General features: G+C 41.5%; 2 protein-coding genes, 1 long non-coding RNA gene and 1 pseudogene across 5 annotated transcripts; 3 read left to right on the top strand and 1 right to left on the bottom strand.

Moving 5' to 3' along the window:
• Positions 1-24500: 24500 nt before the first annotated feature.
• On the bottom strand, positions 24501-25806 carry LOC124276717. The gene is made up of 2 exons (XM_046712360.1): positions 25744-25806; positions 24501-25076 (listed from the first exon to the last, which is right to left on the bottom strand). Exons 1-2 carry the CDS (start codon positions 25804-25806, stop codon positions 24567-24569), a joined length of 573 nt encoding a protein of 190 aa, XP_046568316.1. The 3' UTR covers positions 24501-24566.
• An 8433-nt stretch (positions 25807-34239) lies between these two features.
• LOC124276732 (2-oxoglutarate dehydrogenase, mitochondrial-like) lies at positions 34240-143886 on the top strand. 3 transcript variants are annotated; one of them, XM_046712373.1, is made up of 20 exons: positions 34240-34351; positions 34475-35062; positions 50672-50866; positions 53803-53905; positions 58195-58295; positions 63341-63495; positions 63976-64122; positions 86423-86693; positions 98602-98730; positions 102454-102633; positions 113524-113676; positions 117876-118095; positions 118486-118636; positions 119029-119156; positions 124673-124851; positions 125965-126036; positions 134070-134195; positions 134896-135132; positions 141329-141492; positions 143283-143886. In XM_046712373.1, the coding sequence occupies exons 2-20, from the start codon at positions 34850-34852 to the stop codon at positions 143395-143397; spliced, it is 3039 nt and encodes a 1012-aa protein (XP_046568329.1). In that variant the 5' UTR covers positions 34240-34351; positions 34475-34849; the 3' UTR covers positions 143398-143886. The 3 variants fall into 3 exon arrangements, with proteins under 3 accessions (XP_046568329.1, XP_046568328.1, XP_046568330.1); XM_046712372.1 differs by lacking the exon at positions 53803-53905 and adding an exon at positions 53148-53250; XM_046712374.1 differs by lacking the exons at positions 34240-34351; positions 34475-35062; positions 53803-53905 and having other exon boundaries at positions 50764-50866.
• LOC124276733 lies at positions 97602-98299 on the top strand. Its single transcript, XR_006898638.1, has 3 exons — positions 97602-97634; positions 97839-97971; positions 98230-98299. It is a non-coding gene; the product is annotated as an uncharacterized LOC124276733 (long non-coding RNA).
• LOC124276744 lies at positions 117077-117275 on the top strand (annotated as a pseudogene).
• Positions 143887-144179: the final 293 nt, after the last annotated feature.

Raw genomic sequence — 144179 nt, 5'->3', positions numbered from 1 at the left:
CATGAGCAACTAGGGGCGGTGGGGTAGCCTAGTGGTTAAAGCATTGGCTCGTCACGCCGAAGACCCGGGTTCGAATCCCCACATGGGTACATTGTGTGGAGCCTATTTGTGGTGTCCCCTGCCGTGATGTTGCTGGAATATTGCTAAAAGGGGCGTAAAACCAAACTCACTCAGTACATGAGCAACTAACATCGATGCATACAGTTATTGGTTTTGCTAATACCTCAGTTGGTATGTTTTGACAAAAGCTAAAATCTTGGCACAGCGGCAACATAACCACATTTACCCTAAAAATGCTAAAGACGTGAAATGAATTCAATTGATTATGTTGTAAAGACGTCGAAAGTGGTCAATTTCTCGTTTATCCGATTCGCGCCGACAGACGTGTCAAGAAATGCTTTCAAATGTATACCACATATAATGTGTCATGACCAAATGATATAGGGGCTATAAGCCATGACCATTCAGTTTATAAGAAAAGTCGATTTCATAAACATTTACTACTTGGAAATATCAAAATCTTACGAAGTCTGGGACTCACTGTCTACGGGATTGACTGTCTATCGAGCAAATGGTAGTTGACCAACTTCAGGTTGAGCATGGACAGGGCTTCCCCAACTGTGTCTATGCATAGGTTAATCACCCTTACAAGGCACTGTAAACGTATTATATTTCGCGCAGGTTTTATTTTCGCGCAAAACATTTTAGCGCGAAAATTTATACACCAGCGAATAAACCTGTCATTCATTCAGTCTAGCCACGCTTCGCCCTGAGTTGTTACCATAACACATCAAGTTTGAAGACAGAAATCTACGGGAATCTTAAAATTAAATAATGAGCCAAATCCCATCGCCGAATTAGTGAAAAAAGCAATGTGTGTTGTGGCCGCCATGGAAATTGGTCACATGACAGATGGTTTGATACAAAACAGATTACCATGACACGACTCGGAAAGAAATAATACAGCAGTATTTTATTTATTCAATAAGATTTTAATTACCAGTACATCATGAAGCGAATAGTCACTTAACACTCAATCATCTCATTCACAACAACCCGGCTTGTTTGAAATCACAAAGAGCTTCATATACAGTAGAAGTTAATTCGTCAGATCGTCAGAATTCGGAACATAAGACTGATGTGTTTTTCATCTCTTCCGTGAGTAAACGGACTACTGTGTACAAGTATATCGCACAGATAGGGATTTCCTGTGAGTAAGCAATAAACGCTACCTGACAGGTTAAGCCACTCTGTTTGTTTTCACTGCTATTAGTGGCGGTCAAAGAGACAGCTGGCAGTTCCGGCAATTACTGATTGCGCGAATAATTGACCGCGCAATGTAGTCTAAACTGTCAATTCCGCGAAAATTGCACCACGCGAAAATAAGTACGTTTACAGTAGTTATTTTCCTTATCCTGACTCATGCTCTTTTGCTTGTCTCCTTCCTCTTGCGAACTATAGTGGAAGACTTGAATCCCCTTTTGAAGCTCCCTACAAAGAAGCTGACGTAAAATCACGCACCCCATGAGTAGTCTCCCTTTGCCCTTTGGCGCCCTTATTGGTCACTTGACCAGCCAAGCTTGTCACTCTCTCCTTCGCCCGGAGGACGGTTCTGAGAGCGCCTGGGTCCCCTATACGGCACTATATCCTTTTATAGTAAGGTATTGACTACTAAATTAGCTGTATTTGGCATTTATGAAGGATATACCAGCAATATGGTTTGAAATTTTGTCCAAATTATCTGTTTATTCAAGTTGTCGACATGATTTTTCATCTTGTTTACAATTGATGAAATTTTGCATTCATTGCAGGTTCGTTTGCCCGGTTGCTGATCCGCATTTATTATGTCCTAATCGCACTTCTACATGTTCCTCCAGCCTCCGCTGTAAACTTTGTCAGCATTTATCTGAAATTGAATTTAATAATTATTTGTATTCCATTCTTAGACGTGCCAAGGACAGGTCTAGACGACTTTTACAAGTCATGTCTAAACAAAGTGAATCCGTTGATAACCGTTTATTGCTGAGATTCACCGTTCCAGTGATTTACCGGTTGCTACTACAGAGCTTGTGACTGTGGCAGATGGTAGCCCAGGAAGAGATCATCATCATCACAACTACCCTCGTCGCAGTCTAAGAAGACCAGGGCATCGTCTTCTCAGAAGAAGAAGTCGTCTGCAGATAAGACTTTTTATGGGGCAGCGCAGAAGACGAGGTCTTTCGCCGCAGAGATCACCCCTTCGGACGAAGCAAACGTTAGCGATGAGCCACCCATCCTGATGTCAGACGTCTTAACATCCTGATTCCTGAGGTAGGAGTTAAGAAGAAGACGAGGTCCTCTTCTACAGTGACGTCAGCAGTCATCTCAACGCAGTCAGACGTCCTAACATCCTGATTCCTGAAGTAGCAGTTAAGAAGAAGACGAGGTCCTCTTCTGCAGTGGCGTCAGCAGTCATCTCAACGCAGTCAGACGTCCTAACATCCTGATTCCTGAGGTAGCAGTTAAGAAGAAGCGAGGTCCTCTTCTACAGTGACGTCAGCAGTCATCTCAACGCAGTCAGACATCCTATCAACGCAGTCTTCAGAGACCAGAGACGACAGGCAGGCCTTGGAAGAAACCTCAGAACTCGCAGATGTGTCGTCATCTTTGCAGCAGTTGTCAGCGCAGAATTTCAACCCGGGTATCTTCATGCAGCAGTTTACTCAGCAGATGATGGACCTGATGGAGCGGAGGTTCGCACAGAAGAAGACCCCATCTACGACGAACCTTCACGAATGTGAGGTGAGGTGATATGGGGTTTAACGTCGTGCTTGAGAAAATGTTTTGCTCATATGACGACATGCATGCATGTGTATGTGTATGTGCGGCTGCTTGTACTAGCCCAGACTAATGCAGGTTTTATAGTGCTAGCCCACTGAGATACCATGCCGCAGTGAAGCATGAATACCCCACTCAGACACGTAATACTGACTCCGAGCCGACCAGTCCTTGTTGTACCCATTAATGCCGAGCGCCAGGCAGGGGCCAACAAGTACCATATTTTAACATCTTTTGGTATGACGCCAGGAAATTCCTACTTCTTCATATGGAACCCTTCACGAAGGCTCCAGAGATTGATGAGAACTACAAGATCATCAACGACTCCCATTGCAAAACTTACTCGACGTACTTGTTCGGGCTAGACAGATCCAACATCAGCGGGCTTGACTCTTGTGAGGAAGGGGACAGCTTGACAGTTATCACTGGCCTAGCATTGGCATTGTGGCAGTCCTCAGCGTGACATCGTTGTTTCCGGTCATCGTAGCGAAGTATCAACTCTACAAGAACCTTTGTGTATTCAACACATTGGTTGTTTTACGGCACTTAATTGAGACCGATGAATACAGTCTACAAGTATCAGCGTTAAGCAAGTATGGAACTTCAGCTGATCACCTGTATAAGATGACGACTGCATTATCTTCAGTGAAGAAGGGAAAAGTCACAACAGCCAGGGAGACAGTCTACCTACATCGGTATTACGCGGCGAAATCCTTTGCGCGTTTTCCACTCAGCCTGCTATGCACATGTTCACTCGTGTAACTCCGGGAGGTTACGGACAAGGCCGAGTGCTGATGAAGAAATCAACGACTGCACAAGATTTTACAATGATCTTTTTCCTGCAACACCGGTGACGTCACATCGCGGGAATCTGAGATGAATCAAATGCTGCAATTTGATTGGTCCGTGAGAGACAACGCCCTGCACAGAAGTCGGGCATAGCTCATGTACCAGGAAGTCGTCTACAGTTGTAAACAACTTTTAAACGTGGGAGGAAGGCTGCATTTACAGTCCAGTTAGCAGGGTACAGCGTGTTTCGACTGTCTTCGCGGGTTATAAGGACATTCCCTGTCAGCAGATTGAAGATTGTTTATCCGGCGATTTGCAGCAACATACGTTTGACGATTCTGCTCACGGCAGCCAGTCTACTATACATAAGACTTCACAGCGATGGCAGTTCCAGTACACGAATTATGCATCATCACTGCATTTTGTTGGGATTGGGGGGACAAGTCTTCTGGACATATTATCGGAAGATTGAAGAAATATACTTCAAGTCATGATTCCAGAACCGGACATTGCTCCGCTTCCATTATGGACATGGCAAGGGTTCCACTGTCTACTTACCTACAACGTAGGATATGAGCAGATTTCTGGGAAGATGTTCACCTCACCACAGAATCGCATGGTCGTCTCACAGGATCGTTGGGTCTAGATACAAGCCATGGTATCTCAAGCACTACTCTCTCCGTTACCACTACGAAGTTGGCAGAGCCTACTTGGTCTTCTCACATCAGCACAAGACATGACTCGCAGAGGAAGTCTGCAATTGCGCCCACTACAAGTGTTTGTGAACGCCCATCTCAACAGTCTGGACTCTTTCGGACTACCGGACGGATTGAAACAATATCTCCTATGGTGGACTAGGAAGTCGAATGTTTGCGGAGGAACCTACTTATCAGAGCCAGAGTGCAACACTCATCTCTACGTAGATGCATCACTTCAAGACTTGGGAGCTCACCTCGACAATGAAGTGGCAGCAGGGAAATGGTCGAATCAGGAGCAGAGTCTGCACATCAACATGCTCGAGATGAAAGCAGTAATAAATGCCTTACAACACTATTCCAGCATATTAAGGAACGCAAACTGATGATCCACACGGACAACTCCACAGTGGCGTTCTACATCAACAAACAAGGATCAACAAGGTCAAGAAATCTACTAGATCTCAGTTTTCATCTGGTCAGCATAATAGATGACCTGAACATCTACATAAGAGCATGCCACATTCCCCGGAACCAAGAATGTGGTAGCAGACGCTTTTTCTCGTCCAACACAACCATCCCTGACAGAATTGATGCTACACCCAGAAGCCTTCAGAGGCATCATACAAACAATAGGATCTCCGCTAATAGACCTGTTCACTACAAAAGTCCAACAAACAGCTGCCAACATTTGTCTTTCCGATTCCCGATCCTCAAGCATGGGCAACAGATGCTCTAAGCATCTCCTGGGAAGGACTAAACGCTTACGCGTTTCCACCTCCAGCTCTAATACCGCAGGTGTTGCAGAAAATCAAGCAGACGAGGAAGCTGCAACTGATTTTGGTCGCGCCTTATTTGCCAGCGAGGGTGTGGTTTCCCATCCTCATACAAGAACTTGGAAGTCCAATACTGCAACTTCCAGAGTGGCTGTACCTACTGATTTAGCCGCACACCAAGCAAGCACACGGGAATCCAACAGTATTCCAGCTACACGCATGAAACGTATCAAGACTTGCTTGAAAAAAATAGAATATTCCGCCAGAGTTCTACATAGATCAACCCGCAACTTGTACGACGACAAGTGGCAGAGTTTTGAGAAATATGCTTTGAGGAAGGGCTTCATGGCGATGAAAGCAACACATACCTTTGTCATCTAAGACAAACGAGGCGGTTAAAAGGTTCAACACTCTCTACATACCTAGCGGCCCTCAGCATGGTTATCACCATGATGACGGGTGTTAAGCTGACCAAAGTACCAGAGATACTGGCTCTGCTACGCTCCTTTAAGTTGGAAGACCAACAAAAGAAATTTAAAGCGCCTGCTTGGGATCTCAACGTAGTCTTGCAGCATCTGACCAGTGACGTTTATGAACCACTAGAAAGGACATCCTATGCGTTTCTAACACATAAAACTCTGTTCCTGGTCGCCTTGGCAACAGCAGCTCGGATGTCGGAAATACATGCTCTGGATTTTGAACGAACACGATTTGATGAACATCGTACATCTGGGATTGAGATGGGACTTCATAGCAAAGAACAACTGCCCTGTTAACCAGACAGACAGTTCCACATCCCAGCACTCTCGACAGTCCTTGGGCCACAGGATACTCAGGACCTATCCTTGTGCCCAGTCAGAGCATAAGTCTACCTACAAAGGTCTAAGACGAGGAGACGAAAATTCAAGAGCCTTTTCATCCCTCTATCTACGGAGACGCCTACAGAGGTCTCACATAAGACGATATCGATATGGATGAGAGCCGTCATCCTAAGAGGCCTACAAAGCAGCAGGACTTGAGCCTCCAACCCTCATGAAGTCAGAGCGCTGGCATCGACACTCGCTCTGCATGGAAACTGCTCCATCTCAACAATAATGTAGGGCTGCTTTGGAAGTCAGAGACGGTGTTTACCAACCACTACCTCAGAGACATTGCTACCTAGGACGTCTCCGGCATTCACCAGTTTGGGCATCTTGTTGTAGCACAACAATTGACGGTTCCTCAAAGGCGCTGAGATGAATCTCACCCTTTTATCACGTGACTGAAGAGCTAGAGCTTTAGAGTCCATGCACACGTCTAGGACAGACCAGCATGAGTGATAGACCCTGTACTTGTAAAGGACTTACTCGTACATGAAGAAGGGTCGCTTCTCCACTTGATGCGAGCATCAAGACAGGGAGTTGCATAAATCCACACATAATGTCAGGATGGGAGGGTTCCAGAGAAATCTGACAAGTTGTGGTCCCCCCCCAGACTCATCAGAGGAAGCTGGAAGCAAAAAGGATCAGCACAAGTGCCATCAGAAGTTCCCATGGGGGGTATGCAGGACGTAAATCTACAACCGATGAATCCAGAAGTGGCCTGACCCACCAACGGTTCCGTCGGATTCTACAAGCAAAAGAGCATGAGTCAGGATAAGGAAAAATGTGTAATTTTTTAAATAAAATTGATATTTTATACTTATCCTGACAAATGAGGTCAGCCCTCCCAACCTCCCCTCTGGACACTCTGGATTTCCCGGTAATCTGGGTGTCGGGCTCATATACGGAGAGCGTGACAAGCTTGGCTGGTCAGGTGACCAATAAGGGCGCCAAAGGGCAAAGGGAGGCTACTCGTGGGGTGTGAGTTTACGTCTGCTTTTTTTAAGGGAGCTTCAAAAGTGTTCCACTATAGTTCGCAAGAGGAAGGAGACAAGCAAAAGATCATGAGTCAGGATAAGTATAAAATATAATAATAATAGTAATAGTGAATTTATATAGCGCATTAATCCATGCTCAATGCATGCTCTAAGCGCACATATATGTGGGTATTAAGAGTCATTCTAGAACGGCAGTATTAAATAAGTAGGTTTTTAGCTGAGATTGGAAGGAGGCAAGAATTGAAGACTGTCTGAGATTGAGTAGGAGATTGTTCCATTCCTTTGCTGCATTGAAAGCAAAGGAACGTTGTCCATAGTTCACAGATTTCACAGATGGAACTTGCAACAAGAGCTTGTTTTCTGACCGCAGTGATCGAGCTGGTTTGTATGCCGTGATAAAATCACATATATTGTGGAGCATCTTCAGACAGGCATCGATACACATGACACAAGATCTTATATCTGATTCTCTGTCGGATGGGCAGCCAGTGTAGGTCATGTAAGATGGGGGTGATGTGGTCATACTTCCTGCAGCTGGAGACTATCGGAGCAGCTGTATTCTGGATGTGCTGTAGCTTGTTGGTAACAGACTTGGGTGCACCGGCAAGGAGGCTGTTACAGTAATCAATCCCAGATGTTACCAGGGTGAGAATCAGGATGATAAGAGATTATTTGGTCAGGTACCTTCTGATGTTGCTGACATTCCTCAACTGGAAAGAGCAATTTTATTGAAAAAATTACATATTTAAATAAAGTTTATTTAAATAACTACCGTAGTGAGGGCTTACACCTAGAGGGCATACTTATTTAATACGCATGTAATGTATTAGGCATGATGAAGATTATCAAAATTAGTACAAATATTTTCTTATCCTGACTCATGATCTTTTGCTTATCTCCCTTTTCCTTGCGACTGGTAGTGGAACACTTGAATCCCTTGAAGTTCCTAAAAATACACTCACCCACGGGTTACCTTCCTTTTCCCGCGTAAACAGTCATGTGACCAGCCGTACTCGTCACTCTCTCCCTTTACGCCCAAGTGGATGGTTGGGCCAGCACTGGAGTCCAGTATACGGCATTATATCCTTTTTTATTTAGGTCCTATTCTTCAAAATTACGCTGTGTATGGATTTGGCAATAACTACTATGTATTATATGTAAAAAACTTGTAAAAATTATTTGTATTTGTGTCATAATTTCATCGTTATGTAACTTTGTTTACATTTTCATGCATAAAACCATGTTCTTCCAGCTTGTGTTGTACTTATTGTGTGATTTATCAAATCTACAATTTAATCAATATTTGTCTTATGTCTATAGACGTGCCATGGATCGGGTGAGGAAGTCTTTTCAAGTCACGACTGATAAAACAGATCAGCCTGCAAACCGTATGTTGATTGCTACTGCGGAGATGCATAATACTGGTGCTACATCTAGCGACAGAGGTTCGCGAAGAGTAGGCTCACATCATAGAGGTTCGCGAAGGGATACATCTAGCGACAGAGGTTCGCGAAGAGTAGGCTCAGGTCACAGAGGTTCGCGAAGAGATGTATCCACAGATAGAGGTTCGCGAAGAGAGGACTCTCAAGATAGACGTTCGCGAAGGGAGGAATCTTCAGTTCGTGAAAGGATGGAGGTTCGAGAAGGGATACAGGTTCGCAGAAGGATGATTCACGGAGGCATAGCTCTACCGAACTGATGAATAACCAGACTTCGTCTTCCCGGACTCAGAGGTTACAGATTGGATAGCCAATGGTTTGAACTTGGAGTCTCCTTCTAAGGATATAGATGAAGTCACACTTATAAGATGCGTAATGACGACTTCAACTCGGTGACTATTTCTTCGATTGAACCTATATCCAAGGTACCTTCTAACCTACGCACAGCTTTGAGAAACCCTTAACAAAGCCTTACATCAACAGGCAGGATGTTGACGTCGACTCTATTACCATACGGCTGAATAAAACAAAGCAATGATGAAAACTCAACAAAAAGATCTACAACACGTGCAATCTCTACAGTTACGGCCTGCACAACTCTACAACCTGCACAAACCTTATACCTGTATAGGTTCAGTTTCGGACGACAACCTACTTGATGAAAGGAATCACTTCATCTATCCGGATGATGAGGTCTTATACCGGGTAGCAGATGGCCTGCGGATATTGTCGTTCATTCACTCACTCCAACCCAACAGAGACATACTGCATATACGCTGATGACTTTGACTCCAATATGATATCACCTATGAAGCCGATATCTCAAGTACTGGAGAACCTCAAGGCGACCTTTGTAAAGGGCTTAAGGTTAACAACGCCTTCAAGTATCCTTGAACGGACGTACAGATGATATTAACACTCGTCACTCAGTGTGGGGATAAGGATTTTATATCCTATCAACTAGATTCAACATCGGTATTTCTTCAAGATCCATACAGACATACGTCTCGACAGCCTCCTTCGTCTTGCTGGCTTATATTATGCACAATGGGAATACGTGATTTATATCACTGAACAAGAATTTACACTTGGAGCAACCCTTATTCAAGAGGTTTATATGAGCGGCGTAGATTTACGTGCGCTTTTACTCAACCAACTAATTGCATCAGATTTTATGGAGGCCAACTTGCTGCAACACCGGTGTAGATGTCTAGCCTTGACAGCAGGATAAACGATGTTTATTTTGGAAGTTGTCGCTGATGAAAGTCGTTATGAGTACCTGTCCCCTGTGATGCTACACTGGAGCCAGCCTTGCTATAAATAGACAACGCTTCTAAATATCAACACAGATAGGGAAGAATGATGTATCATCACTGCAATCAGATGTTAGCACTTCAAATGGAACGTCCTACCGTTTGGAATATCGTCGGCTCTATGATTATTCATACGCATAATAACCAAGGCTATCAGCACTTAGCTGCAGCATCGAGGTCTACGCAGTGCCGGTTATCTGGACGACGGCATACAGGTTCTTCAAAGTGCCAATCAACTCAGACAGCAGCTGAACTTCACAATTAAGTTTTCTCACGCAACTACGATGGCTAGTGAACCTGATGAAGTTGGAGTTAGAATCAAACAAGATCTTCATTTGCTGGGAATAAGAATTATCACAACACAGAATCGAATTGTGGTCCCAGAAGATCATTGGGTCAAGATACAAGCCATGATTCCACAAGCAGTCATATCTCCGTTAACACTACAAACATGGCAATGTCTACTCAGTCTACTAACCTCAGCGCAGGACTTGACTCGCACAGTAAGGTTACTACTAAGGCCGCTGCAACGGTTCCTGACAGAACATCTGGACAGTGTCGACCCTATCTTGCTGCCAGACAATGTTAAGAGGTACCTATTTTGGTGGACCCACAGGTCGAATGTCTGTGGAGGGACCTATTTACAAGAGCCAGCCTTCGACACACATCTCTACGTAGACACATCGATACAAGGTTGGGGTGCACATCTCGTCAATCAAGTTGCATCAAGGAAGTGGTCCAAACAGAGCAGCATTTTCACATCAATCTGCTGGAGATGAAAGCTGTGATCAACGCCTTACAATTATGGTCGAGCTCGCTGATCAACAGAATGCTGATGGTCCACATGGACAACTCTACAGTAGCATTCTCCATAAATCGGCAAGGATCTACAAGATCACCAAGCCTACTACAGCTTACATTCCAGTTGTTTGACATCATGGAGGAGGCAAACATCTGGATAAAGGCATGTCACATACCCGGAGCTCTCTCCCGACCACTGCACCCGTCACCTACGGAAATGGATACTCCATCCAGAAGTATTTCGGCTCATCATAAGGGAAATAGGATCCCCTTGCATAGACCTGTTTGCCATGACGTTCAACAAACAACTACAGACGTTTGTCTCACCAGTTCCAGATCCTCAAGCCTGGGCAACAGATGCACTGAACATATCATGGGAAGGACTAAACGCTTATGCGTTTCCACCACTGATATTACTACCGAAAGTACTGTTGAAGATCAAACAGACACAGGCGCTACAATTGCCCTTGGTCGCGCCATACTGGCCAGCGAGAGTATGGTTCCTAGACCTAATAGAAGATCTCGGAAGTCCAACAATCAAGTTACCAGATTGGCCGAACCTACTCATACATCCGCACACCAAGCAAGTCCACGGGAACCCAACACTGTTCCAGCTACACGTGTGGACCGTATCAAGACATGTTTGAAGAAAAGAGGATACTCCGCCAGGGCAGCCAAGGCAGTAACGCTAGCATTACGCAGATTGACTCATAACATGTATGATGACAAGTGGCTGAAGTTTGAGACTTATGCAAGGCAGAAAGACTTCATTGCGATGAAAGCTACTCATCCTCAAGTGGCGGAATACCTGTGTCATCTTAGACAGACCAGACATCTGAAAGGTTTCGACATTATCTACATACCACGCTGCCATCAGTACAGTGATTACCATGAAAACAGGCATCAAGTAGGGCTCTCACGAGTACTCGGGTACTCGGGGCCGAGTCGGGTAAAGCAGGACTCGAGTCCAATTGAATGGACTCGAGGACTCGCAGGGGAGATACCTCTAAACATCTCATGCAATCAAGATGGATGATTGTGAGAAAAAATCCAATGTCTGGACGGATTTTTATCTTGATTTAGTGGCCAAAATACGAAATACCGTCTTTGTGGCGTTTCCCTTAGTTACGCAAGCATTTGTCCCGTAAGCACCCACAATAAGCACTGCAGACAGAAGACCAGCTCAACAAGCAACGCTGTGGCAGTTTGGTAAGTTTGATAGCAAAAGTCGCAATCCTGTTGACAGGAAATGGTATGAAGGTATTACGCAAAAAGCAATGCTTATGCGCGTTAAGGATAAGCGACCATTAAGTCTTGTTAAAGGGGAGGGTTTCAGGGCTTTCTGTGAACCATTGAACCCAAATTACCAGGTCCCATGTACTGCGACAATTCACAACTACCTCATAAAGTCGTATGAAGTTTGCAAGGAGAACAAAATATCAGTACCCAAAACAGTACCTGCCGTTGCCCTGAGTACGGACGCGTGGATAAGCGTAGCCACTCACGGCTGTATCACTGTCCCTGCCCACTATACCTATGTTTGAACAACTTGTTTTCTACATAGATATTCAGTCGTTCTTATCCAGCGTATTTCAGTGTTACATATTCAGCAATCAACACATACATACGCATTCAAAATAACATTCACACTTGGAGACCTATATTTTTAATAGTGAAAATTTTAATCACAATGAATACCATTGAGGTGATCCCCCTTCAGCAGAGTTTCGGAAGAAGAAATACAGCGTAGTGTTACTCAATAAATGGTTAGTCTTTAGTTTGAAACCAAACCGTTTTCACTATAAGAAAAAAATCCTGTTTTACATATTCTTTAAGTTCCATAGTCGATCCATCTTTACAAGATACTAGTATCTAATGCAGCACCAATCAATGAATGCTTTATCTATGTATCTTCCAGCTTTGGAACGTGTTTTGCCGCATTTTAACCGTGATTAAGGTTAATTGATTATGTGACTTATCGTCCAGGTGAATGTTTAAAAGTTGCTAATATGTCATAACTGCAACGACATATTAATATTAGATAATCTTGAAAGCGCAGTCAAACTTAAAACCAAAAGAAAAGAGAAGTAGATTGATTGGGTTTTTTTCCCAGACACATCCAATCATATTACAGCATTTACAGGCGTAATAAGGTATCACGTCTAACATCCATACTTACGAAATTATTCAATTTGTCCCTTAGCCTGTCAATTTTTCCCAGTCCATGGAAAGAAGCATCGGTAATACCTATCACAAGAAAGATAGCGTACATGACTGTTCTAACTACCGCCCTGTCGCACTCACATCTTGTTTATCGAAAGTCTTTGAGAAATGTGTATTTAAATATGTATTCAATTTCCTAAGAGATAACGACTTAATGACAAATTTACAATCAGGATTCATGCCAGGAGACTCCACAACAAATAAATTAACCTTTTTGTACAACTTTATAGCCAAAGCTCTTGACGAAGGAAAAGAGGTTAGAGCAGTCTTCTGCGATATAAGTAAAGCCTTTCATAAGGTCTGGCATAGAGGAATTATTAATAAACTGAAAACCATGGTATCCAAGGCGAACTATTACAATGGTTTGAAAGTTATTTAGAAAATAGAGTACAACGGGTCGCAATTAACGGCTCTAAATCTGACAAGAAAACTGTACTAGCTGGAGTACCTCAGGGCTCTGTCCTTGGACCACTTCTTTTTCTTATATACATTAATGATATTGTATGTGATGTTGACAGTAACATTCGTCTCTTTGCGGATGACACCTCATTATATGTTATCATAGACGATCCATCAGTTGCTGCTACCTGTCTTAACAAAGATCTAGATAGAATTTCACAATGGGCCTGTAAGTGGCAGGTTACATTTCATCCAAATAAAACCGAAACTACTCAGTTCTCACGTAAAACGAAACCGTCTCTAAAACAGAACCTTGAATCCGTCCACGATTATATAACCAAGACACAACGCTTTAAATTTTCTCAGGAAAATAATTCAATTTACTCACCAACCTTCTCATGATTGATTTATAGTTCTACAATGGCTTGTGAGACACACACAACTGTAACTCTCTAACTTATGACTACTTAGAGAATAGTTGTATTTCATGTAATCTGTATATATTTATACATTCTAAAAATATTATATTTATGCAATGGTCAGTATCGATGATGTCAAATCCTCCATTTTCATGTTGTATGTATTCTATGTTGCATGGGAGCGGTGTTAATATAAGCAGTAATGCTTGTTCACCAATCCCAATTCATCTTCATGAATAAAAATATGTTTAAATCAATAAGGTATCACCGGCCCAGCTCATGAACATTAATCACATAATTGATCGCGTAGAACTGGGTCACAGTGACACTTACGTTGCCTTCACATTCTGTTTGCAAATAAAAAGGTAATAGATACTTCCATTGACATTGAATATCAACAGCTTTATTCAGGAACGTTTGGATTCACATATACATGTTGCATTATTCGTAGATTGGAAGTTGGAACAGCTACGTGTATGCTTGAATGTTGGTTTCAGATAAGCATCCAAATTGTCGGGTACTCGGGTCCGAGTCGGGTCTGTGTGAAGCCCATTTCTGGTGTACCCCGCTGTGATATTACTGGAATATTGCTAAAATCGGCGTAAAACCATACTCACTCACTCCTTGTGTCTGGTCAGAACCCTGAAGATATATCCTCAAAGACTAAGACAAGGAGACGGAAATTCAAGCGCCTATTCATCCCATTATCCACAGAGACATCAGCAGAAGTCTCAAGAACGACGATATCGTTCTGGATGAGAGCCGTCATATTGAGAGCCTATAAAGCAGCAGGACTAGAACAGGGGGGATATCTAAGGACAGCTGCTGAATCCAGGAAGTGGCCTGACCCACCACCAATCCGTCGGATTCTATATGGAAAAGATCATGAGTCACGATAAGAAAAAATATGTAATTTTTCACGTAAAATTGATATTTTTATACTTATCCAGAATCATGAGGTCAAGCCCTCCCGACCTCCCCGCTGGAAACACTTCTGATTGCACAGCAGATCCAAGTGCTTGGGCAGATAAATCAGGAGAGAGTGACAACTAAGGCTGGTCACATGACTGTTTACGCGGGAAAAGGGAGGTAACTCGTGGGTGAGTGTATGTTTTACGTCCGCTTCGGGAACTTCAAGGGATTCAAGTGTTTCCACTACCATTCGAAAAGAAAAGGGAGATAAGCAAAAAGATCATGAGTCGGATAAGTATAAAAATATCAATTTTATGTGAATATTAGCAGAACATCACTCCAGATTCAAAGACAGGTGAACAGTTAGTATTTTGTCAAGTCACCATGGGCAGCAATGCAGGCTTCCAAGCGGCGGGGCATACTACTGATCAAAGAAGTTAGAAAGTCGTGGTCCATGCTGTCCCAATATCGGACCACCTCTTCTTTCATTTCAGCAATATTTGTCAGATTTTTCTTATTGACACTTTCCTTCATAGGTCCCCAAACATTTTCTATTGGATTTAGGTCAGGGCTATAGCTTGGCCCATCTAATAATGTCATATTTTGGGTCCGAAACCAGGCCTGTGAATGCTGTGAACGATGTTTTGGGTCGTTGTCCTGCTGGAAAATCCAAACATTTCCGTATAACACGTGAGCAGATGGAAGTAAATGTCCCTCGCGAATATCTGTGTACCGCTCACTGTTCATATTCCCTTCAAATACACAGAGGGGCGTTGCCCCTAACACAGATATGCCACCCCACACGTTAAATTTCGGACTGTACTTTGGGCGCTGATACAAAGTTTTTTCACTTGCAGCTCAGTTCTAATTGTCTTACAGACAGCCACAGTTCCACTAACAATCATATCCAGCCTTAAGTTTTCTAAACCCCTGCGTTTGTTTTTAGAAACAAGAATACCAAGCCGCCTCCTGTCACCGACAGTCAATTTTCGGGGCCTACCTGCACCTCCCTGGTGCTCAATGCCATATCCATTTTCAATATTTTTCAAAGCACGATAAACAGTGGACAAAGGGATGCCTGTTCTACTTGAAATAATTTTAGCTGATCTGATGTCCTTGTTATCATACTCTAAAATCAACTTCCTCTTCTCTAAATCATCCATACTGAGGATCACTGAAAATGTCGTCTGCTAGCAAGTAAACAAATGGTAATAACTCTTCACAAACTAATGAAAAAGGATTAACGGAGTTGTCTCCCTTGAATGAAACCAAGTACTTGATAGCTGGTCAAGGTTGTTTACACTAGAAATCCAATTAAACATATTCTTAAAATTCTCAATAATTTCTGGTCATACTATGTGTTGCGTAATCGCACGTTGTCAGCTCTTAGCACCCGCCTGTTTTCCTCGCTTACCTTTTTGTAACGAAACCCAAATGTATGCAAATATTTCCATTACTGCTGTTTGGGTATAGTTCACGAATGTTCTGTATCCTTACGTTTTCGCAAATTGCGTAAGGAAAGGAATATTTTTTTGCTTCAGAATCTTCTAATAGTATTGCTTACTATAACTTTCAGAAAACCGTCAGGTTTGTCAACTTGAAAAGTGGAGCTTTTGATACGACCCTTTTCAGTTGTGCCTGACTCGGTTGCACGTTGTCTAAATATATTTTTCAGGCAACACAATTGCACATGGCAGTGCGTTTAACGGATTTATCCAGGGCATTTATGCATACTTAATACGACCCCTTTCACTTAGGGCTAAAAAGTCATAAACTTTGAAAATAATGGACTTGACGTCAAAGGTGAATTTCGTTGTCTCATATGCTATGCCAATACATCGATTGGCTATGCTTTATGTGACGCTTTCCCCTGTTGAGGCTGGTCCTGCAACAGTACTACTGTTACTTTACTCTCGTAAAACTCCACACGGACAATCAAAACAAAATAATAAACAAGGTAATTCTTTTATTTTAGAGACAAACGTTATGAACGTTTTTTCCAGAGTTGGTCCGATGTTTTTATTACATTTTGCATTGAAATGAATGTTTGATCATGAACCGATTTTGAGTTAAATTGTGATTCATCATTTTGACACACAGTAGATGACCTTACCTGTAAAGTCATTTAAGCTATGCCCATTTGTTCGTCAGTGTTCGCAGCATCCATCACCTTTTTCCCTGGATTGTTGTCCAGACTCGATATTTACAGTACGCCACCATATAGCTGGAATATTGCTGAGTGCCGCGTAAAACTAAACTCACTCACTCCATCACCTTTTTCATTTTCACATGGAATGACTAGATGTATTCAGCGGAATATTTGTGGTGGCAATGTCTGTTTCAATAAGGGTATTGAGTTTGCTCGAGGCATCAAAATGGGAATTTCCTGTTGGTGCTCCAGTGAAAAAGATGATTAAGAACTTGACCCCAACAGCCAAAGGTTGAGATGGTCACAGTATGTGGTTTCAAATTTAAGGCATCTCGGTAGGAAATACAACGATGGCGGCCATCAGTTCCTTACATTATCCATCTTGAACATGGACCAAAGGAGGTGAAACTCCACTTGCTTTTTCCCACGAATGACCCTCAATTTGCTCTTGAGGTTGTGATTGGCTTAAGATATGGACGTCATGCTGAAGCTGGCTCTGGCGTATACTCATCTTTAATCTGGAGGATGATATCACGTGTGCCAGTGGTTCAAACCTTGACTGCTTCTTTCCAAAAGATGTTTAAAAAAGCAGGGAGATATCAGAGGTACAATGATGAGGTAAAACATGGACGCTACACTCGATCAACATCTTAAAGCAGATCAGTGATTATGGTATCTGTTTCAAGCAAAGCACACATCGGTTCCGAATTGCGTAGATCGATGCTCATGCTGTTGATCACTGGATTGGCTGGTCCAGACTCGATTATTTACAGACCACCGCCATATAGCTGGAATATTGCTGAGTGCGGCGTAAAACCCACTCACTCACACAAGCAAAGTACAAGGTTTGGTAAAAAGTATTGATGTCTCATGAAACTACATGGCCACATGCATACAGTGCACCCTAGTATGTGGTGGCTATAAATATTGCTCATAGAGCAATCCATTTTCATTAGTAATGAAAGTGTAAATATTGGCAATTTCTTCAGATACGATTAAGACTTTGTGACCAGCTATGGAGAGAACACAAGACCGGTAGGATAAGGACTTGTATTTTCGGTGTCTCATACGCAGACATTTCATTGGTTGCATCGATTCATTGGTATATCTATGACTGCATTTCATCTCGCATTCAAACAATGTTGCTGAAGTGGTGAAGTAAACCTTATCCATTTATGGAATGTAGTTATTTTCGAGACACGCCATACAGAACAGTACCTTTTCTGTGACGCAACACGTAAGATACGCTAAGACACTTAAGTTAATTAATATGCCAAAAACCAAAACAACCCTAAACAGTCAGACTGTAACTCGCGTTATACAAGTAAAACTTGGGCAAGACTGAACCACCTCACTTACTAGCTAATGTAATCATTCAGAAAACGGACCTAATCAAGATGTAACTTAACTTTATTACATTCCAATACCAAACAATCAAATCGTAGTAACAGCTTTTTTTTAGCTGATTGCCTAATTCCAGTATTTCGAGAATAACCCTGAACCAATAAAAGTTCTAACAAATCTTTTTTTAGTTGAGCCATATATTCTTTTACTTGCGTAAGTGGATGAGTACCAAAACATTACCTGACAACAGCAACACATGATGTCTCGAAACGTAATGAGGCATTGCATCCTCCTTCAACCTTTCACTTTGGCATACACACCCATTTTACTGGTATTATTGCATTTTTTAAATCTTGGAAACAGGATCCTCAGGAGAGAGAGAGAGTTGAGTTGGGTTGAGTTGGGTTTTGCGTCACATCGGCATTATTCCAGCCATATAGTGACAGGACAAGTTTGCATTAATAAACATTGTAAGTACATACTCGGAATGAGTTTTATTTCAAAAACATATATTCATTACATTGTCATTTAAAAGCAGAAAAAGGCATAGCATCAAATTTAAAGGCAGGCAATTTGTTAGACACATTTCACAGTTACAATTTATGATAGTTACATTTCAGAGTTACAATTTAAGATACAGATCTACTTCCCTCAGGTAGTTCAGATGAGCGCTCACGCGGGAGAACAGATCTTTTAGGTTTGTTGCATCATAATGTGAGTCCCTTGCAGACGATAAGTTCACGCATTCAAGCAGAATATGCTTGATGGTGAAAACCTCATCGCAAGAGACACACTTGGGGGTTCCATCCCCATCCGTTTTCAGCAGATAGTCATGAGTAAATCGACTGTGGTCAATACGACATCGTCGTAAAATTACCTCATCACGTCTTGACTGACAACCCAAGTAGGTATAACCAATTGTTGGTTTCAATTCATACAGTTTATTTCTTCCTACTTGAGTGTCCCATCGTTTTTGCATGAGGTATAGCTTTTGATAGTGGGTTTGAAATCACTACGGGATCAGCAGTGGAGATAAGGGCTTGTCAATCATTAGAGCACCCTACAACATCATGAGAGCTGCACAATTATACATTTGTGGGTACGAAGACTGAGAGAAATTTATTTCGTTTTTTCATGGCAAAAAATAGATATTTAAAGTATTTATTTAAAGTATTCTTTGATGTAAACAACTGAGCTAATTTCACTTCAGATGGATATATGTGATAATATTTAGGGAGGATATCAGTTCTTAATATCCCATAAAAAAGGGCATTCCAGGCAAAAGTGATATTCATTTTCTATATTAGGTATGATACAAAGCGGGCACAGGCGATCCTCCCTTTTAAGACCTAAATGTCTACCGTACTCTATCATCAAATTGTGGTTTGAGCAACGAAATCTACTTAAGAAGATTCGAAACTGTTTTACACTAACACTATCCATATAGAACTCAAAAGCTACACCTTCTTTGAGCCTGCGATAAAAATCCAATTTCGAAACAAGTATAATTCGAGATGACCACAACTGGTTATCTATATCAATACATCTTTGCTTAAATAATGATATGAAACTAGAGATATTTCCAACACTTTGACCCACACATTGCCAAAACCATAACTGTACAAAAGAGATTTCACCTTAAAAGACCAACAATCTATACCTTTTTCAGCAAGACAATACTGATACTCATATACCTTATTTAAGATTACATTCTCAACTTGAGACAGGAGGCGAACCCAATATTTAACCACAGGAGAAGTGTAGGGAGTGGGGAGAAAACCCGGCAGAGGTGCAGAGAAGTTTTGTGTACCTGTTGAAAACCTATCATTGCAAAAATACAGGCCGGGGTGCTAAATTAAAGGGCCACTGATTAATTTTTCCAGCCAACAGTCTAATTACGAAACCTAGCTGCAAACTGGTCAGCCCCTGCTCCTCGACCGTAACGGACATGGGGACTGGGCTACTGTCCACCTTGGCAGAATTTCCTTGTGTACATATATGCCAACAAATATCCTACATTTCTCCGTATACAGAAAAATACAAATAACATACGCCAACATTCAGCATACGGCAACACAAGACAAAGAGTAGTCCAACACACACAAGAGTAGTCAGTGTGGAGGTTCGGATATATCTGGCTTGCGATATGTGATACTTCTTCAAACAAACGACCCGATAAGAGCTCGGCATAGGCTTCTCGCGATAGCATGGTTCCTGGCATTGTTGTGTTATATATACATACACCTGCATATTTCTAATTGGGGTGCACTTCCACCGGTGGCATGTATTGGACTACTTTTTGTATTCCTGGACTACTCTTGTGTGTGTTGGACTACTTTTTGTCTTGTGTTGCCGTATGCTGAATGTTGGCGTGTGTTATTTGTATTTTTCTGTATACGGAGAAATGAAGGATATTTGTTTGCATATATTTTGGTTCCATAGTCGCCAAGGACTCTGGAAACTACGAGAACCTTCCCTTTCCTTCCCTTCCAGTCGTACAGGATACTTTGGCATTCTTGCAAACGCAGTCTTTGCGTTGAAGGTAACCAAACACGTATAAAGTGTCTACAAATGTAAGTAGGCCCTCCAAAGGTTGTAGATTTGTTCTACCGAGATTGCCATCAAGACAGTCGACATTGGCGATATCTGGCACAAGGTTGCTTTCTACGGTATTTTCCAGGACTGACTGACTGACTGAGTTTGGTTTTACGCCGCTTTTAGCAATATTCCAGCAACATCACAGCGGGGGACACCAGAAATAGGCTTCACACATTGTACCCATGTGGGGATTCGAACCCGGGTCTTCGGCGTGATGAGCCAACGCTTTAACCACTAGGCTACCCCACCGCCCCTATTTTCCAGGAGTAGTTTGAGACTTCTATGTGTGGAGGAGGAAAATGACATCGGAAAGTGGTTTAAAATACATGGAAACGTGGACGTAAGTTCACCACAGGCTTTTCGCCCATTGCTTTAACATTGGCTGCACCTCTGCCGGTTTTTCTCCCCACTCCCTTTACTATACTTCTCACAAAAATGAAGCAACAAGTATTTTCAATATGTGATATCTTTATCAATCTCGATAGCGATTTTTTTGCCGGCATGTTACTGAAAGGTAAATATTCAAAGAATACACAACCTTTAGTGACTGTGAAATTGATTTATCTGATAACATTGACAACATCACCCGAACACAACCACCCTCAGAAACAACATGCAAAATGTGTGGCATGAATGTGCTCCACTCTTCACACATTCACCCTGATCGGTGTAAACCTACCTGTAATCATTCCTCTGCTACAATAAGCGGGTCCTAATTTCATTTTTATGGATGATAATGCCCGTCCATGGATGACAATGCCTGAAAAAGAGTTGTTGACGACGTTTTTTTAGATCAACAACATCACACAAATGGACTGGCCTGCAAGGTCACTTGATCTTAATCCCATTGAGCATGCTTGGGACATTATTGGAAGTCGTGTTTACGGTCTCCATGTTCACCCCCAGACTCTGGGTGACCTTGAGCAGGCGTTACAGAGAGAATGGCAGAACATTCCACGACGACAACTTTAAAGGCTCATTAGGGCAATGCCAAGACGTGTAGAAACTGGCATTTGTGCTCAAAGTGGTCATACGCGTTACTGAAATCTGCTTCACTGTCCAAAACTGACTTGAACCGTAATGTTAACATTTGCTCCATCAATGCAGCACATTTTGCACGACTGTTTCACGGGTACATGCTTTTGATGATTTGTAAGTCTAGTATTGCTCAATACCATTTCATTTATTTATCCCCCGCCGCGCGTTTAGCGCGAAGCGGGGGATAAGTATTAGGCTCCGTCCGTCCGTACGTACGTACGAATTAGAATATCTTAAGAACCGTTGACTAGATTCTTTTCATATTTTTTACCTAGGTTCATCACACTATAAAAAAGTCCCAGTCAGGTTTAAAGACCTTGACCTTAATTTCAAGGTCACAAGGGGACTTTAACGTTTTACTCTTGTCAGTGAGATATCTCAAGAACCGTTCACAAGATTTTATTCATATTCAACACCAAGCTTTATCTAGGGAAGGCGCATGACCCAGTCGATTTCGGTGACCTTCACATAATTTTCAAGGTCATGCCAACACTTTGAAGATTTCAGTATGTTAACCTGCATGAAGATGGTCAGCGAGATATCTCAAGAACCATTCACTGGACTTTCTTCATATTTGACAACAAGCTTCATCTAGGGAAAATGCAGGCCCAGTCGATTTTGGTGACCTTCACTTAATTTTCAAGGTCACAAAGACACTTTCAAGATTTCACCATGTTAAATTGCATGTTAAGATAGTCAGCAAGATATTGCAAAAAAATTCACTGGATTGTTTTCATATTTGTCACCAAGCTTCATCTAATGAAGGCACAGGGCCCAGTCAATTTTGGTGACCTTCACCTAACTTTCAAGGTCACTGCGACACTGAAGATTTCTGCATGTTAACCTGAATTCACTGGATTTTCTTCGTAGACTTTCAAGACTTCTCCCTTGAATTCTTTTTCAATAAGCAATTTCTTTAGTACCATTTTTGCATATTTCATACACTATGACATTCATGTCAAGGTCAAAGTCAGTCTTGAAAATATTTGTGTGTTTGAACAACTAAAGTGCAAGATATCAAGAGAGGTTGACTGGTCATGTTTTTGTTGACATTTAACTTCATCTTAAACTTTCATTACTTTTTTAAGTTTGATTTGATAATTTGTGGCGGGGCTTATGTCACTTTAGTGACAATGCTTGTTTTGATAATCTTGTGTACATATGTTTCACCTTTCTATTGCATCATTCCATGATTTGCAGTTTCAACAGATGCAAATGTAATGAGACTATATCACATATCACATTTCACTACACGTTTTAAGAAACAAAAGGGCAAATAACCGTTTCCTACAGCTCAGAGGCTCGTAACTCGAAGCACTCGTTAGATTGTCTTTAAATAAGGATAATCGTTAAGCATACTTTATTTTATCGGTGTGTAACTCGAAGCAATTCTTAAAGTTAGGACAATCCTTAAAAGGCAAGTTAGCGTCTGTGTTTAAGGTATACCACTGACCAACCTTTAAGCAGTCTTTAACTGGTCGTGATCCATATCAACCTATCAAAATGGCAGTTTATCTCTACGTGAGAAATGGGAACAAACGAAGAATCCATAATGTCAGCCGTGTATTGCGCGACAGTAATAATCCGTTAGATAAATTGAATGATGGTGAAATACAAGCAAGATTCAGACTCAGCAGACCACAAGTTTTGAACCCTGTGATTTAATAAGAGATGATATTGCACGTCCTACATGTCGGTCAAATGCTCTAAGTGTATCACTACAAGTGGTCACAGCATTTCGTTATTATGCAACTGGGTGTTTCTTGACCGTTTGTGCAGATGTACAAGGGTTGTCCAAAATGGCAGCTTCAAGATGTGACCACGCTGTCTCAACGTCATTGTGCAAACATGCCAATGAGTATGTTCATTTTTGAATAACACAAGTTGAAAAACAGAAAATGAAAGCTGATTTCAACCAAATAGCTGACTTTCCAAATGTGCTTGGATCTATAGACGGTTCCATAATCCCAGTCAAAGCGCCAACAAAAGATGAACATTTGTTTGTGTCTAGGAAAGGATACCATGGCATAAATGTGCAAATTGTGAATGGGGGTCAACTGCAAATAACAAACATAGTTGCACAATGGCCTGGCAGCACTCACGATTCTCATATTTGGAATATGTGCAACCTGAAGCATTCTTTTGAACAAGGCTTGGTGGGAGATGGTTGGTTGCTAGGAGACAGCGGGTATGCATGTGCTCCATGGCTGATGACTCCTATATTGAATCCTACCAGACCAAACAAACAACGGTATAACATCTCTCAGCGTAAAACCCGAAACACAAGTGAAAGGGCAACCGGTGTTTGGAAGATGAGATTTCGTTGTCTTCACAAATCTGGAGGGTGCATACTATTTGAACCTTCAGAATGTTGCAAGATAATAGTTGCACAGGCAATGCTGCACAATATTTGCATTGCAAATGGCCTACCACTTCATGAAGAACTTGATGACGATGAAGACGATGACAATGAAAATCAGGATGATGATGACTGCTTGATGCTTGGAAATCAACAGCAAAGAAATGGTTTTGGAGTTCGAAACAATTTAATTGAAACAATATTTTCCAGGAAATGATAGGTCAACAGAAAAAGACCAACGTGTAAAACACAATTCAACATGCATAATCTTTGTAAATATTGCGAATAAAACAACCTGATTTCAAAATATTTCATTTGTCATGATTTCAATATATGGTTTTAACAGTCGAAAAATCTTTTCATAACTGTGACATTCATACAAAGTAATGAACAATCAAAACAATTTGAAATTAAGTAAGAAAACGTTCAGAAACATGTATGAACACATCACCAGTTCGTGTAGTCTTTGTCCCTGTGGATGGTGATGTGTGGTAGTGCTTCTCCTTCTTTATTGTCTGTGGTACTGCATCCCTTCTCTTGGTAGTGGAAAACAACATCACTCGACAAGTCATTGAAATAGGCAGCGTATTCAGGGAATTGAATTGCCATTTTCAGTTTCTTTATTTTGAGTTTCTGCTCAAGACGTCTTTTTGTCAACAGCCCATCGTTGACGCTCGATTTCCAGTCTTTCTTTTTCAATTTTTATTAGTTCCTCATCATTATTTTCGTTCAAGGTTTTCGGATATTTTCTTTGTTTTGTTGATGTCATCGATTTTGAGGACTCTGATTTAGTAATGATGTCTTCGATGGCTGCTAGTTCATTTACAACTTCATCTACATGGACATAATGCTTCACAACAGCTGTAGACGTGGATGGCTCGCCGACAAACGTGCCAATGTCCTCCTCAACACCTTCGATGGCAGTGTCATCAATAATCCCAACAGCAAATTGCTCTGTTTCGTCCAGGGTATCAAAACAAACTTTACCGCCTCCACTTTTCTTCATTTCTTTTCTTCGTAATGCTTCTTTTGTTTTAGTGGATGATTTTATGTCTTGCCCTTTCTTTTTAAGTTCCGAAATTGTTCTTATAACTGATGGGTTTACGCGATTAACGGCATTGCAGATTTTTCCCAAGCCTTTTGTTTTCTTTGAAAATTTGTTGACTTAAACTTTTTTATTGGTTAGAAAATTCTTTTACGAGAATCGATCTCTCTTCGTCGTTAAACCGGGCATTCCAATTTTTCTTTCCCTTTGTCGGCTTTTGTGAAATGTTGTCCTGTTCCATTTCAACTAAATATTAGAACACGTTTGACACTTAAGATTGGAAATTTCAAGAACTGTAGCAATTTCGGATTTATCTAAATCAGTTCTACCAAGATTGCAATGTAGATGTTGAATAGAGCGGCAAGTGACGCAGCTGCAGATTACCAATATTGTGCTGCGGTCAATGAACAAACTGTCGGTAGTGTTCTGAGTGAACTCAAAAAGTTTCGCAACTAAAAGTACTATCCAGATGGACCAGTACAAAGTGTCACATGTAACTGTGCTAGCACTGCCTGCAGTATCTGATTTGTCGTGCTGTCTGCCATTGCACAATGCTTGCTACACAACCCTTGTCTATATTCCGAGTTACGCTTTTTTAAGGAACGCCTAACGAACGCTTAAGGATTGTTCAGCGAATGCTTTGTGATACACTTCTTAATTTGTTTAACGACGTTACTAAAGCGTTCGTTAACCATGCGTTAGGAGCTGATTTAAAGACTGCTTCGAGTTACGAGCCCCAGGTCTCTTACGCATGTACGACAACAGTAACCTTTTTCATCTGTGTGCTGGTGACGAACGTATTTCTGAAGTTATTTGAAGTTATTTGCGACATTGTGACATATTGTTGATTTAAGAAATAACAGGAGGAGCCTAGATCGTTCAGACATAATCCTAACTTTAGAAAGTAGTGTTGGTGGAGGGTTCCGGCATCCTCTCCACCTGCCTATGCCAAGTGTGGTTGTTTTAACGAAGTGGACGATGTGCATGACTAACGACTTGAGATGTTCGTGCTCCTCTACCTTCCAGGGGGAGTTAAGGAAGTTATTGAAATCTTGGACAGTATCCAAGGAAGCAGGCGGGAAAATGTTGCTTCCTGGTTACAAGTATAGTCGTCCCTCAGAAAACTAGAGTCATCAGAAGACGACAAATCCGCCGGTACCCACATATTTGAAAGAACAAATCATCTCACAGTGACTGAAAGTCCAACTTGATTTTTTTAGACTAAGTCCAAATCGTTTCCACGGAAATTATGAAAAATATAAATGCCAAAAATCTGTAAATAGCAAAAGGCACCACTTTAGGTTTTGTTTTATATATACACCTGGAACTTAATTAAGCACCCCCTGATATATTTCATGATAGTAGAGCAACTGTTAACCATCGTTAAACATGAATGATATCTCTGTATTACAACACATCTCTAGTAGTCTAAAAAGGTGTTTCAGTTCCTTTGCACTCGTCACAACGCATCCCTTGTGCACGTGAAGCATACAACCCACACTTTTCCCAAAATTCAGTTTCTCTGACATGCAATTTATGGGTATAAAAGCAGACAAATTTATAACTGTCTCCATTAATGAATACTGAAATGGCGAGGAGAAGACTTTCTGAAGCAATAAGGTGGCAAATTGTCGGCATGCATGCAACAGGCATGTCCTTCAAAGCTGTTGGACGACAACTGGGCTATAGTCACTCGGTCATCAGCCGACTTGTCCGAAAACATCAGATGACAGATTTGAGAGATCGTCCAAGGCCTGGACAACCCAGGAAGACAACGGCCCGTAATGATCGCAGCCTGGCACGTCTGGTAAGGCGAGAACCCTTTGCCACAAGTTCGGTTTTGAAGCCCCTGTGGTTACCCTACAGACAATTATCCACCAGAACCGTCTGAAATCGCCTTAGGGCACTTGGTATGAGGTCCAGAAGAGTCATCAAACGTCCTGCTCTGTCTGATCTCCATAAGAGACGACGTCTGGAGTGGTGTATGGCCCGTCGCCAGTGGAACCTGAGGACATGGAGGATGGTCCACTGGTCAGATGAGAGCAGGTTCCTCCTCCACGTTACAGATGGTCGAATGAGAGTGTGGAGGCATAAAAACACTGCTTACGTGCCCAGGAATATCCACCCTACTGTTTCTTATGGTGGAGGATCGGTTATGATCTGGAGTTGTCTTTCACACGACTGTAAACTTCAAATGGTGACTGTCCGAGGAAATCTTGATGGTCAGCAGTACATCCGGGATATTCCCAATCCAGTTGTCGTGCCTCACTTTGACAACCACCCGTTGGCTACTCACCTGATATTCATGGATGACAACGCCAGGCCGCATCGTTCACGTGCTGTGACCGCATATCTCCAGAATGAGGCTATCATGACATTACCTTGGCCAGCAATGAGCCCCGATTTGAATCCTTTGGAGCACATCTGGGACTTTCTTGGACGCCGTGTGAGGTTGAGAGAACCCCCTCTCCAGCATCTTGCACAGCTGGAAGCTGCTTTGCATGAAGAATGGCTGCAATTGCCAATTGATCGTATCAGAAGGTTTACCAGTAGCATGATGAGGAGGATTCAAGCTGTCATCCAAGCACGTGGGGGATACACCCGATACTGATGCCAGACCCATCAGATGTTAACATGTGACATTCCTTGTGCATCATTTCTTGTAATAGTCAGCCATTGACAATGCTACGACCATACTTGTTCAGTGACTATTTTCATCAAGAATCAATAGTGACCAAATCACATTGGTTACGCTATTAAAACAACACGTATTGGAATCATTGTCTTGATTTTCATTTGCCAATAGATCGTATGTTTCACAATAGCTAAGGTTCCACTATCTTTGGAATAGTGAGAGAGTTACAGCACTTTTTGTTTCTCATCATCCAGAAAGTAGAGGTGTGCTTAATTTAGTTCCAGGTGTATATTTACCAAATTTTGTTGAACAATGTTGAATAGTTTTTGAATTATGCTCCGGAAACAAAATGATTAGGGACAGGCGGACGAGGCGTCGACTGTATATCCCCCTGCATTAAAAAACAGAGGATCCTCAAAGGTCTCAAGGGCGTGATGTCCCTTCCCAGACATCACTTCCTTTTCGGTGATGAGTGAGATATTGAGGAAGCACGAAGAGGATTTGTCTGTCTCAGTCCCTGAACCATGTAAGTTTCTTCTCCACCAAACCATTACTGTAATTCAATGGCCATAGGTGGAGCAAGTCTAGATTTGCCGCAGGTTCAGGGTCTATTATCTGCAAGAAACCGTTTCAGGGGTCGGGTTACAGAGGAAACATATTAAACTGACATGGTTTGCTAGTGATGTGGGAGTCCTTACTTACTTGAACACTATGTTCAAATGTACTTACATTCAGACCTAGTTGTAAGACACAGGAAATGTTTCTTTTCAGTGAATTGATGTGGGTTTTTAGGGTAAATATTGGCAGCTCATGCCAGTGTTCATAAATATGGCCTGTGTTTGTAATGTCCTGGTTGCACCAGGCGATAACTCACCGTCATATACCTTAGTTGTTTACAAACTGTAGTTTCATGAGTTATGTTCCATGCACGTTTTCTTAAAAGGACGATCCCAGCTGATTAACGTTTTCACATACTCTTGTCACTACATCGATGCAGGTTTTACATGCCGGGGGCGGATACAGCTGTTTGAGAAAAAGAAAGTACACACCACATTTTAACATTCATGTACATAATATACAATTTCAGGAAATCATTAAGTACATGATATGGTTGACCGTCGTTTGATACTCATCAACAAGTTATTGTTTTTCTGGGAAGAGATACTGAAATAATTTTCCGTTCAAACATAACATTCTGAAAATGAAGTTTCAATATTATTTGTACAAACGAAAGTACTCTCCTGGTGTTTTGTAATGACATTGCGTAAGTGCCACCACAACACAACAGAAATCCTTTACAGTGTTGTGCGAGGGATTTCATGAAAATCATGATCACACGTGCGTGAACTATATGCACAAACAGTATAAAGCACAGTCAACTGAGATCGTTAGTGGTAAAACCTGTTATAGCCTAGGCACACATTAAAATGCCAGGATGATCAGCAGCGGAGCGAGAACGAGCCATTGGAATGTTGCAGATGGGGCTTCGAACAGCCACACTACTGAACTAATAAGATGTGTCAACCAGACTGCCCAGACCTCTCACAGTCCAGGAACTGGAGAACCCGAGTGACTACCCCAATAGATGACTAACTCCTGTAAGTTCTCCATCTGCGCAACCGGAGTCGCACAGTGGCGTCATCCGCATCAACAGCGTTGGATCCTTAACTGCCAGGGCATCCCGGACTATCGACCATTCGGGGCATGTCATTAACATGTCAACATCGACTGAACCCTCTGTTAGGACAGGAGGTGCTGGAAAGATTGCAAATGGGTACGATATGTGTGATGTTTTGTGACAGCAGAGGTTTCTTACGCGCAAACGTCAACTCACTGTTTCGGCACAAATGGGTCTAAATCTGCTGTGAGTCCCAATGGTCTGGCGTGCTGTTTCCGTCGCTCTGGTGAAACGATCCTCCAGATGTTCGCGCACAATCGGTCGGTCTTGAAGTTGTGGTGTTACTGAAGGTCGTCCACTGCGTGTACGGCTTTGGGCGTTGTTAGAGGCCTGATACCGCTCCTGCACTTGGTAGATTGTCCTAACATGAACATTAAAATGATTGCATGGCTACCCTACGTGCAGTCTGCAATCGTCCCACGGCTTGGGTCCTCTGATCTCTCATAAGTCGTGGCATGGCGATTGTGTCAAAAAACAAGAATGATTTCACGCGAGTTTAGGACTTGCTTTCATTGTTAGGGTTGTCACGATATTCACGTGCATTTTCATTTTCACGAATGTCATACGGAACGTTTTACCACGTCTGCCTTTTTTAGGCACGAACGTTTGGCCGATATGCTTTTTCATCAGAAAACACACGTACTGATGTTAGTAATAGCTGTCAATTTGGATCGAAAGACATGTTAACAAAACGGTAAAATCATAATAAAAACACCACCTTGTAAGTAGGGCTTCCACGGGTACTCGAGTACTCGAGGGCGAGTCGGGTTTAGCTGGACTCGAGTCCATTTCCAAGGACTCGAGGACTCGAAAAGGGGAGATAACTCGAATTATTGACGTTGACGGACTGTCTGCCATGTGCTAAGCATGAGCGACCGTTAACGTCTAATATTAAGATAAGATATAACTTTATTATCCCGGAGGAAGTTCTCATACATCCAAACTGTCTCAAAATGAATACATACACAGTTCACAAAAATATACACAATAATTACATGCTCAAAACGAATGCTATTTACAAATAAAACTGACATGATATAATTCAATTAACCACATAGGTAAAGAGGCTGAATAATTCTAGTTCTAATCACATGATGGTGATTCAAAATATTTGGTGCATTCACGAATACTTGATGGTATGAAAGACTGTCGAGCTGTTTTGAGGGAAGGTAATCGACAGCAGCGTCCAGAAGGAAGTAGTTCAAAATGGTGAGATCAAATATGTCAACTATCAAATCTAAGTTTAGCTGCCTTTTTTGACTATACTCGAAATACACTCCAGAAATTTTGCAAGCAGTATTAACAATTTTGAAAAGTCTGTTTTTGTTGCGATGAGACAGATCCCCATACCAACATAGAAAATTGTAGGTCAACACACTGTGAATAAAGGTTTGATAAAAAACTGTCATTACGGTTTTGTCAATGCTTTGACGATAATAATGTTCAGAATCAGAATCAGTAACAGTGGCGTCATCTGCAAATTTCACAGTAAACAAGTCATATATTGACAAGTAACAGTCACTGGTATACAAAACGAAGAGAACGGATGAAGGAACACAGCCATGTGGATCTCCAGTAGAGGTTGAGAGAAAAGAAGATTGATAGCCATTGACACTGACATACTGAGTTCTATGTACCCTGAATTCTTTAACCCATCTGATAATGTTTTTATTAACACCTAGATTAAATAGTTTACTCCTCACAAGGTGTGGCTGTATGGTATTAGTTGTTACAAGTCTGCAGATGAGAGTCAATATTATACATCGATTGAGATTTCACTTCTTAAAATGATTAGGTAACTATCTTGACAATTGATCGTTTGCTTGAAAGGTATGAATTTCGAGTACTCGGGTCCGAGTCGAGTCTCACCCCTCGAGTACTCGAGTCCAAAAAAATGGACTCGTTGAAGCCCTACTTGTAAGAACAAAATTATGCATTTGGTTTTGAAAATTGACGTTTCTTCTGCTGTTCAGGATATCTCTATAGGGTACTATTAATAGCAACAACGCATTTCCCGCTTCAGTAATTATGCAGTTTTGTCGTGGCATATATATATGTATGTACAGTTGAAGCCCTCTAAACCGGCATTCGTTGGGACCGGCAAAAAATGCCGGTATAGCGGGCGTGCCGGTTTTAGAGACCTTTTCGCTTTTCAACCTGTGAATGATCTTCCGTGTGCTGTAAAATATACGAATGAACATCGTGTTCATAGTCATCATATTCTTTATTCATCAATAAAGAGAACACCCGGTAAAGCACGGAAAAACAAACCAGTCTCATCGTATTTAAAGACATCTTCAGGTGCATACCCACCAATGAAAGTCGGGGGACGGGACTTAAACTTGTCAACATCACTCTGATCTACACTGGCACTTTCGCCGCTCACTTTGAACTGTTTGATGTACACTCTTCAAAAAAAGAAACGCAAAACCCAAATATCAATGAAAATTTGGTGTTATTCAAGGACGTGTACATCAGCGGAAAACAAAGATACATGAATGAAATTTTGTGGAGCAATGCATTGCTATCTTGTCCGTATATCATGAGAATAACAGTCATCACAGTCATTACTGCTGTCCACCAGGTGGTGTTGAAGTCAGTACCTCGTATGACCACCTCCAGCTGCTACCACTGCCCGACACCTCCTGGGTACAGATCGAACCACTTGTTGGATGTTTTGTTGTGGAATCCTTCTCCATTCCTCCTGCAGCATGTGGAACAACTGTTGAAGATTCTGTGGTGGAATACGACGTCGACGTACCCGTCTATCGATCTGATCCCAAAGGTGTTCGATTGGATTTAGATCCGGGGATCTGGAGGGCCAGGGGAGGGTATTGATGTTGTTATTGGCCAGGTAGTCCACGGTGGCACGTGCTGTGTGGGGCCTGGCGTTGTCCTGTTGGAAGAGCGGCCGTTGACGGTCAACAAAGTGAAGGACGTGCGGACGGAGAATCGGGTCGATGTATCGATTGGCCGTCAGATTGCCTTGGACAAGCACAAGTTCCGATCTGCGGGTGTATGAGATCGCTCCCCACACCATAACACTCACTCCACCGAATCTGTCCACCTGTCTGATGCAGTTAGGAGCAAAACGTTCATGACGTCGTCTGTAGACACGGTCACTCCCATCACGTAGCCTGAGGAGATAACGGGATTCATCGCTAAACCATATGCGCCTCCAGTTTGCCAGGTTCCATGGCAGCACCGTGTTACACCATCTCACTCGTCGACGTCGATGTAGTCGTGTCAAGGAGGGGCAACTTTTGAACGTTTGGCACGTATTCCTACTTCTTGGAGACGGTTCCTGATTGTCTGATCGGACACTCTTCGGGCTCCAAACTGTTCTTGTGCTGTGTCCCGGGCGGTACGATGGCGGTCACGTAGGTGGGTTACCCGGCTGTACCGATCTTGGGCAGGTGTGGTGACTCTTCCTGATCTTGGACGGTCATTTGTCGAATTTGTTTGACGAAATCGACCCCACAATCGAGTTATTGTGCAGGGATGAACGTTGAAGATCCTTGCCACCTCACTCTTTGATTCGCCAGCTTGCAATCGTCCAATTGCCTGATTTCGATCGGCAGCGTTGAGACGTCCCATTTTCGTGTACAGTACTTGCAAAGATCGTGGATGAAATTGTGAGATTCATTTGCGTCTTTTATAGTCACATGCTGTACTCATGCTTTGCACGTGAGAAACAATCATTGTGCCTGATATTCGTGCTGCATGACATCCACGCACATCATGACAATCCTGATTGACAAAACCGTTCAAAATCATTTTTGGTTGCGTTTGGTCAAGCATGATCTTCTAAAACATTCCAGAAACAATGTGCAACCCTAAAAAAATGTCTGAGTTTACATATGTGTATAAAATTGTAAGTATCATTCTTGAATTTCATTTTGCGTTTCTTTTTTTGAAGAGTGTAGTATAGTGTCTTCCAAGTGCCAGCCAACCATTTGATGCCTTAAACTCGCTGACATTTAATTCTGAAGCCAACTGAAATTACTGTTTTCATTCACACGACAGTTAGTTTATAATACAAGAGAGACGTGTCACTCACCAATCTACCTGACGTACTTAGGTCTAATCCAAACCATACATACTCCTTTTATCAGGCAACATCAATGAGCTAAATGCCGATGGTAATCCACTGTTAATTCAGCCAATCAACTTGAGAGCCGAGATACCGAATGCCGGTTTAGAGTGCGTTAATTACTGTAAACACAGTCAATTGGGCGGTCTTGCGGTCTTTGTTGTGACGAAATACGGAATAGACTGACGCCGGATTATAGGGCGTGTAAATGATCATAAATTAACTAGCTTCTGTCGGGACCAAATTCTAGTGCCAATTTCTAGTGCCACGTTAAAACATCTGCCGGTTTAGTGGGCTTCCACCATGTTTGTATGTGTGAGGGGCAGATACAGCTTTTTTTGGGGGGGGGGAGGGGGGGCACAGTTACATGACAAAAGAGCTCGATCTGACTGTGTATATATATAAGACACAACAACAAAGCACTTAACAATGTGTACTAGCCAGCAATGTTGCAATTAAGGCACATCGCCGTTTTAACCTTTAGGTAAGCGACCATGTGGCTTTTTTGGCCGTTTTGACTACTATATTTGGCCATTTTGGATTTATATTTACGTTCTGAGGGGCTTTCTGACATGAGGTTGTTTTAACCTAACCCAACACCCACGAGCGCAGGTATCCTTTGGACAGACTTTGAAACAGAATCGCGCTGATCCGGAATCGAATGTGCCCTAGTGACTTATATGCATAATAAATCTTTGTCCACACACCACTAACTGACAAATGGGTTCAGGATCTGAAAGGCCTTATTCTGATAAACAAACAAAAATTAAAACCACTAGCATGGAACAGAAAGGATACTGATACAGCAAGCAGTAACAAACGTGTTTATCACAGGCCCAACACTATCCCAAAAGTCCAAAGGATCTGCGCCAAAACGGCACATTCACACTCTCGCGTTATCACGCGAGAGTAACAGTTGACATTGAGATCGGCAACTTGGGTTGAATACGAAGAGCTTTAAGAAATCACACGTACGTAGAACATTAGATGTTTACTGCCTTTAATCTCCAATGGTGTTGAAATGTTATGTGGTATTTTTTCTTAGACAGCTCAGCACCTATCACGATCACATCCTCTGCTTTCCGTATTTGCAGATATTCTCGCGGACGACAAGGTCGCCATTTCCTGGGAAGTTACAAAGTCAAAGCACTGAGTGTTGCTCCAAAGCAGGCTTTGACTTCCGACATTCAGAAAAGCGGAGGAAAACAGCATTTCGATATCAAGATTTCTGCCATTAGATGATTTTCCCCGAGTTTTGATGTTTTGTAATTGTGTGAGGCGTACTTGAAGGTCAAAATCGGGAAGCTATCCCATCCGATCAACAGCTGGTTTGATAGACCAAGTTGGAAGAAAACAAGCCCACGTTGACTGTGTCTACTACAGTGTAACCCAGCCACCAGGCTGGCATCTATGATTGATCACCATCTTTGCCATAATATAAGACATTTTCACGTAAAAAAGACGTTTACATGATGTATCGCTTGTCTGTAAGAACTTTGTTGTCAAGGGCTCGAACATCTTGTTTGAGCAGAGCCTATTCCAGTCGACCTGATGACACATCAAGGCAAGCAAAAACTTATGCTACCCAAGCAGCGGCAGAGCCCTTCCTCAGTGGCAGTTCCTCGGCATATCTTGAGGACATGTATGTGGCATGGCAGAAAGATCCTGACAGTGTTCATAAGGTGAATAAATGTTTAACTTAGGCAAGTAGATGTGCCTATTGCAAACACATTTAGGAAAGAGTTCCTTCCGTTCCCCTGTATTTTTCTTCGGGCATATTAACAGAGGTAACGCAACATACAGAGTCGTGCAAAAAGTATTCGGTCACTTGACGTAATTTCCATAGACTTACATGTTAATTTAGTGTAGCATAAATATCAGTTACATTTGACATAAAACCATATATTTGTTTTGATGTTTGCTTTCTTTAGAGTGTGTTTACACTATCGGTAAAGCATACGACCAAACCGGAAGTTGTCCAGTGGATATTTTTACACGCTCTGCGCATGCGCACAGTGAGTCGAAAATTAATGTGAAACCAACGAATGGGATTGTGCATTGTGGAACCATACACAAATTTATAAATGTGATGTCTTTAGTTAAATAGTGTCGGAAAATTGAACTGAAATTATGTGCTCAGAGCAGAGATGATTTCAAATTTGCCTGTCAAAGTTTACAATGATCCACCCTGAACTCACTTCATGAAAATGATTTATGCTACACTGAAATAACATGTAAGTCTATGGAAATTACGTCAAGTGTCCGAATACTTTTTTGCACGGGTCTGTAGTTCGACCATATATATGGTAATTAATTTTGGGGCTTTTGGTTATTTTTGTGTCTTCTCTAGTATTGTAATTGTTGTGTTAGGTTTTGTTAATAACTGTAGTATATATTAATTTATAGATATTATTTGAGATGGGGGAATGGGAGGAACATTTATAGATATTATTTGAGATGGGGGAACGGGAGGAACTCTTACCCACATGTATACATCATTTGGTCCAAGGACATTTTGCCCAAAGTGTCCACAACCAATATTTGTTATATTTTGCATATTATTTGTCTACATGTTATAAAACAGAAACCTAAATCAAACTTGATTAAATAGCATTAACTGTTTAGAAACAATTATTGTGTGGAAAAAATCTATTTACTTTCACTATAATGAGGCGGGTTGTGTCACACATTCTAAATACTCTGATGTTGGCTTATGTTTAATTAAGCTAAAGCTGTCTCTAATAGTAATAATAAGTGACATGTTTCACAATTGTTTGGATATTCTTAAGCGTTATTTCAATCTTTATGTCATCCTGGTCCAGAGAAAGTACATACTAGTATTGTCCAAACAAGTTTCCGAATATCTGAGTCACATCAGTTAGGTGCCTTACCCAAATTCTACTGAAGCAAAATACCTGTATTAATTAATTAAATTAAGTAAAACCTGTATTCAATGATTAAACATTTAGTGACATTAAAATGTACATTGTATCCCTTCCTTGAATTCAGGTGATAAGAGACTTTGTTAGAAATAAGAAAGAAATTTATGATTAAACTTCACCAGACAAACTGATATGGGACATATGTTTGTTCTGAAGGACGATAACACTTCTTTCAGTACGATGTAAGCAATGGCCCAACTCACTCACTTCTGTTATGGTTTCCAACTCAATGTGCCCCGAGACAGCTTGCCTTTCCCTGTTGCTCCTTCATTAAGAAACAGTCATTTACAGAAAAATACCTTTAAACCCTTAACTGACACATTATTGCATTGGTTCTTATTTTATAACAGCATCATTTGTTTAATCTCCAAGTACAATACAAATTGACAGGACAGGGTGATAACATGGAAAACTCCAAGTAAAATTGGTGTAATTTACACAGCATATATGAGATGTCTGGAGTACACAAGGCATTGCAAGTACTGGGTCTGCAATTGCTTGTGGAGTGCCTGTATCAATTGTTTTAAACGATATTTATTATTCAATAGAGCATGTGCCTATAATATAATAATGAAATGGACTGGATTGGCAAACAAGCCTGTGGCTTATATTAATGCCTTTCCACATGGTGCAGAATAAACAATGAGGGTACACTACATATTACAATATATTAAGACAAATATACATGACAAACATAAAACATAAATTCTAAAGCATGGAAGATCAATATACAAGATTGGGGAATTGGTGGGGCTGATTGCCAAATGACCCTAGGGCTAAGTGGTTACACGCCGGATGTGTCCTAGGGTTACCCTTAGCACGCCGGGTACTTACACTTTTTGGGGGGCCAAAACAGTTTCTCCTGTGGGAGAATGTTTTGAGGCCCAAATCAGCAACCAGTCCCACGTAGTACAAGTAACAATGGATGTAAATGAAATTAAAACATGATAGAATATGATCCCTGTTGAAGGGAGGTGGGTGGGTAAGCAAAATACTAAATCTGAAGTCCTTCCAAAATGGCGAATACACAGGAACCGGGAACCTAAGGCATTGTGGGTAGCTTGGCAAATATGTGGTAGGATTGCTTGATAACGAATGTAAATGTAGTATATTGTTGCTGTACATATAACTACTTGTAATGCAAAGTAGTAATATGCATATATCAAAGGAATCTATGTTAGGGATAAATGAGACAGAACGCGCGGTGTGCCGTACCTGTCTAACTGGGGTAAGGTGATATCAAAGACCATGGTAGAGAGGTGTAAACAAGTCATAGAGACGTGCGTAATGAAGCATGGTACAAGCAAACATATAAATGTTAAATGGACTAGACTAGCAATGAGGGTGGGACATGTCCTTGTTGCATAAACTCATAACAAGTTATGTATATTTATGCAAATAATGACATGACAAAAAATATATCAAACATTATTTATTGATATACAAGATTGGGGAATTGGTGGGGCTGATTGCCAAATGACCCTAGGGCTAAGTGGTTACACGCCGGATGTGTCCTAGGGTTACCCTTAGCACGCCGGGTGCTTACACTTTTTGGGGGGCCAAAACAGTTTCTCCTGTCGGAGAATGTTTTGAGGCCCATGAGAAGGAATGTGAGTATGAGTGAATGCCCCCCATAAAATGACTGAGGTAGGTTAAACAAAGCACATAGCTCGTTGAGCTGCTTGTAATGTAGAGTTCGATACATCAATATATCGGAGAAAGCAGTCTGATCTCCAACGTCCAAGCGTTTGAATGAGGTGCCCTTCTATCTGGGCAGCACTGCACGAGGAAGCCGCTCCGCGACGGAAGCTATGTGTGTTGTATAAGTCACCATTGATCCCTATTCTGTGAAGGGTACATCTTAGGTATCCCAGAAATCTTGCTCTAGTAATGTGTTGCCCTTCTGCATTGATAAACAGGGGATGTGATGGCAAAGTACCCCTGTTGCTGCGCACCTGTATCCAATATTTTAGAGCTGTGTAAGGACAAACAGGTGTTCCTGTACTACACAACGTGATTACAACACCTTTTCGAAAGGGGTCCGTTTTGGACACCTTTAACAACACTTTAGCACAAGGCACACTCTTGTCTAGTGTGACGTCTGACAAGCACATGTTGACCGCAGGATTAAAAGGAGATACACAGGTGAATTCACTACATCTCATAAATCCAAAGAAAGCAACTGTACACATGGTTTCCATCATCAGATCATTGTATGGTCCGAACACGCCTCTCTTCAATGTCACTACCATGTTCCTGAGAATGTCGTACGTGATGGGAAGCCTCTGTAACACAGGAGAAGATTGCAATTTCTTTTATCCTTTCAGTACTGTTAGCAGTCTACTGGTGGCCCCTAGAATTGATCGATCAAAAACACAATACATGCCCTTTGACATGTACTCATATCTGATGCCTGCTATATAGGTTTTCACTGTGGTGTACTTCAGATGGAGGGTATTGAAACAATAAGCCACAAACTGCATGAGCAATTCTTCATCTATTTGGGGTAGTCCATTCACTGATGGTAGGAATAAATGAAACATGATGAGAAACTGGATAAACACCTGAAAACCTGTTGAGTATGTGGCTCTTGTCCTTTGACTCACAACCGCCTCCGTGGTGTAGTGGTTAGAGCGTCCGCCCAGAGAGCGGAAGGTCGCGGGTTCGATCCCCGACCGCATCATACCAAGACGTTAAAATATGGTACTTGTTGGTCCCTGCCTGGCGCTCGGCATTAATGGGTACAACAAGGACTGGTCGGCTCGGAGTCAGTATAATGTGTCTGAGTTGGGTATTCATGCTTCACTGCGGCATTGTATCTCAGTGGGCTAGCACTATTAAACCAGCTTAAGTCTGGGCTAGTACAAGCAGCCACACATACACACGCATGTACGTCGTCATATGAGCGAAATATTCTCAAGCACGACGTAAAACCCAATTTCACCTCACCTCACCTCACTTTTGACTCACTGCTGCATCCCACAATGTATTTAGACTTGATGTTAGTCCCAGAGTACTTGGTTGATGGGTGGGCAGGGATGTTGTTCTTTGTCTGCATGGGGCGCCAGCTTCCTGAACCTGTCGATCTGCAACCGTGAAAGAGAGTCTGCAATACAGTTTTTAACTCCTGGGAGGTGTTGGGCAAGTACGATAAAATTGTGAGTAGCAGCACACCAGGTTAATCTACGCATAAGTTTCATTATCCTAGTACATTTGGAGCGTCCCTTATGTATGATGTCCACTGTAGCGTTGTTGTCGCAGTGGAACAGTATACGTTTACACTTCCACTCCTGCCCCCATAAAATGGCCGCTTCTACTATGGGGTACAATTCAAGGAAGGACATAGATAGGCCATAAGTATGTGTCCGAGGAAGGTCGGCAGGCCACGCCTCCGCAAACCACCATGATCCATAGATACACCCAAATCCTACTGATGATGAGTCTGTGAACAGGTGTAAGTGAGCATGACTGGTAATGTGAAGGTCAAGGAAGAATGATACTCCATTCCAATCAGACAGGAATTTTTTCCACATTGTTAAGTCTTTTTTACACTCTTTGCTAATGTGGACAAAATGGTGCAGTTCTTATACTTTGGTGGACAGTTCAATCAAGTAGGACACAAACGATCTACCTGGTATGATCACTTTGCAGGCAAAATTGAGATGTCCTAACAGTGACAATCAGTCTCTCTTCTTACACGTTTTCTTTTCCAGGAATGATTGAATGAATTCACCAATGCGCTCGATCTTGTTCCGTGGTAGACGTGCTTCCATGTTAACAGTGTTTAAAATAATGCCGAGGTATTCAAGTTCGTGTACTGGTCCCACTGTCTTGTGATTGGCTAAGGGTACTCGGCATTGATTGAAGACCAGAGATAGTAGTGCCATGGTCCTGTCAGCATCATAACTGGGTTTGTCGATGGTCAAAAAATCGTCCAGCAACCACAAAATGTTTTGTATGCCATATTTGTTCTTGGCAACCCACACGAGTGCCTGGGAAAGCATGTTAAATATACACGGGCTAGACCTGCATCCAAATGCTAAGCGTTGGTAGAAGTAATATTTATTCTTCCACTTGAATCCAAAGTACCTCCAAAAGTCTGGGTGTATTGGGATTTGCTTGAAGGCATCGGATATGTCAACTTTACATAACCATGCACCCTGGCCACATCGTTTTATGGTGTCAATTGCTTTGTCTATGGTCACTTATGTGAGAGAGCATGATTCTTTGTCTATTAATTTGTTAATGCTTGGCTCATCTGAATTGTGAGGGGCAGACAGGTCTAGTATGAGTCTTTTCTTATTACTGTATTTACCCTCTGCAACGCCAAGAGGGCTCACTCTGTCCCCCTGGAAAGGGGGTAAGTCCTAAGGACCACACACAAACTGATTTTTTACTTCTTTCTCAACTGCTGCCGTTACCACGTCTGGCTGTTTCCTGGCACTTAAGTTGTTACTGCATTCGATGTTGGTCTGTAGGACTGGCTCAATGAGTGGATGAAAACCGTAATTTAACCCATTGATGAGTGTATCCACAAACGCTTTGTCAGGGTGTCCAGATAATTCGTTCAGTAGGTGCTGTGTGTCAATGGGCGTAGAAGCTACCAGTCACTTCCTCTTTTCTTCCCGGATATTAGTTTTTGGGCAATCCAGTCGGCCGTGCCCCTCTTTGCGGCAGGTAACGCATCTATGGGCAAAGATGCATGGGTCTCTTTTACAGCCCCTGTCGTTGAAGTTATTGCAGATTTCGTCGCCGTCAATAATGCTGCGTGGACATCCGTGAGAATCATGATTCCGGTGATAGGGATGGAAGTTACTGTCCTTTTGCTGGTCAGGAAACAAAATTCTGCTGTGTGTGTGAGGCTGTGGCATATGGTACATGCTCGGGTGCGTCTACCTGATGTCAGGGTAGTATATATCCTGGTATCGATGATGCTCCAGTCAATTATAATGCCTTTGCAGATGAATGATGCTGCCCTGGTAGCAAACATGCGGTGGTATTCATAAAACAATGATCCACCGTACTGTGATGCAATATCCACGATCAATCTCTCGTACTTATCCATTTCGTCCCTGCGGTGTGGATAGGCCTCGCAAAACACTGCTTTGTATATACCAAAGGCTTTGATGAATTCGCCTAAGGTCAAGGGGCGCTTCAGTTTAACATCCTCCTTCATGGATATCTGCTCACCGCCCTCTGCGGAGAATTCTGACATTCTGTATTCTCCAGAATCAGTTGAAGCAGATAAGAATTTTGCCAAGTTGAAATACTTCCTACCCTCTATAATGTCTTTCTTGTGTTCGCCCTTCACTGGATCTATGTGGGGAAGGGTATCAGAGGGTACCGGTTTGGATAACATGCATGACTCAGGTGCACTAAGATCAGCTGTGTGAAATAAGGTTTGAAGATTGTGTCCAGTGAAATGAGGAGAATTACCCTGGGATCTCTGATCCTGTCTGGCCTCCATGTCATCCACTTTCCGCCGTAATTCTCTGAATTCAGCTAGAATGTCGCTGAGGGTTGGTTCCAATGTACTGGCTTCTCTGGTGTGTCTGCTCGGAATTTGGATGTGTGGCGGAATTTCTTCTATTTCTTCTTGTTGCCTGTCGTGCTCTGCTCGCGTGATAGTAGCAGACGGTTGACGACTGTTGGATGACTGGCCGGAATTCACGGATGGCTGTTCTTTAGCATTTAACATGTACATCTGGACTAATACTTTCTTAGGTAGATTGTCCGGTACTCGTACGCCCATGCTTGTCAGCTTTCGTTTTAAGACTTGGGATGACCAATTTTCGGGTCAGTCTCTGGTATTCTCGGTAGCGATTGCACGGTTGGATCGTATATTCCTCTGGCGAGTGCGGGGCCGACCTCGTTCCATCGTGAGAGAAGCAAAGCATAAGCAAAATACTAAATCTGAAGTCCTTCCAAAATGGCGAATACACAGGAACCGGGAACCTAAGGCATTGTGGGTAGCTTGGCAAATATGTGGTAGGATTGCTTGATAACGAATGTAAATGTAGTATATTGTTGCTGTACATATAACTACTTGTAATGCAAAGTAGTAATATGCATATATCAAAGGAATCTATGTTAGGGATAAATGAGACAGAAAGCGCAGTGTGCCGTACCTGTCTAACTGGGGTAAGGTGATATCAAAGACCATGGTAGAGAGGTGTAAACAAGTCATAGAGACGTGCGTAATGAAGCATGGTACAAGCAAACATATAAATGTTAAATGGACTAGACTAGCAATGAGGGTGGGACATGTCCTTGTTGCATAAACTCATAACAAGTTATGTATATTTAAATGCAAGAAGATAGTAGATGTTAGATGTGCGGAATCAAGTGAAATATTACAAATTTTTAACGTGCACTTATTTTGGTAAAATAATAACTTAGGTGGCGGACAAGGAAAAGTGTCTTCTTTTTCAGTTTTGAAGATTAAAGATTAATGATCGCAACAGGAAAGAATAAAAGAAACGTGTCGACCAGAATAAAATGGTTCTTGTCATTCAGGAAATTGCTCAGTTGCTGTAATATATTGAATAACAGAGTCAATAATTTTTAGGGCGTCTTGTTCAGGTACACCTCTCCCATGTAGGATATCTATTATACTTATGTTATGTGTGAAGAAATATTTATCTTTGCGTATGTGTTGGTATACTGGACAGACGAATAAGTAATGATAGACATCTTCGGTTGGATGGCCACATTGGCATGAAGGATTTTCAACTAAGTATCTTCTATGCATATCTGCCTTTAGGTTACTGCATTCTAATCTTAATCTACACATAAATATTTGTAAGTGGCGTGAACCATAGTTTACATACCGTTTAAAGTCTTGTGTAAGAGGTCCATCCTAATTGATAAGAAGGTTAAAGTATTTCACAGTTTGTGCATTTTTAATTGTGTGACTTAGTTATTCCAGTCTTGAGCAACAGAAGGAATAAATGACTGTCCGTGACTGACTGACCTTGAGCCTTCTGCTCTGAGGTTGGCCGAATCCCATAAATTATAGTCAGTCCTTTCTGCAACAGAAGGGGGGACTAACAGTGATAGATATGAGGGTGTCATACCGTTTTTCATTTTATAAAATAAACTCAACCGGTGACAATATTGGCGTTCAGCAAGGGAACTTAATCCTATTTCTCTCGGTAATTTTTCATGATTAGTTCCACGGACTGCACTGGTTATTATAGTTCTATTTGCATCTATTTGTAATTTTTCTAATCTTAATTCTTGGTCTTTAGTGCAATTATGCCAAATGTGGTCGCAGTAATCAAATATATAGTTTGGCATGAAATGCATGTGGACCCATTTTTTTGTAAATATCTCTTCATCCAATGATCCAATTGATCTCAAACTGTGCAAGTGGATGTTTTGTCAGACAACCTAATCACATTGTAAATCACCGATTTTATGCATTTGTATTAAAGAATCTGTCTATGTAACTGTCAACAAAATAAACAGCAGAACGCAGACTGCTTGCAGAGGGAGGGAGCCAATGACCTGTAACAGCGGCAGTGTTAGGTCACATGCAGTTCATGATAGTTACCTGTGCACTGCACAGTGATAGACTGTTTGGATCATTCACATTGACTACTTCTAGCTGTCATCATGAAAGCTTATTCAGATGATGCTAAACGTTTAATTAGAAATGTGTTGAATTTTGTTTTAGAAGAGAGCAAATGTAGCAAACCGATTTATAAGGTGTTGGATTACATGAAACGTACAACTTTTGCTCTTGGCATGAAAAAGAACATCGTGCTAAAAATTGCGAAAAATAAACCAACAACCAATAAACAAAACCTTGTACAAAAAAGGTAGGCATCCAAAGTTAGATTCTTTTGACATCAGGGTCATCAGAGATGTCATTCGCCGGCTATTTGCTAGAAATGAACACCTGTCCACAAGAAAGTTAAAACACATCCTTGCAGAGGATCACGACATTAATGTTTCTAGGTTTATGCTAAGCAAACTACTGCTCAAATTTGGATACAAGTACAAGAAGGTAGCAAACCAGAAACTTGTAATGTGTGAGAGATCTGATATTGTGAAAATAAGGTGTAACTACCTGAGAGAAATTAAGCAGGCAAGAGAGGATGGGTTCGAACCTATATATCTGGATGAGACCTGGGTCAATGCAAACCATACTGCTTCCAGACAGTGGCTACCCACTGATCCCAGTGATGGTAGGAAAATACCAACAGGCAAAGGTGAACGTTTAATCGTTCTTCATGCTGGTTCCCACCGTGGATTCCTACCTGGGTGTGATCTGGTATTTCAGTCAAAGAGCACAGATGGTAGGGACTATCATACAGAAATGAACTCAATGGTTTTCACACAGTATGTTGAGGAACAATTGTTGCCAGCTCTGCCTTACAAAAGTCTTCTTGTCATGGACAATGCTCCCTATCACAGTGTTCGAGATCCAAACAATAGGTGCCCAACTTCCAATACAAAGAAGTCAGATATGCAGCAATGGCTAACAAATAACAACATACAAGTTTCAATTAAGGCCACTAAACCACAGTTGTACTCTTTGATTAAACCTAACAAACCGCCACCCACATATAACATTGACAACATGCTACGCCAACAGGGCCATAAGGTCTTGAGATTACAACCGTACCACTGTGATCTCAACCCAGTCGAACTTATCTGGGGAGACCTTAAAAGTACAGTGGCCCGGAAAAATCAATCATTCAAGTTAAATGATGGCAAGCACATTGTCAACACTGCTATATGTGACATTGACATTACACGCTGGCATGCATGTGTTGAACATGTCAAGAAGGTGGAGAAAGAGTACTGGCTCAAAGATGGCTTGAAGGAGCAAACAGTTCATCCAGTTGTCATTCGTCTGGACACTGATGACTTCTCTGTGGACGACTGGAAACTTGGTTTAATTCTGTTTTTATATTTACAGATAATAATAGTATCCAGCCAGATATGCTCAAAGAAATATAACTTCTTTTAACAATGACAGCACTGACTAATTCCAACGACTTATAGTGTAACATGAAACACTCATTTCACATAAAATTTTCATGAAAATATTAATATTAACTATCTATATGCTTAAAGCTATTAGAAATGCATTGCTTAATTTGGAATGTGAATTTGGAATCTTGTCTATGTTACTGACTAGTGTAATTGTCACTCACTCACTGTTTAAACCTCTAGTATTGTAATCATTACACAAACAGTTGTATGGTTGACTATACTCAACATAAACAATTGACCACTACTGTTAATCTTGTTTATGTTATTGACTAGTGTAATTGTCACTCACTCACTATTTAAACCTCTAGTATTGTAATCATTACACAAACAGTTGTATGGTTGACTATACTCAACATAAACAATTGACCACTACTGTTAAATGTCACATGCAACGTAAAACACAACTTTGCAGATTTTGATACCTTTCGGTATGGACTTACCGAAACAAATCGTCAAAAAAGCAAATTCAACTTATAAAGTTGAAAAATAACGCGATGAAAAAACCTGCGCGAAATCGGAGTTCAAACGTTTCACTAATTTTCCCCTGACTTTTGGGGGGAAAACTGGTTTCAACAGCTGGGCTGCGCTCATAGCACGTGCGCAGTGAAATAGGTTCGCGCAGCTTGGAAGCAGGTTGTCCGGTGAATACCTAAGGAAGGCTTTGGTGTGAGCTATTTTTCTAATGTTTTGTTGATATCTCACAGGCGCGAGCATTTTATATGTAATGACAGTAAATTAACTGTTTATATAATTTCATTTGTCTATTTCACCACACGTTCACTTTCTCAGTTCGATACTTGAAAGCAATGTCATTATTTATAGATATAGATATGTCGTTGTCACAGACAAAACTCAATGTCTTGTTTTATTGACACCTGTGTGTCTGCCTGCCTGTCTGCTAATGACAATATTCAATACACAGCTGCTATCACTGACCACATGCAATTTGAACTTAACACCAATCAGGCTATACACCATAAACAAAATGCATTGATTTATGGCCCGAGTTCGGTCTCTGTCACATTATGTAATTACACAGACAGGCAGGTGTGATACTTGAACACATGACATGTTATGATGTCTGTTGATTGTAAAATGTTATACACAAAAAATGAGCATGTATTTACAAAACCCAACATCTCTATATATACACACACACAATGAGCCGTGAGGGCATCTGCAAATGAACCAGCCGTTACACTTGAGTGCACACCCACCCGCTCTGTCTGGTGTGTAGTGGGAAGTAAACCCAAGTACACAATATTGCACTTTTGATTTGCGATTGTACACTGATAATTTTGTTTATATGTTTTTTCATAACCAGCAATGTATATTATATGTCATGAATAAGTGATAATTGTGTTTTAATTATGTTTGATTTTTTGGTTTCATGTGACCTTTAATCTTGTTTATGTTACTGACTAGTGTAATTGTCACTCACACACTGTTTAAACCTCTAGTATTGTAATCATTACACAAACAGTTGTATGGTTGACTATAAATACTTAACCACTCTTGAGATGTGTTAAATAATAACACTGAGAAACTCTGATAATATTTGTTTACGATGTGAACAACTGCAACAGCATGTAATGAATTTCTTCTTATCTTACCATTTTTTTAAAGTTTGGCCCTTTTGACCTAAGTCTATGCCCTTTTTTACTTTCCTTTGGCCCTTTTGACTCTTTCCATTTTGGCCTTTTTGTCCTTTGGCCCTTTTGACCTGTTCCCATAGTGATTAGCAATGGTTGTTCCCTCCCCACCTGACGTCCAAAGTGAAGATGAGAGCTAGCATGCAAGGATTATTGGCTGGGATTTGATCGGTCTATTGCCCTCAGATTCAAGTGGTGCTCAATTTGATGCACCGCCTCTGTGATGTAGTGGTTAGAGCATCCGCCCAGAGTGCGGAAGGTCGCAGGTTTGATCCCTTGCTGCGTCATACCAAAAGACGTTAAAATATGGTACTTGATGATCCCTGCATGGCGCTCAGCAATAATACAACAAGCACTGGGCAGTCTAATGTGTCTGAGTGGGGTATTCATGCTTCACTGTGGCATGGTATCTCAGTGGGCTAGCACTATAAAACCAGCTTTAGCCTGGGCTAGTACAAGCAGCCACACATACACACACATGCACGTCGTCATATGAGTGAAATATTCTTAAGTAGGACGTTAAACCCCATTTCACCTCACCTAAATTGAAGCATATATACATTGAACATTTCTAACCGTCATCAACTGGATGCTACAGTACTAATGGAGACAATACCTGCTTCAAGGAGCTTCGTCCAGTTTACCACGTCAGGTTGCGAGGGTATGAAATAATCCACTCCTCATTCTTCATTGTTTTTAGCAATTTATCGTGTAGCTGTCTCACATTTAAGCATCAATTTATCTTCTTATTTATAGCATGCCTTGTGGAAAAGTATGATATTGCCAAGGTATCAGTACCGTAATACCTTTTAGATGTTTATAAATTTATTTTATATACATGTTTGTTGCTTTGATTTGGAACAATATTTTGACATACTTTTTATGTCAGTGATTCATTCATATAATTTTCACCTCTGTTTTTCCCTGTAAACCAAATGGAATTTCTTTGCTGAGGATAGTTCAGACTGGGTATTCTTTGGCAGACACATCCACATATATATATTTCAATTAGTGTTGGGAATCGGAAACCAATACACTATCGATTATCCGAGGACTTATGGCGAACGGTTATCGATTATAATTGAAATACATGTATATACATTTTTAATGTAATCACCAATTTTAAGGGGTTTCCCCCAGGTTTTTGTCTAATTAATGTTTTTTATCCCCCCCCGCGCATTTAGCGCGAAGCGGGGGATATAGTATTAGGCTCCGTCCATCCGTCCGTACTATCTTAAGAACCGTTGACTGGATTCTTTTCATATTTGGTACCTAGGTTCATCACAGTAAAAGGAAGGTGCCAGTCAGGTTTCATTTCAAGGTCACAAGGGGACTTTAACGTTTTACCTGCACGTTAAGCTATCTCAAGAACCATTATCTGGATTTTCTTCATAATTAATACCAAGCTTTATCTAGGGAAGGTGCAGGGCCCAGTCGATTTTGGTGACCTTCACATAATTTTCAAGGTCATGGCGACACTTTGAATATTTCAGCATGTAAACCTGCATGTTAAGCTATCTCAAGAACCCTTCACTGGACTTTGTTCATATTTAATACCAAGCTTTATCTAGGGAAGGCGCAGGGCCCAGTCAATTTTGATTACCTTCACATAATTTTCAAGGTCATGGCAACACTTTGAAAATTTCAGCATGTAAACCTGCATGTTATGCTACTTCAAGACCCGTTCACTGGATTTTCTTCATATTTAACACCAAGCAGGGCCCATTCAATTTTGGTGACCTTCACTTAATTTTCAAGGTCGCAGAGACACTTTGAAGATTTCAGCATATTAACCTACATGTTATGCTTGTCAGTGCGATACCTCAAGAGCCATTCACTGGAGTTTCTTCTTATTTGACACAAAGCTTCATCCAGGGAAGGCGCAGGGCCCAGTCGATTTTGGTGACCTTCACTTAATTTTCAAGGTCACAGAGACACTTTGAAGATTTCAGCATGTTAAATCGCATGTTAAGATAGTCATCAAGATATCGCAAAACATATTCAGTGGATTTTCTTCATATTTGTCACCAAGCTTCATCTAGGGAAGGCCCAGGGCCAAGTCAATTTTGGTGACCTTCACATAATTTTTAGGGTCACGACAACACTTTGAAGATTTCGGTATGTTAACCTGAATTGTCAGCAAGATATTTTAAGAACGGTTCACTGGATTTTCTCCGTAGACTTTCAAGACCTCCCTTGAATTTTTTTCAATAAGCAATTTCTTTGGTATTAGTTTTGCATATTTCATACACTATGACATTCATGTCAAGGTCAAAGTCAGTCTTGAAAATATGTGTGTGTTTGAACAACTAAACAGCAAGATATCAAGAGAGGTTGACTGGTCATGTTTTTGTTGACATTTAACTTCATCTTAAACTTTCATTACTTTATAAGTTTGATTTGATAATTTGCGTCGGGGGATTATGTCACCTTAGTGACAATAATTGTTTTATAACTACTACTGTCATGCAATGAAATGCATTCATACAAGGACACTAGACTTTTAATTAAACAATAAAAGTGGTTAAGCTTTTACAATGCTTGCTGTCATCTTTTCATTACTTGATTATTTTATTCTATATCATTAAATATATATACCATCATTCATGAGTAGCCTGAGTCTGTGAATACAAAGTGCATAGCTCTACGCTGTTGAGCGCATGTTTGTTTGTGAATATTCATCAAATTTAATGGTTAGTTTACTTCATCCAAGTGTGTTTTACGAAAACAACAAAATTCTGATTAATTGAAATATGTTTTTTACAATCGATAATTATTTTTATTCCTTCTTTCGATTATTTTCGATTATTTTCGATCATCAGAAACCCACTAATTTCAATGCAAGGTCTTAGTGACCTAACTTAACCCTTTAACCCTTGTTTAATGAAGATTGAATATGGTGAATGATTCTGAATGACCTGAGAAACCTCATGCTATGTTTTTCTATGTCCTTAGTTAAGCTGTTATTAAGGTAATAATTCTTTAAACATTAGTCATGGACTGAAATGTGAACACAGTGTTTAATATTAGGGATAGAAATTAATTTTTTTCAAAGGAGACCCAACAGATAATTTAGGTGTGCCTCTGTGAAAATAATTGTGCCCATACTTTTTCATGAAAGAATCTACTTTGAAACTTAAAACATCACAATAATTATAGGCACTAAGAAACACCAAATGTACATAACTTTCCACATGCATTTTCGACCTTGACTGAAGCAGAACCATATTTTCTGCATAGTTTGTATGCTGACTCACAACACATTCAGTCAATTTAATCAGATATAACCATTTGCAAAAATTCAGAAGTGGCACCTATTTGCAGTACTGCTGCCTCCGTTTGTGTGCTGCATCCCATTAGTTAACAGTATGCTGTTATTTCTTCATGTTGACACTTCACATTACAGTAATTTACACCAACGATAGTTATGATGCATGACCTGAATATTCCATTATGGGATTGCATAATATTGATAGACATGATAATGACAGGTACTCAGACATAGAATATCTTTATCATGTTTATGGACAAAATATTGACAATGTAGTATTATGTTGTAACCAATATATATGCCAACACTACCTTTGTATATTTCATGAAATGACTAGTCCACATGTGTTATTGCTATGTTTTGACCCATTTCTTTAGTCAACCATTGTATGATTTTGAGTAAAGTTTTCCTCTTTTTCAGTCTTGGGATTCTTTCTTTCGTCAAACGGCACGTGGAGCCCCTCCTGGTCAAGCTTATGTCCGTCCACCATCACTGTCGTCTGCCAGTTTGACTGTCGCTCCAATTCCCACGCATGCTGTAGCCCAAGGTGCACCAGTTGATGAGAAGACCATAGAGGATCATTTGTCTGTTCAGTCTATTATTCGCTCATATCAGGTTAGTTTCCATGGCTAGTTTTGACAAGGCTTTCAGTTTTCATGGACTCTTGACTATTTCTTTCTTGCTGCATGGTTCAAAATAAGTGAGTTGATATAAAGTCACATAAAACTTGTGTATAAAGCAATCATAATGATTTCAAAGTAATGATCAAATGATGCAAAGATTCATGTGGACATGTATAGTTAATGTGATGTTAACTGCCATAACAAAATGATATGGGTTTTAATTGTTGACACTTATTGCTTCAAGATAATTTTCATTAAAGAAGGTCAACACTGCAGAGACAAGTAATGATTATACAGAGATTATGACGGAATCCATTTGTCATTTGCTCTCTAGATCATCTCAGTGGGCCAGTGAAGATGAATGTTTTAATGATAGTTTCAACCAGTGATGACTCATGTATTTGTGCAAGAAATGTCAAATTGATTTGCAAATGCTGCCACAACAGGTACAGGGTTTTACAGACTTTGAAAAATGGGAGTAATAGTGACACACAATATTTATATTTGGGAGTCATTTTCAATGTTTGGGAGTCATGTAGTTTGAAATGCCCATTTACAGTCTGTTTTCAGACATTATTGTTTAATTGTCATGAAATTTGGTACATGTGTACTTAGTAGTGGGAATAACATTATGCTCCATTGTTTACAGTAGTTTAAGTTTTGACCGTTTGACCAGGCTCTTTAATTCTCTCAATGAATTTATCTTTCACTACTAAATATCTCCTGGACTTTTACATGAAGGAAGAGACTTGAAATTGTAAAAGAAGTCTGAATATGGCCATCAAGGCTGTCATATTGAAAAAGAAGTCACTCTGCTCCAAATGTAATGTCATTCTCATCAATTCTCTCAAAATGTATTTTTGAATGGTCAGACTCAAGAACAACTGATGAGGCTGAACTTTGGCCTGTATTTCTTCTAGTGTAATTTTTTCAAATCATGAGGATGTAAGTGTACTCTGTGTGAAGCGGGGATTACAGCATTAGAAAAGAGTCTTGTCAGAATGTGTATATTATTATGCTTAAACTTTGTATTACCTTAATATAACTGCTGTGAATTGCAGCAATGCTCTTCAAAACTATATTCATTCTTGCAGATTTGGAAACATTGTGGAAATTGAGTGTATTGCTTCAGCATCTGTGGACAACATATTTGAAATGTAATGCCGACCACAAAGTAGCTGTTTTAATATATTGAACAGTTAACCTTGGGAGCTACAGTGCCATTGCACCATGTTGATAAAAATGTCTTTTGCATGTTACTTGAATACACATCATGTCAAGGGAAAATGTCATTTTCGTGGTCATTGCCCCAAAGGAAATATATTTCAGGATTGAGCAAGTGTGATTTATACTGCTTTTAGCAATATTCCAACAATATCATGGCAGGGGACACCAGAAATAGGCACTCGCACACTGTACCCATGTTGAGAATCAAACCTAGGTCTTTATTGGGACAAGCAAATGTGGACTACAAGGCAAACCCACCATGCCCTACCTATTTCAGGAAGAATAAACTAGTACGTGTCTTCTTCAGGATAAGGCTGAAATTACAAAAAGTTATAATATATGTGTGAAGTCAAAGTTACAGTGACGGTGGTGTTCCAACCATTTTCACATCTATGCCTAATTCTGCTGGTATGAACAGGTCTCATACATGGAGTTGTTATATTATTTCAGTACATGATGTCATACTGATCTACTTTCAATTAATAGCATATGTACCATTTTGTCATAACAATAAATTTGACTTGAATACCATATTTGTTAAATAAATCAAATGTGTGCTTTTAATATCAAAGGTCAATTGAGATCACATTGTTAATTGACATGATTAAATATCGAGGTAGAAAAAACAGAAATTAGATCAAATTGGATTAGTCATAATACCATCGACTTATCAGAAAATCTGAAAAAAACTACACTGCTGGGATATTATTTTACAATTAGACAAGAACTACTGGGGATATTTTCAAATAACGGCATCTTATAGGCATCCACCGTTCTTATTGTCCCATTGTTTAAGTTGAGGAAATTAGATTGTTGGTGCGAAACATTAATCACTCTGGATCAGTGCCCCGTTAAGAATGTTCTCTTTATTTTGACGTTTTTCCCTTCTCTTAATTTTAACATTTTAAGTATGTGGTACATGTACTGCATCTGTTTCTTATGAACTTGATTTGCATATTGGAGAGATACTCTTTAAAAAACAGATCAATAGTTGCATACCAAAATATTTTGGAATATTAATGTGTGATATTTTATGGGCACTGCAGATCCGTGGTCACAATGTGGCAACTCTGGACCCCCTTGGTATATCTGACGTGGATCTAGATTCTGAGGTCCCTAGCGAACTCTTACCCAATAATTACGGTTTGGGTAGGTATGATGGGGTTATTGTAGTTTATTTAGTTGAGTTTGCTTATGTTCTGTTGAATGTTTACCCTTTAGTTCACAGGATTAGTTCTGTGTTTCAACATTGACTATTATATGTGATATTCCTTGATCTGCAGATGGTGAATCAGTCGACATGGACCTGTAGATGAATCAAGGACCTGCTAATATTCATTTGTTTGCAGATTTTGATACACACCCAAACCGTGCATCTTTTCTCTATTCTTGGAAAATCAGATGTTGTTTGTCCTTGTTTTCAAGGCTTGTTACATAGTACATCAACGGTGTAAATACAAGAATAAGTAGTGGGATGCTATGGAAGCACTTGAACATGTAATGCCAGGTAATATGGTAGTTATGTTTCATTATCACCAATCATGCTGGGCGATGAAGTTAGTCCATGTTCATGTTGGTGGGACCTTTGTACATATTTTTTCAGATCCTCACTTTTGTTCTCCAATTCTGGGAAAAGGTTGGTCTCCTTCTCTGACCAAGTTGTCTTTAACCCCTCTTTTGTCTGTATTTGGTCATTGCTAGATTCGTGGACATCATATAGCAGATTTAGACCCCTTGAAGATCAACCAAGTGGACCTGAATGCCAATTCTCCACCTGATCTCCTTGTGAGCCATTACAAGTTTGGTAAGCCCCATGTTGCCCATCAAATTGCCCAGACAGCACGGTACACAAAAAGCTCCATTTTGTTCTGTCATTCCACATCTTGTGTTCCAGTCATTGTAACATACACACCAAGTTTCACTTTAATGTCTTTTGGGGATGAGGGGAATATAGGAACAAGTTGTTGCATGTTTTGCAGTGGTTTTGTTTGCATATGCATTTTGTAGGAATACCCTGAGGTGTACCCTGAGGTCGTGTGTGTTTTTTTACTAGTTTTTCCTGATCAGCTTCATTCTGTCTTAAGCATGCTACTTTAACAATTCCTCTGTCTGCACAGACACTCTCTTTCCCTGGTTAACCACTACACATGAATTTTGATGGAGACATATTCCTGATTTTGTCAACTTTTGAATTGACATTCTGCTGTTGTATTTGAATAAGAGACCCCACCACTCAAATACTACATTATAAAATTATTATTGAATTAGAGACCCCACCACTCAAATACTAAAGTACTGTCGGAAATAGAAAAAAAACTGTATTTTCTCATTTATCTCTACAATTTATGTAGTTGATATGTGCAAGTGTGAAATATATGTGTCTCGGTGGTAGGGACATAGGAAACGTAGAAAAAGGGCTTTACTGAAGAGAGATTAGTGCAGAAATGAGCAATGCAGGTTTTTTAAGTCCAAAACGATTTAATTGGAACAGACCATGGCTTTATGCAAATTAGTGTGTGAGGATATTGTATTACAAAGGACACTTTTTCAATGTCCATTTTGAAATTAGACGTAGCTTCATTATAAACGATAGCTGGCGTAAAAAATAATAACTTTCATGCTGAAACTATTAAGGATGTAGCTATCATGGAGTCTCATTGTCACTGTGAAAAGAAACAGATAGGAGGGTTCGTCTCAAAAGCAAAACCTGGAGGGGTGTCGCAGACGATCGTTGGGGTCGGGCTGGGGGATAGAGATATCAGCTAAGATAAGATAATCCTTTAGGGCAATTATACTGGGGAAGTACACGGCATGTCATAACAATTTACAAATAATATCCAGTCCTGTCGATCTTCGCGATTGGGTGGTCATACCACCTATATATTTTGAGACACGTAATACGATGCGTTTCTATGGTTATCAGGTATCATACTCTTTTACATATCTCAACATAAACTTTATGAAAGGAAGACACGTAAGATGTTAATCAATAGATGAGACATAGTCAGCACACATGAAAAAGCACAAAATATCTTTGATATGACCCCTTGTGCCTGTAAGGCAACACATGCATTTCATGCTAGGTGAGTCGACGGTCTGTCGTCATACCTGGCTGAGCGACCTTATTGCCATCTATAGTCTGATCTATTGTTTTCAGCAACTATTCATATTTTTTCTAAGTTTTGCCCGATTTTACGAGTAAACATGCTTTTCCAGATATCCTATTATGCATCCCACTGAATGCCAAGTTAGGCTGAAGTGGGTTATTTCGACATATGCTATTTGCAGTTGTGTAAATTTTAGGGATACAGAGTAACAGCCTAAAAACAGGTTTTTTCTATTTCCGACAGTACTTTAGTATTCAATGTTAAGGTTCTGGCAATAACCTCTTGCCTCTTTTGTCTTAATTCCGGACACAGTATGTTCAACATCTGTATGGTAGATTGTTTGTTGTTTAACACCGCACTCATCAATATTCCAGCTATATGGCAGCAGCCTGTGAATAATTGAGTCTTGACCAGACAATCCAGTGATCAACAACATGATCATTGATCTACTCAATCACGATACAATGACTTGTGAGCCTGACCACCTGATATACTGTATGTTAGAGATATTGTGATGAGCCAAGGGACAATTTAGTTGTAGGCATTCTTTGCAGCTTCACACATTAATTCTGTTTAAGTGTGGTCTGTTATTGTCTGTTTTGTATGTTTAGTGTAGAAATGTACACAGAAGGAAGACTTGTGAAAATCGTTTTGATTAGTCAAGGTTCATACAAGTTTGAAAACTTTCAGATCCTTCCAGATTCATACTACTTATTAGGCCCAACAACTGGTATAGTATACTGCATCTTAATAAATATTGACAGACTATTTGCGAATACAACTAAGCAAACCTTGAAAAAGACAGTCGACAGCTTTAAATTTGTTTTTTCATGTCTGTATGAACGTTGGCAATATCAATTTGAAAGAAAAGTCTTTATTTAGCATGTTTTGTGTGCAATCTTGCATGATCACGTAATTTTTACTTAATCATTTGTTTCCAAATTGTAGGCTGCGTCATCACCCAGAATTGTTCAGTGAAGAGTTCAGTTGTTTCAATATGTATGCTGAATGTTACTTTTGTTCACAATAGCTTTATTTATTTGTTGTTGTTTTTGGTCATATGGTTAAAGACCATTTGGGCCTATACAATTGCCCATTGCACATCATCAAAACTTGCTTTCAGAACATGGACAGATATCAATGGCATTTGATCAATGTGGTTTTGGGGCGTAATTTTTTTACACCAAGCTTCAGTAAAAATCAATAAATTATCGATAACTTCATATTAGAAAGAAACTGTAAATCTTGTAATTATGTTCAAACTGCCATAGAAGGAAAAACTAAACAACAATGTTTTGTGAGATAAAATGGGCACAGTGTCGATGATTCTATCTCCTTATCTGCAAGGCATTATTCTATATGCAGAGATCAAGATTATTGTGTATATTAGTTCACACGATAAGCCGTAAACAGAAATTAGCTGTGCACACACTTCCTTCAAATCTCCTGGTGATTCTGTAAAAACATTCCCATTTTGGTGCAGTGATTTAAGAATTATCTCTGATACTATCATTTTATGCAGGAAAATATATTCCAATATTGTGTTATTTTAATGAATATTTTTTAAAATGTCTGATGCATGGTACTTTGGTGCTGCTGAAAACTTTGATTGGATATTTTTCTATCAATGGAAGTGTTTTACAAGTCCCTCACTATAACAAAAGTAGGGCTGGGACGGGTAACCCGGATACCCGATGGGTGGGCAATGAGTTGGACCCAGGTACCCGTCTCAATACCATTCCCATTATGATCATGTGACTAATAGATTAAACAATGTAATATATATATATTATTCTTTCATGATTAAAAGGCTGTAGTGTCTTTGAAGATTTAAACATAATTTACAGTCACTTCTTTTGAATATATTACATGGTTATGATATGGAAAAACTTGAAATTTTAGCATCCGAGCTGAAGAATATATTGCCATTTCTTACAAATTTGATGTCAGGAATTAACATAACGGGTATCTGGGTAGGGTAGGGTAATAGGGGGTGGGGTACCCAGGTAGATAATTTGGACCCGTCCCAGCCTTAAGCAAAAGGTTATGTTGGCATAATATACTAAGATTGGCATGGGTGTTTCTCCTCTACTGATCTTTTCAGTATGCTACATTTTAGTGTTATAGTATTTATGCAGAAAATGTATGAATATCAATGCAACTTCTGTTCATTGACTGTGGTGAGTTTAATTTTTGTACTGTTGACGTTTTAAACTTTTGATTCCATATCCAGGTGAGCTGCATTTCCATGGTGCTGTTTCTATTATGAATCTGTAAACCTTTTTTCTTGCCTTACATTCGGAAATGTTAGTATTTTGTGATCATGCTTATTTACATGCTTACTTTGGGATGTAGCATATGTTTGCATGACTAACCAAGATTTGCTATTTTCGTCTGAAGAGTGTTTCATGTGCAAACTATTATTGGAGACACATTAGATATGTGACAAGATATCAAAATAGAACTGATTTTAGCCTTGATGTTTTTTTAAATAAATTTCCTTTTGGAGGAAAGAACATTAATCAATATGTCAGTTCTATAAAGATAATAGATTTAATTAACTTGATCTCTTAAAGTCGTTCTTAATATGCTTTTCTGCATATGAGCTCCTACATGCCAATTTATTAACACAAAGTCACGTTTTGCTTTTTTCCTGTACTTTAGACAGTGATATTTGCAAGAAAACTATTGACAAATAACAACTAAAGTGATCCATTATGAATAATTGAGTCAGGAAATGTTACTCACTTTAACACTGTCTTTGAGGCACTGTTTTTGAACAACAGTCCAAGCAGAGTACAGAATATGTGTGTGAAATTTGTCAGAGAATATGTTCTACTTCATTTTCAAAGAAAACATTTTCATTTTGTCTTTTTCATTATTGCATTTGGGAGTTCATTTGGTGTTCTACAGTCATTTTCCATAAGCTTACTGAATGTTTATTGTTATTGGTGAAACTAATGCCATTAACCCTGTATATGCACAGAGGAGCAGGATTTGGATCGAGTCTTTCGTCTACCAGCCACCACTTACATAGGAGGCAATGAGGCTGCTCTCCCACTCCGAGAAATTATCAGGAGACTGGAGGTCAGTATTGGTTTGGTTGACAACATAATTCTGAGGGTTTCCTGTGTCTCGAGCTTAGTAAGCCTCAAACTAAACTGTGTGTTGTCTGTTGCCAGTATTTCTTTCCCCTTGCCACAGCCCCTGATGATCATATGTCATTGCCTGATTATAAAATCATATTGTTGAGAAACTGATTGTCAAACAGCAACCATTCAGTGTGGCATCTGGGATGGATATGAGTACAATACATGCATTTGTCACACAACTGACATGATTGATGCAACAATTTTAGAGTATGATGAAGAACACTATTAACAATGCATTTAAGGAAGGATAACAATACATGGATGAACCACTTCTTTATTGCAGTGAGAGCGACGTTTCGGTGACATCACTTGCTTGATGTGTTAGAGCCTTCACTGAAACGTTGCTCTCACTGCAATAAAGAAGTTGTTCATCCATTAGTGTTATCCCTCCTTTTTTAGTCCTTACTGCTCCAACTTCTAAATGCCTCTCAACAGTGCATTTATTACATTATACATATCATGCTTGCAATGTCATGTAATTACATAAAATATTTTTAATGGAATTTGTCAGCAATCCACTTTCTTGCAATTGAGTTCAGGTATTTTTTGCAACCTTAATACAGATTCTGAGTGATAAAGGTTTCAGGCAAACTAGCAAATTGTGGGTGGAGGCAGGGATGTCAGTATCCCAAGTTGCCCTGAATGTTTGGTAAATCAAAAGGTACAGATACCATCAAACAAGTGAGACAATGACCTTTCAGGCCTAGAAACAATAAACAAATCAACATTATGTTGATTTCTCTGAGACATTCCTGTTATCAATAGAGAATTCCATGCAATTTCAACATCTGCCATTAATACCTCTGCAGCCTGCCTCGAAGAGGGCATCCTGTGAAGTGTGTGACCATGAGAACAAAGATAGGGGCTGGCTTTGTTGACATCAGGGACATATTACATGAGTTGACATCGATTACTTTCACCCACTAAATCTTCCAAAGATCACATACACACAGGTATTAGAACAACTTAAGAATAAAAGCAAGATAAATTCCCGGAGATACAAATGTGCTTGCTGATGCACTGTCCACGCATTTCAAGCCATCATCAACAGTCAGATGCTCCATTGGGAAGCATTCCAATTTGTAATACAAGAGCAAGGTTGTCCACTAATAGACCTGTTTGCACCATGATTCAACAAACAGATGGCAACTTTTGTATTTCCAGTTCCAGACACACTGGCTTGGACCATGGTGTGCTAGGAATATCTTGGGAAGGTCTTCATGCATATGCATTCACTCCACCAACTCTGATCATGAGAATCTTACATAAGATTTCGCAAACGAGGAACCTGTGACTGATTTTGATCGAGCTTTCTGGTTTGTAGTCCGGATATCAACAACTGGAAATCCATGTCTAAGATTTCCGAACTGGCCAAATATAATTATGCATCCTCATTTCATTTTCATCCTGGACCGGAACTCTTTTAGCTTGATGTATGGAATATCATAAACAGCTTCACCAAATGTGGATATTCTGCCAGAGCAGCTAAAGCTTTATTCTTAGCGTTGAGCCTGGTTCCCTTGGTATGCTGCACTGGTGCTTCACTGACCCCAGGAAAGGATGCACAATGGTGGTCTTCACTTCTAGGCTACATACCATATATTTACTAAAGAAGCATTTCCAAGAACTGATGGTTAGAATTTCACCAGAATAACGCCAATCATTACTGTTAGTGAAGGAAAACTTATTTAAGCAGTTTTGAGACATGAAAGTCATGGAACTTGGAACTTATTTTGGACTCCATCCGTCCATGCGTTCGTTTGTCTGGACAAATTTGTCTTTTCCTGATCAGAACTCTAAAACCATTCAATAAAATCTTCACCAAACTTGGCATATAGATTGGTCTGGTGGTGAACCGGTGCCTTTTGTTAGTTTTGGGTATCTGAATAAAATATCTTTTGCATTTCCATGGCAAGAAGTTTGACTACTGAAATTCTTCGTAGTGCCCTTTTCCAGAGCAGAACTTTATATGACCTAATGAGTTGGATTGAGTTGAGTTTTACGTCGCATCGGCATTATTTCTGCCACATAGTGACAAAAACAAGTCTGAATACATAAACATTTTAAGTATAAAGTTAGGGTTGGTTTTTTAAAACATTTATTCATTACATTAAATCGACACTACCGCTATATTTCCAGTATCCATGTTGTTTTGTTTACATTTGACATAGCCGTAACTAGTTGACATATTCATGAAGAGTATTTTACCATTGCGTGGGATACTGATGACTTTGTCTTCTTGTTTGAAATGTAATTGCAGTTCATTTTGTGTTAAACAGGTGACTGCAGGAAGTCTGATTGTCCCAGAAAATGTTTTATAAAATAATAATGCTTCAGATGGGGAAAGTAGATAGTGTCTGCTACAAAAATTACACTGTTGCAAGGATTTATTTTGTTGAAAAACAATAGGATTCTCGTTTTCATTGATAAATTATCTTCTCTCAATACAAGATTCCAGCCTTGTCGAGCAGAGATAATATAAGCGACACAGATATGTTATTGCCCCAAAACAGTGAGTTATAAAATACTAGTCAGGACAATGTATATTTCTCTAGTGTTTGGTTATGAAAATAGTTATGGTACTCGGTCATAACCTTAGAATGACAACATTTCAGCCAATGAGAATACAGAACAACTTTCTCTGCACACACTACTGACAAATAGTGACTTTGATGCCTGCACACTTAATTCGACAAAATGGAAAACAATGTATGTAACAGGTACTTCATCTTTTGCCATTGTATTTATAGATAATGGTGGGGTTTATCGGGTAGACTGCAGTATTTAGGGATCCAAACCAGAACAAATGTTATAGCTTAAAGCATTTATCGGCGTAAAACCAAACTCAGTCAGTCAGTCAGTCAGTCAGTCAGTCAGTTATAGCGAAACATTTTCAAGCTCATGTGAAATACCTTAGTGATTTTGATAATCTATATATTTCATCACAATTGGACTTGATTTAATCAATGTTAAATAATATGACTGACAGTAAGTTGTGACATGTAATGATGATAAAGTATAAATGGAATATTATGAAATAAACTTGTATTATAGTTGCATTAAAGCCGGTCAATTTTAGATGTTATGTTGACCAAAAACTGCTGCCAAAACTATTGACCTTGTCCGTGGTGCCTCTTTCGATTGTTCACTGAAGCGGCACAACCCCAGGCAACACAATATCCCATCTTATCAATTAAAAAAATAACCAAAAAAACTGTCGCTTGATTTTACAAATAATGGCCAACCTAACTAAATCATATATGACGTCACCCATGAAGGTCTGGGTTAGAATGAATCTTCAGTAACCCATGCTTCTCGTAAGAGGGGACTAACGGGATCGGGTGGTCAGGCTCACTGCCTTGGTTGACACATGTCATCGGTTCCCAATTGAGCAGATCGATGCTTATGCTGTTGATCACTGAATTGTCTAGTTCAGACTCGATTATTTACAGACTGTCACCATATAGCTGGAATATTGCTGAGTGTGGCGTAAAACTAAACTCACTCACTCACTCATATATGACGTCATAAGTACAAAAGGTCATGGACTTGCTGAAATAGCAGAAACTGTTTTCGTGATTAAAATATGAATAATCATAATAATAATACTTTTGCATTAAAAATAGGGTACATGTTTCTGATGACTTTATCATTAACCCAGTCAGTTATTGCAATTTTCTAGTATTCTCATTTACGGATGATTTTTACCAATGAAACCTGCAATGAGTACTTTGGTTTCTATGGCTTGAAGACAGTATTAGAGTATATATCTGCTATATATTGATCATTTTGAGCATGATAATACTGGGGATATTAAGATAGATCGGATACAAGTTTTAAATCATATAATTTGATATCAGTAATTATTCAGCCATTTAGCAGTGAACTAGTTTGGCAGTTTAAGTAAACTTAGGCTCAGTATTATTCGTTGCACTGCTATACTGAGTCTAACAAAACCTAGTAGAAGGTCACATCAGCTAACGTCAAATCCAATCAAATGCGAGACAACCGAACGGATTTAACCAAAAAGACAACGACTACTTGTTAGGGTTCGGTGGGACTTACAAAACGGATTTTCTCTTCCCTGGTTGCTGACACTGATCTATCAACAAACGAAAATCTGCATAAACACAGATATTTGACCTGCAGTATATACGCTTAGGGGTTTCTAATGACATGGTTACTATTAGCTTATATTTCCACAAGACATCCTTGAATATTGACAAAAACGCTATTTTCAGCGACTGTTTACTCATTGTGTCCATGTGTATCACTCGGAAGCGATCGTGTGGAAAATAGCATTCGGAATCATTAGAGTTTTTGAGGTAAGAGTTCAAACGGTATGTGCGAATGTTAACTTTCGCGATTTGGTAAACTGTTACTGAGCAAAAAGGCTAGCTGACGCGACCTTCTACTAGGGTTTGTTAGACTCATTAAAGCAGTGTAACGAATAATACTGAGCCTAGGTTTACTTAGACTGACATTTTGGTTAAATGCTGCAGTGGAATCTGTGTGCTTCACAATAATAATAATTTAATACTGCTGCTGAAACACTGGAGGAACTTCATACAATTTCCAATGACAAAGAGCCACAAAAAGGTAATAAACTGAAACATCAAAAGAAAAAAACAATTTGGAAGAAAGTTAACTGGAACAAGAAAAGAAATCTTCTGGATAGAACCTTGCTTAAAATTATTCACAGGGTAGATGATGTGTAAACTACCCTGAGCCAGAAAGGGATGTTGGGGTTGCAAGGATCACTTGTTGGTTCAAAACATGATCCTTGGAGAGGCAAAACTTTCTGTCATAACCCCTGATTGTCTTGGAATGAGTACAGAAATGGGTTTTGAGGTCACTTGGATGTATCGACCTCACTGAGCAATTAATTGTTTTACTCAAGTCCTACTCAAGGTGGTTTGCATGACTATCATAACCCAGTGTCATTTTATCCCATATTGATGATTAGTATATTTCCTTCAGGAAGTCTACTGTCGACACATTGGTGTAGAATTCATGTTCATCAACAACCTGGAACAGACAGACTGGATTCGCAAGAAGTTTGAAACACCTCGTATCATGCAGTTCAGCAATGAAGAGAAAAGGCTTTTCCTGGCCAGGCTCATCAGATCCACACGGTATTAACTGTGACACATCATCACTTCACTTATACCTGTCTTGATTCGTTCCTGTCCTACCAAATTACAGTTTTGATAGATAGATACACAGTGCATTAGCAGATCATTCTCTGTGGTAAACTCCGTCATTATTAAGAGGAGCGGTGGGGTAGCCTAGTGGTTAAAGTGTTTGCTCGTCACGCCGAAGACCCAGGTTCGATTCCCCACATGGGCACAATGTGTGAAGCCCATTTGTGGTGTCCCCCGCCGTGATATTGCTGGAATATTGCGAAAAGCTGCGTAAAACCAAACTCACTCACTCACTCACTCATTATTAAGATGCATGAATACACGGATAACCGTGTTTGCTTAAAAAATCACACCAGATTATTTTTATCAATTTACAAATTGTTATTTTCTGAACACAGAATTCTTCATGCAGTTTAAATTGCTTATGTTGTATGTTGGTATCTGGTGTGCATCTGTTGTGTTTGTTCACAGATTTGAGGAATTTCTTGCTCGCAAATGGTCATCAGAGAAGCGTTTTGGACTCGAGGGATGCGAGGTGCTTATATCTTCTATGAAGACACTGATTGACTCCTCCAGTGCCCTGGGTGTGGACAGTTTTGTCATTGGCATGCCTCACAGGTCAGTTTCACAATCACATTCAGGTTGCATAGATTTTTATTTTCAGTATAGCTTTTAGGTGAACAGGAGTGGACTAATGTTTGAAAATCTGACAATACATTAACCTTAAGATTCCTTATCACGACTGTTGTTTAACCATTATTCATTTGGGGCTTGTCAATTACCATTGCATAAAAAGTTGGAACAAATGACATGCTCTGACAAAATAACATGCTTTACAATGGTGTATGGGTACAATGTGTGAAGCCCATTTCTGGTGTCCCCCGCCGTGATGTTGCTGGAATATTGCTAAAAGCGGCGTAAAACCAAACTCAGTCAGTCAGTACAATGGTGTAAAAAATTAAAATTCAATGTATTTTTCAAAGAGATGTCATATCATGAAAATTGACTCTATATACATTTGTAGTTGAACTGGCAACAGTTAATGTTTCATTGGTTATGTTGAATACCATGTCAGGCAAGCGTTCTCTTGTCACGCCGAAGACCCGGGTTCGATTTCACAAATTGGTACAGTGTGTGAAGCTTATTTCTGGTGTCCCCCACCGTGGTATTGCTGGAACATTGCGAACAATAGCATAAAACTAAACTGTTCAGAAATTCATCATTAAAGAATATTGGCTCACTGCAACTGGTAGACATGCTGCCAACTTTCAGTCAAGCAAATACCCATGCAGAGTTATTTGGACCAGGGTGTGGAACCTCAATGACTGATATGCCCAACTCTTTAATAGAGATGTGCTGGACTGGCAAAACAATTCAGTTTCACTCAACTTTAATTTCATGTTAAAACACTGACAACCTAAAAAGTTAAAAGACCTCAGGTAAAGTTTCATAAAGTATTTGTACCAAGTACTAAATATTGAAATTGTTCAAACAAAAATATTTGGGAAATGGGGATTTTGCTGGAAATAAGCCATATCTTCCTCTCCACTGTACACATGCAATAACCACATGCTCAACTATTGCCCTTTCATAGTTTTCTGGTCGTTATATATTTTCTTGTGTTTCAATACAAACAATTTGAACCTAGTCTCACGCAAGTAACAGCTATTGAGTATGTCTTCTTGAAATCATTATCTTTCTAGGCTATAATTTGCAATATATGTTTTCTGGATGAAAAAACACAATTCATAGTAACAACCCGAGTCTGAGTAAAAGCACATTCTATTCTGCTGTGAGCTCTAAGACGATCCTTGGAAGACGTCCAAGAAGCAGAAGAATGGAGTCATTCTTTTTCTGGCAACTAGAATTAGTAGAAATAGAGCTGAGGTGGCAAAGAACACCCTGGTGTTCTGACTTTGGATGATGATCCTGAAGGCAAGAGAGCTCCTCCAGAGCAGAAGTTAATCTAAAATCTAGCAGGCTACCAATGCTACTCATTGCAGACCACGGAACCAAAAGTGACGTCAGGATAAGATATGTTCCACATGAATTTAAATATTATGATATCAGTACTCTTACACTGACACCTCCTGTTCATCACCCATCTGATGATCAAGCTTAAGCACTGATGAGACTCCTAAAGTACTGTTGGAAATAGGGGGAAAAAAACTGTTTTTAGGCTGTTACTCTCTATCCCTAAAATTGACACAATTACAAATAGCATATCTCGAAATAACCCACAACTGGGCGTTCTGTAGGATGCGTAATAGGATATCCAGAAAAGCCTGTTTACTCTTAAAATCGGGCAAAAAAAAAAAAGAATAAAACCGAATAGCTGCTGAAAACAATAGATCAGACTATAGATTGCAATTAGGCAACTCAGCTGGCATTGAATACATGCTCTTTTGCTGTCTTCTTCTTGGCGAACTGCAGGCACAAGGGGTCATCTCAAAGATATTTTATGCTTTTACATCTGCATTGTATATCCTTCTCCTTTGGTTTTTCATCTCTTATAGGTTTTGATAAGATCTTACATGTCTTTCTACCGTTTATTCATGCGGAGTTCGCGGATTGTTCAGCTAGTATTTACGTTGATGAAAATCTGTACCATTTGCAATTTACGCTTTTCAACTGCTGACCCGCGATGTATTATGCCCTAGTTGTGCTACTTGTAGCGCTTGATACACGCTGCAGTTACTGCATTAATCTATCCAATTCTGCTTTTCATAAATATCTTTAAGGCCGTGAGACGTACCGCAGATAGGTCACGCAAACAAGGGTTAGACATGGCCGATACATCGGATTCCCCTTCCAGTCAGCTGCTGTCGATAGACCCTCCCGCCTGGTGTTTCGCAAGAGACTCCGTCGGAAGATGGGCATGGGATGCAGTCCGCCAACACTAAGAAGCCGCCCCTGCCTCCCCAGACGCCCCGCCATCGCAGATAAAGTCCAAGAGGGCCACGACGCCTTCCCTAACGCAGACTTCTGGACTCCCCAGGGCAGCCGACATCTAAGGGGAAGTCCACGGTCGCCAAGAACTTTCAGCCGAGATTGTTCCAGCCGCCGAACTGGGCCTCTACGATGATCAGCCGATCATCATCCCTGACGACGCCACAAGAAGCGACCGGTGACAGCTACAGTGACATCAGCAGAGATCGCCATGCAGCCTGATGCCTCTACACTGATGTCAGACGACTTCCTGAGGGGTCAGCAGCTGTCATCGCAGAGAGGGCACCGACTACTTCGCCGCGAGACCATCCCAGACGAAGCTGTTGCGCAGATCATGACCATGATGGAGGGCCACTACAGTCGGGAAGCAGCCAGCCCAGGGCCCGAAAGCAACGAGACGATACCCCAGAGGCACCCCCAGTCAGCGAAGCAGCCACGACGAAGCAGCCTTCAGAAGGAAGTCACAGACCACCTCAACGAAGGACGACGATGTACAGTCGCCGCTAAGGCCTTCGCGAAGACGGGAGAGATCGCCATCATCCTCGGCCTCGCCCTCAGATGCAGACTCAGACCACCAGACGCCACGGAAACCGCCACGGAAGTCAAGGCAAGCCCCCAGGTCCGGACGCAGAGGAAGCTGCACGGAAGGCCGCCACACAGATCGCCATCGCCCAGAAGGACGCCGAGGGACTATTCAAGAGCTTCACGAAGCCGCCAACATTCTCCTCAGAGATCTAGGTCTTCCCATAGACGCAGATCACCTAGACGATCTCCACGCCGCTTCACCACGCCGATCTCCACGCATACATCACCTCGCAGGGTCATCACACAAGTCGGCACACAAGTTTACACTCAGGTCTCCCGAAAGTGTCACCCGACATAGAGATAGCAGCCCAGAGGTCACCATCAGAAGAGCATCAACCTCTCATCTCCGATGTTGGTACAGAAGATGATGGAGGTATCATCTTCTCAGACGCTGAGATAAGATATTGGATGGTAAACAACCTAGATTTATCTTCACCGCCCAAGAGTGGCAACTCAGCAGACATACCTGATGAAGGAAGACGATGCAGACGCCATCACCTTACCTCCGATCGACCCGATTGCCGCGGTGCCACATATCTAGATACAGCCTTCATTAAAGCTTTAAAGTGCAGACTCCACATCTGCCTAACTTTTCACGCTAAGAAGTTCTCCACGCACAACATGGACCCCTTCCTGAAGGCACAAGACATCGATGAAAACTACAAGCTGATCAGCGATGTTAAGAACAAGAACTACAAGATTGACGATCGCAAGCTGGTGCAGATAGAAAACATGACGAGACGATGTTCTTTGGCCTAAATAGATCTAGAACCATCAATGAGACACTTATCACCAGATTTCATTAATACTCTTAACCTCTGAAGATGATAGGATGATCTACTCGCGGCCCTACTGATGCAAAAGAAGGACCAGCAGTTCCTTACAGATCATCTCACATCTGTCTCAGCAGCACTGACCTTAGCTCGTCGTCAAGGCCTCCTCGCTTCCTGCAGCTGGGGTGAGAACTTTACAGCTCCACTCTATACAGCCCCTGGTCATCCCCAAACATCTTTGACGGAGGAATAGACAAAGTCTCCAAGGAAGTCACTAAGGACTCCAGAGAAGTCCTTATGATCAAGTCGATGGACACGCTAGCAAGCCGCCATCAGGCAGACTTCACAAAGATACTCAGGGAGATCTAAGTTCTCGGGCTACAGAAAGCACGGATAGGAAGATAGCCAGCCAGGGAAAAGATTCTTTTCACGCCCATATGGCAACTATAGAGGAGGGTCAGGAAGAGGCAGGACACCCAGAGGTTCCCGCAACTATAAACGCTGAAAGACAGGTTCGAACGACTGGAGTCTTCCACCCCAGCCGCTCCAGTACACAACCGCCACAAGTGGGTGGACGCCCAACCACACTGGGAGAACTGGGGAATGTTAAAAGACCCTTATGTCTCCAACATTCTTCAACACGGATTTCAGATCCCACTACAGGCCACGCCGCTGACAGTCAACCCTTACAAGTTCGACTTACAGGCACAACAACTACCAAAGTTAAGAGAGGCGGTTACATCACTCATAACCAAGCAGGCCATAGAAGTACTAGATCAAGTAGACATCGAACCAGGTTTCTACCCCCAGTTTTCCTAGTACCCAAGAAAACTCCAAGGAGAAATACAGACTCATTTACAACATGAGCTTTTTTCAACAGGAATTATCTACTTAAACCACCAAAGTTTCGCGATGATACACCTTCCTCAGTTACGCAGTTGATTCGCCCCATGGATTACATGGCCAGTATAGATCTGCAAGACGCTTTATCTACATATCCCGATACATCCCTAATCCAGGAAATATCTAAGATTTACACTAGACGGCTACATTACCAATGGAAAGTACTCCCATTCGGCATATCATCAGCCCCTGGCTATTCACGAGGATAACGAAACCTATTGTCACCTATCTACATCGCCTAGGCTACGAGTGCTCTCTACCTCGACGACGGGATACAAGTAGATCAAGATCCACAGCAGCTCAAACTACAGTTAAACTACATCATAAAGCTACTAACACAGCTAGGATGGTTAGTAAACTTACTCAAGTCGGACCTAGTACCATCGCAAGATCTGCAGTTCCTAGGCATTCGATTTATCACTTAATCACAACCGTGATCGTCAGACCAGAAGACCGCTGGCTCAAGATCCAACAGACCATTCCAACAGTTCTACTCTCTCTCCGCTACCACTCACGACAATGGCAGAGCTGTTGGTCTCTCACATCAGCCCAAGACATGACAGTCTCAGGCAGATTACAGTTACGTACGTTTCATTACAGGTCTTCATCAATGCACATCTCGGACTAATCTACAACCATTCAGTCTACATCAAACGCCTCAGACCTCATCTACTATGGTGGACCAGGAGGTCGAATGTTTGCGAAGGTATTTGTTTAGAAGAGCAGGAATTCAAAACCCATCTATATGTAGACGCGCCGCCCAAGGTTGGGGAGCTCATCTCGCCAACCGGACGGCATCAGGGTTATGGAATCAGCAAGAAAGCAAGCTCCATATAAACATGTTAGAGATGAAAGCTGTAATCAACGCCATACTTCATTGGAGCAACATTCTACAGAATGCGACTTAATGATTCATACCGACAACTCGACAGTGGCGCTTCTATGTGAACAAACAAGGTTCAACAAGATCACTGAACCTATTGACTTTAAGCTTTCAACTGTTCGATCTAATACACGATCTAAACCTACATGTCAGAGCATGTCACATTCCCCGAGCCAAGAATGTACTAGCAGACGACTCTCGCCACATCAACCGCCACCGACAGAATGGATGCTCAATACAGAAATATTTGCACAGATAATCAAGCAAATAGGAGCCGCTAGTAGATCTATTCGCAACACGCCTTCAACAATCAGCTACCGACATTCGTGGTCACCAGTCCCAGACCCACAAGCATGGGCAACGGATTTAAGCATATCCTGAAGGCCTCAACGCGACGCCGCTTCCGCCAGCAATAATACCTCAAGTGTTACAGAAAATCAGACAAACACAGAGCTCTAACTCACTTTGGTCGCTACCTACTGGTCGGGTAGAACAGAACGGTTTCCCATTCTAATTCAAGAAATCGGTCAACCAACACTAGAGCTACCCTAAGCCAAATCTATTAATACATCCACACACCAAACAGGTGCACGGAAGCCCAGAAGTATTCCAACTTCAATGCATGGATTGTATTAAAATGTGTTTAAACAAGAGAGGGTATTCTACCAGGGCTGCAAAAGCGTCACGCTTTGCCTTACGCTTATTCTACACGTGAACTTGTACCGACGACAAGTGGCACAGTTTTGAGAATTACGCAGTAAATAAGGGATTTACAGCAAGAGATGCTACTCATCCACAAGTGGCAGATTATTTGTGTTACTTACGGCAAAACAAACATTTAAAAGGCTCGACATTGTCAACATATCTTGTCAGCTTTAGTTCTGTCATTACCATGAGAACGGGTGTTAGATTAACAAGAACTCCAGAGTTACTGGCCTTACTACGGGCTTTCGGATTGAGGACCAAAAGCGAAGTTCCACTTCCAGCTTGGGATCTGAATATAGTGTTGCAACACCTCACAAGTGAGGCTTATGAACCGCTGGAATCGACAAACTTTGAGTTTCTCTCACAGAAAACGCTTTTCCTGTTATCTCTAGCCACAGCAGCCAGGATGTCGGAAATTCACGCACTAGATTATGAGAGGATACAGTTTGATGACAATCAAAACACAGCACACCTGGGATTAAGATGGGATTTCATCGCCAAAAATCAACTACCAGGTCAACCAGACAGGTTATTTCATATCCCTGCATTATCCTCCATTCTCGATCTCAAGATACACTGGACTTATCTCTATGCCCAGTCAGAGCTCTCAAAATCTATTTACGACGCTCCAAAACAAGGCTAAGATTTCAAACGATTATTCATTCCCTTGTCGGCAACAACTCAGACAGAAGTCTCTCGCACTCACCATATCTATATGGATAAGAACTGTCATACTTCAAGGCCTACAAGGCAGCAGGACTGGACCCTCCAACAGCATCAAATCCCCATGAAATCAGGGCTAGCTTCCACTCTCGCCTTTACACGGTAACTGTTCTTGAATACAATTATGGAAGGATGCTTTTGGAAATCTAACATGGTGTTTGCTAATCACTACCTGAGAGATATCACCACCGAGGACGCCTCAGGCATTCACCATTTCGGGTCCCTTGGTCCTCGCAGACAGCAGTTGACAGTCCTCGAACGTTAACACGTAGTCTTTACGAGATTAATATGCATAATTGTTACATGCATTATCTAGCTTATAACTCTAACGGAGTTCTAGCAGTATGTATATATGTTCAGTGGTATAGCTTCTATCAGAGTCGCTTTGATATTGTTGTTTATAATATCTCAGTATATCATAATGTAAATACCCCAGTATGGCATTATAACCTATGGCTTATAATAGAGGAATTATCCTAAGTCTATGCCTTTATGAAGTTCCCGTGAGGGGTTATTACAGTTAAATCTATATAAATCACTAATTCTATAAATCCAAAGTATTCTGTTTTGCCCACCTCCGCTTCCGTAGGATTCTACAAGCAAAGAGCATGAGTCAGGATAAGGAAAAAATATGTAATTTTTGAGTAAAATTGATATTTTATACTTATCCTGACTCATGAGGTTAGCTCCTCCCATCCTCCCCACATAACACTTTGGATTTCCTGTAAATTCAAGTGTTGGGCTCGAAAAATCAGGAGAGAGTGAAGCATGAGGCCAGAGGGTGGCGACACCTGTTCCCGCCAAAAGGGCAAGGGAGGCAACTCGTGGTGAGTACCAATTAGTGATTTTACATTGAAGGGAGCTTCAATTAAGGAGATACAAGTGTTCCACTATGTTCGCAAGAAGAAGAAGACAAGCAAAAGAGCATGAGTCAGGATAAGTATAAAATATCAATTTTACTCAAAAAATTACATTTTCATAAAGTTTATGTTGAGATATGTAAAAGAGTATGATACCCATAGAAAAGTTTAAATAAACCATTGTATTGAATGTCTCAAAATATATAGGTGGCATGACCACCTGAAGATCGACATGACTGGAAATTATTTGTAGATTGTTATGACATGCCGTTTACTTCCCCAGTTTAATTCCCCTAAAGGATTATCTTATCTTAGCTGATATCTCTATACCCCAGCCTGACCCAAACCACCGTCTGTGATACCCTCTCAACATACAACAGATCATTTATATTTTCTAACATGGACGGTAGTGTTCTGGTGTCATCATCCTCTGAACCACTGGAGTCCGACTGCAACGTGGAATCGGTCAGAGGTATGACCAACATCGACGCCATGATGCTGTCAATAGGCTGCCTGGATGTCCGGGACATGGTCCACTGCCTGTTGCTATGGTACTGGTGTAACTCTGGTAAAACATGCACAGACAACATTTTTGACATCGGACATCTGAAAGGACGTGTTGTGACTGGCTACAAAGCACTTACAGTTAGCCCAGATCAGCTCAATCGGATTCAGCTCACAATGTCTCACAGGAGTCCATAAGACAATGTGGCCATGCTGATCTGCAGGCTTTAGGTTTCCTGTACTGTCTGATTTTCTCCATGAGTTGTACTTTGGTTTCTGACTGTCTGAAAGACACTTTGCACGAAGTCAGAAATTCTTACATTTGACCCTCACGGTAACTCATGGTGGGGGCACTGTTTCTGGTACATGGAGGTTGTTATAATTGGCGTTATCCATAACGATGACGCTAGGATTGTCCAGACGGGGTAGGAGCTGATGTTCCATCCACACAAGGAACACCTCACTGTTCATCTCCTGTCATAATCACCAGATGAAGATATGGCCTCGAAGATGAGTTTGCACCCGTCAATGAGACCAGAATCACGTGTACCAGCGTGAAGAACGATGAGGCGTTTGCCTTTATTAGATGGAATGGCTGGGGCGGTAGCCACATGTAATCCGTGGAGTGATTCTTGTTCACCCAGGTCTCATCGAGGTATACTACCTGAAAACTGGAATATTGCTGAGTGTGGCATAAAACTAAACTCACTCACTCACTCCTGGTTTTGCTTTTTAGACGACCCCTCCTACCTGTTTGTTTTTATGTACTACTATATACACCTTCCCATATGGCAGGCCCAGGGCTGCACTAGGTCTATGATATACCCTGTCATATCTAAAGATTGGTTTCCCCCTGTCCCTCTCCTGCACAAAATACTTGTAGACATTAGCAATCAGCGTATCCATATCAAGAGCCATGCTTGTGTTTGCACACGACACAGTGTGAAATATAGTGATAGTGAGACTCCATGGTAGCTACATCCTTAATAGTTTCAATATTAAAGTTGTTATGTTTTTACGTCAGCTATCATTTATAATGAAGCTAAGTCTTAATTCAAAATGGACATTTAAAAAGTGTCCATTGTAATACAATATCCTCACACACTAATTTGCATAAAGCAATGGTCTGTTCTAATAAGGCGCTTTGGACTTAGAAAAAAAACTGCATTGCTTATTTCTGTACTAATCTCTCCTCAGCAAAGTCCCTTTTTTTCCTATCTCCCTACCACTGAGACTGTAGTTAGGCCGAACTTTGTTTAACTCATTAAGCCCGAGAGCCACCTCAATACTCAACACCTGGAACCCCTCGCTGATTGCCCACTCGCTGTGCCAAGACTAATTAGTGCTAATCAGACCTGATTTCCCTGGCAGGTTTCAGGGATGACAGGAAACTGTCTAGTCGTACTAACAAGTCCTGATTGTTTAATTGTGTCGTAAAGATATATGTTGAAAGAAATCAGGTGTGAATACATATCGTGTATTGCAAAGTTTTATGTAATTTTATTGCAAGCTTCTCTTGTAGACCTTTGGCGGCTTGTACATTTATATTTTATCACCATTTGCATGTATTCTTTGTATGTAAGAGATGAGACACACATAAACAAATTCTCCCTCTTATATTATCTATGACAATGACATACTGTAAAGAAGAATTTACTTACATACTTTATCATCTTCGACGAAAATAGCGTTTTTGCCAATACATTTCTAGTGTATACGAATTATTTTAATGAAAGTACTATTATGCTAGTCTGTGACTAACATAGAGCACATTCATAGCTTGGCACTTTGATAGAGCGTCATCAAATTTCCCGAATAGAACGTTCAGTATCTCAACTGTTCAATATAGTGGCTGGTCATATGTTATCTGTGACCAATCGTATCATGAGATACCTGTCACAAAAGAAAGGACAGGTGATGGGGCATGGGCAAAATTTCTGAAGAGCACGTTTGGTCACTCAACAGCTTGCATAGAGATTGATTATTGGCTATATCCTTGACCAGTCGATATGCTGGGTTTCGGCTTTAACAACTCAAGCTATCATGTAACAGTTTGTGTATTGTAAACATACACACTGGTAACGATGTATGAAATATACAAATAAGACAAATAGGAGTAGATAGACACTTTGGCGAGTTTATTTGTCCTCATTTTAGTGTTTTTCGATACGTAAAACAAAGCGATTGAAATCCAACCATTGAGTAGAGATAGTATTTATTTTCATATACATTTTACGCACACAACTAGTACATAAAACTTAACCAAACCTGAAGAGGTTTTCAATTCTTTGAAGAGAGTCGTCCTTCGGGTACATATTATGCATTTTCCGGGCTGAAAATGTCCTGTGACAGTTGTATCAATGTTTTTTAATAAAAAGTCATCATTCCTTCTGCTGAATAAATCAGTGAACAGAATTGAGGGGAGGCGGGAGGCCCTACCCCAAGGACGACTCTCTTCAAAGAATTGAAAACCTCTTCAGGTTTGGTTAATTCTTTTTCATAGAGATCGTCCTTGGGGTACATATTATGCATAAACACAGACTCCCAAAGACCGGAGGCCAGGGAGGAGGGAATTCTGTCAAAGCACACACAAATAGCGATCGTTAAGAATAATGTAACAGACGCCATAATCACTCACCTGTCACATGTCCCGGTTTGCGCTTCCGCGAGAGGCATTATGGGAGGGTAACCGACAGGGAGGAAATGTACTCATAGACAACCTCGCAGGTTAGCATAAGAATTCGCACATGGTGCAAATGTAAACAAACCCCACCCACCTTGTGGTCAATTAGAGAGCACCGTAGGGGGAAAAAAACGCTCACGACCGACCATAGTCTCCGTAGAGGATCGAAAGGAGGTTATACACCCAGCAGCGGACATGTCAATAAAACACAATATTGAACAGCAGCGTCAACAAAACCAATGAACCAAGACTCACTCGGTCAGGGTGGCAGGACACTGTCCACCGGAGAGAACAGAACGGCCAAGGCTCGCACGATTACGAGAATGTGTATCGAGCTGATAGTGCCGAATAACGTGCTAGGCCGGCTCCAAATAGCGGCAGAGCAGATCTCTTCAATGGGGAGTGCCGATGCAAAAGCTTTTGACGTTGCTACTGCCCTGACCGAGTGAGCCTTCAACCCCTCAGGGGGAGGCTTGCCCTTAGCCTGATACGCAGCACAGATGACCGAGACGAGCCAGCGAGACCAAGTCTGCTTGCTCGCCGGCACCCCAGCCTTCCCGCCACCGTAACAGCAGAACAGTTGGGTAGCCGTACGGATCCCTTGTGTTCGTTTGAGATAGACCTTGAGAGTCTTACGGACATCCAACGGGTGAGTGCTCGTAGGAGAGGTCCCCGATGTGGAAGGCTGGGTAAGAGTAGGAAGTTCGATAGGAGCTGTCACATGGATAGCGTGATCGACCTTCGGGCGGTAAGTATCCGGGAGGCCAATACTGACACGATCAGTGTGGAACAGTCAGCGACGGGTCGGACGACATAGCATGTAAGTCGCCAACCCTACGCCCAGATGTTACCGCCACCAGAAATACAGCCTTCCAGGTTAACAACTGAATGGAAATAGCCGATAGACGTGAGAACGTAGGACCGGACAGCCAATCTAGCACAATTGACAAATCCAAAGGTGGGCTGGTTCGCCTGACAGCAGGTCGAACCCGATCCGCGCCAGCTAAAAAGCGCTGTACGAGAGGGTGCTGCCCCAGAAGAGCACCATCGACAGGGGTGTGAAAAGTGGAAATAGCGATGAAGTAGCCACGAATGGTCGAAGCCGCCAGGCCTTCTTCCAAACGAGCTTGCAAAAACTCCAATACTCGGACTAAATCCGCAGAAAAGGGATCTGCAATCCCCCTATCTGAACACCAGCGCGCATAGCGGGACCACCTATCCTCATATTGAACGTTTGTCGAATCCCGCCTCGAAGCCAGAATTGTGTCTGCAACTGCTGCAGGAATTCCGCGTGCTTCGAGGCTAGACCTGACAGAGGCAAAGCCACCCACTGAATCCGTGGATTGGGGTGTGGCGCAATGTTCTGAGTGAGAATGTCCGGTCGCAAAGGTAATAGAACAGGAGGCTGAGCCAGAAACCTGAGAATTACCGGAAACCAGCTCTGTGACGGCCAAAGCGGTGCCAGTAGCACAAGCAGCCGAGCTGGCTGGGTGGACAGCTGGGAGAGGACACGGGGAATGAGTGGTAAAGGCGGGAACGCCCAGAGCACTTTGCCCGTCCAATCCAGCAGGAAGGCGTCGGCAGCCAAACGCCCTCGGATCCGGTATTCGAGAGCAGAACACGGGTGTCTGATTCATCCCGCCGGACGCAAACAGATCCACCTGGAACGACCCGTACAACTGGGAGATAACTCCGAATATCTGCCGGTCGAGCATCCACTCGTGCGGGGCCAGGATCCGGCGAGAGAGAGCGTCTGCTCGCACGTTCTCCAGCCCCGGGAGATAAACAGGGAGTACCTGACAATCGCACTGGTCGCACCAGAGGAGAAAGTCCCATGTCTCCCGGAGGAGTGCTCGGGACACCGTGCCGCCTTGCTTCAGCATGTACGACATGGCCGTCTGGTTGTCCAACTGAAGATGAACCACCTGGCCCTGGACATGCTCTCGGAAGCGTTCGAAAACCAACCGCACAGCTCTCAGTTCCAACACGTTGATGTGAAGGTGGGCTTCGGCTTCGGACCAGAGTCTGGACGCCGGCAGACTGCCCAGAACACCCCCCCAGCCCGTGAGGGACGCATCGGTCTGAACTGTAAGAGCTGGCGTCGGGATTTCCAAGGGGACCCCCTTGGAGAGATTCCCGACATTGGTCCACCAGTGAAGGTGAGGAGACAACCACCCGGGGACTGTGAGACTCCGCTCCAGGTCCTCTGAGTGAGCCCATAGACTCGCCAAAGCTTGCTGTATAGGGCGCATCCTCAACCGCGCCCGCCACACTACAGAGATAGTCGCCGCCATATGGCCCAGTAGACGGAGCCAAGTCCATGCTGGTGCCTGGGGCTGGGAGAGGAACGAAGACACCATCTCCCGTACTCTGGTGACCTGGTCGGGCGACAAGGATCCTTGTGAGTTTGGAACCTCGCCCCGAGAAAAACGAAGTCCTGGGTGGGTACCAGGTCGGATTTCTTGAGGTTGATGATCCACCCCTAGCCGAACTAGTTGTGAGTAGAATCCAGGCTCGCTGGCTGTGTTGGTGCACCGAGCAACCAGTCGTCGAGGTAAGGGTAACAACGCCTTCCTTGCGAACGAGCGAGGGTAGCCGGCCCTAACATGAGCTTGGTGAACACCCTGGGGGCAGTGGATATGCCGAAGGGGAGCACCGTGAATTGGTAATACATCCCGTCGTAAGAGAACCGAAGGTACTGCTTGAACGAGGGATGTATGGGCACATGCAGATACGCATCCTTGAGGTCGATTGACGTGAGCCAATCGCTGGGCTGAACAGAGGAGATCACCGAGAGCAGTGTCTCCATCTTGAAGGATGGAACTTCGAGCATGCGATTCAACCCCTTGAGGTTGAGAATGGGACGGTACCCGCCGAGGAAGTATGTGGAGTAAAATCCCGCCTGTTCCTCGCCCTGTGGTATGCGCTCGATAGCCAACTTGTCCAGCAAAGCCTGGACTTCGTCGCGCAGTATGTCCGCCCGTACCTGACATGACGGCACCGGAGTGCGGCGTATGCCGGTGAAGTCTGGCGGACCTCGCTTCCACAGTGGTAGATGGCCGACACTGACGGTGGACAGCACCCAAGTGTTGCTTGTAGTCTTCTCCCACTCCGGCAGGAATAGAGAGAGGCGGCCTCCCACTGGGACGTTGGGTAAGAGTGCGTGAGTGGTCCCGAGTAGCGGGGCTGACTGGGAGTGACACACGTCTACAGCCTGATGGGTCAACGGGAGGTCGAGGCAGACCTCCCGCGCCCGCGAAAAGGCTGGGAGCCAGTCGAAGAGGACTGCCCCTTGCCCTTACCCTTGGCGGGACGGCTCCTCCGCCTACCCCTGCCGAGCGGCCGAAGCCAGCCAGCAGACTCGGGTGTAGGCTGCACCCCGGAGGAGGAAGCCGGAACGGGAGCGCGGGGGCGAGAAGCCCGCGGTTGCTCCAACAAGGCCTTGGAGTCCTTGAAGGAGGTAGCTGCAGCGGCAGCCTCCCGGATGACCTGCTGGGCCCCTCAGGAAACAACGTCGCTCCCAGACGGTAGGGCAGGGCCAGCAAGGTCTGCTGTGTAGCCGCCGAGTACCGAGACGTCGACAGCCACAGCTTGCGCATCCCCATGACTGCGCATATCACCGTCGACGCGGCCGACCGCAAGGAGTCGCGCGCGAAGTGGGCCTGCACTCCGGAAAGTTGACTGAGGAGAACAACATGCTGAGAAACGTCTCCAGCGTGCCCCTCCGCCTCCAGGGCCGCCCTCTGAATCGAGGAGAGGTAGGCCTCGTGGACCACCACCTGCACCTGCTGCATAGCGTTCCGGTAAACCTCCTCGTAGGTCCGGTAAGCATGCTGTAGGGGGGCGCCCGCCAGGGCAAAAGGTGGCGTCAAACGCCCTTGCCTGGCAGCCGGAGCTGCTCCGGAGGAAGCCGAGCCTCCCCCCAGGGCGACCGAAGTGAACACACATTTGTCGACCACTGGCACGAAGAACAGGGAATCTTCCCCCAGCTGGTACCTCCTGACAAGCTCTGGCAAGTCAAAGCGGAGGCGTGACCCAGCCAAGAGGGGATCCACCACGTCCTGCACCAAGGACGGCAGAATGCGGAGCAGCGTCTGCGTGGGTTACCTAGGGGCAAACGCCTCGCCTGGTAAGCGGAACTCAGTCGAATCCGAGCGGCTGGTAGGCACCGCGGCCTGGGGAATGTACTCGGCAATGCGTAGCCGGACTTCCCTCAGAGCCGTCGAGAAACGGAAGGCACCCTCCGGCTCCTCGACCTCCCCAATGTCCATGGACTCGGCGCCCGAGCCTGAGCCCGAGTCCGAGGCTGGGTCTCCTCGCGAAGAGGACCCGAACCCCGACTCGGTGGGCGGCCGCGCACCAGACACAGAGGGAAGGGAAGAACCGAAGCAGAGCCCTGCTTCGGTGCCCGACACCACGCTCGAACTCCAGTCCCGAGACGCAGGAGGAAGACCAGGCAAAACTGGTACCTCCGCTCTCATGGGGCGAGACGGCGCAGGGACCGGAACCCAAGGAATCCTCAATGGACCCTGCGCCAACTCCAAGAGGGGGACTGGGAGCGAAGCCTCCCCCTCCGGGGCAGCCGAGGCGTCCGGACCCGAAGCCAGAGGCAACGGATCAACAGACGCCTCCAGGCCGAGGGTTCAAGCCGGGCTCGGCGATAACACCCCCAGACTCTCCGTCCCCTGCTCCGAGTGGGCGAGGAACTCCTGGCGGAGACCTCCAACCGACTCGTGAACAAGGGACTTCACCGAGTCCATGTGCTGCTGGAATAATTGCGTGATTAGAGACATGTCGAAACCGCTAGGAGCAGTTGAAGGCGACTGACTGCGCGATCTAGCCTTTCTGCCTTTACTTTTTGGCTTTTTAGCTTTAGACGGGGGGACCTGGGTCAGTTCCCCTCCCGCCTCTCGCATTTCCCGATAGAAGAGAAAGTATGCAGCCCGCCTCTTCTGGGAGCGGGGAGAAGCCCATATCCGCATATCTCGCCGCGTGTCAGGGGTATGGCTGCCTTTTCAAGGCACACTAGACACTTATCATGACGGTCTGCACGGGGAATACTTTGCCCGCAGACAGTACAACCGGAAAACGCCTGAAAGCAAACACGCAAGCATGTAGCTAACAGCGGACCAGCAGCATAATATACACGTACAAAACATTGAAAATTACGTGAATGTGACCACGGGAAGAAATAGTTGGTTAAAACGCAATATTACAACCACGTGGCACGCTAAACTTCCCGCCACGGAATAGCAACACGTGCGTAAACCACGGGAAAGTTAGCGTAAAATAAGGAATACAAAGTCACAATTATGAGACAACCGACCGCAAAGCTTTACTGTTCCTTTTCAAGGACAATATAAAGACCATACATACAGGTGGTGGTGTCCCAGACATCATTCTCTTAACTTCAAAAGAGTTCAACTCTGCACGACACATCCGTATACGGCAGTGACAGCAGAAGGAATGATGATACGGGCCTAGGTGCTTACCCAGTTGGTGCGCATGCGTAACGGGAGGTAAATCCACGAGGTGGGGGCCGTATAATAAATAAAAAGATTTTTATTTATTGTACAATATTTTTATTAAAAAACATTGATACAACTGTCACAGGACATTTTCAGCCCGGAAAATGCATAATATGTACCCCAAGGACAATCTCTATGAAAAAGAATTAATGGTTTGCTGTACATGTAAATATAGTCTTCTCCTTGATACGAATGAATATCCAAAATTAAAGTACATGTTTTACAGAATTCACGAAATGACACTATACTGAATGATTATAGTGTATAAACTTGCAGTTGAACACACACACACACACCCCTTCCAAATATTTATGAAGGAGTAGTGCGTGTCTATATTTATACTGAATGCAAACGAGGTTCATAAGATTACAGATGTGCATGCATGCATAAACATTACAGAGAGGGGCGTGACTCCATAAAGCAAGTTGTCCAATGATAAAACAGCGCATCTGTTTATTTTACACTTGTCACTGGACAAACCTTTCAACAAGGACATAACTACATATGCATTCTACCGAAGGATGTTATTTCAAGGTCGAAAGAGGTGTTCAATAGACCGATCCAGTCTGTCAATCAAAACTGGCGCATGCGTCAATTTTGGCCAATCAGCAGGCCGGGAGTGCAGTGTGGATTTGTCAGACTTATTTCCGGGGTCAAACGATGCCTCCGAAGCGATGTGCTTCGAATTATGCCACTTACACTCGCTATATTTATTACATATTGCTGCGATTTGATGTGTACCTTAACAAAACCATTACGGTCAAGACAACAAAAATGGAGGTAGGATCAAGAAACGCCAATAGGCCTAACGATCAGTTAAATGTCTGCACCATCGTTCAGGAAACCTACGCCTGCCTGCTGATGAGAATTTGCACGAATTTCCACACTTTTGCACATGTGCAAAATCATTACCAATTGATGACAACAAATAGCAGTTTAAGACTTTGCAAGTGTTATAAACACGGACAATTCTTGTAACTACAAAATTGTTTTTACTTAACGCTTTTAGTCACTACTAGGCATTGAGTTGGTACGCCATAAAGCTCAAATGAGACAGGCGAAAGCCGTGACACAATGTAAACAAATCTTTATTTTGGTTAGGGTCAACCTAAATAGCAAAACTTGTTACATGAAAGAACAATGTATGGCGGATATTGTCCCCTTCGCTCTTAGATATTCTTAAATTTGTCACACATTTTAGGATGTTTTAAGTTTCATGAGCACAATCTGAAGGCCTACAGTATCTTGTTAACAGAGCAAAATATTCGAGGAGTAATATTTTTATTCAAACGGAAATATTGTCAGTGTCAGCAGTTGCCTATCATGCAATATCCAAGTATCAAAATTAGTTCATATGAGTGCCTATAAAACCATGCTTTAAATATTTCAGATTTTTATAAAGAGTTGCATGGGACTTTGAACTGAATTACCTTCCTCCATGTTGATTGAATACTTAAAACTATGTGAGAAGAATAGTGACTTTCTGGAGTATTGGACGGAGGAAATAAAGTGTATATCTTAATTATGAGTACATTACTGCAGTATTTGAAGTTTTGTTGCCACATAAATTATTCACATATAATGGTACATTTTAGGAGTAATATTACAACTGTAATTTTGATTAATTCACTGGAAATGATATCAAGGTATGTTTTAAGAATCTTGCTTTTTTTGTAAACGTGGACGGGTAATAAAATTAATAATAATCTAATCAATAATCAATAATAAATAATTATTTAATTGATTGACATATCAGATTTTTTTAGATTTTAAGGCAGAACTAGGCAAACAAACACCATACATATCATGGCAGGACAATCACTTAGTATTAACTTGGCTCCTGCTTTTAGATGTTTTTTTTTAAATACTACATTTACTAATAAGATAATTCTGAAAGTGATTGCTAGTATCATAACTCATTAAAGTTATTTCAACATCCAGAAAATTTGAAAAAGCAAAGGCTACGTTTTGATCAAACCCTGGTCAGTCATTATCCAGTCCTGGAACAGAATAATTTACAAAAATCTCAGGTGGCTTTTCATGTAACGGAATAAAGATTGAAACATATATATAACCCATATTTGATGTAATTCTTCTGATAAATCATAAGTTTTTTAGGAGGTTACTAATATTTGAAGACTGAGCCAAAGCTAGTGTTTATTAAGATGGTGGATTTGGACAAATTGTTCAAGGTTTGTCGATGATTATTTGCAAAATGAGCTTCATATTAAATTGCACTCAATACTATTGGTACACCCCTCAGTATAGTAGGGTAACTAATAATTGAGGCTAAGTTTACTTAGACTGTATTAAATTGCACACTGGGTAGGAGGTGAACGCTTCAGGACATTTTCATGTCTGTTTTCCTAAACCTTTGTTATGACTTTTACCAAATTTTGAATCAACTTTACTATAATTTTTATGACACCAGTAAGTATCTCAGAAAAGGAAATAGATCAAAATCAGTGTTATGTCCTCTAGGGATATAATCTCGGATCTAATAAATCAAAGATTATCATTGTTTAATTAAGAAGCAATAATGTCAATATGTAATTGTATTGACAGAAGGCTTTGAACATAGGATATATTCTTTGCACCTTATTTACACTAGTAGTTAGCAGTTAAACATCTCTGATGAAAAAACAATAGATCTACATTTGTATTTTGTGTACCATTCTATTTCAATGCTAGTTAATTGTTCGGATAACTGTGGATTCTCTGTTCCAAAATTTTGCATCACATGTTTCCTATTTCTGGAAGATGGGTCAGCTAGTGTACAGGTGCAGACTGTATCTTTGATCTTGTTTGTGTTCTGGTGCTGTGACATACCTGCACATAAACGCTGGCAGTTCATGAAGTCAAGTATTGTGGAAGTTTGTATGTAAGTTAGGATTCCACAACAAAGTACATATAGAAAATTAAATGGAAATGATGATTAAAAAAATGATTTCCTTATATTCAGTGTCATTTTATCATGGTGTACAGATTTTGAAGAGAGAAACTTTACTGAGAGTTGCTGCAGATCAGCTGTTGAATATTTGCTTCTGGGTATGTCCAGATACCTCCATGGAAACATATTGTTTACAAGCCCAATTACCTTTTCCAGATTTCCAAATTAGATCAAATAGGTTATGCTGTGATTGATTTGTTTACATTAATTGTACAGACAAATAAGGTGCATGAAGTAGTAGACGGGAAATATTTTCTGCTTTTTATTTACCATTCTCTTAAATCATTAAAAGATAGAAACCCATGCCTTCAGATTATTGAACTAAATTTGAACAGCGCCACGCAAGTGTTGATAATCCATTTATAGATACCGAAAGATCTGCAACATGAACATGTGGTTGTGTTCACGAAGTTTTAAAAATTATAAACCCAAACAACAAAATTCAGTTATCCTTCCCCTGCTAATATCTGTGACGGAGGTGAATTGCCAGATAGATTAATTGATTCGAAGAAATTACGCTTCCTACAGTCTCAGCAGCTAGTCGAGACGCTTTTTCATCGGGCATGTAACTCATTTTCACTCGCCAGTTGTAATCTGCCAGCTAAAATATATCAAAAATCACATACGTATAACTTGCCTCTTTAAATAACATTCACAAACGGCGGATACCAAAGTATCACAAGCAGAATTCATCAACAACGTTCGCAATCACGTAACGTTTCGCAGGCAGTGACGCCATTGTGACTTGCCAGTGGTTGTCCCCCCTAACGTCAAAAACGAAGTGGGCGGGGCTTATCGGCCGGGACTGGATCTGTCTATTATCTCATTACTGTAATCTGATTGAATGATTATACGCATGTGTATCGATACCGTAGCTGATATACTATCCAGCTTTTATTGACGATGGATCAATAGAGTTCATTGATACGCGTGATAATTACACCGGATTTGATAATTACAGAGATCAAATACAAATGTTTTACACAATGCTCATGTAAATTGCATAGAAAACTTACAATTCAAATCAACATGAAACTTTCAAGAGCTTGAACAAAAATGCTTGAAATACCTTTTAATGGTTTAAATGTAATAACTTATGATAATACTGCTGTCTATGTGTGAGAATTTTTTGAATTACCAACTTACTGTGTTTTGTAACAAACATAGTAAAAGATTTCATTGTTGTAATAACACTGACATGTATATATATTCGATGCAAAGGCGCGATATTCGATTAGGTAACCTTATTAACTTTAGATTATGGAAAATAACTAGTTACAATTCAGTAAGCTTCAAATTAGTAAGTTAAATTATGTCTAATCTATTCGAGCTTGGATGTATAATTATTTGTGTTTATACATTATGTTTCATTATATGAAACATAATAACGTAATAAACAACGTAATAATACCTAAAATATAAATTCAAACTATTCTATTGTGTTTGAATTCTTTGTATGTCCTTGAAATTTTGTATATTGTTTCCTGTTTATAAGGAAGTTGAAAAAAATATAATCTTCAGTAACCTCTAAACCATTACATCTAATTCAATCGATGCGCATACAAAGTATTTTAGTATGAAGAATACCAGACACTTACCTCTGTAAAAACATCCTAATCCCCTTTCTCGCCGACATGTGTTCATTTGCCAAACCCTGTACAAGCCTATGATAATGTTTAGCAATTGCTATCAAAACACTTTAAATACTTCTTCTGATTGACACTAAAGGTAGCATCTCTCGCAAGAAAAGCTAATATTTGCTCAGTACTACTAAATTGGTTGAAATAATAGGTACAGTGCGATTTTTAAAAGTACAACACACATGTGCGTCTCTCGCTGAATAAGAGGTGCTCTCTGTTGACGAATATATGTGCCTCTCGCTGTGAGAAACTGCCAATTACCTGCCCCATAAACACGTCACTCGCTGTGAGGAGCTGATTAATTTGCCCCATATATGCGGCTCTCGGCCTTAATGGGTTAACAGATATTTCACACTTTCACATATTAACTACATATATGTGAAAAAAATTGGGTTTTTTTCTGTTTCCGACAGTACTTTAATTGATAATGATGGCCAGGTGGTGTCTTGAGCAGGAACAGGAATACATATGTTCAGAAGGAAATTGCTAAGTCAGGAGAAGTACTCATATTGATTTACTATATTATAATTTCCAAATTTGTAAAATTCAGATAGGGTTTAGAAAAACAGAATTATGCTGGTACAAATGCATCTTACAACTTAAAGCTAAAGACGTATTCCATAAAACTTCCAATAAGAGAAAACCGTATTCTAATGTACTGTTCTAGTTCTACCTCACTTCATCATGGTCATGAAACTTTTCCAATTTCTTCTGCAGGCTTAGGGTAAAAATTATTGGTGTCTAAACTGATAGGGTCCATGGATATCTAACTTGACCCCAATTTGTGGACAATGTATATGTTAACATAGGGTGTTTCAGTATTTAGTTAAATTAATCAAAGATAATGGCTATAATTGATATCCCAAACTTCATTTGTTTACAAATGTCATTTGTGTACCTCTTGGATTGCTCTTCATTTAGTCCAGGAATGTAGTGGTTACAGACAACACATACAATAATGACTAAAGTACCCATAACTAATCATCTGAATGTCAACCACACCATCTCTCAAAAGAACACACAACAATTTATCTGATCACAGAAAGGAATCAGTGTTGAGTATCACAAGTACTGTCTAACTGGTTTTCTGAAATACGCACATGGTCACTGGAGTATTAAATGATTGAGATGATCATTTATGAATGTATGTATGTTGATCACAAATATTTACTGACATGTTTCACTGAACTGAAAGTTGTACATATATTTGTTGTTTGTTCTTTTCGTTGTAGAGGTCGCCTGAATGTTCTGGCCAATGTGTGTCGCAAACCATTGGAGAAGATCATCTGTCAGTTCGACTCCAAGTTAGAAGCATCAGATGAAGGCTCTGGGGATGTCAAGTACCACCTGGGAATGTCTCATGAACGTTTGAACCGCATGACAAATAAGAACATCAAGATAGCTGTGGTGGCCAATCCTTCTCATCTGGAAGCTGTAGATCCAGTAGTGCAAGGCAAAACTCGAGCTGAACAGTTCTACAGAGGGGACACTGATGGCAAGAAGGTATTAGATTATTCCACCACAGGGTTGAAATTGAAAAATAGTTTCTCTGTTACAGCAGTCATTTTGCCATAAGCTCAGATAGTGCCCATTTTGTTCCATTGTACAATCAGGGAGCTGAAGTGTAATTTGCTGAACCCATGAAAGACAAATACAGTAGGAGCAGTGACTACAGCAAATATTCATGGATTTCAAACTAATTTGATTTTTAACAGTCTCTTTGAAAGATAAACAGTCAATCTTTATTGCGTAAGTCAAATATCACACGACCAGAATAAGTTTGGCCTTGTATTTTTCAATAAATATTCATGAAATATTACTAAAGCTGATATTTGTTCCTTATCTTGACTCATGCTTAATTGCTTCTCTCTTTTCTTCTTGTGAATGATAGTGGAACACTTGAATCCCCTTTTGAAGCTCCCTTCAAAAAAGCGGACGTAAAATCACTCACCCAGTGTTATCTCCCTTTTGACTCTTTTGGTGGAAAAATGTGTCACATGATCCGACATGCCCCTCACTCTCTCCTTCTTCGCCCTTGAGGACGGTTGTGAGAGCGCCTGGATCCCCTATACGGCGTTATATCCTATATTTTTTAGGCCTTTGCACCTAAATTAGCTGTATACAGCTTAAGGATTGATATACCAACAATATGGTTTGAATTTTGTCCAAATTATCTGTATTTATTCACGTTGTTGACATGTTTTTTCAGCGTGTTTACATTTGATGAAAACTTGCAGTCGTTGCAGATACCGGCTGTCGTTTGCTGACCCGCATTTGGTATGTCCTAATTGTACTTCTCCATGTTCTTCCAGCTTTCGCTGTCAACTTTGTCAGCATTTATCTGAATTTGAATTTAATAATTATTTATATTCCATTATTAGGCGTGCCAAGGACAGGTCTAGACGACTTTCACAAGTCATGTCTAAACCAAATGATTGCGTTGATAACCGTTTGTTGTTGTCTACTGACATTCACCATTCCAGTGGTTTACCGTCTGCGTCTGCGGATCAGATCACTGTGACTGATGGCAGCTCCGGCTCCAAGAAGAGGTCGTCTACATCAACTATAACCTCATCGCAGTCAAAGAAGACGAGGGCATCGTCTTCTCAGAAGATGAAGTCGTCTACTAACAAGACTCCGGGGAAGTCTTCACATGGGGCAGCACTTAAGACAAGGTCTTTTGCTACAGAGATCATCCCTGCAGATGAAGTAGACGTTTATGATGAGCCACCCATCCTCATCCCTGAAGTGCTAGTGAGGAAGAAGACGAGGTCTTCATCTACAGTAACATCAGCAGTCATCTCAACGCAGTCAGACGTTTTATCAACGCAGACATCAGATATAGATGGCAGTTCGTAGGGGTGTCGCGATACGCGTGAATGTATCGATACATCGATACATTTTTACTGACGATACGATACGCGATACATGCTTGCGTGTATCGATTCCTATTTTAAAACTTTATCGATTCAAATTTTTATGCTATATCCATCTCCTTGAAAGTCTTGATAGTAAAATTATACGAGACCGCTTCGATAAATAGATGTAGCTAGCTTTACTTTAAAAATAGGTTGGAAACTAACAGCTTTTGTGATTGGCTAGACTATTTTGATGGACCAATCAGCGAGCGAGTACGTTGCCGGTAAGGTAATGCTATGAAAAGGCGCGAAAATTATGTATCGTGATATGTATCGTATCGTGACCTTAAAATCGTGATACGTATCGTATCGTGAGATTGGTGTATCGTGACACCCCTAGCAGTTCGTCACAAGTGCAGCAGTCCTTGGGAGAAGCCTCGGTACTCTCAGATGCGTTGTCCGCAGCGCAGCAGCAGCAGTCGTCATCGCAGAGCTTCAACCCCAGGGTCTTCATGCAGCAGTTTACACAGCAGATGTTGGACCTGATGGAACGGAGGTTCGCGCAGGAGAAAGCAGCGACGGAGGCCCCATCTACATCGAGCCTGCACGAAGGACAAGCAGCCTGCAGATCACATCCCACCGAAGATAGCAGCCTGCGCGAAGGAAGAAGCCTGCGCGAGGATCACACACTCTACGACGTTCCACGACACCTTCACCGGAGGAGCCTTTGCGAAGGAGCAGAACCAGACGTTCACCGGAGCATCGCAGATCCTCCTCTTCCGATATGAACAGCCATCAGGAGCCTTCGCGAAGGCACCATAGAAGAGAATCTACACCTTCCCGAAGGCACAAAGATACATCTCAAGACTCCAAGGAGGATCCTTTTCCGAATTCGTCGCCTTCGCGAAGGTCTCCGTGCAGGTCTCCACGCAGGAAAGAAACAGAATGGCAACCATCTCCAGAACTAGAAGCCTCTAAATCTGAAGATGATGGGGGAATCATATTTTCCCATACAGAGATTAAATCTTGGATGGCAAATGGACTAGAACTTGCATCACCTTCTAAAGAGGATAATGAAGCATTTACGTACAGGTTGTCTAACGAGGACTTTGATACACTTACTCTTCCACCCATCGATCCTGTTGCAGATGTACCAGGAAACCTCAGCACAGCCTTCAGGAAGGCAACAAAGTTCCAGAGTCAGAGCGTCCCACCATTCAACGCCAAGAAATTCTCTCTTCACCACATGGAACCCTTCACGAAGGCTCCAGAGATAGATGAGAACTACAAGATCATCAACGACTCCCGAGCCAGGACTTACAAGTGGAAGATAAGAAGTTGGCACAACTAGACACAACTACCAGACATACCTTCTTTGGCTTAGCCAGGTCAAGAGCCATCAACAAAACTCTCATCGCGAAGTTTAGGAACTCGACCTCGGAAGAAGATAGAATGATCTACGCGGCATTACTAACCCAGAAGAAAGATCATCAGTTCATGTCTGAACATCTGGCATCTACATCAGCAGGACTGACACTTTAAGAAGACAAGGATTGCTGTCTTCCTGTACGTGGAGTGAACGCTTTACCAAGTCACTATACAGAGCTCCGCGGTCAGCACCATCTATCTTCGCAGAGGAAATTGAGGAGGTAGCCAAGGAAGTAGCAAAAAAGTCAAGGGAGGTAATGATGATCAAGTCCATCGACACACTAGCCAGTGTTATCCGTCAGACCTCACAACGCTACTCCGGCAAGTCAAAGTTTACAGGAATACAAAGAGCCAGGGAAAAGAAATACGGCAGTTCCAGAGGAGGCAAGGATTCTTTTCATCGCCCAACCGGAGCTCCCAGAGGTAACCCCGAAAGAGGTGCCAGGAACTTTACATGCTGAAGGACGGGTTCGGAACGACTTGAGTCTTCCACCCCCAGCCGTTCCCATACAACCTTCAACAGTGGGTGGACGTCTACAACGCTACTGGAAGAATTGGGGAATTCTTCAGGACGACTACGTATCCCAGATCCTACGCAGAGGATACAAGATACAACTACAGGCAGTACCACCATTGACAAGCAACTCTCTGGCCCACAACTATGCTGCCGACCAGAGGGAGAACCTACTCAATGCCATCACAACTCTACTCGAGAAGGAGGCGATCAAAGAAATAAAACAGGAGTTGTCACGCCCGGTTTTTACTCCCCAATCTTCTTAGTATCAAAAAAAAAATTCCAGGGAAAAGTTCCGACTTATATACAACATGAGGAAATTCAACCAAGATTATCTACGCAGCCCCGCAAAGTTCAGAATGATACATCTGCCTCAACTGCGACAACTCGTACGTCCATTAGACTACCTCGCCAGCATAGATCTACAGGATGCGTATCTTCACATCCCGATACATCCGGACTCAAGGAAATACCTACGATTCTTCTTCAACGGACGTCACTTCCAATTGAAGGTTCTACCATTTGGAATATCGTCAGCCCCCTGGTTGTTTACTCGAGTGACAAAGCCAATCATCACTTATCTACATCAACGAGGTCTACGCAGTGCGTTTTACCTGGACGACGGGATTCAAGCTCATCAAGATCCCGTCAACTCAGACTGCAACTAGACTTCACAATCAGGGTACTCACTCAACTAGGATGGCTAGTAAATCTACTCAAGTCGGAACTAGAACCCACACAGGATCTGCAATTTCTAGGCATACGGGTCATCACATCGCAGAATTGCATAGTCGTCCCAGAGGAGTGTTGGGTCAAGATACAACAAATGATATCTCAAGCACTACTCTCTCCGTTACCACTACGAAGTTGGCAGAGCCTACTTTGTCTTCTCACGTCAGCACAAGACATGACATGCAGAGGAAGACTACAACTGCGCCCACTACAAGTGTTTGTGAACGCTCATCTAGACAGTCCAGACTCCTTTGAACTACCGGACGGACTAAAACCATATCTCCTATGGTGGACTCAGAAGTCGAATGTTTGCGGAGGAACCTACTTATCAGAGCCGGAGTACAACACTCATCTCTACGTAAATACATCACTTCAAGGATGGGGTGCCCACCTAGACAACGAAGTGGCAGCAGGGAAATGGTTGAATCAGGAGCAAAGTCTACACATCAACATGCTCGAGATGAAAGCAGTAATTAACGCCTTACTACGCTGGTCCAGAATACTAAGGAACGCCCAACTGATGATCCATACGGACAACTCCACAGTGGCGTTCTACGTCAACAAACAAGGATCAACAAGGTCAAGGAATCTTCTAGATCTCAGCTTTCAACTATTCAGCATAATAGACAATTTGAACATCGATGTGAAAGCATGTCACATTCCCGGAGCCAAGAATGTGATAGCAGACGCCCTATCTCGTCCAACACAACCATCTCCGACGGAATGGATGTTACACCCAGAAGCATTCAGATGCATCATACAGAGGATAGGATCTCCTCTGATAGACCTGTTTGCTACTAGGTTCAACAAACAAATACCAACATTCGTCTCTCCGATTCCGGATCCACAAGCATGGGCAACAGATGCTCTAAGCATCCCCTGGGAAGGACTAAACGCAGACGTGTTTCCACCTCCAGCTCTAATACCGCAGGTATTACAGAAAATCAAGCAGACGAAGAACCTGCAACTGATTTTGGTCGCGCCTTATTTGCCAGCGTGGGTGTGGTTTCCCATCCTCATACAAGAACTTGGAAATCCAACCCTGCAACTTCAGAGTGGCCGAACCTACTAATTCATCCGCACACCAAGCAAGTACAAGGCAATCCAACAGTATTCCAACTACACGCATGGAGCGTATTAAAACTTGCTTGAAGAAAAGGGGATACTCCGCCAGAGCAGCGAACGCAGTCACATTAGCTCTACGTAGATTAACCCGCCGCTTGTACGACGACAAGAGGCAGAGTTTTGAGAAATACACTTTAAGGAAGGACTTCACAGCAATGGAAGCAACACATCCTCAAGTGGCGGAATATCTTTGTCATCTAAGACAAACAAGGCGGTTAAAAGGTTCAACACTCTCGACATACATAGCCGCCCTCAGTACAGTTATCACCATGAAGACGGGTGTGAAACTGACTAAAGTACCAGAGATACTAGCTCTACTACGCTCCTTTAAGTTGGAAGACCAACAAAAGAAATTCAAAGCGCCTGCTTGGGATCTCAACGTAGTCTTACAGCATCTCACCAGTGATGCTTATGAACCACTAGGAAGGACATCCTATGCGTTTCTAACACATAAAACTCTGTTCCTGGTCGCCTTGGCAACAGTAGCTCGGATGTCAGAAATACATGCTCTGGACTTTGAACGAATACGATTTGATGCACAAAGCAATATCATACATCTGGGATTGAGATGGGATTTCATAGCAAAGAACCAATTGCCCGGTCAGCCAGACAGGCAATTCCACATCCCAGCACTTTCGTCAGTCCTTGGACCACAGGATACCCAGGATCTATCCTTATGCCCAGTCAGAGCATTACAAATTTACCTACAAAGGTCTAAGATGAGGAGACGAAAATTCAAGCGCCTTTTCATCCCTTTATCTACGGAGACACCTACAGAAATCTCACGTACAACAATATCAATATGGATGAGAGCCGTCATCCTAAAAGCCTATAAAGCAGCAGGACTTGAGCCACCACGAGCCTCCAATCCTCATGAAGTCAGAGCACTTGCGTTGACACTTGCTCTACATGGAAACTGCTCCATCTCGACAATAATGGAGGGCTGCTATTGGAAGTCGGAGACAGTTTTTGCCAACCACTACCTCAGAGACATTGCTACCATGGATGTCTCCTGTATCCACCAGTTTGGGCCTCTTGTAGTAGCACAACAATTGACGGTTCCTCAAAGACGCTGAGATGAATCTCACCCTTTATCACATGACTTGTAAAAGCCGACACTCGGAAGAGTTGGAGCTTAGAGTCCGTGCGCACGTCATAGGCTAGCATGAGTGACAGACCCTATACTTGTAAAGACTTACTCGTATATGAAGAAGGGTCACTTCTCCATTTGATGCGGAAATCAAGTCATGGAGTCGTATAAATCCACTTTTACTGTCAGGTGAAGCGATTCCGGGAAATCTGACAAGTTGTGGTCCCCCCAAACTCATCAGAGGAAGCTGGAAGGAAGGATCAGCATAGTACTATAAGAAGTTCCCTCAGGGGGGTATGCAGGACGTAAATCAGCAATGAATCCAGAGTGGCTTGACCCACCACCGTTTCCGTTGGATTCTACAAGCAATTAAGCATGAGTCAGGATAAGAAACATATGTAATTTTTTTATTAAAATTGATATTTTATACTTATCCTGACTCATGAAGTAAGCCCTCCCAACCTCCCCTCATGGCACTCTGGATTCCCTGTAATCCAGGTGTCGGGCGCATATTCAGGAGAGAGTGAGGGGCATGTCGGATCATGTGACACATTTTCCCACCAAAAGAGTCAAAAGGGAGATAACACTGGGTGAGTGATTTTACGTCCGCTTTTTTGAAGGGAGCTTCAAAAGGGGATTCAAGTGTTCCACTATCATTCACAAGAAGAAAGAGACAAGCAATTAAGCATGAGTCAAGCTAAGTATAAAATTTCAATTTAAATTAAAAAAAATCATTTTTGAGAATTCCCTATAAAAAGATTAGTTTGAAAGTTGGCCATGTGGCTTAATTCGGAGCAAGTGTCTCATCATGTTTGGTGAAGCATTTTGTGAATTGACAGATTACAATATGATTGACTGTCAGATACCATATATCTGGTGAGTTGTTTTTTGCATATCAAACTTGATTTTTCACTTGTTAAAAACAACACATTTTCATTCATCTTGTCATTTTCACATTTCTCTTTGTCTTTTTATCCGTACAAAAAGTTGAAACTTTGCTAAAAACACACAACCATTTAAGTTTTTTTACATCTCTTCCCGAAAGCAGAATGTCATAGATTTACATGGGTGTTCCACCATTCCACCATGCTGCAGTTTATCACATACGCTTCATCTGTCCTTTCATATTCCCTTACAAGGTGGTCATCAGCCCACATCAAGCAAGTGCATTCCAGATTTCCTGCCTGTGAGATGTCTCATCGTTAAAGGTCACATGCAACCAAAAAATTAAACATAATTTAAACACAATTATCACTTCTTCATGACATATAATATGCATTGCTGATTATGAAAACAAAAATTAACAAAATTATAAGCGTATACTCGCAAATCAAAAGTGCAATATTTTGTACTTGGGTTTACCTCCCTCGAAATGAAGCAGCCGGGATACCGAAACCAGACAGAGCGGGTGGGTGTGCACTCAAGTGTAACGGCTGGTTCATTTGCAGATGCCGCCCTCACAGCTCATTGTGTGTGTATATATAGAGATGTTGGGTTTTGTAATTACATGCTCATTTTTTGTGTATAACATTTTGCAATCAACAGACATCATAACATGTCATGTGTTCAAGTATCACACCTGCCTGTCTGTGTAATTACATAATGTGACAGAGACCGAACTCGGGCCATAAATCAATGCATTTTGTTTATGGTGTATAGCCTGATTGGTGTTAAGTTCAAATTGCATGTGGTCAGTGATAGCAGCTGTGTATTGAATATTGTCATTAGCAGACAGGCAGGCAGACACACAGGTGTCAATAAAACAAGACATTGAGTTTAGTCTGTGACAACGACATATCTATATCACAGTTGGAAATTATGTCAACGCTAAATAATGACATTGCTTTTAAGTATCGAACTGAGAAAGTGACTTGGTAAGAAGAACGTGTGGTGAAATAGACAAATGAAATTATATAAACAGTTAATTTACTGTCATAACATATAAAAAGCTCGCGCCTGTGAGATATCAACAAAACATTAGAAAAATAGCTCACACCAAAGCCTTCACCGAGTATTCACTGGACAACCGCTTCCAAGCTGCACGAACCTACTTCACTGCGCACGTGCTATAAGCGCAGCCCAGCTGTTGAAACCCGTTTTCCCCAGAAAAGTCGGGGGAAAATTAGTGAATCGTTTGAACTCCGATTTCCTGGCGTTTTTGCATCTCGTTATTTTTCAACTTTATAAGTTGAATTTGCTTTTTTGACGATTTGTTTCGGTAAGTCCATACCGAAAGGTATCAGAATCTGCAAAGTTGTGTTTTACGTTGCATGTGACCTTTAAGGACTCAAGTCATTCTTCCGGCATTGTTCCCCCTCACCAGTTTCACAAATTCTTTTGCCCCAAATTATGACGAGTTCTGCAAATACTCCATTGTTCGCCTCACTGACAATAGTGTTTGGTTCGATGGTATCCAGGTGTCTTTGAATTCACCTCAGACATAGAAACTGATGACCTTGGCTACTTTGAAGCGGCCACTGAATATGTGAATTAGCTTCTTCTCTGAATGGGTCCTTCGCAAGACCTAGGAAAGTGCCTTTAGATGTCAACCTTCTTTGGTCATGCTTATCCTGTCATCTTGCTGCTGTGAAGGCTCCACAGATAGATGACAACCCCTTTAATGGCATAAGCAATCAACTTCCTTTCCTGTGGATGACAGGAATCTATTTTCTCTTCACACAGACGTACATCTTTTATTCTTTCTTCTCTCCCACTCCAGGGGCGGTGGGGTAGCCTAGTGGTTAAAGCGTTGGCTCGTCACGCCGAAGACCCGGGTTTGAATCCCCACATGGGTACAATGTGTGAAGCCCATTTCTGGTGTCCCCCGCCGTGATGTTGCTGGAATATTGCTAAAAGCGGCGGCGTAAAACCAAACTCAGTCAGTCAGTCTCTCCCACTCCATGGCCGTGAAACAGGTGTTACTTCCTTCTCTTGAATATCCAACGACATTTTGTGAGGCACAGCTTGCCTCAGAATGATGATAATTTTATGGATATACAACTTCTTTATTCTGTGAAAGGCGACGTTTCAACACAGATTCTAATGTCATTGTCATCACTTGCTTGACAACGACATTAGAATCTATGTCACATAACGTCACCTTTCATATCCATAAAATTATCATCATTCTTTATCAACTCAACTTCTAAAATGACCATCAAGAAGCTTGCTTCAGCATTTAGCCTGTCATATGCATCCACCACTTCAGGAAAAGTTTTACAATAATTACATCCCAGCGCCAGACTTTGATGACACTAGAATCCAAGAGCATCAAAAGATTGTAGCTTCCTCACCAGTCACCACGGGTTACATGATAGTAATTCATTGTTGACAACCAATTATTGTTAAAACACAATGTTATGAACTTCTACTGAATCTTAACAGAAGCAACAAATTAGAGTTACTTATTCGTTGAACAAAAGTACACTGCCATAGAACACATTTACCTACTTCTAAATATCTTCAGACCACACACTTTCCTCCCACCCACTGTGATGCCTCAAATGCTGTTCAAGCACTGTGAAACCCAGTTTTTTATATCTAACCTTATTGTAGGCACTAACAACATGCAGGCACCTCCAGCTCCGCCTGATCCATCTGTTCTTCCTTGTTAGCAGTCATACTGCAACTTCATTCTGCCTCATTCCTGCAGTTCTTGCACTGATGGACTCACGTCAGTGGCATCATCTCCTTGACAACATTAAATACCGCTCACCTTTTTGTTGATGGTCTTGTGAGGGCTGGACCACCCATGTTCTTGACCAGCAAACATGTCGATGATAGTCAGACAATCTTTACTTTTACTTCAGCTATATCATGGCTTTGTTTGCAGCTTAAATAAACCCCAGAGAACTATGACTGCCTTGCTTGTTACAACAAGGACAGGTTTCCTCCTTCACCTTCACATTCAGATGAATCAGCATCACTGTCCACCCTTCACATGCACATGCATCTCTGTTCAGTGCTTGTTGCCAAAGGGAACAGTGCTTATGTATTGATCTGCTCTGAGTATGTGATGTATTCTGCAGGTGATGAGTGTGATGCATTCTGCAGGTGATGAGTGTGATGCATTCTGCAGGTGATGAGTGTGATGTATTCTGCAGGTGATGAGTGTGATGTATTCTGCAGGTGATGAGTGTGATGTATTCTGCAGGTGATGAGTGTGATGCATTCTGCAGGTGATGAGTGTGATGCATTCTGCAGGTGATGAGTGTGATGTATTCTGCAGGTGATTGGTATATGATGTATTCTGCAGGTGATGAGTGTGATGTATTCTGCAGGTGATGAGTGTGATGCATTCTGCAGGTGATGAGTGTGATGTATTCTGCAGGTGATTGGTATATGATGTATTCTGCAGGTGATTGGTATATGATGTATTCTGCAGGTGATTGGTATATGATGTATTCTGCAGGTGATTGGTATATGATGTATTCTGCAGGTGATGAGTGTGATGTATTCTGCAGGTGATGAGTGTGATGTATTCTGCAGGTGATGAGTGTGATGCATTCTGCAGGTGATGAGTGTGATGCATTCTGCTTTCTGCAGGTGATGAGTGTGATGTATTCTGCAGGTGATGAGTGTGATGTATTCTGCAGGTGATGAGTGTGATGTATTCTGCAGGTGATGTGTGTGATGTATTCTGCAGGTGATGAGTGTGATGTATTCTGCAGGTGATTGGTATGTGATGTATTCTGCAGGTGATGAGTGTGATGTATTCTGCAGGTGATGAGTGTGATGTATTCTGCAGGTGATGAGTGTGATGTATTCTGCAGGTGATGAGTGTGATGTTTTCTGCAGGTGATTGGTATATGATGTATTCTGCAGGTGATGAGTGTGATGCATTCTGCAGGTGATTGGTATATGATGTATTCTGCAGGTGATGAGTGTGATGTTTTCTGCAGGTGATTGGTATGTGATGTATTCTGCAGGTGATTGGTATGTGATGTATTCTGCAGGTGATTGGTATATGATGTATTCTGCAGGTGATGAGTGTGATGTATTCTGCAGGTGATTGGTATGTGATGTATTCTGCAGGTGATGAGTGTGATGTATTCTGCAGGTGATGAGTGTGATGCATTCTGCAGATGATGAGTGTGATGTATTCTGCAGGTGATGAGTGTGATGTATTCTGCAGGTGATGAGTGTGATGTTTTCTGCAGGTGATGAGTGTGATGTATTCTGCAGGTGATTGGTATATGATGTATTCTGCAGGTGATTGGTATATGATGTATTCTGTAGGTGATTGGTATATGATGTATTCTGCAGGTGATTGGTATATGATGCATTCTGCAGGTGATTGGTATATGATGTATTCTGCAGGTGATTGGTATATGATGTATTCTGCAGGTGATTGGTATATGATGTATTCTGCAGGTGATTGGTATATGATGTATTCTGCAGGTGATGAGTGTGATGTATTCTGCAGGTGATTGGTATATGATGTATTCTGCAGGTGATTGGTATATGATGTATTCTGCAGGTGATTGGTATATGATGTATTCTGCAGGTGATTGGTATATGATGTAGTCTGCAGGTGATGAGTGTGATGTATTCTGCAGGTGATTGGTATATGATGTATTCTGCAGGTGATTGGTATATGATGTATTCTGCAGGTGATGAGTGTGATGTATTCTGCAGGTGATTGGTATATGATGTATTCTGCAGGTGATGAGTATGCTGCTTCATGGAGACGCAGCCTATGCAGGACAAGGTGTTGTATATGAGACCATGCATTTGAGTGATCTGCCTGCTTACACCACACATGGAACTATTCACATTGTGGCCAATAACCAGGTAACGAAACCACCATGTTTAACCTTTAACCTGCCAAACTGGTTACATGCTTATTACCTTGTAAATATGATGTGAGAGAAAAGAAGTTGCAGACCATGACATGTGACAGTGTTCAGTAAGTGTCAAGTGACTGGATAGGATGTAGGTGAACGACCAAAATTAGATAGGAATTTTTGAAACATTTCATGTGCTCAATAACCACTCTTGTATACAGACTGATTAGATAGGAATTCTCTCATCAAGTTGGACTTTTAGGAAACTGTCAGCTGATTTGTTCTTTCAAATTTGTGCGGGCTGGGAGGATTTGTCATCTTCTGATGACTCTTGTTAATGAGTTATTGTGAACACTCAGCCAAATTTGGTGGCAAGAGGAATGCTTATCGTATAGTGTGACGTGTTCATAATCAAAATTTCAAATCAAATTTTGTGTTTCAGTTTTACAGAATATATAGGCTATTTTAATGATACATTTATAGGATTATTTTCAACTTAGAACAATGACACATAACATTTATGACTGTATACCATAAGTTGAAATATCTCCTTGGTTGCATATTGATCATAGATTTATTATTACATAATTGTGTACAGCTATTTACAGCTTGGAACATTTTGATAAAATAAATCAGGTTTTTATCCCCCCGGCATGTAATGCGGGGGGATATAGTCACCACCTCGTCCGTCTGTCCGTCCGTCCTTCTGTCCCTAATCATTTTGTTTCTGGAGCATAACTCAAAAACTGTTCAATATTTTTCAAACAAATTTGGTAGATATAACAAACAGAACCTACGGTGGTGCCTTTTGCTATTTACAGATTTTTGTCATTTTTATTTTTCTCGGTTTCCATGGAAACGATTCGGACTTTAGTCTCAAAAAAGGAGGGATGGGCTTCGTTTCCGGAGCATAACTCGAAAACCGTTCAACATCTTTCAACCAAACTTGGTCCATATATCAGACAGGACCTAAAGTGGTGCCTTTTGCTATTTACAGATTTTTCTTGGTTTCCATGGAAACTTTCTGAACTTAGTCTCAAAAGGAGGGGTGACCTTCGTTTCCGGAGCACAACTCGAAAACCGTTCAATATCTTTCTTCAAGACCTGGTAGATATATCAAACATACGCTAAAGTGGTGCCTTTTGCTATTTATAGATTTTTGACATTTATTTCTCTTGGTTTCCATGGAAATGTTTCGGACTTAGTCTCAAAAAGGAGGAATTGGTTTCGTTTCCGGAGCACAACTCAAAAAACGTTCAATATTTTTCAACAAAACTTGGTAGATATAGCAAACAGAACCTAAAGTGGTGTCTTTTGCTATTTGCAGATTTTTGCCATTTTATTCTTCATTGGTAGTTATATCAAACAGAACCTCAAGTGGTGTCTTTTGCTATTTGCAGATTTTTGGCATTTATATTTTTCTTGGTTTCCATGGAAACATTTTGGACTTAGTCTAAAAACGGAGGGATGGGCATCGTTTCTGGAGCACAACTCAAAAACGTCAATATCTTTCAACAGAACTTTGCAGATATATGAGACAGATCTTGAAGTGGTGCCTTTTGGTACTTGCAGATTTTTGTCATTTTTATTTTTCTTGGTTTCCATGGAAATGAGTTGAACTTAATCTCAAAAGGGAAGGGTGACCTTCGTTTCCGAAGCACAACTCGAAAACCGATCGATATCTTTCTTCAAGACTTGGTAGATATATCAGACATAAGCTAAAGTGTTGCCTTTTGCTGTTTACAGATTTTTGACATTTTTATTTTTCTTGGTTTCCATGGAAACGATTCGGACTTAGTCTCAAAAGGGAGGGGTGGGTTTCATTTACGGATCACAACTCGAAAACCATTCAATATCTTTGTACAAGACTTGAAAGATATATCAAACAGATCTTGAAGTATTGCCTTTTGCTATTTGCAGATTTTTGGCATTTTTAATTTTCATGATTTCCATGGAAACAATTTGGACCTAGTCCAAAAAAATCAAGTTGGACTTTAAGTAACTGTCAGTTGATATGTTCTTTCAAATTTCTGGGGGCCGGGGGGATTTGTCATCTTCTGATGACTCTTGTTCCCCATTGTGATAATGGGACTCTTGTTCCCATTGTGAATCTATCAATACATCAACAGAATGTAACTGATCAGCCCTTAACATGTTGACTGCCACCACAAGTATACCGTAGTATCAATGTCTGGCCTAATTTGCCACTAGGAGTTATCTCGTAGCTATATCGGTGGTATTTCAAGACAAGTTTCACATGTTGGCAAAACAGCACAAGAAGCAATCGTTTCCTGGTGGTTACAAAGAACGCCATGAGACATTTGTTTCTTGTGCCTATTTTGCCAACATATGAAACTTGTTTTAAAATACCACTGATGTTGCTACAAGATAACTCGTAGTGGCAAATTCGGCCAGAATTGATACTACGAGTATACTCGTGATAGGCAGTCAACATGTTAAATCATCATGTTTCACCCATCATTAGTGGCGAAAAGTAACTATTTGACATAATTATTTAATACAAGTATACCATGAATAGTAAATAAATGACTAAGATTAATAACATACTGTAAATCATGAAATTAATGAGAGCTCAGGAATCTGATGATAAAATGTGACACCCTGAATCTTTGATGTTGTTCAGTTTCTTTCACACTTGTCATTTACCGAATAGCCTGAATTGAGCTTGTTAAGCAATGAATGGAAATGAGCTGATGATGTTTTGATTACGCTGCCATGTTTGATCACGTGATTGCTTGCTACTACTTGTGTTATGACAACATTTATAAACGTAATCAAACTTGAAACACTTCTGTTGAAAGGATTTGCTCAAATTAAAAGGTGAGCAAAGATCACGAAATGATCCTGCATGTTTGGAGAATGTCCGATCTGGTTGATGTGCTTGAGTGACTTTAAACAATGACCAGTGATTGTAACCAGTGATAATTATATGTGACTTGAGATACCTGTGGAAATGGTGTAATATGTAGTGTCAACACTTCCGCTATTGTTACACAATTTGCCGATGAATACGTTCAATGGATATCAATTGGTGTCATGGAAATTAGTGCTCATTTGTCAATTAATTTTATGAGAGATGTCTAGATTGTTGTTATATTCTGTAGACGACGAGAGATTTATGTTTTCTGTCTTTTATTATGTTCTCAAAAGTAGACATGGTCAGACTGAAATGCGTCATTAAAATAATGTGAGAAGGGTACAGACGCATTTTTCACATTAATAAAGTGCTCGCATTAATTTCATGGTATACAGTATATATAGGCACAAATCCAAATGAAATTGTTCCTTTGTATGGAGTCCCTTTTTTTCAGACAAAACAATGCAAAAATATGAATAAGATGAATTCAGGATTTTGTAATCATACATTACATGAGATTTGTTTTGTTTTGTTTAATTTTCAAAGTCTTAGATGATCATACCCGTTAAGATCTGTGTTAGAATTGGATGTATAAAAAGCGATTAACGGGATCGGGTGGTCAGGCTCACTGTTGATGACTGGATTGTCTGGTCCAGATTGGATTATTTACAGACCGCCTCCACATAGCTGGAATATTGCTGAATGTGGCGTTAAACAACAAACCAACTTGGTTAACCATATATTTATCAGAGAATGGTATCTTTTGAAAAATGGCTTCTGCCATAGCATTAAAGAGCAATTTATCAAGCTAAACATTGTCTGTAATACACCTGGTAACATCTTCACACACAGATTGGTTTTACGACTGATCCAAGAGTGGCCCGGTCATCTCCCTACTGTACAGATGTAGCTCGTGTTGTGAATGCTCCTATCTTCCACGTGAATGCTGATGATCCAGAGGCAGTGGTCTATGTGTGCAAGGTAGCTGCTGAATGGAGGCAGACATTTGGGAAGGATTGCGTCATTGACTTAGTGAGTACTTGACATCTACTAATGGTTTTGGATTTACTTATATTTTCCTGATCCTGATTCATACGCATTGTTTGCCTTTTCTTCAACCCAAAATATAATGGAAACTTTCTGCGTTATTTTTCCGAAGAACAGAAAAAACCCATCTCAAATGACTGTACTCTGGACCCACCAGACCAAGTGACTCTTCACTTTCCATTTTTTCCCAAAGGGATTGTTGGAGATTAACTGTTTTTAATCCAAGCCATCTATCAAAATTATTAACTTTTTAAGAATTTGTGGCTTGGATTATATCTTTAGCCCTTTTATTTATCATATCTACTGGTTATATTTTCTTAGTTTGGCAGTTAGTATTTTTCAACTTCATTGCAGCTCCCAATCTTCTTGGTGAAATCTTTTCTATATGTAAGACACAGAGGATCAGATACAGACCCTTACCCTATCTGCTCACCATGTATACCCAAGCATTGTAATATATATAGTAAATGTAGTCTTTGTGCCCTTTGGGGGATAACAAATTTGTTGACCAAGAAAGTTTAAATTTTGCTTATCCTGACTCATGATCTTTTGCTTATCTCGCTTTCCCTTGCAAATGGTAGTGGAACACTTGAATCCCTTGAAGTTCCCGAAGCGGACGTAAAAATACACTCGACCACGAGTTACCTCCCTTTTCCCAGCGTAAACAGTCATGTGACCAGCCTTACTTGTCACTCTCTCCTTTTAAGCCCAAGTGGATGGTTGGTGAGCACTGGAGTCCATTATCACGGCATATAATGCGGTGGGATATAGTCATCGCCGTCTCAAATCTGTCTGTCGATCCGTCGTCCGTCATCCGTCCGTCCGTCCGTCCGATCCGTCCGTAATCATTTTGTTTTCGGACCATAACTCAAAGACCGTTTGATATTTTTAACCAAAATTGGTAGATATGTCAAACATAACCTAAGGTGGTGCCTTTTGCTATTTACAGATAATTGTCATTTTATTTTCTCGGTTTCCATGGAAGCGTTTTGGACTTAGTCTTAAAGAAGGGTGGGCCGTTTCGGGCATAACTCAAGAACCATTCAATATTTTTCAACAAAACTTGGTAGATATATCAAACAGATCCTAAAGTGGTGCCTTTTGCTATTTACAGATTTTTGGCATTTTTATTTTTCCGGTTTCCATGGAAACAATTCGGACTTAGTCCCAAAACTGAGGGGTGGAAGCCGTTTCGGGCATAACTCAAGAACCGTTCGATATTTTTCAACAAAACTTGGTGGATATATCAAACAGATCCTAAAGTTGTGCCTTTTGCTATTTGCAGATTTTTGGCAGTTTTATTTTTCCGGTTTCCATGGAAACGATTCAGACTTAGTCCCAAAAGTGAGCCCGGTGGGAAAGCCGTTTCGGAGCACAACTCGAAAACTTCTCAATATCTTTCAGCAAAACTTGGCAGATATGTGAGGCAGATCCCAAAGTTGTGCCTTTTGCTATTTACAGATTTTTAGCATTTTACTTTTCCGGTTTCCATGGAAAAGATTAGGACTTAGTTGCAAAAGTGAGGGGTGGGAAGCCGTTTCGGGCATAACTCAAGAACCGTTCAATATTTTTTCAGCAGGACTTGGTAGATATATCAAACAGAACCTTAAGTGGTGCCTTTTGCTATTTGCAGATTTTTGGTATTTTTATTTTTCCTGGTTTCCATGGAAACGATTAGGACTTAATCCCAAAAGTGAGGGGTGGGAAGCCGTTTCGGAGCATAACTCAAGAACCGTTCAATATTTTTCAACAAAACTTGGTAGATGTATGAAACAGAACCTTAAGTGGTGCCTTTTGCTATTTGCCGATTTTGGCATTTTTATTTTCTTGGTTTCCATGGAAACATTTTGGACTTAGTCTCAAAAAGTAAGGATTGCTTTCGTTTCGAGACACAACTCAAAAACCGTATAATATTTTTCAACAAAACTTGGTAGATATATCAAACAGATCCTAAAGTTGTGCCTTTTGCTATTTGCAGATTTTTGGCATTTTATTTTTCCGGTTTCCATGGAAAGCGATTCGGACTTAATCCCAAAGTGAAGTGAGGGGTGGGCCGTTTCGGGCACAACTCAAAACCTCTCTATATCTTTCAGCAAAACTTGGCAGATATGTGAGGCAGATCTTGAAGTGGTGCCTTTGCTATTTGCAGATATTTGTGATTTATTATTTTCTCGGTTTCCATGGAAATGATTCGGACTTAGTCTCAAAAGGAAGGGATGGGTTTCGTTTCGGAACACAACTGGAAAACTTCTTAATATCTTTCAGCAAAACTTGGCAGATATGTGAGGCAGATGCCAAAGTGGTGCCTTTGCTATTTGCAGATATTTGTGATTTATTATTTTCTCAGTTTCCATGAAAACAATTTGGACTTAGTCTCAAAGGGAGGGGTAGGTTTTGTTTCGAACTGCTTAGCGAAAACTTCTTAATATCTTTCAGCAAAACTTGGCAGATATGTGAGGCAGATCCCAAAGTGGTGCCTTTTGCTATTTGCAGATTTTTGTCATGTATTTTTTTCATGATTTCCATGGAAACGATTTGCACTTAGTCTAAAATCAAGCTGGACTTTAAGTAACTGTCAGATGATTTGTTCTTTCAAAGATATGGGGGCCGGGGGGATATGTCATCTTCTGATGACTCTTGTTATTTAGGTCCTATTCTTCAAAATTACGCTGTGTATGGATTTGGCCATAACTACATTGTATTATATGTAAAAAAATTATTAAAATTATTTGTATTTGTGGCATAATTTCATCGTTATGTAACTTTGTTATCCCACCGGCATATAATGCGGTGGGATATAGTCGTCGCCTCGTCCGTCTGTCCGTCCGTCCGTCCGTAATCATTTTGTTTCCGGACCATAACTCAAAGACCGTTCGATATTTTTTAACCAAAATTGGTAGATATGTCAAAAATAACCTAAGGTGGTGCCTTTTGCTATTTACAGATAATTGTCATTTTTATTTTTCTCGGTTTCCATGGAAACGTTTTGGACTTAGTCTTAAAGAAGGGTGGGCTTCGTTTCCGGAGCATAACTCAAGAACCGTTCAATATTTTTCAACAAAACTTGGTAGATATATCAAACAGATCCTAAAGTGGTGCCTTTTGCATTTCACAGATTTTTGGCATTTTATTTTTCCGGTTTCCATGGAAGCGATTCGGACTTAGTCCCAAAAAGTGAGGGTGGGCCGTTTCCAGAGCATAACTCAAGAACCTTTCAATATTTTTCAACAAGACTTTGTAGATATATCAAACAGAACCTTAAGTGGTGCCTTTTGCTATTTACAGATTTTTGGCATTTTATTTTTCCGGTTTCCATGGAAACGATTCGGACTTAGTCCCAAAAGTGAGGGTGGGCTTAAGTTTCGAGACATAACTCAAGAACCATTCAATATTTTCAACAAAACTTGGTAGATATATCAAACAGATCCTAAAAGTGGTGCCTTTTGCTATTTGCAGATTTTTGGCATTTTATTTTCTCGGTTTCCATGGAAACGATTTGGACTTAGTCCCAAAAAGTGAGGGGTGGGCCGTTTCGGAGCATAACTCAAGAACCGTTCAATATTTTTCAACAAAACTTGGTAGATGTATCAAACAGAACCTTAAGTGGTGCCTTTTGCTATTTGCAGATTTTTGGCATTTTTATTTTTCCCGGTTTCCATGGAAACGATTTGGACTTAGTCCCAAAAGTGAGGGGTGGGCTTCGTTTCGGAGCATAACTCAAGAACCTTTCAATATTTTTCAACAAAACTTGGTAGATATATCAAACAGATCCTAAAGTGGTGCCTTTTGCTATTTCACAGATTTTGGCATTTTATTTTTCCGGTTTCCATGGAAACGATTCGGACTTAGTCCCAAAAGTGAGGGGTGGGAGCCGTTTCGAGAGCATAACTCAAGAACCTTTCAATATTTTTCAACAAAACTTGGTAGATGTATGAAACAGAACCTTAAGTGGTGCCTTTTGCTATTTGCCGATTTTTGGCATTTTATTTTCGGTTTCCATGGAAACATTTTGAACTTAGTCTCAAAAGTAAGGATTGCTTTTCGTTTCGAGCATAACTCAAGAACCATTCAATATTTTTCAACAAAACTTGATAGATATATCAAACAGATCCTAAAGTGGTGCCTTTTGCTATTTGCCAGATTTTTGGCATTTTATTTTTCCGGTTTCCATGGAAGCGATTCGGACTTAGTCCCAAAAGTGAGGGTGGGGAAGCCGTTTCGAGAGCATAACTCAAGAACCTTTCAATATTTTTCAACAAAACTTGGTAGATGTATGAAACAGAACCTTAAGTGGTGCCTTTTGCTATTTGCCGATTTTTGGCATTTTTATTTTCTTGGTTTCCATTGAAACATTTTGGACTTAGTCTCAAAAGTAAGGATTGCTTTTCGTTTCGAGACACAACTCAAAACCGTATAATATTTTTCAACAAAACTTGATAGATATATCAAACAGATCCTAAAGTGGTGCCTTTTGCTATTTGCAGATTTTTGGCATTTTTATTTTTCCCGGTTTCCATGGAAACGATTCGGACTTAATCCCAAAAGTGAGGGGTGGGCTTCGTTTCCGGAGCACAACTCAAAAACCTCTCTATATCTTTCAGCAAAACTTGGCAGATATTGAAGTGATGCCTTTTGCTATTTGCAGATATTTGTGATTTATTATTTTCTCGGTTTCCATGGAAATGATTCGAACTTAGTCTCAAAAAGGAAGGGATGGGTTTTGTTTCCGGAGCACAACGCTAAAACTTCTTAATATCTTTCAGCCAAACTTGGCAGATATGTGAGGCAGATCCCAAAGTGGTGCCTTTTGCTATTTGCAGATTTTTGTCATTTACTTTTTTCATGATTTCCATGGAAACGATTTGCACTTAGTCTAAAATCAAGCTGGACTTTAAGTAACTGTCAGATGATTTGTTCTTTCAAAGATGTGGGGGCCGGGGGGATATGTCATCTTCTGATGACTCTTGTTTACATTTCATGAAATCTTGCAGTGTTTGCTGGCACAGGTTATCCGCAGCTCATCCTCACCCCCAATGCCTTTCATGCATAAAACCATGTTCTTCCAGCTTGTGTTGTACTTATTGTGTTGATTTATCAAATATACAATTTAATCAATATTTGTCTTATATCTATACACGTGCCATGGATCGGGTGAGGAAGTCATCTCAAGTCACGGCTGATAAACAGGAGATCAGCCTGCAAACCCTATGTTGTTTGCTACTCCTGAAATTCATAATACTGGTGCTATGTTGAGTACGTTGCAGGGGCAGTCTGCTGGTACGGGGGCCAAGAAGAGATCGGCTACAATGCAGTTGACTCCGACTCAAGCTAAGAAAAAGATGTCGTCTTCTTCTACGTCGCAGAAGAAAGCATCTGTTACCAGATCGGAGGGTAAATCTATGCGGCCTAGTAAGTCAACGCATCAGAAATCCTTCAACGAGGAGATGTTACCTCCGCGTGAAGTAGCCGATTTTTATGATCCCCCGTTACTTCTACACGAAGTACCTACGAGATCGGCGATTCAATCGACTTTCACGACTACTACATCGTCTCCTGCAATGGTCACAGCAGGCCAGCTGTTTGACGAACTACCACCAACTTCTCAACGGAGTGAAGTCGAGGCACAAAAATTCATCAGCATTCGCGAACGCTTCTTCTACACCGCAGCAGCTTCAATCAACACAGAACTTGATCCGGGTGAATTTATGAAACAATTCACCAACCAGATGATGGCCATGATGGAACGTAGGTTCGAGGAAGAAGCGAAGGCTCAGCGAAGCCTCTCATCTACTGACATCGTGCGCAAACCTACGGACCTGCGCGAACCTACTCCTCATAGAACTACGTCTCAAGACTACGTTGGCGAACGTACATCTTTGCGAAGGTCTCCACAGTCTGACGACTGTCATCTTGGAGGAGGATAGAAGACATGAGATGCCTACTCACCGTTCTACATCTGCGAACCCTCAACGTTCGAGAACATCGAAGGATCCATCTCCTACGCCTAGCCGTTCTAGATCGAGATCTCATATCTCTCACAGACGTTCGCGAAGTCACTCATCACGAGACAGAGCTTCGCAAAGAGAAGGGTCACATCACAGAGGTTCGCGAAGGGATACATCTAGCAACACAGGTTCGCAAAGAGAAGGCTCACGTCACAGAGGTTCACGAAGAGATGAATCCACAGATAGAGGTTCGCGAAGAGAGGACTCTCAAGATAGATGTTCGTGAAGGGAGGAATCTTCAGTTCGCGAAAGGATGGAGGTTCGAGAAGGGATACAGGATACATAGCTCTACCGATCAGGAGAAAATTGATGAACAACCAGACTTCGTCTTCCCGGACTCAGAGGTTACAGCTTGGATAGCCAATGGTTTGAACTTGGAGTCTCCTTCTAAGGATATAGATGAAGTCTACACTTATAAGATGCGTAATGACGACTTTGACTTGGTGACTATTCCTCCGATTGAACCTATATCCAAGGTACCTTCTAACCTACGCACAGCTTTGAGAAAGCTGCAGACATCTACAGGGTTCGCGAACTCTAGGGTTAACAAACCCTTACATCAACAGGCAGGATGTTGATGTCGACTCTATTACCATAAGGCTGAATAAAACGAAGCAATGATGAAAACGGATGGTTTTGTCAGAGTTAAAATTCAACAAAAAGATCTACAACATGTGCGATCTCTACAGTTTACAGCCTGCACAACTCTACAACCTGCATGAACCTTACACCTATAATAGATTCAGTTTCGGACGACAACCTACTTGATGAAAGGAATCCCTTCATCTATACGGATGCTGAGATCTTATACCGGGTAGCAGATGGCCTGCGGATATTTTCGTTCACTAATTCACTCCAACCCAACAGAGACGTACTGCATATACGCTGATGTCTTCGACTCCAATATGATATCACCTATGAAGCCGATATTTCAAGTGCTGGAGAACCTCAAGGCGACCTTTGTAAAAGGGCTTAAGGTTAACAACGCCTTCAAGATTCCTTGAACGGACATACAGATGATATTAACACTCATCACTCAGCGTGGGGATTAGGATTTATATCCTATCAACTAGATTCAACATCGGTATTTCTTCAAGATCCATACAGACATACGTCTCGACAGCCTCCTACGTCATGCTGGCTTATATTATCCACAATGGGAAGACGTGATTATATCACTGAACAAGATTACACTTGGAGTAACCCTTATTCACAAGGTTTATATGAGCGGCGTAGAATTGCACGCACTTTTACTCGACCAACTAATTGCACCAGTTTTTATGGAGGCCAACTTGCTACAACACCGGTGACGTCATGCTGGAAGCTGATTGGTCCACGTCAGACAACCCCTCCCACTGACAGAGCAGGAACCAGCAAGTTTACTGACTTGTAAACAAACCCGTGGTACGGGGGAATACTTCATCGGCAGTCTTGGAAACAGTATACAACTACGGCCTGTTATCATCATGGGAATCTAATAGATGTCTAGCCTTGACAGCAAGATAATTGATGTTTATTTTGGAAGTTGTTGCTGATAAAAGTCGGTATGAGTACCTGTCACCTGCGATGCTACACTGGAGCCAGCCTTGCTATAAATAGACAACGCTTCGATGTATGCTGATCAACACAGATCGCCTGAATACATAAGGGGAAGAATGAAGTATCCTCACTGCAATCAGAGGTTAGCACTTCCAATGGAACGTCCTACTGTTTGGAATATCATCGGCTCTATGATTATTCATACGCATAATAACCAAGGCTATCAGCACTTAGCTGCAGCATCGAGGTCTACGCAGTGCCGGTTATCTGGACGACGGCATACAGGTTCTTCAAAGTGCCAATCAACTCAGACAGCAGCTGAACTTCACAATTAAGTTTTCTCACGCAACTACGATGGCTAGTGAACCTGATGAAGTTGGAGTTAGAATCAAACAAGATCTTCATTTGCTGGGAATAAGAATTATCACAACACAGAATCGAATTGTGGTCCCAGAAGATCATTGGGTCAAGATACAAGCCATGATTCCACAAGCAGTCATATCTCCGTTAACACTACAAACATGGCAATGTCTACTCAGTCTACTAACCTCGGCGCAGGACTTGACTCGCACAGTAAGGTTACTACTAAGGCCGCTCCAACGGTTCCTGACAAAACATCTGGACAGTGTCGACCCTTTCTTGCTGCCAGACAATGTTAAGAGGTACCTATTTTGGTGGACCCACAAGTTGAACGTCTGCAGAGGGACCTATTTACAAGAGCCGGCCTTCGACACACATCTCTACGTAGACACATCGATACAAGGTTGGGGTGCACATCTCAACAATCAAGTTGCATCAAGGAACTGGTCCAAAACAGAGCAGCATCTTCACATCAATCTGCTGGAGATCTGGATAAAGGTGTGTCACATACCCGGAGCCAAGAACGTGCTTGCAGACGCTCTCTCCCGACCACTGCACCCGTCACCCATCACATCCAGAAGCAGATCCCCTTGCATAGACCTGTTTGCCACAAGGTTCAACAAACAACTACAGACGTTTGTCTCACCAGTTCCAGATCCTCAGGCCTGGGCAACAGATGCACTGAGCATATCATGGGAAGGACTAAACGCTTACGCGTTTCCACCCCCGATATTACTACCGAAAGTACTGTTGAAGTTCAAACAGACACAGGCGCTACAACTGACTTTGCTCGGGCCATACTGGCCAGCGAGAGTATGGTTCCTAGACCTAATAGAAGATCTCGGAAGTCCAACAATCAAGTTACCAGATTGGCCGAACCTACTCATACATCCGCACACCAAGCAAGTCCACGGGAACTCAACACTGTTCCAGCTACACGTGTGGACCGTATCAAAACATGTTTGAAGAAAAGAGGATACCCCGCCAGGACAGCCAAGGCAGTAACGCTAGCATTATGCAGATCTACTCGTAACCTGTATGATGACAAGTGGCTGAAGTTTGAGACTTATGCAAGGCGGAAAGGCTTTATTGCTATGAAAGCTACTCATCCTCAAGTGGCGGAGTACCTGTGTCATCTTAGACAGACCAGACATCTGAAAGGTTCGACATTATCTACATACCACGCTGCCATCAGTACAGTGATTACCATGAAAACAGGCATGAAGTTGTCTACGAACCTCTAGACCAGATTACCCTCGAGCTGCTGACACAGAAGACTCTGTTCCTGCTTGCGCTAGCCACGGCAGCTCGAATATCAGAGATACATGCGCTGGAATTTGGTCGAACCAGATTCGACACGGGGCAACATGCTGCAGTTCATCTAGGACTTAGATGGGACAAGAACCAACTACCTGGTCAGCCAGATAGACAGTTCCACGTACCAGCGCTATCTACAATCCTCGGATCAGGGGATATAGAGGACCTATCCTTGTGTCCGGTCAGAGCCCTGAAGATATATCTTCAAGAGACTAAGACAAGGAGACGTAAAAATTCAAGCGCCTGTTCATCCCATTATCCACAGAGACATCAGCAGAAGTCTCAAGAACGACGATATAGGTCTGGATGAGAGCCTTCATATTGAGAGCCTATAAAGCAGCAGGACTAGAACCTCCTAGAGCTTCCAACCCACATGAAGTCAGAGCACTGGCGTCAACATTGGCTCTGCACAGAAATTGCTCTATATCAGCAATTATGAAGGGCTGCTTTTGGAAGTCGGATGCAGTGTTTGCCAACCACTACCTCCGAGACATAGCCAGTGAAGACGTCTCAGGCATTCACCAATTTGGGCCTCTCGTTGTAGCACAGCAACTAATGGTTCCTCAAAGGCGCTGAGTTGGAAAATCTCACCCTTTATCACGTTAACTTGTTGATAACTTTTACTAAGGAAAAGTATACCTGTACGTGAAGGGGTCGCAACTCATTTATGATAAAGATCTTATCATAATCTATGGGTTGTTATAGATATCTAGTGAAAAAGAAGATAATAGTATATATTAAGCCACATGAATCAAGATGATTCAACTTGTCTGAGATGGAAGTAAGACAAGAAAGTGGTCCCCCTGAGTTATAACGGAAGTTGGAAGAATAGGATCTCAGAAATGCCGCTAAGCAGTTCCCATGGGGGGGATACAGGACGTATGTAAGGACAGCTGATGAATCCACAAAGTGGCCTGACCCACCACCAATCTGCAGGATTCTATAAGCAAAAGATCATGAGTCAGGATAAGAAAAAATATGTAATTTTTCAAGTAAAATTTATATTTTATACTTATCCTGACTCATGAGTTCAAGCCCTCCCAACCTCCCCCCTGGAAACACTTCGGATTGCACAGCAGATCCAAGTGCTTGCACAGAAAAATCTGGAGAGAGTGACAAGTAAGGCTGGTCACATGACTGTTTTCGCGGGAAAAGGGAGGTAACTCGTGGGTGAGTGTATTTTTACGTCCGCTTCGGGAACTTCAAGGGATTCAAGTGTTCCACTACCATTCACAAGGGAAAGGGAGATAAGCAATAGATCATGAGTCAGGATAAGTATAAATATAAATTTTACTTGAAAAATTACATGATTCAGTAATCAATTAAAGAATAATCCTTACGAATTGTTCTTCACCTGAAGTTGGGAGTGAGTGACATGGGTATGAGTGAGACTTGCTCACATTTTTTTGTCTTCTATTTGGACCATAAAAAATATGGAGAGAGTGATAAGTCACTGCTTTGGTCATGTGGGTCCAGTGCACAGACACAGTGGAGGGGTGTGTTTCCTCAATATCTTGGGTTAAAGGAGGGAGAAGCAGTCAGTTTGAGTTGGAATAGGCATAAAATATAATACACTTTTGTTTTTTATTGGTTTCAGCTGGAATAATGAATGTCTACTTTATTGTATTATAGTTATGTCTGTAAATTATTTCAGGTTGGGTATAGACGTTTCGGACACAATGAAATAGATGAACCCATGTTCACACAGCCTTTGATGTACAAGAAGGTGGCCAAGCAGCCCACTGTTCTGGCCCAATATGCACAGACTCTGATCAAGGATGGCATTGTTACACAACAAGAATATGAGGTATGGAAGCATTCTTTCTCAAACTCATTCTTCCAAAGGTCAACCATTACCTGTCACAATAGAACCTCACAATAACAACTTTTGTGAAAGGGTTTTTAGAAAATTAGATAATTCCTTCAAAAACTCTACCTCTGTTTCACCATAGCTGGATTTTCTGTATGGGCTAAACTCATCTTATGTTTCCCCAAGCTGATACAAACAAGAAGTGATGTATTCACACCCTGTGCTTTTGATACTGTTCCCCACACAACTGCTTAATAGATAACTGACAGTGATGAAGACATGTAAAAAATATAGCTGTGAGCGTTGCTGTAGGGGTCCATGGTCCTTCTTGCCAGTTCCCCAAAAGAACTCAATTAGCGAATATAGTTGAAAGCAACGATGCGGGCTCCTTGGCTTTAGTTCTATCTAGCCTATTGTGTCTGTCACATATTTGATGAAAGTTTTAATAGTTTTAGTTAATATGAATCATTTCACTGCTAGTGTTTGGAGATACATTACTGCAATCAGTAGTTATAATCGCCACTAATAGCCCACTTGTACAGGTACATTTCGGTCGAAATCGGACGGTTGGCTTGAGAGTTACGGGTGTTTGAATTGTATTTGAGGGCTAGTAAACGTCCAAAACGGAGCCAGTACACATTTCTGACAGACAAGCGGACATTCCAAATACAGCCGGGGTCGCGTGGGGTCATGTACCTTTTAAGAAGTTCTGGAGAAGACATAGTTCCCTCTTTAAGAGGCTTTATCTCAGTTGTTCATGGGTCTACGTTCAAAACAATTAGTGTTCTGGAATCCCCAAGACTTCATCTATCATACTTTTTGTGCAGAATTTGCACATTTTGGGAGCAAACTACTCAAAACTGCTGAAAACATGGCCAAAAACTGAAAACAAAAATAACTGCCAAATGGTACGTTTTAGTGACTTGACCCGTCCAGGCAAAATTGTTGGGAATTCGATTGTGCATCATCTGTACAAGAGATTTGGAAGTGTTGTAACAATTAGTTCTTGAGATATTTGCTGTCAAACTTTGAAATTTTGGATTTAATTTTGAATTACCTCCCCTTTGCTATTGGGCCTAGAGCCTAGAGATTTTTAAGGGGAATGTCTACACCTCGGTGCGCATCTGTGTGATTTTTTTAAAGCGATTTGGAACTTTGGTTTAGGAGTTATGTTTCGTACAAAAATCCTCGGAACAATAAATAATAATAATAATAGTAATAATCCGAACGATTACAATAGGTCTCCTGCCTAGAGGCAAGGAGCCCTAATTAGAACTTAGTCAATTTGGGCTTTTTCTTCTTTGCAAGTTTTGCACTCAAATGATTATCCTTTCAATATTCAAATTTTGGTTTGGGAAATACAGGAAATCTGTGAATAGAAGAGAAAAAAACATAAGCCTCAGAGTGTACAATTCCGACTAGCCAATCCTGTGACTGAGATCATATGATATGATTTCAGAGGAAATAGCGATACCATATGCCACCTGATTCTTAGAGAATAGTAAATGAGAATATTGTGTGGATCATGTCACTTCCAGTAATAGGAAATGGTTCCTTCATTAACTTTAAAGTGGAACTATCATCATTCTAGATACAAATGGTTGTGTACTCTGGTTTTGGAAAATGACAGATGTGGCTTTTCAAACAGTTGCTGACTTTATTAGAACTTTGAAGAAATGTTTAATGGTTGTAAGTTCCATTGCAACATAGTCATTTGTATTCAATTGAATGGATGACATCACCTGAAGTTTGACGTATTTATGCTGCTAGTCAAAAGCTAGTCTTGGAAAGTTTTTTAAAGAGAACTTTGGCCCAGGAATAGCACTCAATATGGCGGGCATCGAAGGCACATCCTGGCACTTTCTGTGCACAATTTGTACAATGGTTACTGGACATTAGATATGGAAAGTTTGAAAGCTCTGCAGGTTATAGTTCGAGCTCAGCACCTTTTGGGGGCAAACTACTCAGAAAACTGTTGACAAACATGGCCAAAAACTGAAAATAAAAATAACTGCCAAACAGTACAATTTAACGACTTGACCCGTCCAGGCAAAATTGTTGGGAATTTGATTGCACATTCGAACAAGTGATTTGGAAGTGTTGGAACAATTAGTTTTTTGAGATATTTGCTGTCAAACTTCGAACTTTTGGAATTGATTTTGAATTACCTGCCTTTTGCTATTGGGCCTAGGGCTAAGAGATTTTTAAGGGGAATATCTTCACCTCGTTGGGCTTCTGGGTGATAATTTGTAAGCGATTCGGAGCATTGGTTTAGGAGGTATGTCTGGTACAAAAAATCCGAGGAATAATAAATAATAATAATAATAATCCAAACGATTACAATAGGTCTCCTTGTCTGGAGGCATGGAGCCCTAATTAGTAAAATCTAAATATTTGTATACTTTTCCTGCACTACTTACTTCCGGTACTTATTGCTTGCGACTCGAAATGTGGCTGCCAGACGATGTTAAAACATACAACTGCAATCACTTCCTGGTCTTTGGAATATCATCCATCTGCACATGCATCACCGGAAGGTGATGTCAGCCACCTTAGATTATTGCTTTTCGCACGCCTTTCACTCTGTCTTCACCCACCAGGATGCTTTACCATGTGCCTGCTGCAACAGCCATTTCCAGTGCTTCCCATGCAGATGCCTTACTCCTATCTAGCGCCTTAGTCGCCTCTGTTGCATGCGCCGTACGATCAGCAGTAACTAGATGTTTCGACAAGGTACACCCTAGACCTTGTCAGCAGCGTCTCCGCCGTTCATGATTGCAGCAACTATACAGCACCTCTACCACATTTGGCGCTATCGCCTCCAACACCCTCAGTGTCTCAGCGGTGGTCCGTTGAGCCACTGTCTTCTATTGCCTCTACGTCGTTGGCAAGTGAACACAGATCTCGCAAGACATGTTCATCTCAGTGTTTCTGGTGATTTTCAAATATACCAGTCCTCTTCTTTTCCATGTTAATAAAGATAAAAACATGACTGTGTGTGTTTGTGTTTCATTTTTGATAAGAATAAAAGTATCAAATTACAATTGACCGTGAAATGACAGTAATTGTTGCATGTCAACCGTCATGTTACCAAAACTAAATCACAACAGTTTGTTTGGCTTTGGAGTACTTGTACTGTTATCAACGGTTAATTACACTTTCCTTTTTTCAGTTTTACGAAATAGCTCTGTTGCTCTCATGTCATTTGCATGCATGTTGAGAATCATGAGATTGTTCATACCACGCTGCACAAGATGGTTTCTGCTTGCAGTGTGGATTCTATTTTGCAAACTAAATCCCCTCTCAGTAGGCACACTACTCATTGGTATTGTGAGCGCAATTTCAGCGACAGCTCTGAAGTCTCGGAAGATGTCAGCATATTCAGTTATCAGAAGTCATGTCATACATTTAGGGATCATTTCTATAGTATGCATCACCATGACTTCAGGTAAAACTGACAGTCTAACAAACCATGACGACGATAAAATAATCCAACCACATTTGGCACAAAGATGGGTCTTTTGGTGAACCGATGCGTTTTGAGAGTTTTCTTTTGAAAAATGTTCACAAAATTTGACTGCATATATCAGAATGTTCGAAGTCGAAAATCTGGAAATAAATAAAGGAACTCTTGTACTTTCATGTGTTCCCATATTTGTTTCTATGAGTATATATACTAATAAAATATATTGCATAAAATGTAGTTAGGTACGTACGTATGTACTTGTTTAGTTAATTCATCAGTATTGTCACTTCAAGCTATCTTTGTTCTTCCTCTTTTGTCACTTCAGTGATTGTGTAGTCAGACTTTCATGTCTCAAGGGTTCAATGGTTAGTGTGTTGCCACAGTCAGATTGTGGGTTTGTGTAGACTGACTGCCATGTACCAATAGTTCAGTTACCTCGTTAGGATGAGAAAGCCACAATAACTCGGTGCGCCTAGTGGCTGCAAGAGTTGTATACTCCCCAGGAAGTTGAGATTGATAATGCGATGTGCCGTTGAGATTGACATCCAATGATCGAGGGAAAAAATACCAGCACCTTGAGCATGCACTAGTGCGTGGATATGTGCGCTATATAAATATCCTATAATAATAATAATAAATTATCAGTTTATTGCTATAGTAGCTGTCGATTTATGTTGATTGACTTTCATATACCAACAGGTCACTGATAATCATTGTTTCTGTGTACCAGGAGGAAGTGGCAAAGTATGACAAGATCTGTGAGGAGGCATATGTGGCTGCTAAAAAAGAGACCGCTGTGAAGAACACAGACTGGCTTGACTCACCCTGGCCAGGTTTCTTTGAAGGCCGAGACCCCATGAAAATTCCTTCAACTGGGTGTAGTGAGGATGTCCTGAGACATGTTGGACAGTCAGTCAGCACACCTCCAGATAATTTCGTCATCCATGGAGGTATTTTGATGATCATTGCTAATAAAACTTTCCCTTTACTTTTGGGTGACCATTTCAATACCCTTTCAATGAAATGAGCATGTACTTCTTCTTCTTGTCCAGTTGTCTCTTACACATTTTGAAATGACACTGCACTTGGACAATCTTTTTGACACCATTGACCTACCTTTGGCAATAAAATGCTCTTTGTTCATTAAAGAATATTCAAGTTGAGGTATATTGGATGTTTAATGAAGCCACTATGTATGTGCTTTATTTTGTAATGTTTGGAAAGTGTTTAAACTTGTCAATGACTGTCTTTTCACTTGATTCTATTGTAAGCTCTTGTTGGGTGCTTGATGTGAGTATGTTATACATCTCTGCAGTTGTACCTGATGCATCTTACTTCAGGTTTGAAACGGGTTTTGCGTGGCAGGGAAGACATGGTAAAGAACCGGATGGCAGACTGGGCTCTTGGGGAGGCTCTAGCGTTTGGTTCGCTTGTCAAGGAAGGAGTTCATGTGCGTCTCAGTGGCCAGGATGTGGAGAGAGGAACATTCAGGTGACTCAAATACTGGGACAGTGAAGGTTAAAGAACCTTCAGAAATGGAATGAAAGTGCTTTTTTTTCATTGTTAATATCAAGGTTGAAAGATGAACCTTCTTCAATAGATGTTTAAGTCCATCACAGGTACACAGGAGGTGATGTGAACAGGTTTCACACTCGTCTACTTCATGTTCGTCATTTTATAGTCATTATCTCCTATTTGGCTTCATTTGTAGAAACAAGTTCATCACAATTTTACGAGTAAACTTCTTTTTTGTGTTAATCACACATTGGCCACTTAATCATTAGGTTCATTATATTTATTGTTATGAACTGAACTACAGCCCCCTTACCTCAAAGGTTACCCTTTTCATAGCTGTGACTTGAAGACCTTCTTTCTTGTTCCAGTCATCGGCATAGTGTATACCATCACCAAAACATCGACAAGAGCATGTATGTGCCTCTCAACCACCTTTACCCTGACCAGGCCACATACACAGTTGTCAACAGCTCCCTCTCAGAGTTTGCTGTCCTAGGTAAGTCACTAAACATATAGTCAGGCAACAGTGCGACTGAGAGTCAGATTGGCATCAGATTCTTCTAATTTTCATGTCTGTTTATGTATTTCCCTCTGAAACACCTTTGTCTGGTCATACAGCCTTGTCTGAATGTTTTACTTCCAGTATTTACTCAGGTGTTATCAATAAGGAAATCTTGCTCTTCACGTATTGTTTTCTCAGTAAACTTCAGATGACATTTGCCTTCATTCCTGATCAAATGTTGTGAAACTCTTACGATAGATATTATTATTACTGTATATTACCGTAGGTAAGCTGAATTTTGAGACCCCAAAGTAGCTGTCTGTATGACTTCTTTGATTGGCATTCTAGAAGTTGGGTAGATGAAGAATGAGGACTATTTTTATGGATATGCAACTTTTTATATTCTATGTAGGCAACGTTTCAACATAGATTCTAATGTCGTTGTAAAGCAAGTTTTGACACTGATTTTAAGGGTCAAGTTAGGGGGGTCGGCTTATCTATGAGATCGGCTTATCTACAGTAATATGTGGTAATTGATTATCTTCTAAATTGAATAGTGTTTTATTTACCCGTGTGAGTGAGATATTATTCTGTTTTAGGGGAGCACACCACACATAAACAATTAAATATGAGTCAGGATAAGTATAGAATAATATTATTTTTCCTTATCCTCACTCACACTATTTGCTTCTCTCTCCATTAACCCAAGATGCAGTGAAACCATGCTGGGTTTTGTTCCCTTAGAACAGTAAAAACCCAAACGCACCCACCAACATGCATGCGCACGGGCCTCCCGCGTGAACAGCCAGTGACTGTCTCTCTCTCCATTTTCACTCAACGGGGAGCTATGTCTGTGTTTTCTGAAAACTTTATGACTTTTTCATAAAATTAGGTTTAGATTATCTCTTTAAGCCCTTTATGCATCTATCAATTTTGTTTTTCGATTTGGCATTAAGGTTATCTTCATCTTAATTAGATTCTCTTTGTGAAAAACTTTCTGTATGTGAAGTTCCAGACAGGGAACCACACCCTATCTCTTCATCATATATCCGTCTAAACATTGCAACATAGATAGTAAACATAGTTTCTGTGCCCCACTGGGGGATAATGATTTTGCAGATTATCTTTTTGCAGTGCAGAGGAAAAAGATGGAGAAGGTTTGAAAACTCAAGGCCAACGTGTCAGTCATCATCCTTTTTAGAGAACACTACTTAGCAGTTAGCAGAACGTGTGTTTGTTCTAATACATTCATCTGTGGAAGACTTTAATGTTCAGTCTATTCTTTTCAGTCGTTAGAGTGTTTGCCTTCATGGGACTCTATCGAAGGTGTAAAGGTAATTGAGGCAGTCATAAAGGTAGTATGTTACAAGATGAAATCATCACCTGAAGAACAGAAGTGTTCTGAAACTAGCAAAAGCTGTCTGCAGTTGTTACTCCAGGGTCTTTAAACTCTTCTATGTTAGAAGAAGACTTTGAGACCTGCATGCAGGATTCTCAGAAGATTATTGCATCACCAGATATACCCAGAATTGTTTGAAGGCACGCACCAGCCTATGCTTTCTCAATCATCTTCAGCGGTTCATCAGACACCCTTCATGCAGTCTCAGACTTTCATGCAACTCCACACAGTGTCAGATATCCACAGATATCCACACAACCCCAGACCTCCCACCAGATATCCACACAACCCCAGACCTCCACACAACCCCAGACCCCACACAACCCCAGACCTCCACATATCCTCCACACAACAGACCTCTCAAGATATCCACACAACCCCAGACCTCCACACAACCCCAGACCTCCACACAATCCACACCCCCAGATATCCACACAACCCCAGACCTCCACACAGTCCCAGATATCCACACACCGCCACACAACCCCAGACCTCCACACAGTCCCAGATATCCACACAACCCCAGACCTCCACACAGTCCCAGATATCCACACAACCCCACACCTCCACACAGTCCCAGATATCCACACAACCCAGACCTCCACACAGTCCCAGATATCCACACAACCCCAGACCTCCACACAGTCCCAGATATCCACACAACCCCACACCTCCACACCCCAGATATCCACACAACCCCAGACCTCCACACAGTCCCAGACCCCCTCCTCCACACAGTCCCAGATATCCCACACAACCCATCCACACAACCCCTCCACACAGTCCCAGATATCCACACAACCCCAGACCTCCACACACCCCAGATATCCACACAACCCCTCCCACACAGTCCCAGATATCCACACAACCCCACACCTCCACACAGTCCCAGATATCCACACAACCCCAGACCTCCACACAGTCCCAGATATCCACACAACCCAACACCTCCACACAGTCCCAGATATCCACACAACCCCACACCTCCACACAGTCCCAGATATCCACACAACCCCAGACCTCCACACAGTCCCAGATATCCACACAGCCTCAGACATCCACACAGTCCCAGATATCCACACAGCCTCAGATATCCACACAACCCCAGACCTCCACACAACCCCAGATATCCACACAGTCTCAGATATCCACACAACCCCAGACCTCCACACAACCCCAGATATCCACACAGTCTCAGATATCCACACAACCCCAGACTTCCACACAACCCCAGATATCCACACAGTCTCAGATATCCACACAACCCCAGACCTCCACACAGTCTCAGATATCCACACAACCCCAGACCTCCACACACCCCCAGATATCCACACAACCCAAGACCTCCACACATCCCCACACCTCCACACAACCCCACACCTCCACACAACCCCACACCTCCACACAACCCCAGACCTCCACACAGTCTCAGATATCCACACAGCCTCAGATATCCACACAGTCTCAAATATCCACACAACCCCAGACCTCCACACAGCCTCAGACCTCTCCAGACTTTAGAACGTAGCAGCGACTCCTGGGTCTACTGACGTTGGCGGAGGCTCTCACACGCAGAGGAAGATTGCAGCTACGGCCGCTACAGCGCTTCCTGATAGCTCATCCTGATAGCTTCGCCATCCCACAACATCTGAAACCGTTCCTGCTTTGGTGGACAGTAAGGTCGAATGTTTTTGCGGCGAAACCTGTTTGAGAGAGCCAGCCTACAATCTTCATCTCTATGTGGATGCATCCCTCCAAGACTGGGGGGCACATTTCAATGACGAGGTCGCGGCAGGGGCGTGGTCACCTACAGAGAGGGGTCTACACATCAACCAGCAAGAACTGAAAGCAGTAATAGAAGCAGTGCCACACTGGGCAGCGCAGTTGAGAGATCAGGTCTTGATGATACACACAGACAACTCGACGATGGCCTTCTACATCAACCTGCAGGGGTCCACAAGGTCAGCGCCGCTGCTTCACCTAACGTTCCAGCTGTTCGACATCGCAGACGACATCAACCTGAGGATGAGGGCCTGCCACATCCCAGGGGTGAAGAACGTCTTAGCCGACACTCTATCCAGACCAACCCGGCCGTCTCCCACAGAATGGATGCTGCATCCGGAGGCGTTCCAGTTGTTAGCAGCAGAACTCATCCGTCGTGTCATCAACCTGTTTGCAACCCGATTCAACCACCAGGTGATAACGTTCGTCTTGCCAGTGCCAGATCCGCTAGCATGGGCTGTCGACGCCCTAGCCGTATCCTAGGAGGGGCTGAATGCTTACGCTTTCCCTCTGCCAATCCTGCTACCACAAGTACTACGCAAGATCAGCCAGACGAGGGTCCTGCAACTGACTTTGGTCACGCCTTACTGGCCGGCGAGATCCTAGTTCCCAGACCTCATAGAGCAGCACAGCGAGCCAGCACACCAAGCAGTGGCACGGCAACCCAGAAGCGATCCAGCTACATGTATGGACCATATTACTTACAGCTTGCAGAGACGAGGGTACTCCAGAGCAGCTAAGGCAGTGCACTGGCCTTACGTCGATCTACATGTAACCTGCATGAAAGGGGAGAAGTTTTGACCAGTGCGCTGTTCGTCGGGTTCACGGCCAGAAAAGTGACACACTCACAAGTACTACCTGTGTCATCCAAGGTCTACTAGAGATCTGAAGGGTTCTACACTGTCTACTTACTTGGCGGCGATCAGCTCGGTCATCACCATGAAGACGGGTGAAGCTGACTAAGGTTCCTGAACTCGTCACGTTGCTGAGATCTTTCAAGCTGGAAGACCAGCAGCAGAAGTTTCAAGCTCCAGCATAGGACCTCAACGTAGTGTTACAGCACCTCATCAGTGATCAGTATACGAGCCGTTGACACAGACTACATTTGAGTTGCTAGCTACTCCTCGCTCTAGCTACTGCGGCTAGGATGTCAGAGATCCACGCCCTAGACTTCAGCCGTACGAGATACCGGAGAGCGTGCTGAAGTCCATCTAGGCCTTAGATGGGACTTCATCGCTAAGAACCAGCTGCAGGGGCAACCAGATCGTCAATTCTATGTTCCGTCTTTATCAAACATCTTGGGTCCAGACGGCACACAAGACTTGTCCTTGTGTCCGGGTGAGAGCACTAAGGGTTTACCTAAATAGAACTGTTAAGAGGAGGAGGAAGTTCAAGCATCTCTTCATCCCGCTGTCTCCTGCCTCGACTGTAGAAGTCTCTCAGACGACCATCTCATTTTGGATCAGAGCGGTGATCCTAAGAGCCTACAAAGCAGCAGGGTTAGAGCCTCCTAGAGCATAGAACCTGCATGAAGTTAGAGCACTGGCCTCAACACTTGCCCTACATGGGAACTGCTCGATATCGTCCATAATGGCAGGCTGCTTTTGGGAGTCTTCGCTACCCACTATCTACGAGACATCGCTACTGAAGACATAATTCCTGCCACTAGTCGTAGCACAGCAACTCACTATGCCAGCTAGACGTTGAAGAAATCTCATCCTTGTCGTGCAGACTCGTTGACGCCAGGCAACTGATCCATTGCCACCGGCAGAGAGTCCATGTTCCCCCGTCTTACGAGATAAGTCAGCGCATGAGTGATATAAGACTTTTGGTAAAGTCCTTGCCTTAACATATGGGTCGCGACGCCAGTTTCGGTAATAGTCCTTTCCTTAACATCGTTCCAGATATCTAGACAACGAGGCGTCTAAGTTATCTAAAATCCATGAAATCTGAATGATTATTTCTAATACTTACCGTATATTACCATCTATAAGCCGAATTTTGAGGACCAAAAAAAGCAGTCTGTAGAAGGGGGTCGTCTTATCCATGGGGTCGGCTTATAGACGGTAATATATGGTACATGGTGGGGTTTATTTGCGTGAGATGTTTTTACACTTCCTTGGAACCATAACCCAGAATGTTTTCACTGTATATCATGTCAAGGGAGAGAGAAGCAAGAAGTATGGGTCAGAATAAGTATAAAATAATAATTTTACTCTATAAAATATATTTTGTTTTGTATGACAAGGATGAAGTCTGCACATCTTTTAAAAAATTAAATCTTCATTCAATATCAGAAGCTTTGACCACATTTCCAACCTGTTGACAGGCTTTGAGCTCGGCTACTCCATGACTAACCCAAATGCCCTGGTAATCTGGGAGGCTCAGTTTGGAGATTTTTCCAACAATGCCCAGTGTATCATTGACCAGTTCATCTCCAGTGGACAAGCCAAGTGGGTGCGACAGAGTGGCATTGTTCTTCTGCTACCACACGGCTATGAAGGAATGGTTAGTAGTTGTAGTTCCAACATTGCAGCTAATATTCCACAGTCTTAACAAGTTCATCAAGTTATCAATAACAGACATGCAAAGAAATTTTAATTCATCAGTAATTCTATTTAAGGAACTTTAATTTCAGTTCTTTCATATGATACAACCATCCCAAATCTCTTTTCTCATTGAACTGATCATGGAGATCCCAATAGGAGGCACTGTCCACCAGGTCACTGATAAAAATTACCTCCCCTTGAACCTTCCTTTTCATCGTCATTCAGTTCACATCCTTCCTGGGAATACAAAACCATCATTGCAATAATCCTGTATTTTGGCTGTGAATTTTTTTAGATTTTCACATAACCGTCACTTGACACAATTTGTTGGGCTGATATTTTTACTCTGCACATTATAAGATCTTGATTAGGTCAACAGTCCACCTTAGCTGTTGTCATAATGTCGTCAGCACAATTTTGGCTGAACAGAACATGGTATCCACTGAGTTCAGAAACGTTTACTTGTTTGATATTCAATCATATCAAAATCATACATGAGTGCATGAGAAATCAAATGAACCAGATGTGACTTACCTGAACCGGAAATGTCATCAGATCTGTCACTGACAGAGAGGTAGCCAACAGTGAAGAGGACTTTACTTGAACATTGTATAATCTGATTCCAACCAAACTAGAGGGTTTTTACTTTTGCTGTAATGAAGGTTGTATTCTTAAAAGTATTAACAATGATAACTGTTTACTATCCCGTTGCAAATCCCTAGGGCCATCCTTGCCATCCCCCATCTTAAGAAGTTTGGTAGCCTCTGATCAGTGACCTGCTGCAGAGCGCCTCCTGGTTTTGAGATCAACGAGGGAAGGAATTGTCATGGTTGTATCGCGATAAGTATATGAATGTGATAAATATGTAGATTTATGCCATATTCCTATAGTACTTGACAATGAGTGAATAGAATAATCTTTGTATTATATTTTTTATATGTAGTACAGTTTCACTGAAACAAAATCCTTCTAGGCTCACCGGTCTGAATGTCAATGTGTCTTTATGTCTGGGCGTTTTGTCCATTGTTTGTCCATCTGACACTAACCAATATTTTTTACTTGTGTTTCATAGGGCCCAGAACATTCAAGTGCCAGACTGGAGCGTTTCCTGCAGATGAGCAATGACGACCCCGATTATTTCCCGGTCAGTCCCCCTCCATCCCATACTTGAACTCTGTAACCCAGTCATGTTGTGTACTTACCTCCATCATCTATTTCCTGGTCAATCTCCTCCATCCCATACTTGAACCCTGTAACCCAGTCATGTTGTTTACTTACCTCCATCATCTACACCTGACTATTTCCTGGTCTGTCTCCTCCATCCCATACTTAAACCCTGTAACCCAGTCATGTTGTGTACTTACCTCCATCATCTATTTCCTGGTCTGTCTCCTCCATCCCATACTTGAACCCTGTAACCCAGTCATGTTGTGTACTTACCTCCATCATCTATTTCCTGGTCTGTCTCCTCCATCCCATACTTAAACCCTGTAACCCAGTTATGTTGTGTACTTACCTCCATCATCTATTTCCTGGTCTGTCTCCTCCATCCCATACTTGAACCCTGTAACCCAGTCATGTTGTTTCCTTACCTCCATCATCTACACCTGACTATTTCCTGGTCTGTCTCCTCCATCCCATACTTAAACCCTGTAACCCAGTCATGTTGTGTACTTACCTCCATCATCTATTTCCTGGTCTGTCTCCTCCATCCCATACTTGAACCCTGTAACCCAGTCATGTTGTGTACTTACCTCCATCATCTATTTCCTGGTCTGTCTCCTCCATCCCATACTTAAACCCTGTAACCCAGTTATGTTGTGTACTTACCTCCATCATCTATTTCCTGGTCTGTCTCCTCCATCCCATACTTGAACCCTGTAACCCAGTCATGTTGTGTACTTACCTCCATCATCTATTTCCTGGTCAGTCTCCTCCATCCCATACTTAAACCCTGTAACCCAGTCATGTTGTGTACTTACCTCCATCATCTATTTCCTGGTCAGTCTCCTCCACCCCACACTTGCACCCTGTAACCCAGTCATGTTGTGTACTTACCTCCATCATCTATTTCCTGGTCAGTCTCCTCCATCCCATACTTGAACCCTGTAACCCAGTCATGTTGTGTACTTACCTCCATCATCTATTTCCTGGTCAGTCTCCTCCATCCCATACTTAAACCCTGTAACCCAGTCATGTTCTGTACTTACCTCCATCATCTATTTCCTGGTCAGTCTCCTCTATCCCATATTTGAACCCTGTAACCCAGTCATGTTGTGTACTTACCTCCATCATCTATTTCCTGGTCAGTCTCCTCTATCCCATATTTGAACCCTGTAAATCAGTCATGTTGTGTACTTACCTCCATCATCTATTTCCTGGTCAGTCTTCTCCCTCATACTTGAACCCTGTAACCCAGTCATGTTGTGTACTTACCTCCATCATCTACACCTGACTATTTCCTGGTCAGTCTCCTCCATCCCCTACTTAAACCCTGTAACCCAATCATGTTGTGTACTTACCTCCATCATCTATTTCCTGGTCAGTCTCCTCCGCCCCATACTTGAACCCTGTAACCCAGTCATGTTGTGTACTTACCTCCATCATCTATTTCCTGGTCAGTCTCCTCCATCCCATACTTGAACCCTGTAACCCAGTCATGTTGTGTACTTACCTCCATCATCTGTTTCCTGGTCAGTCTCCTCCATCCCATACTTGAACCCTGTAACCCAGTCATGTTGTGTACTTACCTCCATCATCTATTTCCTGGTCAGTCTCCTCCGCCCCATATTTGAACCCTGTAACCCAGTCATGTTGTGTACTTACCTCGATCAACTATTTCCTGTTCAGTCTCCTCCATCCCATACTTGAACCCTGTAACCCAGTCATGTTGTGTACTTACCTCCATCATCTATTTCCTGTTCAGTGTTCTCCACCCCATACTTGAACCCTGTAACCCAGTCATGTTGTGTACTCACCTCCATCATCTATTTCCTGGTCAGTCTCCTCTATCCCATACTTGAACCCTGTAACCCAGTCATGTTGTGTACTTACCTCCATCATCTATTTCCTGTTCAGTGTTCTCCTCCCCCCATACTTGAACCCTGTAACCCAGTCATGTTGTGTACTCACCTCCATCATCTATTTCCTGGTCAGTCTCCTCTATCCCATACTTGAACCCTGTAACCCAGTCATGTTGTGTACTTACCTCCATCATCTATTTCCTGGTCAGTCTTCTCCACCCCATACTTGAACCCTGTAACCCAGTCATGTTGTGTACTTACCTCCATCATCTGTTTCCTGGTCAGTCTCCTCCATCCCATACTTAAACCCTGTAACCCAGTCATGTTTTGTACTTACCTCCATCATCTATTTCCTGGTCTGTCTCCTCCATCCCATACTTGAACCCTGTAACCCAGTCATGTTGTGTACTTACCTCCATCATCTGTTTCCTGGTCTGTCTCCTCCATCCCATACTTGAACCCTGTAACCCAGTCATGTTGTGTACTTACCTCCATCATCTATTTCCTGGTCAGTCTCCTCCATCCCATACTTAAAACCCTGTAACCCAGTCATGTTGTGTACTCTCTACCTCCATCATCTATTTCCTGGTCAGTCTCCTCCATCCCATACTTAAACCCTGTAACCAAGTCATGTTGTGTACTTACCTCCATCATCTATTTCCTGGTCAGTCCCCTCCATCCTATACTTGAACTGTGTAACCCAGTCATGTTGTGTACTTACCTCCATCATCTATTTCCTGGTCAGTCTCCTCCATCCCATACTTGAACCCTGTAACCCAGTCATGTTGTGTACTTACCTCCATCATCTGTTTCCTGGTCTGTCTCCTCCATCCCATACTTGAACCCTGTAACCCAGTCATGTTGTGTACTTACCTCCATCATCTATTTCCTGGTCAGTCTCCTCCATCCCATACTTAAACCCTGTAACCCAGTCATGTTGTGTACTTACCTCCATCATCTGTTTCCTGGTCAGTCCCCTCCATCCTATACTCTTGAACTGTGTAACCCAGTCATGTTGTGTACTTACTACCTCCATCATCTATTTCCTGGTCAGTCTCCTCCATCCCATAATGTGAAAACCCTGTAACCCAGTCATGTTGTGTACTTACCTCCATCATCTGTTTCCTGGTCAGTCCCCTCCATCCTATACTTGAACTGTGTAACCCAGTCATGTTGTGTACTTACCTCCATCATCTATTTCCTGGTCAGTCTCCTCCATCCCATACTTGAACCCTGTAACCCAGTCATGTTGTGTACTTACCTCCATCATCTATTTCCTGGTCAGTCTCCTCCATCCCATACTTTAACTCTGTAACCCAGTCATGTTGTGTACTTACCTCCATCATCTGTTTCCTGGTCAGTCCCCTCCATCCTATACTTGAACTGTGTAACCCAGTCATGTTGTGTACTTACCTCCATCATCTATTTCCTGGTCAGTCTCCTCCATCCCATACTTAAACCCTGTAACCCAGTCATGTTGTGTACTTACCTCCATCATCTGTTTCCTGGTCAGTCTCCTCCATCCTATACTTGAACTGTGTAACCCAGTCATGTTGTGTACTTACCTCCATCATCTATTTCCTGGTCAGTCTCCTCCATCCTATACTTGAACCCTGTAACCCAGTCATGTTGTGTACTTACCTCCATCATCTATTTCCTGGTCAGTCTCCTCCATCCCATACTTGAACCCTGTAACCCAGTCATGTTGTGTACTTACCTCCATCATCTATTTCCTGGTCAGTCTCCTCCATCCCATACTTAAACCCTGTAACCCAGTCATGTTGTGTACTTACCTCCATCATCTATTTCCTGGTCAGTCTCCTCCACCCCACACTTGCACCCTGTAACCCAGTCATGTTGTGTACTTACCTCCATCATCTATTTCCTGGTCAGTCTCCTCCTCCATCCCATACTTGAACCCTGTAACCCAGTCATGTTGTGTACTTACCTCCATCATCTATTTCCTGGTCAGTCTCCTCCATCCCATACTTAAACCCTGTAACCCAGTCATGTTCTGTACTTACCTCCATCATCTATTTCCTGGTCAGTCTCCTCTATCCCATATTTGAACCCTGTAACCCAGTCATGTTGTGTACTTACCTCCATCATCTATTTCCTGGTCAGTCTCTCCTCCATCCCATATTTGAACCCTGTAAATCAGTCATGTTGTGTACTTACCTCCATCATCTATTTCCTGGTCAGTCTTCTCCATCTCATACTTGAACCCTGTAACCCAGTCATGTTGTGTACTTACCTCCATCATCTACACCTGACTATTTCCTGGTCAGTCTCCTCCATCCCCTACTTAAACCCTGTAACCCAATCATGTTGTGTACTTACCTCCATCATCTATTTCCTGGTCAGTCTCCTCCTCCCCCATACTTGAACCCTGTAACCCAGTCATGTTGTGTACTTACCTCCATCATCTATTTCCTGGTCAGTCTCCTCCTCACCCCATACTTGAACCCTGTAACCCAGTCATGTTGTGTACTTACCTCCATCATCTGTTTCCTGGTCAGTCTCCTCCATCCCATACTTGAACCCTGTAACCCAGTCATGTTGTGTACTTACCTCCATCATCTATTTCCTGGTCAGTCTCCTCCGCCCCATATTTGAACCCTGTAACCCAGTCATGTTGTGTACTTACCTCGATCAACTATTTCCTGTTCAGTCTCCTCCATCCCATACTTGAACCCTGTAACCCAGTCATGTTGTGTACTTACCTCCATCATCTATTTCCTGTTCAGTGTTCTCCACCCCATACTTGAACCCTGTAACCCAGTCATGTTGTGTACTCACCTCCATCATCTATTTCCTGGTCAGTCTCCTCTATCCCATACTTGAACCCTGTAACCCAGTCATGTTGTGTACTTACCTCCATCATCTATTTCCTGGTCAGTGTTCTCCACCCCATACTTGAACCCTGTAACCCAGTCATGTTGTGTACTCACCTCCATCATCTATTTCCTGGTCAGTCTCCTCTATCCCATACTTGAACCCTGTAACCCAGTCATGTGTGTGTACTTACCTCCATCATCTATTTCCTGGTCAGTCTTCTCTCCATCCCCATACTTGAACCCTGTAACCCAGTCATGTTGTGTACTTACCTCCATCATCTGTTTCCTGGTCAGTCTCCTCCATCCCATACTTAAACCCTGTAACCCAGTCATGTTGTGTACTTACCTCCATCATCTATTTCCTGGTCAGTCTCCTCCATCCCATACTTGAACCCTGTAACCCAGTCATGTTGTGTACTTACCTCCATCATCTGTTTCCTGGTCTGTCTCCTCCATCCCATACTTGAACCCTGAACCCTGTAACCCAGTCATGTTGTGTACTTACCTCCATCATCTATTTCCTGGTCAGTCTCCTCCATCCCATACTTAAACCCTGTAACCCAGTCATGTTGTGTACTTACCTCCATCATCTGTTTCCTGGTCAGTCCCCTCCATCCTATACTTGAACTGTGTAACCCAGTCATGTTGTGTACTTACCTCCATCATCTATTTCCTGGTCAGTCTCCTCCATCCCATACTTAAACCCTGTAACCCAGTCATGTTGTGTACTTACCTCCATCATCTGTTTCCTGGTCAGTCCCTCCATCCTATACTTGAACCCTGTAACCCAGTCATGTTGTGTACTTACCTCCATCATCTATTTCCTGGTCAGTCTCATCCTCCATCCCATACTTGAACCCTGTAACCCAGTCATGTTGTGTACTTACCTCCATCATCTATTTCCTGGTCAGTCTCCTCCATCCCATACTTTAAACCCTGTAACCCAGTCATGTTGTGTACTTACCTACCCATCATCTGTTTCCTGGTCAGTCCCTCCATCCTATACTTGAACTGTGTAACCCAGTCATGTTGTGTACTTACCTCCATCATCTATTTCCTGGTCAGTCTCCTCCATCCCATACTTAAACCCTGTAACCCAGTCATGTTGTGTACTTACTGTTTCCATCATCCATTTCCTGGTCAGTCTCCCTCCATCCTATACTATACTTGAACCCTGTAACCCAGTCATGTTGTGTACTTACCTCCATCATCTATTTCCTGGTCAGTCTCCTCCATCCTATACTTGAACCCTGTAACCCAGTCATGTTGTGTACTTACCTCCATCATCTATTTCCTGGTCAGTCTCCTCCATCCTATACTTGAACCCTGTAACCCAGTCATGTTGTGTACTTACCTCCATCATCTATTTCCTGGTCAGTCTCCTCCATGAACCCTATACTTGAACCCTGTAACCCTTGAACCCATGTTGTGTACTTACCTCCATCATCTATTTCCTGGTCAGTCTCCTCCATCCTATACTTGAACCCTGTAACCCAGTCATGTTGTGTACTTACCTCCATCATCTATTTCCTGGTCAGTCTCCTCCATCCTATACTTGAACCCTGTAACCCAGTCATGTTGTGTACTTACCTCCATCATCTATTTCCTGGTCAGTCACCACCCTCCAACCCTGTTATTCATCATGTCTTGTACATCTCTCCACCAACACATTAGACATTTTTATAAGCAGTCCTTAGATGCTACCAATATTTCTTGATAAGATTGTAGAATTAAGTCTATAAAGGATTGATCATGTGTAACTTCATGGCTATATGATATAGTATTGTACAACGTATTTTACAAGATATTGTAGCTCGCCCAGCTGTAGGTCCTGACAGCTGTGAACCACTTTGTAAACATCTCCTCAGTAAGACACTTGACCAGGGAAGCTAACCCTTCACTTGCTTCTTCCCATCACTGACAATACCCAGATTTGTTAAAGGGGTCCAAAACCACTTTTCAATGAGGCCTCCAAGGCCCAAGTTGCATCTACACTTACATTGTGTTATAGAGATAGCATCCGAATCAAGTAATATGAAAAACCTGGCGTTATCACCCACACTGCATATCTTGACCATGTTGACCACCGGTGCTTGTCACCCTCCATTAGACCATTGAGTTAATACTCATGCAGTTGGTCAGCACAGCGGCTCATTGAGCTCCAATAAAGTGTTAATTAATCAGAGTTGATAAGGACTGGTAGTTATAGTTACATGAAGGCACTCTCCATTGTCACTCTTCGCTGTTTCCTCTGATGGCTGAACATTTATTGTTGAAGGAAAACCAAGTTCTATGGATAGTCAACTTCTTTATTGCAATGAGTGCGACGTTTTGGTGTAGGTACTAACACCGTTATCAAGCAAGTGATGTCAAGCAAGTCATCACTTGCTTGATAACGGTGTTAGTACTTGGTTTTCCTTCATCTATAGAACTTCTAAAATGCCTCTCAAAGAAGTAACATTTATTGTTATATCAGCTGCACATTTCCCAGATTTTTACACAAAGGAAATATGCATCTGCTCTCTTGACCATAATTCTGTCTGCTTGCAACAAAAACAAACTTTTCAAAATTGTTAATACTGCCAGCAAACTTACTGGAGTGTCTTTCAAGTATATTCCCTTTATTTATGAGCCCAGATTGTCAAAAAGGCAACTAAAATTAGATTTGATAGTACCCATGTTTTATCTCACCATTTTCAACTACTTCCATCTGGATGCCAATTTCGATTACCTTCGCTTAAAAGGATTGACAGTCCTTCATACCATCCAGTATTCGTGTTATGAATGCAACAAATGTCTTGGAATAATCATCATGTATGCGATAACTACTAACTCAGCCTCTTTACATATGTGGTTAATTATCATCAGCATTCATTTTGTGCATGTAATCTATCTATCTATCTATCTATCTATCTATCTATCTATCTATCTATCTATCTATCTATCTATCTATGTCCTCTCGCCACGTGACTGATAAAATGGGAAATTCAAATCTGGATTTCAAAAAGAGAAATCTATTTTCAAAATAAATGTTATGTAGTCTCTTTGCATCAATACTAGTCTTTATACCATCCTTCTTTATACTTTGGCTTAATATCATCATTTACCACTAAGTCAATTTTGTGATAATTCAAGGAATGTACTTGAATACTGCTTTGCTTTGCATCACAAGACAGCTTTGGCAAGGCAACATGGCCACGTCCCATTTGTGTATAGGTTTAACCCCGGACTGTAAGTTCCATCACATATAAACCAGTATATGCCTCATCTGCATGAGTGCAGCAGACACTAATTATGCACTTTTTTACCATAAACAGCCTGAGGGGCCCAACTTTGAGATCCAGCAGTCCCACGAGACCAATTGGTTTGTGTGTAACTTCACCACCCCTGCAAACTTCTTCCATGCCATGAGGAGACAGATAGCCCTGCCATTCAGGAAGCCGGTAATGCTGCTTAAACTACTCAATACTGACCACACAGTTTAGCATCCTGTGGGCAACAATATTCTGACATGCCCACTACAGTTGTCACATGATCAGTTCTGTTCATTCCTCCTGATGACTAAATGTATTTTATGAAGTATCATTGGGCATGTGGTTCCTAAAAAACAAAATGCATCAGAGTGACAGTGATATATCTTCATGCCACCCTTTTCCCATGCTGTCTAAGGTCACATTCTTCGTACTTGATTTCTTTGAAAATGTTCTTGCCACATAAATCATGTTGTCTTTAGCATTTCACGACGAGGATCATTTTGTTTGTGACAGAATTTTTCATTGATTTTTCAAATGCAAATAAAAATTGTAAAGTGCTGCTGACTTTAATATGATGGTGCATCAGTGCCTGGGTAGCAAGACAATTTAGCCTGAAACATTAAAACTTTCTTCATAAGACTTGACCAACACATCAGGCATGCATTGACTTTGACTGTTCAAGCATTTGTGGAATTAGTTTGCTGTTCTTTGTCACATATAAGCCTTTATCAAGCAGGTGCTCTCATCTGTACCCAAACATCCCTTTGATGCTACGGTTTCTAATATGCCACTTAAACATAGGGCTTATCAATATCATTGTTGCTGAGTATATTATTGTTTGGAAATTTCAAGAAAAGATCACAGTTTTATGTGTTTTACACTTTTTCAGTTGGTGGTGATGACACCAAAGTCATTGTTGCGCTTGCCAGAGGCACGCTCAAGCTTTGATGAGATGGTGGAGGGAACTCACTTCCAGCGATTCTACCCAGAGAATGGGATAGCAGCCAGTAATGCTGACACAGTCAAAAAGTTAATTCTCTGTACTGGCAAGGTGTACTATGAACTTGTGAAGGAGAGAGAGAAGAAGAATCTGGTGGAACAGATAGCCATAGGAAGAGTGGAGCAGGTAACGACTCTTCTTCCTCACCCCACCCAGGTGATAAGCACCAATGACAAAATGTTACTGGATCATCATTGCTAGGTACATGGTAAAACACCATTACAAGTAATCTGTGATGTCATCCATCTGTCTTTAACCATTATTGATTAATTAGATAATATTTCAGAAGAATAGCTCAACACGAAATCGGAACACATCACACCAATGAATGTCCAAAAATCTAAATATCAAAATAATCCTGTTCTGTTTATGACAATCCATAGTAATTCCACACCACTTGCTAGCATCTTATATTATTTAAGTGAACAAACATTGAAACAGTCTATATTGAAACTACTGTGAATAGGCATATCTTGTGGTGTGTGGCCTTGTGCGTAGAGCCCTGGTCAGAAATCAACTGAAGTTAAGCAACGGAGAATACTTGGGTGGGTGACCATGTTGGCAGCTTGACTCATTAGAGTTTTTTAGACTTCAGTCCTAACACACGTGTAACGTGGCTTTACCATAGGCAAGTGAGTTTGTTCAAAATTGCTTCTGATGACCCAGCAGAAAATTGGTACCTGTTTGGATAAGTTATATGACTAATAACCTTTTAATAACGTCTCACACGTAGCTTGGGTTACCCAGGGTAATAGTGTCCATTATGTTGTATGCGCTCAGAGCATGTCCCTGTGGCATGGAGTTCAGCACAAGTGGCCTTGTCATTATTTTTATTATACCATATGTCCATGATTTTAACCATTGAAAAAAGAACAATGCACCATGTGTGTTCAAAAACGTAAACAATAAAATGATCCTGTTTTGAACTTAACATTCAATAGCAAATCAATATTAGGAGCCTTTCTTACAATCACCTCACTTACGATGAAAAATATTGAAATATTCTATACTGAGGGTGCCATTTGTTTACAATTACCCCATTACTTATGTCTTCTTTTTCCTTATCCTGACTCATACTATTTGATTCCCTTCTCCCTTAACTTGAGATACAGTGGCAACATTCGGTGTTGTGTTCCCCCAGACCAGTAAAACATCACACATACTGACTCCCACATGACTGGACAGTGTATTGCCACTCTCTTCATTTTCTCCAAGTGGTATTTTGGGGGACATTTTTTTGTTTTTCCATCCAAGTCATCCTGTGAAAATTATAAAAGTTTTCTTAGCTTGGGTTACCTTTTAGGCCTCTTATTTATCGTATCTGTTGATTGGTTTTTTTTCAGTTTGTCATTTAATTAACACCAGTGAGTAACTGGGGCCCTCACCCTATCTGCTCCAAATGTGCCCCTTTCTCAAGCAACAACAGCCATGGATCAGAGAACCTGCAACCTCAGACCTTCCTTCAGGCCTTCCTTCAGGCAGCAGTCATGCGTCATGTCCACTAATCAGCCAGATATAGCAGCGAACATCACCAGAGAAGTACTGCCAGACATTCAACAACAGCAAGAGTTTGATAAACCATCTATGCAGTCTTCATTGATATGGTGTTCGACGACTCATCTAGGCATGGTTTCACAGTGCTGACTTCAAATAGGTCATGTTTCACACCAGATGAATATAGTATTGAGCCATCACTGAATGGAGGTTCTCGACAATATGGGAATAATTTTTCTCTGTCTGAAGACCATCAAATACTGTTGTGGACTGTATTTCCCATTACACAATATGGAGGCATTATATGTAGCCCCAGAGACTGATGAAGACAATTCTCTCTTGAACAATTTTATAGTCAATTCTATAGAGCTGAAGATAAGAAGTTCACACAACTAAATACAATTTCCAGGAGATCCATATCAACAAGGCCATGCTGAAAGAATCCTCACTCAGACATAAGTTGTTCACAAGGGGGACATTATAAGTTGTTCACTGGTCTTGAGGGGGACATGGGCTGATGTACCCTCGATGTTTGTTTATGTTCCCTGAGCCCTAAGGGACCAGTGAACAACGTATTTATCTTACCGAACACCTCATTGGTAATTTTGAACTGTTTGAAGCACGGGTATCGGATCATAGTATGATTACCAGACAACAAGAAAAACAAATTTAGATTTATCTCCCTTCCATCGATTTGCATTTGCAAAATATCGGTAAGTTTCATACATTATACACGATTCAATGTTATTCGACATAAAGAATTACTACTACGAAGTACCAAATGAGTTCCGCATTCCCAGCAGGGTACATGGAAAATGTTACTCGCTTGTAAGCGGGGTACATTGAAAATAATAGAAGAGTGCTCAGCCAATCAGAAATCGACATTTATGTGTGGGGCAAGATAAGGGTTGATGTACCCTCGTTGTTTGTTTATATTCCCTGAATGATTACAGTCCACTGTTAAGAGAACAACCGCCCTTAACAGTAGATCCTCTTAGGATACTATAATCAGAGATTCTTCAACCAAAGTTGTCAGAAGCTATTGACTCACTGCTAGATAAATAAGCAAATAGAAATCATTCAACCAGAAGATCTAACTGCAGGGTTATTCTCCAATCTTTCTGGTACTAAAATGGAATTCAAGCATAAAGGGTCATTTAATTTACAACATGGAGTTCAACAAGAATTATTTTTAACAGCCAGAGAAATTGAAGATGCTTCATCTACCAGACTTGAGACAGCTGATAAGACCAAACAATTATCCAGCAAGCATCAGTCTTGAAGATGCACACCAACATACCCTATTCATCAAGAGAACAGGTGTTACTTTTTGTAATATCTATGTCCCCTTACTTGTTTATGTGAGGAACCAGGTAAGGAATCCGGTGTGCTTTTTATCCCACCGGCATGTAATGCGGTGGGATATAGTCGTCGCCTTGTCCGTCTGTCCGTCCGTCCGTAATCATTTTGTTTCCGGAGCATAACTCAAAGACCGTTCGATATATTTCAACAAAAATTGGTAGATATGTCAAACATAACCTAAGGTGGTGCCTTTTGCTATTTACAGATTATTGTCATTTTTATTTTTCTCGGTTTCCATGGAAATGTTTTGGACTTAGTCTTAAAGAAGGGTGGGCTTCGTTTCCAGAACATAACTCAAAAGCCGTTCAATATTTTTCAACAAGACTTGGTAGATATATCAAACAGATCCTAAAGTGGTGCCTTTTGCTATTTGCTGATTTTTGCCATTTTTGTTTTTCCCAGTTTCCATGGAAACAATTCGGACTTAGTCCCTAAAGGAGGGGTGGGCTTCGTTTCCGGAGCACAACTCGAAAACTTCTCAATATCTTTCAGCAAAACTTGGTAGATATGTGAGGCAGATCCCAAAGTGGTGCCTTTTGCTATTTGCAGATTTTTGTCATTTTGTATTTTTGTCGGTTTCCATGGAAACGATTCAGACTTAGTCTCAAAAGGGCGGGGTAGGTTTCGTTTCCGGAGCACAACTGGAAAACTTCTTAATATCTTTCAGCAAAACTTAGCAGATATGTGAGTCAGATCCCAAAGTGGTGCCTTTTGCTATTTGCAGATTTTTGTCATTTATTTTTTCATGATTTCCATGGAAACGATTTGCACTTAGTCTAAAATCAAGCTGGACTTTAAGTAACTGTCAGATGATTTGTTCTTTCAAAGATGTGGGGGCCTGGGGGATATGTCATCTTCTGATGACTCTTCTTGTAATCAATGAAGAGATTCAGGCTTATCAATTAACATTATCAATGAACTTGGATCTTCTGCTTTCACAAGTGCCTTGGAATCAGATTCCTTAATGAATATCCAGTTTTTCTACTGTAAGCTCTTCAACAGCAAGATATCAGGCAACCAATTGTACATGATCTTAGGACTCCTCTCGTCAGTGCAAGCACTTACGGTGAGAGGTAGACTACAACTAAGACTTATTCAAAGGTTCCTGATATCATTCATAGATCATCAGGATCTCAAGATTTGTCTTCTGTCACATATGAAGAAGTACATTTGTTAGTGGGCTGTCCAATGTCTGCCAAAGAACTTATTTAGAAGAGACGATTTACAACCTACATGTACATATACATAGCCATTTCAATTCAAGGCTTGGGAGTTCACTTTAACATGAAAGTAATGGCCTGACTATGGCCTGAAGAAGAGTGATCCCACCATATCAACCAGTGAGAGTTCAAAGTGGTAATTGGGCTCAACAGCTCAGGAACAAGTTCCTTATGATCCACACAGACAACACAGTTGTAGCCTTGTATATCAATCTGCAAGGCACAAGCCCCAAGACATATTCCAGGAGCTACAGATGTCATAGCAGATGCACTGTCCAAGCCAAACAAGCATTGCCAACAGAATGGATGTTATATCCAGAGGCGTTTCAACAAGCAGTTCAGAAGCAAGGTTGTGTCTCCAGTTCCAGACCCAATAGTGATATCCTGTTGCCTCCACCACTACTCATTCCACGAGTCTTTCATGTCACACTAACTAACTGAAACTGACTTCGGTTTCCCAGACCTGATGGTAGCAGCAAGATAACCAAGTCTAAAACTCCTGAACTGGCCAAATCTGCTTCATCTTCATTCAAGACAACTTCATCTAAGACCTCTTCAAGATTCACGTATGGAACATATCAAGAACTCTTGTCAGACATGGATATTCAGCGAGGGCAACCAAAGCTGTGACTTTAGCTCTCAGAAGATCAGTTTTGACCAGTTTCACAAGATCGAATGGTGTCAAGACGATGTAGGTCACGCATCCTCAAGTTGAGGAGTACTTAGGTCAACACACACACAAGAAATTTTTAAAGGTACTACTCTAGCCACTTATTTAGTGGCAAGCAGGTCAGTCGTCACCATGGATAGAGTCGCTAAGGTTCCAGAACTCATTGCTCTTCTAAGAGATTTACAGACAAGAAGGTCAATAGAAGAAAATCAAAGCACTGTCAGTGGGACTTAAATATAGTCAGTATTATCTCAGCGATTATGATTAGATAACAAATACACTTACCGTTTCCCAACATTCTATTATCAAAACCTATCATGAGCAACAGAATTAAACACCAACCCATCATAAAAAAATAATGTTAGGGTAGCCAATTTGCATCCAAAATACTTATAAAACAATGTGGAACATAGGTCGACCATTCAGACAGGTTCAACATGTGGTCCACACCTTTGTTGAAAAGTTCAAAATACACATCACTTGTCATTGAGCAGATTAGATAATTGTTTCCCCTTTTATGTCACCTTTGCAATTGGTGGCAATGCATGAGTCCTTATGGTTAGTCTGCTAAATTTATGAAATATTTATTGACATTGGCTGTTATCTTTGTTTAAGAGGCCTTAAAATGTAATTTTAAACCCTCAAAAGGCTGGAAATCTTGTGTTCAGTATCTATTAAAAATTGGTAATTGCTCATTTCATTATGGAATTTATGACCCATGTTCTCTTTGATGCAACATTCCATCTTTTACACCATGGTCCTATAGTTTGTAAAATTGCATATTCTTTGTCTGTAAATGTCTCTGAAGCTGATCTTCAAGCTGTAAGCTTTTCCTCATATCTGTTCACATCATCAGATTTAGTGTCATATTATGTAGAAAGTGTTTAAGTATCTGCAGCTTTTGTTGAGTGACTTTGATATTATATATTGTTGCCTACATGTCCAGGTGAGATACAGTGCTGTGGGATTATTTACAAAGTTATCTTGCATGAGACTCATGTTTCCCTGAATGAGGTCTTTATAGTGAAAGTGTGTGTATGTTTAGGATGGTCTGTTTTATAGGGTCTGTTTGCATTGGGTATATTTTGTCCTAAACTGAAAGTGATGTAAGTAAACAGCAAGTGTCTGTACATTAGTTAAGTTAGCTCAAACTAGAACTTATGTCGTTTAACTCCAAGTACCTAACATTTTGTTATTGAGGTAGGTAAAGGCACAGGTCTTTCCGGTTTCAAAGTTGTGCTGCTTTGAGCATCATGTGAGATCAACAATCACCTCATTTTGGATTTGAATTAGTGTCCAAAGCATTACTGCAGGACATTTTGTCTTCTGTATTTCTGGATGAAACTCAGATATCAGTCAGTACCGTCATGGTGCCTTATATTATTTTCGTATATATTTGCATTTGTTCGTACATTTCCATAGTATATCTCATTCATGAACCTTTTGTATCACCACAATTATCAAATGGTCAGCTGCATTTGTTTGGACTTGTGGTCGGGAACCTTGGTTCATATATTCAGTACAACAAAAAGCTATGAAATACAAATGTCTAGCCTATGTTATTTTGTGCTTTCAGCTGACACCTTTCCCATTTGACCTGGTGAAGGCGGAGATACTGAAGTACCCTCGCGCCAGGTTGTGCTGGGCCCAGGAAGAACACAAGAACATGGGAGCATGGTTTTATGTGGAGCCAAGGATCAACACTGTCCTCAAGAAGATCAACAGCTCAGTGGATCTTGAGTATGTATCCTGAAACCCATAAAGACTTAAGGAATTTGTCTTCAGCAACCCATGCTTGTCATAAGAGGCAACTAATGCGACTGGGTGGTCAGACTCGCTGATTTGTTTGGCAAATGAAATTGTATCCCAATTGCATAGATCGATGCACATGCTGTTGATCACTGGATTGTCTGGTCCAGACTCAATTATTTACAGACAGCAAATAGCTAGAATATTGCTGAGTGGGGTGTTAAAGATCAAACAAAACAAACAAATGTATCCTGAAAAAAATTTCACCACCTAAAGCTGAATAGGAATTTAAATGTGGCTGCCACTTTCAAACTGTAAGAATTATGTATAAATGTGGCTACTTGTGGGGCTTAACCCATTTGGTCTGTGTTTTTTTTATGAAATCCAACCTTCATATGACTTGTGCAATTTGGGACATGCTCTTAAATTCTCTCAAAATGTAGATCTGTGGTACAGGGGAAGACAACAATCAAGACAAAATATACAAGTAATGGGGAACTTCCCTTGTTATCCCTCTCTTCAAGTCCATCAGACTGTTTGTTTTGTTACCAGAACAGAACTCCTAAACTGTTGACTATTTCTTGTTGAAACTTGGCGCACAGATCAGCCACGTGGGGAGGTGGTGCTTTGATGATTTTGAATGTTTATCTTTTCTTTTTCTTTTTATCCCCCCGGCATGTAATGCGGGGGGATATAGTCTTCGCCTCGTCCGTCCGTAATCATTTTGTTTCCGGAGCATAACTCCAAGACTATTTGATATTTTTCAACAAATATTTGTTGATATATCAAACAGAACCTAAGGTGGTGCCTTTTGCTATTTACAGATTTTTGGCATTTTTATTTTTCTCAGTTTCCATGGAAACGTTTTGGACTCAGTCTTAAAGGGAGGGTGGGGCTCCGTTTCGGAGCATAACTCGAAAACTTCTCAATATCTTTCAGCAAAACTTGGTAGATATGTGAGGCAGATCTTGAAGTGATGCCTTTTGCTATTTACAGAATTTTATCAATTTTATTTTTCTAGGTTTCCATGGAAACGTTTTGAACTTAGTCTCAAAAGGGAGGGGTGGGCTTCGTTTCAGGAGCATAACTCAGAAACTGTTCAGTATTTTTCTGCAAAACTTGGTAGATATATCAAACAGAACCTAAAGTGGTGCCTTTTGCTATTTACAGATTTTTATGATTTATTATTTTCTTGGTTTCCATGGAAACGATTCGGACTTGAAGGGGTAGGTTTCGTTTCCGGAGCACAACTCGAAAACTTCTTAATATCTTTCAGCAAAACTTGGCAGATATGTTAGGCAGATCCCAAAGTGGTGCCTTTTGCTATTTGCAGATTTTTGTCATTTATGTTTTTCATGATTTCCATGGAAACGATTTGCACTTAGTCTAAAATCAAGCTGGACTTTAAGTAACTGTCAGATGATTTGTTCTTTCAAAGATGTGGGGGCCGTGGGGATATGTCATCTTCTGATGACTCTTGTTTTCTCGTGTCAGCAAGTTGGACTTACACTGAAAATAGGGGTTGTGCCCATTCGTGAAGCAGAACTCCTTAACCGTTTAACATTTTTTAAGGAAACTTTCAGCACAGATCAGTCTAATGATGATAAGTTCAATTCGATTTGGGATGCTATAAAATACTGAACTGGATTATTTTTCCTTCACTGAACTGAAGTATCCAATTGCTATGAACCAAACGTGGGTGATAAGATCCATTTTCAAATTGCACCAGACTGCACAGATATGTCATCTCCTGATGACATTTGTTGCTTTTGCTGTTGCAGATATGCTGGACGGTGTGCTTCTGCAGCAGCAGCTACTGGCAACAAGCATATGCACATGATGGAGCTGGCCCAGCTGTACTCTGATAACATGGATGTTTCTCCACACCTTAACTGAGCTCGGCATCACAGATGAGCAGATGTGTAGCTAAATTGGAAATTATTTATTCTATTTGTACATATAGAGGTACTGTGAAGAGATGTACACTGAGAATTTAATGAACACAGCAGACCAGCAGTGTGTTGCTGGCAGAAATAGATGAGGCAACACTACACATGCAGACTACCTTGACCACCAGCACACGGAGAACATTCTGCTGCTGCTGCTGCTGCACAGTTGGTGTCTGGCTGGTCAATATTGTGAATGTGTTTGCTCAAACAAAGATGCCTACCAGTGAGTGTTAGTTGTATTAAAATGATTATACATTGGCATACAGTGCATTATAAGACTAGAAGCAAACAGCCATGTCAGGTAGTGCGGACTGTTTCACTGACAGTGCTTATGCCATGTTTGACAAGGGATGTGGTGTCATGGATGACTACATAGAAGAAATTTGTTAAATCTTTGGAAATAAAAAGTGAAAATATTTTTACTGCAGCAAACAAACTTCTGGCTATTCATTATTGTTGTTTTCACATTTTTATGTTCACGGTCATGTCATGCTGGTGATGCAAGTTTGACAAGCTATAAAACTAGGATACCTATAAGAAACTTCTGTGTATGCTTGTGCAGTATTTTTCTAAAAGTGATTTTAAATATATAAAGCAAATATTACAATTTCAGCTGTTGATGCTATGAATTTAAAAACTATTGTTCAAAGGCTTGGTAAGTGCTAGCTCTTAAATATAGCAGCTTTAACAATCTCCCTGACAAAAGTGGGAGCTCTTACCTTGTCACTG

The sequence above is a fragment of the Haliotis rubra genome, unplaced genomic scaffold (genome assembly GCF_003918875.1).
Source record: "Haliotis rubra isolate DU_JTF1 unplaced genomic scaffold, ASM391887v1 Scf212, whole genome shotgun sequence".
Classification (NCBI taxonomy): Eukaryota; Metazoa; Mollusca; class Gastropoda; order Lepetellida; family Haliotidae; genus Haliotis; species Haliotis rubra.
Note: the sequence above shows the minus strand (reverse complement) of the source record. Positions and strands in the feature narration are given on the sequence as shown.

Bases quoted from the DNA above. Each gene is read 5' to 3' on its own strand.
- LOC124276732 (XM_046712373.1), top strand. From the start codon at position 34,850: ATGATGTATCGCTTGTCTGTAAGAACTTTGTTGTCAAGGGCTCGAACA. The intron at 53,906-58,194 runs GTAAGCCCCATG...GTATATGCACAG, and splicing joins TGTGAGCCATTACAAGTTTG to AGGAGCAGGATTTGGATCGA. The intron at 86,694-98,601 runs GTATTAGATTAT...TGTATTCTGCAG, and splicing joins GGGACACTGATGGCAAGAAG to GTGATGAGTATGCTGCTTCA.
- LOC124276717 (XM_046712360.1), bottom strand. From the start codon at position 25,806: ATGTCGCAAATAACTTCAAATAACTTCAGAAATACGTTCGTCACCAGC. The intron at 25,077-25,743 runs GTTACTGTTGTC...AAATTTTCAAAG, and splicing joins CCAGCACACAGATGAAAAAG to AAAACAAAAGGCTTGGGAAA.